Source organism: Hyla sarda, chromosome 1, assembly GCF_029499605.1.
Source record: "Hyla sarda isolate aHylSar1 chromosome 1, aHylSar1.hap1, whole genome shotgun sequence".
NCBI lineage: Eukaryota > Metazoa > Chordata > Amphibia > Anura > Hylidae > Hyla > Hyla sarda.
Window position 1 is genome coordinate 398,313,168 of NC_079189.1, and position 144,179 is coordinate 398,457,346.

General features: G+C 42.7%; 1 gene segment (V, D, J or C); it reads right to left on the bottom strand.

Annotated features, from left to right (window-relative positions):
• Positions 1-7,244: 7,244 nt before the first annotated feature.
• On the bottom strand, positions 7,245-86,678 carry LOC130363037 (immunoglobulin heavy constant mu-like). The segment is given in 9 exon segments: positions 7,245-7,664; positions 10,701-10,819; positions 13,627-13,965; positions 14,653-14,970; positions 17,345-17,683; positions 18,743-19,048; positions 30,133-30,177; positions 64,864-64,925; positions 86,626-86,678. Coding segments are annotated over 9 exon segments (1,590 nt in total).
• Between the last annotated feature and the right edge of the window lie 57,501 nt (positions 86,679-144,179).

Consider the following 144,179-nt stretch of genomic DNA (forward strand, 5'->3'; position numbering starts at 1 on the left):
ATGGGAAAGAGGGGGGTGTTGCTCTGCATATACCTATGGGAAAGAGGGGGTTACCTGGCTACCTACCTACCTTCCCTTTTACTGTGCAGGACACCAAGGAGGGCATTATTACAGTTTGTGGGCCTATAGATGGAAAGATTGTGTAGAGGAGGGGAGAGCACTGAAAAAATGCAAAGTCTGACATGTTTGTCCTACAGATGTTAAGAGATCCACATGGCGGTCTTATCCGGACGGAGAAGAAAAGGAAAGAGGATGCCGCTGATCAGAAAATACGTAATTGTGAGTCCCAAAATGTAACTGTAATCACTTATATGGTATACACATCCTGTGTACAGCTGATATCTACCGCCATATGGTCCTGTATATAATCACTTATATTGTATACAGATTCTTTATAGTATACTGGTCTGTGTATAGTGGTTTTATTCAGTACAGTATTGCGGTATTATCCAGTTATTGTGTGGTGGTATATACTCCTTGTATACCAGTATTATTGGTCATGGAAATTTACCTACGTTAAAGTGTTTCTTACATATATAAATTTTAATTTATTGTGTGTGGGATTTGGGTGGAATAGGGGCGTGGCAGAAGATTGATGAGCTGCAGAGCCTAGCAGGGGCCCTTGCCTTTATTTTGGTCCGGGGGGCCCCGAGTGTTGTCAGTCCGCCCCTGGGGGGGGGGGGGGAGGGGAGGAAGGGGGTGTAATTAAGGTGGAGGGAAAGGAGGGGGTGTAATTAAGGGGGGGAAGGAGGGGGGGTAATTAAGGGGGGGTGCGTGTGTGTGTGCGTGTGAGTGGGTGCCAAACAAAGGGTCCGCCTCGGGTGCCAAATGCTCTAGGTATGCCCCTGCATTCAGCCACTATACGGTCTCCTCATACTGATGCCACCTCCATTCTCTGTCATTGTGCCGCACTGCAACAGTGATTCTAATAGTGACGTCTCTAATCTGCATGTCATACTGAAAAACAGTATTATTTCACTAACCCAGCACACACTCTATGCGTGTTACAGCAAGGCAAAGTGTTCTATACCCCTATTGAGGCTCTCTGTAAGCCAGAAATAGCCATTTTAATACAGATTGGCCACAAATAAATTCTGACCGAACCGAGGAATCAGCTGAATTGAATTTTTTTTCAATTCGCTCATCTCTAGTCCTCACAATTTGACAGAGTAGGAGTGCTTTTACAAGAAAGAGCGGGCCAAATTTGCAACATCAAGATAGATGAATAGACTCCTACCCAAAAAGACTGATTGCTAATAAAATCAAAAGGTGCTTCAACAAAATATTACTTTAAGGGTGTGCACACTCATGCAGCCAGGTTATAGGGTGTTTTTTCTACCCCCTCAAAGATTTAAGTTTCTTTTGCAATTGAATTGCTCACGTTATAGGTAACATTAAAGGTGATAAAAGCTCTGACATGATTTATCTTTGTCTCATTCTTTAGCCCCTTAAGGACTCATTTGGGATTTTATTTTTACGTTTTCGTTTTTTCCTCCTCGCCTTCAAAAATCATAACTCTTTTATATTTTCATCCACAGACTAGTATGAGGGCTTGTTTTTTGCATGACCAGTTGTCTGCTGTAATGCCATCACTCACTTTACCATAAAATATATGGCACAACCAAAAAAAATACTATTTGTGTGGGGAAATTAAAAAGAAAACTTTGAAAAGAAAAAATTTGGCACATTTTGGAAGGTTTAATTTTCACACTGTACAATTTACGGTAAAAATGACGTGTTCTTTATTCTTTGGGTCAATACGATTAAAATGATACCCATGATAACATTTCTATTACTGTTGCGCCCAAGACATCTTATCCCCTATCCAAAGGATAAGGGATAAGATGTCTGATCGCGGAGGTCCCGCCGATGGGGACCCCCACAGTATAGCATGCGGCACCCACCTGTTTCTTGTCCAGAAGCGCTGGAGGGTCTGGGTCGCGACCACGGGAACGGAAGTCCGTGACGTCATGACTCCACCCCTGTGTGACATCACACCCCGTCCCCTCAATGCAAGTCTATGGGAGGGGGCGTGGTGGCCACGCTCCCTCCCATAGACTTGCATTGAGGGGATTGGGCATGACGTCACATGGGGGGCGGAGTCATGACATCATGGACTTCCATTCCTGTGGTCGTGACCCAGACCCTTCAGTGCTTCCGCATATACCTATGAAGTCACACGGGGACGGAGCCGTGACGTCACAATGCTCCGTCCCCTTGATCACCAGTAATCAGACCCGGAGCGAACACGCTCCGGGGTCTGATTCTAACGGGGTGCTGCGTGCATGATCACGGGGGTCCCCAGCGGTGGGACCCCCGCGATCAGGCATCTTATCACCTCACCTTTGGATAGGGGATAAGATGTCTTAGCGCCGGAGTACCCCTTTAAGGGATGTCTCGATACTGACAATCTCCGGAGTCCTAGTGTAAAACAGCGGTGCCTGAACAGTTTTGCAGCCCGAGAGTAAAACAATGGACAGTTAAATCATATTATCATACAGCGGCCAGAAGTTTAATCTTATGATGATGGTCCAGTGACAGGATGTTTAAAACTCCCAAGCAATCTCTGCAGCACTTAAAAAACATGATCAGGAGATGTACCACAAGTCTCATGCACGTCTATGGGACTTCAAGTACATCTCCTGTTCATGTTCTATTCACGTTACTCTTGGGCTGTGAATATTTTGCAGGAGTTTTAAACCTCCAGCGTCATATGAAGTATGATTTAACTGCCTGTCAGGCAGATATAGAGAATATTTAGTGTGAGGGCAGGGAGAGAGAGGATGGGGTGAGAATGGGAGGGATGGGGGGGGCATAAGATTTTTCAAGGGATTCACAAATTAGGGAGTAAGGGGGAGAGAAGAAATCAGTGCAGGGGCAAGGAGGTGGCATGGCATTGCTAATGCAGTGAGGAGTGCAGTGAGGACATGCAACCTATTACTGCTGGGGCCTCAGGAGACTGGGAAAGCTACAATATGGCTGTTTTACCAGACAGATAATTTCTTTAGGAGACTTGAAAAGCTGGAAGGCAGACAGTTCACAGTGTAGGGCTAACAGTACTACCCTAATAGTGTGTTATTTATTGTTGCTTTTCCTCTCCTACAAGGTTTAGGTTGGGAGACCGGGCAACACCAGCTACTAGTTGTACATAAATTCTGGTAACAAAATACAATCAATACTGTTACAAAAGTGTCACACTATACAATCTTTCTAAAAAAAAATGAAGCAGTTTGTATCCCCGCCTCTTCCAAAGAGCTGTATAGGGGCGTATCAATGACCTCAGTGAGGTCGGCGACAAGTGCATTAGCTGCACACAGCCGCAGCAATGCCTGGACCCAGTACAGGAGATCGCGGGGATCCCAGTGTTCGGACCCCTAGTGATAAGTGTTATACATCGTAGATCTCCTTTAAAGTTAGTGGGGATGTTGAAGATTTAAAATCTGTACCATAGGTCAATTTCCACACAGATTTTCCACACACAATGTATGCATAGGATTTCTACATATCCCATCCTCTTTGCTGCTAAAGTTCTATGCTGTGGATTTTCAACATATGAATCTGCTGTGGAAAATCCTCAGAGCTTATGCCCCATGTGAACAAACTCTTAAAGTGTGCTCCTTTTCAGAACTGTCCCCTAAAATGCAAATATACCTCTGAGAACTACAGATGCCTTCCCCACATTAAGACCCTAAACTTAAACCCCTCTCTCTATACAGACCCATACTCCAATTGTGCAAGAATCCCTTCGGTCATAGTCCTTGAACCTGATGAAGGAGTCATTTGGATTCCGAAAGCGCTTGTTATGGACGAATAAATTCAACTCTTTAGTACATTTGGCTGACTGGTGCATTTTTAGCACTTAAGGGATTCTTGCGCAATTGGAGTATGTTTTTGTACTGAACTTTTGCCTATATACGACGGGTGGTTACATGTGGTACCTTACCCGATTATCTTCTCCTTGCTGCATATCCCTGGCATTCTTCCCGGAGAGGGATTGATTGGCATATACTAGTGTTGTGGCTAATCCACAACCTATGCAGGTGAGCACCCTGTGAATATATATGTTTTTATCTCTTATGTAATGAAGGTTAATTCCCTATGAGGCGCTCCGTGTTTTCTTTTCTTCTCTTTCATATGTCTATACAGACCCCAAACTTAGACTCCCAACTCAATACAGACCCCAGACTCAAACCCTCACACAATACAGATCCCAAACTATGTTAAGTAATGGATCAAAGACCCCGAACTTAGATCCCTTACTTAATATAGACTTCAGAACCACTGCTCCATGCAGACTCTAGACTTAAACCCTCAAATTAATAGAGGCCCCAAGCACAACCCCCCTATGCTATACAGACCTCAGATTCAGACCCACTGTTCATGTAATACAGACTCTATACTCTGACCCCCAATGTAATACAGACCCCAGACAAGCGCAATGTAATGCAGACCCAAAACAAACCATCATCTAATATAGACCCCAGATACAGACCCTATGTAATACAAAACTCCAATGTAATACAGATCCCAGACATATACCTTCAATGTACTGGAGGTATATGTACAAAATCCACTTAGAGACCCCCAATATAATATGGATCCCAGACAACCCCAATGTAATATAAACCTCAAACAGATCATGTAATATAGATCCCTGACAAACCCAATGTAACATGAATCCCAGATACAGACCACCAATGTGATACAGACCTCTAGCCACAGACTTTAAATGTAATATAGATCCCTCTATATGTATATCTGATGTAATACAGATTCCATTTCGGCTATGCAGTGCTCTGCAGTGCTCATGGACTTCCGCGCAAAGAATAGACATGTTCCTTCTATGCACTGAACAATTTCAGCAGCGTCTGCCGCTGAAATTCCTCAGTGTAAATGGGTCTCACGGAAACCCATTCACACTGATGCTTATGTTCACAGCGCATAATTCCGATTGCGGAACTCTGCTCACGGAATTCCTCGGGAATTACATAGTGTGAACGTACCCTAATACAGACACCCCAATGAAAGACACACACCTTCCCCATCTAATACAGATCCCAGAATTAGATAGATGATGGAGGAAGGGGCAGGCCCTGGGTACTGGGAACAGTAAGTGGAGACTTTGGGCAGACATTCTTATTTAGGACATATGTTAAATAGTTATACTGAACTCTTCCTGACACACCTGCCATCATTTTTAATGTCCCATTTTTTCTTAAAGCTTATATCACTGTTGAAAAAAACATATTCTTGTGCTGTTCCAAAAATGTGTTTATTTGATTGAGGAGTGTAGAAGAGCTGACAGAGTCCCAAAGAAGAGGGATCATTGGTGTGTGTCTGGTAGGGGTGTCTGTGACCTGAGTTGTTAAGTTGATGGGTGTATCAACATCTGCTGTTTCCTTAATCACATCACAGTTTGCAAAGAATGGAAAAACAGAAGAAGCTGTTGCTGAAAGTCAAAGCTTTAAATAAAGGACAAAAGAGTCAAAATATGCTGAAGCTGGTGCCCTTTTACTGATACTGGTACCTTCAACTTGCATTCAACTCTGCCGTAGTTTAAGGAGCCATAGTTATGTGCGTTTTTAGCTTCAATTCAACAAAGTGCTCTTCCGTCCATCACTTCAAGCTTTGACTTTTGACCACAGCTGCTTCTGTCTGCAAATGTTTTTCAAGTCTTTGCATACCAAGATGGGATTAAAGGGGTACTCCAGTGGAAACCTTTTTTTTTTTTTTAAACAACTGATGCCAGAAAGTTAAACAGATTTGTAAATTGCTTCTATTAAAAGCAGTGCTCTCTGCTGACACATCTGTCCGTGTCAGGAACTGTCCAGAGCAGCATAGGTTTGCTATGGGGATTTTCTCCTGCTTTGGACAGTTCCTGATATGGGAATCAGGTGTCAGCAGAGAGCACTGTGGACAAGACAAAAAAGAAATTCAAAAAGAAAATAATTTCCTCTGCAGCATAAAACTGCTAACATGTACTGGAATGCTGAAGATTTTTTAATAGAATTAATTTGCAAATCTGTTTAACTTTCTGGGACCAGTTGATTTTAAAAAAAAAATATGTTTTCCACTGGAGTACCCCTTTAAGGAAACATTAGTCCTTCATACTTATCAATGAACTCCGCAACTCAGGTCACAGATGCCCCTACCAGGCAAAACGATCATTCCCCTTTGAACCTCTGTCAGCTCTGAAAAGCCCCTAAAGCAAATAATCATATTTTTAGAACAGCACAATTAATAAATAGTGATATAAATGACATGATTGAAAAAAAAAAAGGACATTACCGGTGATGGAAGTTGTGTCCAGAAGACTTAAAGGAAAACTGTCAGCCTCACTAAACCCAATACACTGGGTTAAAGTGTGAGCAGGAGTCCAACGAGAGGTCACTTACTTAAAGGGGTATTCCAGGAAAAAAACTTTTTTTTTTTATATCAACTGGCTCCAGAAAGTTAAACGGATTTATTAATTACTTCTATTAAAAAATCTTAATCCTTTCAATAATTTTCAGCTGCTGAAGTTGAGTTGTTGTTTTCTGTCTGGCAACAGTGCTCTCTGCTGACATCTCTGCTTGTCTCGGGAACTGCACAGAGTAGAAGATGTTTGCTATGGGGATTTGCTTCTAAACTGGGCAGTTCCTGAGACACGTGTCATCAGAGAGCACTTAGACAGAAAAGAACAACTCAACTTCAGCAGCTCATAAGTACTGAAAGGATTAAGATTTTTTAATAGAAGTAATTTACAAATCTGTTTAACTTTCTGGAGCCAGTGGATATACAAAAAAAAAGCTTTTTCCTGCATAACCCCTAGAAATATTTCCAGTAGATCCTGAGATATGTCCCCTAGAAGAACCTCTGCTGAATTCAGTGAATCGTGTGCAGGGGGTGGGGCTTCACAGGGGGTGGAGCTTTGTGGCTCCACTTCACTAGGATGTGGAGTCACAGACAATGAATATGTAAATTGATCCAACGAGGTCCCGCCCACTGTGCACGATTCACTGAATTCAGCAGAGGATCATCTGGGGGATATATCTCAGGACCTACTGGACATATTTAAGTAGATGATCCCTCATTGGACTCCTGTTCACCCACACTATAACCCAGTTTTCCATTAAACTTACAATATAAAAATAAGGGCCCATCGCATTTACAGTAGTGTGAACAGTTTTCTGTAGCAAACAGTGCCTGAACCTAAAATAAAAAAGTATGAAAAACATTAATCCAATTTGGAGATACTATTTTTATTTGATCAAAAAGCAAAAATATAACTTGATATTTTTTTCCATTTTAATCAGTAAGACAAGAACCTTTAAGTGATCAGTACACCTTTCTACTATGTTTCAACCTTCAACCAGTGCAGTGCTTAGGATTAGTTTAAGGAAAAAGAATTTACAACCAAGGAGAGAAGTTCACACATACGGTATATAAAGCGAAAGCTGGAAGCAATGCAGTTTTTGTGTTAATACATAAAAAAAGTTTATTGCACTTATATGAATACATTTACAGTAACAGAAAAAAGCACAGTAAAATATTAACAATACTATGTTGCACACAGGTTGACAGAGAAAAGTATTTACATAACTTGAGCAATGACATGGTATTGCAGCACAAAGCTAAGAACTTGTGGCTAAAAGCACAGGTCTGTTCCAATGATATTATTTCACCTACAGAGAAAAAAGGAAAAAAAATATATATTAATACTGTTTATACATCATATTAAACAATAACATAGAGATGTTATTCATGAGCAAATATTACAATATTATCTTATCTTACATCTATCTATCTGTGTATTTTGTGTATTTTATTTTATGTGTATTTTATTTTATGTTTATATTTCCTGATGCTTATCAATGTCATCTAAAGCCATTCTTCATATCTAGAAGCTCCATATACTTTACTTTTGACAGAAGTGTTTCTATAGATCATTATGTTAGACAATGTATACATTTTCTTATGTGAAAAACACAGTTGAGCCTTCAATAGTGATTCATAGTAATGTAAAACTGTAAAATGACAATATATGATGACTCAAGGAAAAACATTAATCTAAGTATTTTTATGTCAATTAGATATGTTCTAGGTTCCCCTCCAAACTGTTTTATCAGCAGGGTATATGATAAACATTTGATCTGTTTGGGCCCCACCATTATGACACCCACTAACCACTACTGCAGGGATCCTTAGTCACTTGTTTCTCTTCATCATGACTATGCTGAAGAAGAGTTTACATAGAGTGTTGGCTAAATGGGTACTCCACTGGAAAACATTTTTTTAATCAACAGATTTGTAAATTACTTCTATTAAAACATCTTAATCCTCCCAGTACTTATCAGCTGCTGTTATGATCCACAGGAAGTTTTTTTTTTTTTTTTTATTTCCTTTCTGTCGGACCACAGTGCTCTCTGCATGACACCTTTGTCCATTTTAGGAACTTTCCAGAGCAGGAGAGGTTTTCAATGCTCCTACTCTGGATAGTTCCTAAAATGGACAGAAGTGTCAGCAGAGAGCACTGTGGTCCGGCAGAAAGGAAATTAAAAAAGAAAAGAACTTCCTGTGGATCATACGGTAGCTGATAAGTACTTGAAGGATTAAGATTTTTTAATAGAAGTAATTTACAAATCTGTTTAACTTTCTGGCACCAGTTGATCTAAAAAAAAGCTTCCCAGTGGAGTACCCCTTTAAACATCCACACTGGCACTCCATTCATACGTCTTACAATAGTCATGCGAGGAGGAGGAATGTAGAAATCATGCACAACTGTTAGAAGATTGCTATTAGTCATATGTCCATTCAGTTTAAGTCTACATCTCGCCCCCCCCCCCCCCTTCACATGCACCATCAGCTCAGCTGAGTTTACATGTTTTCTAAATTAGGAAAGTAGAGTAGGCTGCTGCCAGACTTCTTTGGCAGCAACATATCTCCCTTCAGAACAAAAGGATTAGGCATCCAATCCTTCTCTTCCGATGACATCTGCTTTAGAGGCTTTCTGAGGAGACCCAAACAGAAATGAAGGGGCAAATCAGAGTCCTCCTGCCCCTTTGTTTTAGTGATTAGTGGGGGTTTAAGCATGTGGCCCTCCACTTCTGACCTGTCACAATAAGTCATTTTTGCTTGCATGCTTTGTGCTGTTTCATGTTCCCCCATAACGCAAAGTGGTGCCATAATGAGAATCCAACAGTTGAGATTGGGCTATATTTCTGTAACTCAGTAAGTCATTTCATCCTAACTAAATCCTTAAATTATAGAGCGCCCTAAAGGGGTACTCAGTTGGGAACATCTCATCCCCCATCCAAAGGATAGGGAATAAGATTGCAGGGTCCCGCCGCTGGGGACCCCCTGCGGCACTCCATAATTTGGTGCACGGAGTGGACTCCACTCCGTGCCCAATGACTGGTGATGCAAACAGCCACGCCGCCTCCATTCACTTCTATGGGAGGATTCGTGACTGCTATGTTCTAGCTATCACGCCCCCTCTCATAGACATAAATGGAAGGGGCGTGGTGTGACGTCCATGTTCCGGACGCAGAAGCTGCTGGCCCGGAGATTATGGGGTCCCCAGTGGCGGGACCCCCACGATCTAACATCTTATACTTTGGATAGGGGATAAGAAGTTTCCAACAGAGTACCCCTTTAGAACCATTTAAGTGTTACAGCCCTCTTGTTCTGTTGGAGGTCCAAGTTGAAGATTTCTCCTTTAATAACTGTTTAAACAACAAAAAAGAGGTGGTCTCTACTGGCAGGCAGGAGGTGCTCAACTCCAAATGCAGTTGTGCATATATGCTGGGTTAGCAGTTCCTGCCCTTGTGGTCTGTTGCTAAGGGTGATCACCAGCATAAAATGCATACAATGGAGGATGCCTGCAACAGACTACAAGAGCCACAATGGCATCCTACACCAGATAAACAGACTGGATGTGTAACATATAGAATAATACAATACAGGAATTTAGGTGCACTACTGTGGTAGATGTGGACAATGACATTGGCTATCCCTCAACACTGATGTTAAAATTGAGACATTAGCCAGTGTATCCTTATATGAAGAACATACCTGAGTCTGCCCACCAATGCCAAGGTTTCTCAAGTGGCACGGGACCTATCACTAAACCTACCTGTGCGTGATAAGCACAACCAGGGGCCAGTGGGCAATTACAGCAGTATTAGGCCGACTCACAGTCTGCTCCCAGTTACCTCCAGTGTGCCTGAGCACACATACAATGGGAGGAGGGAGGCAGACTATAAGCCCCACCTAAGTTGGCTGATGTGTTGCCGGCCTCACAGGTGCACCTTAATGCTGCCTATAATAGTAATAAAGGCGCATTAATTGTGGAGTTTTTAAATCTCTAAGTGTAATATTTAAAAAACAAAAAAGAGGTGGTCTCAACTAGCAGGCAGGAGGTGCTCAACCCCAAATGCAGTTGTGCATGTATACTGGGGGAGCAGATCCTGCCCTTGTGGTCTGTTGCTAAGGGCGATCCCCAGCAAAAAAAAATGCATACAATGGGGGATGCCTGCAACAGACTACAAGTGCCACAATGGCATCCTACACCAGATAAACAGTGTCATTGTTCACATCTACAACAGTAGTGCACCTAAATTCCTCTATTGTATTATCCTTTAATAACTGTCCCAGTATGTTTTAGTTTATGTACAATTCAGCCTGAGAAGTTATTGCCCTCTAGATTCTATAAATCGCACCTTGAACAAAGTTACAGTAGCACTGTAGAAGAGACTCAGAAGGAAGAGCACTACGAAGGTGGAGGCTGTGGTCCACAGGTTATCAAAATCATCTTCTTCATCTATGTAAAATGTATGGGCTGTCAGGAGGTGATAAGAATAATAATATTAATATCATGTAGTACATAAAAAACTGACATAAAGGTATATAAGAATAGAGAGAGGGACATTTACTGGTCTGGACACTAAACATATATTACATACATACACATATACATTCATATTGACTCAATCTGAAGAATACAAATGTCTACACTTATGTATGTATGAGTGATAAACTAAGTCAGCAGCCCTGATAGAATTTCGTAAGGGCCACAATGGCCATAATAACATGGGGGCATACCCTAACATACAGGATTTATGAGTTTGTAAAATCATACATTTTAGGACAATAAGAAAATGGTTTTCCTTGTGCTGGGGTCTTAACCAATAGTTTTATTGGTGGTCGCTTACAATGTTAAATTGTAGAAATAATAAAAATAACTTAAATTGTTTTCTGTGTCTTCACTTATACTTGCAACTATGACAATTTTTTTTTTTTTTTTGCTATTTATTTATATTTGTGTATTTATTAATATTTGTTTATGTGTTATCATTATTTGAAGCTGTGTCAAAGATTTATGATTCTCTGGTATAAACAGTGAAAACAACCTTCTCTAATATCTAATGTTTGTTGTTGATATGAGCTGGGGCATATTTTCTGCTATATAATGTGCTAGGTTATAGCCACATTTAGGTAGCTTGAATTTGAAATTCTTTAGATAAAAGGATAAATACAGTAACTAATCCAAGCTGCTGGTTTGTTGCTATTGTAGACATCTTGGGCCAGAAAGGTTCACAGCAGCAATATTTTTTTAGTAGACAAATTGCTTTTATTTTGTATGTTGCCACTGTTATTGTTTTTTTTTTTTATAATTTATTTCTTCCTTTTATTTTTTTATTTTTGAGGCAAATTGCCCGGCCAGTTTAGTTATAATCAGTTCCATGTTTAACTATTTGAAGGAAGCATAATATTCAGCAAATGCATCTTTTTGATTGTCTAGGGCAGTGTTTCCCAACCAGTGTGCTCCTAGCTGTTGCAAAACTACAACTCCTAGCATTCCCTGGAGGCATAGTTTTGCAACAGCTGCAGACACGCTGCTTGGGATAGGGCGGTCTAGACAGTGAATTATACTTTCTACATGGCAGCATATTTTCAAGGTATACCAAATATGTTGGGTACACTGTATGTATTGCTTAAATATGTGCCTACAGGTAGCAGAAGCATACAGACTAGCATTGGCACATATGGACATATAGGTCAGTCTAGATAACTTATTCATATTTATTTTTTGTCAGGACACATCTACACAAATGATTGCTTAGATAAGATGTGTATCTTCAAACAACTAGCCTACTTGTTACTGTTTTGCCCATTTTTTATTTTTATAAATAAAATGGCATCAGTCTAATTCAATGTCTTATGCTCACCCCTTAAACCCCATTATAGTTTGGTGTATGTATTGCTTAGTTATTGTGCATAACTTATAGACTGTGCTGCTTCTAAATGCTGATTATACAACCAGCTTTTAACTAAGAAGACAAACGTGCAAGATGAACGCAATTCTATAGGATCAGCTTGACATGTGGCTGGTTAAATCTTACATAATCTAAATGTAGTTCTAAAGTTCTCTTAAAGTTTTGTATTATTAACCATATAGTTTGATTTATTTTGATTGATAATTTGTATTACATTTATTTATGTCATGCATGTGAAATTCTTATATAAGAGATTATGTAGATAAATTGAATTATAGGATAAAAAGGTCAGTTATAAAGAACATGTTTTGCTTAGAAGGAATTATATGAAGTGCACAGCATTCATATTCTAGTTCAATAAATACCTTTAAGGTTTAGTTACATTTTTGGTTTCATTGTAATACGCTTCTAGTTATATACATTTATAGTTATATTGAGATAGCAACTTGTAAGTTACCACCACAGACATTTTATGGTTCCTGGCTAATATATGTTTACTGTTCCTTCATGGCCCCAGTTTAAAGGGGTTATCCAGGAAAAAACCTTTTTTTATATATCAACTGGCTCCAGAAAGTTAAACAGATTTGTAAATTACTTCTATTAAAAAAATCTTAATCATTTCAGTACTTATGAGCTTCTGAAGTTAAGGTTGTTTTTTTCTGTCTAAGTGCTCTCTGATGACACGTGTCTCGGGAACCGCCCAGTTTAGAAGAGGTTTGCTATGGGGATTTGCTTCTAAACTGGGCGGTTCCCGAGACAGGTGTCATCAGAGAGCACTTAGACAGAAAAGAACAACCTTAACTTCAGAAGCTCATAAGTACTGAAAGGATTAAGATTTTTTAATAGAAGTAATTTACAGATCTGTTTAACTTTCTGGAGCCAGTTGATATATAAAAAAAAAGTTTTTTCCTGGATAACCCCTTTAATGTTTAAACATAGATCATTTAGAAGTCTATTTGCAAGACACTTGTATGTATGTTTTAATAGTGTTATGTATCATAATTTATACATATAAGAGAGTTAAGAAAGGACTGTGGAAACCTTTGTACAAGAATGGAAGTGAATACACAAATGGTGTTAGTTGATACTCTACTTGTAAGTACACAGGAAATACAGCTCCACACACTCCACACATAGAAACAAACATTTTATATATTTTTTTTATTTCTACTTTTTCAATATGCAGACAAAGTTCAATGACGTTAATGTACAAAAAGAAGACTAACAAACACCAAGATGACACTTCTTTGCCCTTCTCATTCCACACATGACATAGGAATAACAAGAGTCAGAGCTTTTGGGTCTTTTTGTAAGGACTGTTAACAGGAATCAGACATGACGAGGGACACATTCATGGAAGTTGGTTTACCAGTAGTTTTGTCAATGATCTTCTGGGTGGTGTATAGTGGTAATGATTCATGACCAACCATACAGGAAATGGATTTTCCAGAGGTCCATTCCTCGGTGTTTTTAAGAGTCAATGTGCTATATAGGATGTAGGTTTTTTTGCCAGTAGAATAGGCATCTACCATAGGTTTAGTAGTCACGACATATTCTTCTCGTACTTCATCATCAACAAACCACTTGACAAATGCATCTTCTGGAGCGAATCCCTTTACAATACATGTTACAGAGGCAGTTTCTTTCTTATTTAATTCTTCTTGATGTGGTGGGTAAAGCATAATTGTAGGGGTCAGAAGCTCCTGGCCTGGAGGCAAAATGAAAAACATATTAGTTTTTTATATGGTTTTGCCAATTGTTGTTTCTGATTTATCGCTGCACAAGTGTCTCTTTAGGTATAGGGGCTGGTATTCTATAAAGATTAACAGTGGTGGACAATAAATACATTATATTAAAAGTATCAAAATATTAAATATTTTAAAAAAAAGTTAGCATACTTGCATTGCATAATATTAGTGTAGTTTAAGTAGCAGATATTATGTTAACATATGATATTTTATTCATATCTTATAGTCTTTATCAAACTTGTTTTGTCTTGCTAGACAAGTGTTTCCATACAAATGTGCCTCCGGCTGTCTGGGCTTGCTGGGAGTTGTAGTTTTGCAACAGTTGGAGACACACGGTTTGGAAAACACTGTGTTAGACTATTGTGTATAGCCATTGGACACCTACTATAATACATTGCTGGCTTTCTGCAGTACTTATGAATGATCCATGTATGTTAAAAATATAAAACATGAGGACACTAAAAACCTTAAAGGCTATGAAATCCAATAGTAAAATTAGGATAAAAAGAATGTACGATATGTATACTTTAGGCCTCATCCTTTAAATGAAATGAGTTGCATGAATTCATGAGGACCATTAGGATACAAGTTAACAGATTTTTTTTCAATGTGTTTTCATTGAAGTATTGTGTCACTATAAAACGTACCATTCTCTTTAGCCAGGAATACTTTCATTGGGGAAGTTAGTTCAGGATGTCTCACTCTACATTCAAAAGTCTTTTTAAGCCAGTCTTCAGCACACACGTTAGTTGTGGCCTTGGCAGTAAATGAACCATCTTGGTAGACAGGGTTTTGAAGAGTGGTATGAAGCTTGTTTTCAGTCTGTAGGTCATACCATGAGACATCTAATCCATCTGCAGTATTCATGTTGGAAATGACACAGGTGAGAGATGCCTTATTAAGATAAATGCTTTCAAAAGATGGAGGAATTGCAGTGATTTGGATCTCTTCATGCGTTGCTTGCTCTGCAAAAAAAAAATACAACAATTCTTAAAGTGAAATGAGTTTTTAAGACATTATTCAGTGCTAGTAATGTGCTAAGTTTGCACCATATAGTAAACAAGCTATAGAAACTTAATTTGAATAGTGGAAAAATTATACATTGTAATTTAATCAGTGGCATCACTAAGGGGGGGGGGGTCAGAGGGGGCCATGCTCCTCCCCCTTTATCATGCTGTGCCCCCTCAATTGAAACATGTTACCCTGAGGCGGACTGTAATGAACGGGCAGAGCGCTGAACATAGAGAGAGGAGTGTAGCATGTAGCTCCACAGTCCTCTTTGTCCTCTCCCTGTACTGATCTCTATGGTCATGCTGTATCCTGAGCTGCTGCACACACAGGCCGAGAAAAGCAACAGGTTCCTGTGGTCCTATCAGGAAATCCTTTTATTACCGGTCTGTCCTGTCAGGCTGGGTTCACATATATCAGTAGTCTGGCACAGTTTCCTTCCGGCGTGCACCGGACGGAAACTGATGCTAGAACTGATCCCATTCATTTGAATGGGACAGTTCACAATCATCCAGTGTCTCAATTTTTACGCCGGATGGTTGGACATGTCGGAGGGCACCGGACAGGGGAACGCAGCTTTCTGCGTTCCCCTGTCCATTGCCCAGAAACAATGGACGCCGTATACCATACAAATTATGACAAGTTGTCATCAGTTGTGGCATCAGTTGCGTCGAGATTTAGGCTGAGTTCACCTATGCCAGATGCCGGACATATGTGAACCCAGCCTCACTGAGCCCTGAGCAGAAGAGAGAAGAGAACGGCAGCAGCATGAGTGAGAGAGAGAAGATCCTACAGCCCATGGGCACAGGTTTACTGAAGACTGTGTCAAAAGGTTAAGGGGGGATGTGGAAAACACTAAACTATTTGCCCCCACTGTCAGTCAGCACCACCATTAAGTTGCACCCAGTGTTTTCCAACCAAGGTGCATCCAGCTGTTGCAAAACTACAATTCCCAATATGCCAAAGGCATGTGCATTAACCCCTTGATATACAATTAAAATCTTTGCATAACAATTTTACTCTCCTGTGCTTCTAAGAGCCATAACTCTTTTGTAGTTTTTCCATTTACATATGAAGGCTGGGACCAATAATTTTTAGCCATAATATATGATGTGAGACAGAAAAAAAAATGCTTGTGAGGTGATATTGAGATTTTTCTAATTTGGGGTGGTTTGTTTTTATGCCAGTCACTGTGCAGTAAAACTGGCATGTTATCTTTATTTGTCAGGTCAGTATGAATACAAAAATGCCCAAGTTGTATATTTTTATGATTAACTAGTTTAAAAAAAATATATAAATTAAAAGATAAGTATGCTCATGATTGTTCTGACCCCTATAATGGTTTTAGTTTTTGTCCTATTGAGCTGTGTTGGAGTTAAGTTTTTGCTCCATGGTCTGTCATTTGTATTGGTACCAATTTGGCATAGATCAGACTTTTTGATCACTTTTTATAAAATTTTCTATAGGATGTGACCAAAACAATACAATTGTGACATTTTTTTTTTTTTTTTTTTTTTTTACACCGGATCAATAGTGTTATATTTATTAGTTTAGACAATTCCACATGTGGTGATAACAAGCATTTGCATTGTGGGGAGGCGATATGAACAACCATCTGACCAAAGTAAAGCGTAATTTGCAGCAGCACAACACTTTTTTTTCTAGTATTGGATGAAAGGTAATAGTGTATGTGAGCTGGCAGGATTTTCGTGCCAATGCAGCTTTTAAGTCCCTTTCAGGCCCTTTCCAAGCTGCTTTCTTCTCAGAGTCAGTCGCTCACTCACAACGTCTATTGAGGACTGGCGCATCTGCACCGTAACTACTGTCCCTCCAGCCTCCAAAATCCACAACGTGTAAGGTTATGTTCACACATCGGAATTTCTGAGTGGAATTCAGCTGACAGATTCCACACAGTAATTCCACTGCAGAAGAGTCCAATTGATTTTAATGGGATTCTGCTGCACTGTGCACACGGCTGAATTTCAGCTAAAGCAACATATGACATGGAAATCTCGATTCCAGGATTTCTGTGTCATATGTTGCTAGGAAATGCCTTGCCATCTATGAGATGGCGCATTTTCAAGCGATCCTAGTGCATTTTTTCCAAGTGGACATTCCTAGTGGACATGCCACATATTTTTGGCCGCATGAACCCAGCCTCAGGTTGTTTTCCAGAAGCACCCTCCACCAATCAATTTCCAGAAGTCAGTGTCTTTCGCCAATTAGTTGGCAGAGAAAGACATAATGGGTTACGTAACAACAGGGAGTGATTAGCCCCCCCCCCCTTTTGTTCTGGCCCCCAGTGTTACTACACCACTGAATTTAACTTACCACAAGTCCTAGATTTGCTCACATTCCTAATGTCATTAAAGTTAGTTGAAGAATGCTCTACCACACATGAGAGTACGGTGTCTTCATCCCATTCCTTTTTAGATACAGTGATGTATGAGCTTAATGTAAAGTACCCATTAGCATTAGTGGCATTTTCTGTCATGGTGTTGAGGACAGTTCTCTTGTGGTTTTTGAGCCAAGTTATGTTAATTTCTCCAGGATAAAATTCACTTACGAGGCACACAATGGTGCCATTGTCATATTTACTCAGGTCTTCTTTTATAGGAGCGTGCATGGTTACAACAGGCTGAGTGGGTTCTGGTTCTGTTTTTTCTGGTTCTGAAATAAAGAAATTTAGAACCTTTGTCAATGCAAGTTCATTGCTACTAGCACACCATTTTCTAATTTAATATACAAGGTTATATAATATGCATAAGCACTTACACTACATGTACCACATTTAAGGATACAACCCACATGATTTAGAGGCAGAAACTGTAATCATTTCTCTGCCAAAAACCATGGTGTGTTACTTTAGTGAACACTGCTCCCATTGACTTGTGAAAAAGAAGTGACATGACACTTCTTTCTGCATGGTTATGCTCTAAAGATTCCATTGATGAGTTTAAGTATGGGATAGACATTAGGCTAACCTTCATATAAGATAGGGCCAGGGACTATTGATAGCATTCAGAATATTGGACAGACTAGATTTTCCACACATTTGCTACACATTTTATGTTCCTATCTTTCTATGTTTCTATTTAAATCTATTGAGACTTGTGCTTTAAAGGACAAAGTGTTATAACACTTATCCCCTATCCACAGGATAGGGGATAAGTGTTTGATCGCAGGGGGTCTGACCGCTGGGACCACCCGCGATCTCCAGAGAGTGCTAAGGAGAGCGACAATGCATGTAGCATTGACCTAGAGAGGTCAACGGTACGACCCCTCCCTGCCCATACAGTTCTATGGGAGAGGCGGGGAGGTACGAACGCTGGCTCCCCGCTTCTCCTATAGAACTACATGGAGGAGGCGGGTTGGCCGCAACGTCATGCTGAGGCCGGCACACCTCTTGCATGGGAGAGCCGCGGCAAAGCCATGGCCTTGTGCAGGAGATCGCGGGGGTCCAACCGCTTATCCCCTATCCTGTGGATAGGGGATGAGTTGTTTTTGGCCACAGATGGCCTTAGCTGGGTGGCAATGCCATTCAGTGCATACAAAGGTACTGAATGTGACTGCATTTCCTTGCCAAAAACTGCACAAAATGGACTCCTGGATAAACCAACCCAATGGTAACACACCCGTGAACAAAAATAAACAAGTATTATTTTATCAATAATAAAAAACACTATAGTCATGTAATGTTACAGCCTGAGAAACATTGAACATTCTTACCTGAATTACCAAGTTTCACAGTTTTGCTGATTTCCGCATGTTTTGCTGTACAGTAATATACATCATGGTTCACCCAGTTAGTAGTTGGCACTTGTACTTGTGAGCTGGTTATATACACACCACTGGATTGCAGTATTGGATTATATGTCTTCAAGCCTTTGGTATAGCTGCTATTGGACTTATCAGCCCATGAGAAGTTAATCGTCTCTGGAAAGAAATCTTTGGCCAAGCAGCCAATGGTAGTGGTGGTTTCCTGAGGCTTGCCACAAGAAATGAGTGGAAAGAGAGATGGTGTTTGCTGTGTAACTGAGAATACAAGCAAAAGGTGGAACAAATTCATGGTTAGAAGCTAAAGTATAGAAAAAGCTAAGAAGAGGTTTGACATGAGCTTCAGTGCAAGTTAGTAGTAAATTAGAAGTTATATATTAGTAATAAGGTTGGAACCACAAACTTACAGATGGATTTTTAATAAGATTTCTTATTCAGATAGTAGTGCAAAGACATCACATCATCTATAGATAAGAGTTATGCATGGAAATATAAACACTGCACCTGATGAAGGTTGAAACTATGTTATTTTTGATTAAAATTCACAAATGTTATTGGTTGCTGGTTTTATAGATTTCCCGAATATGTTATACCATTATAACAGCTCACTGGATAGATAACACTATGTACTGTATTGTCATGCTTTAGTAGGTAAAGTTATGTATTCACATGTTAGGTCATGCTGATGCATGTAGAGTACTGGTCACATTATTACCAACTTATTACCTTTATCCTCATGCTAAGATATGTAAGATATGACTTACCAGAGGTCAGTTTACAATTCATAGCTCTTCCATGTCTACAGTATATATACAGTGCTCTCTGTATTATACAGTGTATTATAACTTAACAGACAATATACGACACAAATAGTTCATGTGACACCACAAGATAAGCTACATATAGTTTAATATGAAAAAATGGTTTATTATTGAAATATACTGTACTTTCTGTGTGTATATTTGGGGAAATGATTTTATTCCCACTAATTCAACCAAAAACTTCATTGGACATGAGCTCTTTATAATCTACAGCAGTGGTTTCCAAATGGTGGTCCTTCAGATGTTGTAAAACTACAACTTCCAGCATCAGCCATTGCCACTGGCATGCTGGGATTTGTAGTTTTGCAACAGCTGGAGGTCTACAGTTTAAAGACTGTTTGTCAACAATTATATATATATATATATATATATATATATATAAATGTGTGTGTGTGCATTTTTAAGTTGTAAGGATATTTTGAGCATGGTATGCTTTTTTGCTAAGCTATATTATACTTGCAGTTCATTCTACTGAGCTATATTATGCCTGTATTTTCTGCTGAGCTCTACTATTTGTGCTATTCTTTCTACTAAACTATAGCTTCTATGCTTTCTGCTGAACTGTGAGGTAGTGGTTATGTTTTTGCTGAGCTATAGCGGTACTGTACCTGCGGTACTGAGTTGTACTATACATTGTAGACTCTGTACTGAGCTATACTGCTGTGCTTTTCATTATTCTGTTTTGACTATTCTTCCTGTTTAGTTTTACTGTAGCTGCTATGCATTTTGTTTAGCTGTCCTGTACCTGCCATGCACTCTACTGCTCTGTACCTGCTATGCTTCTCATTAAGCTTTATAACAGCTGTTATGCTTTGTGCTATCCCCGCTATACTTTCCATTGAGCTTGATTGTAGCTGCTATGTTTTCTATTTACCTGTACCCTCTATACTGTCCATTGAGCTTGACTGTAGCTGCTATGTTTTCTATTTACCTGTACCCTCTATACTCTCCATTGAGCTTGACTGTAGCTGCTATGTTTTCTATTTACCTGTACCCTCTATACTGTCCATTGAGCTTGACTGTAGCTGCTATGTTTTCTATTTACCTGTACCCTCTATACTGTCCATTGAGCTTGACTGTAGCTGCTATGTTTTCTATTTACCTGTACCCTCTATACTCTCCATTGAGCTTGACTGTAACTGCTATGTTTTCTATTTACCTGTACCCTCTATACTGTCCATTGAGCTTGACTGTAGCTGCTATGTTTTCTATTTACCTGTACCCTCTATACTCTCCATTGAGCTTGACTGTAACTGCTATGTTTTCTATTTACCTGTACCCTCTATACTCTCCATTGAGCTTGATTGTAGCTGCTATGTTTTCTATTTACCTGTACCCTCTATACTCTCCATTGAGCTTGATTGTAGCTGCTATGTTTTCTATTTACCTGTACCCTCTATACTCTCCATTGAGCTTGACTGTAGCTGCTATGTTTTCTATTTACCTGTACCCTCTATACTCTCCATTGAGCTTGACTGTAGCTGCTATGCTTTCTATTTACCTGTACCCTCTATACTCTCCATTGAGCTTGATTGTAGCTGCTATGTTTTCTATTTACCTGTACCCTCTATACTCTCCATTGAGCTTGACTGTAGCTGCTATGTTTTCTATTTACCTGTACCCTCTATACTCTCCATTGAGCTTGACTGTAGCTGCTATGTTTTCTATTTACCTGTACCCTCTATACTCTCCATTGAGCTTGACTGTAGCTGCTATGTTTTCTATTTACCTGTACCCTCTATACTCTCCATTGAGCTTGACTGTAACTGCTATGTTTTCTATTTACCTGTACCCTCTATACTCTCCATTGAGCTTGACTGTAGCTGCTATGTTTTCTATTTACCTGTACCCTCTATACTGTCCATTGAGCTTGACTGTAGCTGCTATGTTTTCTATTTACCTGTACCCTCTATACTCTCCATTGAGCTTGACTGTAGCTGCTATGCTTTCTATTTACCTGTACCCTCTATACTCTCCATTGAGCTTGACTGTAGCTGCTATGCTTTCTGTCTACCTGTACCCTGTATACTTTCCGTTGAGCTTGACTGTAGCTGCTATGTTTTTATTTGCTTAGCTTTACTGTACCTGCTATCCTTTCCACTATGTTGTACCTACTTTGCTTTTTGTTGAGCTTTACTATAGATGCTATGCTATACTGTAGCTGCTATGCCTTTTGGAATGTGTTACTGTACCAACTGTGCTTCCTACTATACTGTGGCTTCTATGATTTTTGCTAATCTTAACTTTTCCTGCTATGTTTCCTACTATACTGTAGCATCTGTGTTTTTTTTGCTAAGCTCTACTATACCTGCTATGCTTTTTACAACCCTGCACCCTCTATACTTTCCATTGAGCTTTACTGTAGCTACTTTGCTTTTTGCTAAGCTGTATTGTACAGTACTTGCTATGTTTCTACTAACCGGTACCTGCTATACTTTCCTGTGAGCTTTACTGTAGCTGCTATGCTTTTTGCTTAGCTCTACTGTACCTGCTATGCTTTCTACTAACCTGTACCCTCTCCCTCTATACTTTCCATTGAGCTTTACAGTAGCTGTTATTTTTTATGCCAAGCTATACTTTTCCTGCTACACTTTCTACTATTTTGTACATACCTTGCTTTTTGTTGAGCTTTCTTGTAGATGCTGTGCTAAAGCTATACTGTAGCAGCTATACTTTTTGCTAAGCCCTATTGTTCCTGCTATGCTTTCTGCTAATCTGTGTCCCCTATTGAGCTTTATTGTAGCTGATATGCTGTTTGCTAAGCTATACTGTATCTGCTATACAATGCACACTGAGCTTCCTACTATTCTGTAACTGTGATGCATTTTTTGAGCTTTACTGTAAGTGCACTGCTATCTGCTAAAGCTATACTGTACATTCTATGCTTTCTAACAACCTGTACCCTCTATACTTGCCACTGAACTTTACTTTAGATATGTTTTTTGCTAAACTATACTTTATCACTTATGCATTCTACTATTCTTTACCTGCTATGCTTTTGAGCTGCAGATGCTATGCTATTTGCTATAGCTATACTTTATCTGCTATCCTTTTTACTATTATGTACTTACCTTTCATTTTGTTGAACTTAATTATAGATATAGCTATCTGCTAAAGCTATACTGTAGATGCTATACTTTTTGCTAAACTCTACCTAATATGCTTTTCTTCTGACCTGTACTGCTATACTTTCCATTGAGCTATACGGTTGCCTCTTTGCTTTTTTGCTATTCTATTCCTACCTTGCTTATGTATTAAGCTTTTTGGTAGCTATTATGCTTTTTGCTAAGCTAATCCATACCTGCAATGCTTTCTGCTAACCTGCACCTGTCTTACTGTTCTTGCTATGCTATCTACTAAAGCTTTACTGTACATGCTATTCTTTCGACAAGCCTGTACCCCTATTCTTTCCATTGACCCTTATGATAGCTGCTATACTTTTTTCTAAGTTATACTTTACTTTCTATGCTTTCAACTTTTCTGTACCTGCCTTTCTTTTTGTTGAGCTTTTTTGTAGATGCTGTGCTTGCTGCTAAAGCTATATAGTGTAGCTGTTATGCTTTTTTGCTAAGCTCTATTGTACCTTTGTATTCTTTGTACTAACCTGTACCACTATACCTTTCATTAAGCTTTTCAGTAGCTGCTATTCTTTTTGCTCAGCTCTACTATAGATGATAGACTTCATACTATTCTGTACCTACTATTCTTTTTGCTTAGCTCTACTGTAGCTACTATGAGTTCTACTTTCCTGTACCCGCTATATTTTTATTGGGCTTTATGGTAGCTTTTTAAGCTCTACTGTTTCTGCTATAGTTTGTACTAATCTGTATACTTTCTACTGAGCTTTTCAGTACCTTCTATTTTGTACACGCTGGACTTCCTACTATTCTGTACCGGCTATGCTTTGGTTGAGCTGTACTGCATATTCTATGCTTTCTGCTAAAGCTGTACTGTCCCTGCTATGCATTTTATTGATACATACTGCATATGCTATGCTTTCTGCTAAAGCTATACTGTACCTGCTATGCTTTTCAATGATCTATACTGCCTATGCTATGCTTTCTGCTAAAGCTATATTGTACCTGCTATGCTTTTTATTGATCTATACTGCATATTCTATGCTATCTGCTAAAGCTATACTATACCTGCTATGCTTTCTGCTAAAGCTATACTGTACCTGGTATGCTTTCTGCTAAAGCTGCACTGTACCTACTATGCTTTTTTATTGATCGATAATGCATATGCTATGATTTCTGCTAAAGCTATACTGTACCTGCAATGCGTTTTAGTGATCTATATTGCATATGCTATGCCTTCTGCTAAAGCTATACAGTACCTACTATGCTTTTTATTGATTTATTCTACATATTCTATGCTATCTGCTAAAGCTATACTGTACCTGCAATGCTTTTTAGTGATTATATATTGCATATGCTATGCTTTTTGCTAAAGCTGTACTGTACCTGCTATGCTTTTTATTGATTTATTCTACATATTCTATGCTATCTGCTAAAGCTATACTGTACCTGCAATGCTTTTTAGTGATATATATTGCATATGCTATGCTTTTTGCTAAAGCCGTACTGTACCTGCTATGCTTTTTGCTAAAGCTGTACTGTACCTGCTATGCTTTTTAGTGATCTATAGCGTATATTCTATCTGCTAAAGCTATACTGAACCTGCTATGCTTTTTATTGATTTATTCTACATATTCTATGCTATCTGCTAAAGCTATACTGTACCTGCTATGCTTTTTAGCGATCTATACTGCATATGCTATGCTTTCTGCTGAAGCTATACTGTAGCTACTATGCTTACCATTCAGCATCTACTATAGCTGCTATGCTTTTTATTGATCTATACAGCATATGCTATGCTTTCTGCTAAAGCTATACTGTTCTGCACCTGCTAGGCTTTTTAGTGATCTATACAGCATATTCTATGCTATCTGCTAAAGCTACACTGTACCTGCTATGCTTTTTAGTGATCTATACTGCATATGCTATACTTTCTGTCTGCTAAAGCTATACTGCACCTGCTATGCTTTTTATTGATCTATACTGCATATTCTATGCTTTCTGCTAAAGCTATACTGCACCTGCTATGCTTTTTATTGATCTATACTGCATATTCTATGCTTTCTGCTAAAGCTATACTGTACCTGCTATGCTTTTTAGTGATCTATACTGCATATGCTATGCTTTCTGCTAAAGCTATACTGTACCTGCTATGCTTTTTATTGATTTATTCTACATATTCTATATTATCTGCTAAAACCAAACTGTACCTGCTATGCTTTTTAGTGATCTATACTGCATATTATATGCTATCTGCTAAAGCTATACTGCACCTGCTATGCTGTTTTAGTGATCTATATTGCATATGCTACACTTTCTGCTAAAGCTATACTGTACCTGCTATGCTTTTTATTGATTTATTCTACATATTCTATATTATCTGCTAAAACCAAACTGTACCTGCTATGCTTTTTATTGATCTATACTGCATATGCTATGCTTTCTGCTGAAGCTATACTGTACCTACTACTATGCTTACCATTCAGCTTTACTATAGCTGCTATGCTTTTTATTGATCTATACAGCATATGCTGTGCTTTCTGCTAAAGCTATACTGTACCTGCTATGCTTTTTAGTGATCTATACTGCATATGCTATGCTATCTGCTGAAGCTATACTGTACCTGCTATGCTTTTTAGTGATCTATACTGCACATTCTATGCTATCTGCTAAAGCTATACTGTACCTGCTATGCCTTTTAGTGATCTATACTGCATATGCTATGCTTTCTGCTAAAGCTATACTGCACCTGCTATGCCTTTTAGTGATCTATACTGCATATGCTATGCTTTCTGCTAAAGCTACACTGTACCTGCTATGCTTTTTAGTGATCTATACTGCATATGCTATGCTTTCTGCTAAAGCTATACTGTACCTGCTATGCTTTTTAGTGATCTATACTGCATATTCTATGCTTTCTGCTAAAGCTATACTGTACCTGCTATGCTTTTTATTGATCTATACTGCATATTCTATGCTTTCTGCTAAAGCTATACTGCACCTGCTATGCTTTTTATTGATCTATACTGCATATTCTATGCTTTCTGCTAAAGCTATACTGTACCTGCTATGCTTTTTAGTGATCTATACTGCATATGCTATGCTTTCTGCTAAAGCTATACTGTACCTGCTATGCTTTTTATTGATTTATTCTACATATTCTATATTATCTGCTAAAACCAAACTGTACCTGCTATGCTTTTTATTGATCTATACTGCATATGCTATGCTTTCTGCTGAAGCTATACTGTACCTACTACTATGCTTACCATTCAGCTTTACTATAGCTGCTATGCTTTTTATTGATCTATACAGCATATGCTGTGCTTTCTGCTAAAGCTATACTGTACCTGCTATGCTTTTTAGTGATCTATACTGCATATGCTATGCTATCTGCTGAAGCTATACTGTACCTGCTATGCTTTTTAGTGATCTATACTGCACATTCTATGCTATCTGCTAAAGCTATACTGTACCTGCTATGCCTTTTAGTGATCTATACTGCATATGCTATGCTTTCTGCTAAAGCTATACTGTACCTGCTATGCTTTTTAGTGATCTATACTGCATATGCTATGCTTTCTGCTAAAGCTATACTGCACCTGCTATGCCTTTTAGTGATCTATACTGCATATGCTATGCTTTCTGCTAAAGCTATACTGTACCTGCTATGCTTTTTAGTGATCTATACTGCATATTCTATGCTTTCTGCTAAAGCTATACTGTACCTGCTATGCCTTTTAGTGATCTATACTGCATATGCTATGCTTTCTGCTAAAGCTATACTGTACCTGCTATGCTTTTTAGTGATCTATACTGCATATGCTATGCTATCTGCTGAAGCTATACTGTGCCTGCTATGCTTTTTAGTGATCTATACTGCACATTCTATGCTATCTGCTAAAGCTATACTGTACCTGATATGCTTTTTATTGATCTATACTGCATATGCTATGCTTTCTGCTAAAGCTGTACTGTACCTTCAATGCTTTTTATTGATCTATATTGCATATGCTATGCTTTTTGCTAAAGCTGTACTGTACCTGCTATGCTTTGTAGTGATCTATACTGTATATTCTATGCTATCTGCTAAAGCTATACTGCACCTGCTATGCTTTTTCGTGATCTATACTGCATATTCTATGCTTTCTGCTAAAGCTATACTGCACCTGCTATGCCTTTTAGTGATCTATACTGCATATTCTATGCTTTCTGCTAAAGCTATACTGTACCTGCTATGCCTTTTAGTGATCTATACTGCATATGCTATGCTTTCTGCTAAAGCTATACTGTGCCTGCTATGCTTTTTAGTGATGTATACTGCATATGCTATGCTTTCTGCTGAAGCTATATTGTACCTACTATGCTTACCATTCAGCTTTACTTTAGCTGCTATGCTTTTTAGTGATCTATACTGCATATGCTATGCTTTCTGCTGAAGCTATACTGTGCCTGCTATGCTTACCATTCAGCTTCACTATAGCTACTATGCTTTTTATTTATCTATACTGCATATGCTATTCTATCTGCTTAAGCTATACTGTACCTGCTATGCTTACCATTCAGCTTTACTATATATGCTATTCTTTCTTTTTAAGCTATAATCTACATGTATGCCTTCTACTAATCCATACCTGCTAATACCTGCTATACTTTTCCCTGAGCTCTACAGTACCTGCTATACTTTCTACTGAGCTGTACTGAAGCTGCTGCTACTATAGCTTATTCCATAGGTATACTATAAACTTGCTATGCTTTCAAACATGCAGTATTTGCTATACTTTTTGTCAAGCTGTAGTGAATTTGCTATGCATTTGGCCAAGCTGACCTGTACCTGCTATGCTTTCTGGTATGCTGGGCTATGCTATAGTGCTTTAGCTCAGCTTTAAGGTAATGTGTTTCACTATAGAATACTTGCTATGCATTTTGATTGCAGCTTTTTGCTATAATAATTTGCTATCTGCTTATCTATTATGTACTAGCAATACTTTTGTAAGCTATATCGGTATATATATCACTTATACATTGTATAATATGTTAAAGAACAAGTACTATGTATACAATAAATAAAACATATTATTCTAAAGTATAACCATTTAAAGTAGTACAGAAACAATCAGCTCTAGGATTCCAGCTAAGCACATGATATAACTTTTTTTCTATAATAATTATTTATGCAAAAACTTAAAATAATTCCTGATTGAAAACTATTTATCACAGTATAATATAGAACATGTGCTGGTTTGAAGCTCTAATACATAAATGCATTGAATAATTTTTCAAAATAATACATAATTATATTATGTTAATATATCTGTAAACTCGTATCTACATCTAAAGGTAGTAAAAATAAAATTTTTTGAAAGTATTGCAAAATTCCTTACCAGACATATGGTCTTTGCAATGGCTGGGTAAATATATTAGTTCATTTAAATAATAAATTAAATTGAATCATTCATAAATTAAATCTGATATGATCGGGGCAGCAGGAAAGTAAATATCACAATATGACTTCATGCATATACATAAGTATTTATAAGTAAAGTTAAATATTTGTTTCATATAAAATATGACATTAAATATTAAGATAAACATGATATATATATATATATATATATATATATATATATATAGATAGATACATATAGTATATATATATATATATATATATATATATGTGTGTATAAAAGAACAGTTAAATATTTTTTTCATATAAAATATTACAATATATATATATATATATATATATATATATATATATTGTATATATATATATATATATATAGATATACATGCATATATATATATATATATATATATATAATTTATGGTAAAATAAACAATAAATGGTACGGTAACTCAAACTCATACATAGATGATCGGTTAATACTGATACAGCTATATTACAGCATATAAATATTAATAATATATCTATGTTATAGCTATATTATTTATATTGTTGTATAATATGATGAATACTATAAATATAAACTAGAATGTGTATATATATATATATATATATATATATATTACTATAATACTATAGCCATATACATTGCATATTATACGTAAAATCTTTTTTCTATATTTATGCGATTAAGACATAAAAAGTCATATATATATATATATATATATATATATATATATATATATATATACATATATATACTCAATACACTTTTCATTTTAATAGCTTTTAATTGTAAATGTGTTTTTTAGAAAATTTAAAAAATGTTTTACTGTTTTAATATTGGTAATCTTTTCAAATTAAAAATCAAATGACTATTAGGTTAGAAGTTTAAAGTTTAATAAAAATATTCAGCTAAAAGCTAAAATTATACAGCTAATAATAAAATCTATGGCGGAATTTTTTTTTTTTTTTTTTTTTTTTTTATGCCTGCCAGCTGTAAGCAGGGAGCCACTGGAGTGTAACTTTCACATCTAACTATAGATTCTGAATCTAGACAAGAACACATCTGGAGGTTTCAGTTGCCATCCAGAACATCTGCTAGTTTCACTTCCCAATTAAATAGAACAGAACTTATATTTCATTAATTAATTAATTAAATGAAATTTAATTATAATTAATCATAACTGAAAAGGATATTTAGGCTTAAAAGAAATGTATTTCAACACTATATTATTACATTTGGCATATAATAATATAAAAAAGTAAATCAGGTATAATATGATGAAGTCATATTTCTAATTAATTTATATATATATGAATTGATTCAACATTAGTTTACAGTTTTCTTTATTAGATATAAATATTTCTATATATCTTCTACATAATATATATATTTTTTTATAAATTCTACTTCTAATTCTAGGTTTATATTAAAAAGTATAAACTTAAATGTTACCATTTATGAAAGAAAAAAAATGTATATGCCTTTTAACTTATTCATACTAAATTATTCTTCTAATACATATATGTATGAAAATTATAGCATAATATATTAGTTGGAAATAGTTCAATAACAAAGTATACAAATTTAAATATTGAATACATTTTTAAATAAAAAAAATAATGTTTTTCACGTTTATAAAACTAGTAAAAATTATACATATATAGTAAAGTTTTTGGATTGTTTTGTCAAACTTATTTCTCATTTAATGAGTAGAAACTTAGAAAACTTACCTTGAGTGTAGTTTTATCACCAGTAAATACAGAATTATGATAGAATTACAGCAATGCCACTAATTTCGTGAAACTCAAGTGTGACTAAATGTTTAAATCTTAATATTGTTATGTGTTACAAAAAAAGTAGCATTTCAATCTGGAACTGATGTATAAAACAAGATACAACTGCATATAGGCACCATAAATCATGAATCAATCCTAATTTCTGTTAGTTTTTAGTATAAGAATTTGAAGTAAGAGACAATGTCATAACAATTAAAACATCAAAATAAGAGTGGAAAGGTGAAATGTTCTTACCTGATGACACAGCGACGTACTGGCCGTTGCCCCATACATCAAAGTAGTCACAGTGACACAAACAGCTGTCACTAGATGACAAATACTGTTTAGTTCAACCCTCAACTCAATGACTTTGCTTGAAGTGTTCATCTAATATATAAAAAAAAAGAACTCACAAAAAAAAAATGAATGAATAGGAATTGGTACTTTTTAGAAACTATATGTTTTCTAATATCTGTAGAAATTTCTTGGTATTCATGAGACATGACCAGCAGCCCCTCTCCCCTTCCTAATGTTTTTTCATAAGGCTTTGAAATGAAAACTTTATGTTTATGTACACAATTTGTTTTTTTCCCGTACTATACATACTGGGAGGATGTTTGAGAAGAATTATTCAAAATGTTGAACAGTATAATTTATATTACACAGTAATTCTAAAAAAGTTGTATTGTAGCTTTAACCCCCTAAAGGGGTACTCTGCCCCTAGACATCTTGTCACTATCCAAAGGCTACAGGATACAATGTTCCACACTGTCTCCTGCACGCCACCCTGGCATTTAGAATTTTTTTGTCCCAAAGGCTGGGTTCAGGGTCACAGTCGTGACATCACACCACACCTGCTTGTGCCGTAACGCTACGCCCCCTTTATTCATGTTTTTGGTAGAGGGCGTGACAGCATGAATGCCAGGGTGTCATACAGGAGATCTCGGGGGTTCCCATCGGCAGAACCCCGGCGATCAGACATCTTATGCCCTATACTTTGGATAGGGGATAAGATGTCTAGGGAAGGAGTACCCTTTAACCCCTTAAGGACCCGGGGTTTTTCCGTTTTTGCATTTTTGTTTTTTCCTCCTTACTTTTAAAAAATCATAACTCTTTCAATTTCGCACCTAAAAATCCATATAATGGCTTATTTTTTGCGCCACCAATTCTAGTCTGTAATGACATCAGTCATTTTACCCAAAAATATACGGTGAAATGAAAAAAAAACACAATTTTGTAAATTTTGGGGGCTCCCATTTCTACACAGTACATTTTTTGGAACAAATGACACCTTCTCTTTATTCTGTAGGTCCATACAATTAAAATGATACCCTACCTATGTAGGTTTAATTTTGTCGTACTTCTGGAAAAAATCATAACTACATGAAGGAAAATGTCTACATTCAAAACTGTCATCTTCTGACCCCTATTACTTTTTTTTATATTTCCACATATGCCTCGATATGAGGGCTCATTTTTTGTGCCATGAACTGAAGTTTTTAGCGGTACCATTTTTGCATTGATGGGACTTATTGATTATTTTTATTCATTTTTTCATGATATAAAAAGTGAACAAAAATGCACTATTTTGGACTTTTGAATTTTTTTTGCGAGTACGCCATTGACCGTGCAGTTTAATTAATGATACATTTTTGTAATTCGGACATTTCTGCACGTGGTGATACCCCATATGTTTATTTAAATTTTTATTTACACTGTTTTTTTTTTATGGGACAAGGGGGGTTATTCAAACTTTTATTAGGGAAGGGGTTAAATGATCTTTATTCACTTTTTTTTTTCACTTTTTGTTTGCAGTGTTATAGCTCCCATAGGGGGCTATAACACTGCACACACTGATCATTTACATTGTTCAATGGTTTCTCATAGGAAACCATTGATCAATGATTCTGCCGCTTGACTGCTCATGCCTGGATCTCAGGCACTGAGCAGTCATTCGCCGATCGGACAGCATGGAGGCAGGTAGGGACCCTCCGGCTGTCATGTAAGCTGTTTAGGATGCCGCGATTTCATCGCAGCGATCCCGAACAGCTCCCTGAGCTAACCGGCATTAGTTTACTTTGACTTTAGATGCAGGGTTAAAGGGTTAATAGCGCGCGGCACAGCAATCAGTGCCGCGCGCTATTAGCCACGGGTCCTGACAGTTGATAGAGGCCATGCCCGACCCGCTATGACAAGGGGCCACGCCGTACCGGTACGTCATGAGTCCTGTAGGGGTTAACCCCTTGGGGACCGAGCCCATTTTGACCCTAAGGACCAGAGCATTTTTTGCAATTCTGACCACTGTCACTTTAAGCATTAATAACTCTGGGATGCTTGTACTTATGAATTTGATTCAGAGACTGTTTTTTCGTGACATATTCTACTTTATGTTAGTGGTAAATTTCCGTCGATACTTGCATCATTTCTTGGTGAAAAAATCCAAAATGTCTTGAAAAATGTGAAAATTTGGCATTTTTGTAATTTTTATGATCTCTGCTTGTAAGGAAAATAGACATAACAAATAAATTATATACTGATTCACAGATACAATTTGTCTACTTTATGTTTGCATCATAAAGTTGACATGTTTTTACTTTTTGAAGACATCAGACGGCTTCAAAGTAGAGCAGCAATTTTCCAATTTTTCAAGTAAATTTCAAAATCAGAATTTTTCAGGGACCAGTTCAGTTTATTTGAGGGTCTTTATGTTAGAAATACCCCATAATGGACCCCATTATGAAAACTGCACCCCTCAATGTATTCAAGATGACATTCAGAAAGAGTTTTACCCCTATTGGTATTTCACACGAATAGAAGCAAAGTGGAGGCGAAAATTCCACTTTTTTACACTAACATGTTCTTGTAGACCCATATTTTTTATTTTTAAAAGGGGTAAAAAGAGAAAAAGCCCCCAAAAATATGTAACTCAATTTCTCTCGAGTAAGGAAATACCTCCCATGTGGATGTCAAGTGCTTTGTGGGTGCACTAGAGGGATCAGAAGAGAAGGAGAGACAATGGGATTTTGGCATCTCGTATTTAGGAAGCCCCTATGGTGCCAGAACAGTGAAAAACCCCCCACATGGCATACTATTTGGGAAACTACATCCCTCAAGGAACGTAACAAGGGGTACAGTGAGCCTGAAGACCACATAGGTGTTTGATAACTTTACGTTTAATTTGGTCGTGAAAACAATTTTTTTTTTTTTATAAAATGTTGATGTTACCCCAAATTTTTCATTTTCACAAGGTGTAATAGGTGAAAATGTCCCGCAAAATTTTTAACCCCATTTCTCTCGAGTAAGGAAAGATATCATATGTGGATGTAAAGTGATCTGCTGGTGCACTAGAGGGCTCAAAAGAGAGGGAGTGACATTGGGCGTTTGGAAAGCGAATTTTTCTGAAATGGTTCTTGGGGGGCATGGCTCATTTAAGAAGCCCCCATGGTGCCAGAACCGCGAAAAACACACCCAACATGGCACACTATTTGGGAAACTACAGCCTTTAAAGGGGTACTCCGGTGGTCAACGCGTTTTTCTGTTTTTGACTTACCCTATTTATTTTGTTTCATTTCTATTCTTGCTGTTTAGCCTACTCTATTTCCGTAGTTTGTTGTCTTTTTATCCCCCACTTTGTTTTCCTATCTTTGCTTCTATTTCCTGTTTCTTGCTGTGCTGAAAACTACAAATCCCAGCATGCCACATGCCTTGCTGGTTTGGGGCGGCTCCTTTTTTTTTTTTTTTTTGTTCCGCCCTTTACCCATCCTACTATTTTCTCGGGTCATCCCCCTTATTCACAGCAGACTAATATAATCAGCCTTGGTTGGGATACACTGGCGTACACACAAAAGGGACTACAACTCCCAGCATGTGTCATTCAGGAGTCTTCAGTCTGTGGTATAACACCAGCATGCTGCCTCTGTCGTCTCCTGGGGGTTGTAGTTCACCACACCTCTGTAGGGCATACACCAGTGTTTCCCAACAAGGGTGCCTCCAGGTGTTGCAAAACTACAACTCCCAGCATGCCCTGACAGCCTTTGGGCATGCTAGGAGTTTTAGTTTTGCAACAGCTGGAGGCACACTGGTTGGGAAACACTGGTGTAACATGATGTGTATGCTGGATAGGCTAGAACAATGTTTCTCAACCAGTGTGCCTCCATCTGTTGCAAATCTACAACTCCCAGCATGCCCAAAGTCCATCAGGGCATGCTGGGAGTTGTAGTTTTGCAACAGCTGGAGGCCCACTGGTTTGTAAACACTAGCATACACATACACACACACAACAGGGACTACATCTCCCAGCATGTGTCATTCAGTAGTCCCCCCCCTCCCCCTTCACATATAGGGGGAGATTTATCAAAACCTGTGCAGAGGAAATCTTGCCCAGTTGCCCATAGCAATTAATCAGCTTGCTTCTTTCATTTTTATGAAGGCCTGTGAAAAATGACAGAAGCAATCTGATTGGTTGCTATGGGCAACTGGGCAAGTTTTCCTCTGCACAGGTTTTGATAAATCTCCCCCATAGAGATCATTCCCAGTATGAGATTTATTCCCCTGCAGGCCATGTATCCCCAGCCCGTGCGCCTTCTCATCCCCCCCTTCAGATAACACTTATCTTCTCTGTGAGGTCCTTCTCCTGTGCAGACCTGTGTCCTTAGAATACAGAGCAGGGGGGAGGGGAGGTGAGGAACTGTGTACTCAGCTGGATGAGATGAGGGGGTGTGGCTTATTAATCATGCAGAGAGAAAAAAAAATGCTATGACATCTTGTCCACAACAGACTCAGAACTGTGGACAACAGTAAAAGAAAACCCTCTGAACTACAGAACTTCCTACCCAACAAACAGGTAAGAAAAACACACACATGCTGCCAAAACATATAACACATGTATATTGCAAAAAAAACAAAACTTACACAGAAGATGCCATATAGTCAAAAAAATTAACCACCGGAGTATCCCTTTAAGGAACGTAACAAGGGGTACAGTGAGCCTTAACACCCCACAGGTGTTTGATGACTTTGCACTGAAGTTGGACGTGAAAATGAAAATGTTTTTTTTTTTTTTTACTAAAATGTTGATGTTACCCCAAATTTTTCATTTTCACAGGGGGTAATAGGTGAAAATGTCCCCCAAAATTTTAAACCCCATTTCTTTTGAGTAATAAAATATATCATATGTGGATGTAAAGTGATCTGCTGGTGCACTAGAGGGCTCAGAAGGGAAGTAGTGACATTGGGATTTTGGAGAGTGAATTTTGCTGAAACGGTTTTTGGGGGGCATGTCGCATTTAGGAAGCCCCTATGGTGCCAGCAGAAAAGACCCCACATGGCATACCATTTTGGAAAATACACCCCTCAAGGCACATAACAAGGGGTCCAGTGAGCCTTAACACCCCACAGGTGTTTGACAACTTTTCGTTAAAGTCGGATGTGTAAATTGAAAAAAAAATATTTTTCACTGAAGAGAAGTATTTTTTCCAAATTTACCATTTTTACGTAAGGTAATGGGAGAAAATGACCCCCAAAATTTGTAACCCCATCTCTTCTGAGTATGGAAATACCCCATGTTAGGACTTAAAATGCTCTGCGGGCGAACTACAATGCTCAGAAGAGAAGGAGTCACATTTGGTTTTTGGAAAGCAAATTTTGCTGAAATGGTTTTTGGGGTGCCTGTCGCATTTAGGAAGCCCCTATGGTGCCAGAACAAACACATGGCATACTATTTTGGAAACTAAACCCCTCAAGGAACGTAACAAGGTGTACAGTGAGCCATAACACCTCACAGGTGTTTGATGACTTTTTGTTAAAGTTGGATGTATAAATGAAAAAAATTCACTGAAACGCTGGTTTTTCTCCAGATTTTACATTTTTACAAGGGGTAATAGGAGAAAATGACCCACAAAATTTCTAACCCCATTTTCTTATGAGTATGGAAATACCCCATGTGTGGATGTCAAGTGCTCTGTTGGCGCACTACAATGCTCAGAAGAGGAGGATCGCCATTGAGCTTTTAGAGAGAGAATTTGTCTTGAATGGAAGTCAGGGGCCATGTGCCTTTACAAAACCCCCCGTGGTGCCAGAACAGTGGACCCCCCCCCCCACACGTGACCCCATTTTGGAAACTACATCCCTCACAGAATTTAGTAAGGGGTGCAATGAGTATTTACACCCCACTAGCTGGGCAGATCTTTGGAACAGTGGGCTGTACAAATGAAAAATTACATTTTTCATTTTCACGGACCACTGTTCCAAAAATCTGTCAGACACCTGTGGGGCGTGAATGCTCACTGTACACCTTATTATATTACGTGAGGGGTGTAGTTTCCAAAATGGGGTCACATGTGTCAATTGTTCTGGCTCTATGGGGGCTTTGAAAACACACATGGCCTCCAATTGTGGACAAATTTTCTCTCCAAAAGCCCAATGGCGCTCCTTCTCTTCTGAGCATTGTAGTGTGCCAGCAGAGCACTTTACATCCACATATGGGGTATGTTCTTACTCAGAAGAAAAGGGGTTACAGATTTTCGGGGCTATTTTCCTATTTTCCCTTGTGGAAATGAAAAATTTAGGGTAACACCAGCATTTTAGTTGAAAAACATGTTTTTTTCATTTTCCCATCCAACATTAATGAAAATTTGTCAATCACCTGTGGGGTGTTAAGGCTCATTATACCCCTTTTTACATTCCGTGACAGGTGTAGTTTCAAAAATGGGGTCACACGTGGGTATTTATTTTTTTTGCGTTTATGTCAGAACTGCTGTTATATCAGCCACCTCTGTGCAAATCACCAATTTAGGCCTCAAATGTTCATAGTGCGCTCTTACTTCTGAGCCTTGTTGTGCGCCCGCAGAGCATTTTATGGCCAAATATGGGGTATTTCCGCACTCAGGAGAAATTGCGATACAAATTTTGGGGATCTTTTTTTCCTTTTACTGCTTGTGAAAATAAAAAGTATGGGGCAACACCAGCATGTTAGTGTAAAAATTTGTATTTGTTTACACTAACAGGCTGGTGTAGCCAACAACTTTTCCTTTTCATAAGGGGTAAAAGGAGAAAAAGCCCCCCAAAATGTGTAGTGCAATTTCTTCCGAATACGGAAATACCCCATATGTTGCCCTTAACTGTTTCCTTGAAATAGGATAGGGCTCCGAAGTGAGAGAGCGCCATGCGCATTTGAGGACTAAATTAGGGATTGCATAGGGGTGGACATAGGGGTATTCTACGCCAGTGATTCCCAAACAGGGTGCCTCCAGCTGTTGCTAAACTCCCAGCATGCCTGGACAGTCAGTGGCTGTCCGGAAATGCTGGGAGTTGTTGTTTTGCAACAGCTGGAAGCTCCCTTTTAGAAACAGTGCCGTACGATACATTTTTCATTTTTATTGGGGGGGGGCAGTGTAAGGGGGTGTATATGTAGTGTTTTACCCTTTATTATGTGTTAGCAGGGCCACCATCAGGGGGTACAACCAATACCCCTGCAAGGGGCCCAGACCCCCAGAGGGCCCGCCGGTTCCGGCCTTTTTAAAAGAATATTTCTATGTCAGTGAGTGACTGTCACTCACTGACCGCTGGGGCCAACACATTATACACAGACTGACTGATTGTATGCTGTACAGTCAGTCAGATTGTTGTCAGGCTGCAGCTGTGCAGCATGTACCTCCAGGGCCAGCGGCCACTGTCACGTTAATACAGCAGCAGTGGTCGCTGGGAGGTACGTACGCTGCGCTAGTCACTGCCAGAGTGATATGTTGTCCTGAAGTGGACATATTATTTTATGTATCTGAGCCCGATACTATGATAAAATCCATAAAATCCAGCGTGTGCAGCAGGGAGAGGAAGGGGGGGGGGCAGACATTGAGCTGTGTAAGGGACCCTAAAATTTCTGATGGCAGCCCTGTGTGTTAGTGTAGTGTTTTTAGGGTACATTTGCACTGGCAGGTTGCAGTGAGTTTCCCGCAAGGAGTTTGCGCGGCAGCGAAAAATTTGCTGCAGCTCAAACTTGAAGCAGAACACTTACTGTAAACCTGATCGAGTGAATGTACCCTGTACAATCACATGGGGGGCGGATTTGGGCAAACCTCCAGCTGTTTCAAAACTACAACTCCCAGCATGTACTGACAGACCGTGCATGCTGGGAGTTGTAGTTTTGCAACAGCTGGAGGCACACTGGTTGGAAAACCTTCAGTTAGGTTCTGTTACTGTTAGTATTTTCCAACCAGTGTGCCTCCAGCTGTTGCAAAACTACAACTCCCAGCATGTACTGATCGCCGAAGGGAATGCTGGGAGATGTAGTTATGCAACAGCTGGAGGTACTCAACTACAGCTCCCAGCATGCCGAGATAGCTGTTTGGGCATGCTGGGATTTGCAGATTTGCAACATCTGGAGGGCTACAGTTTAGAGACCACTGTACAGTGATCTCCAAACGGTGGCCCTCCAGATGTTGCAAAACTACAAATCCCAGCATGCCTTTTTTAGGCACAAAGCTACACCACCTACAAGTAGGCGTGAGAATCACTTCCACCTTACACAATTCAACCTTTAACCTCTTGTGGAGAACAGCGTCCCACTCCCCTTCTATGACACGCGCTCAGCTCCTCACCGGCTTTATCCCCTTAGACAACGCAATCAAATTTGATTGTAGCGTCTAAAATGCAAGTAAAAATGTCCAAGCAGCTCTGTCAAAGTAAGTAAAAACACCTAACCTTCCAAATTCAGGACCCGGGAAAGTGTGTACTTCCCTCCCTCACAAGCATCTAGAAAAAGTGTATGTGATAGAACTTTTCCCACCACAGCAGAGCTGCGCAAAATTAATCATCCTGCTGCACCTTCTTGATAAATAAGATGCACACTAGTCAAACCCACCACTCAAATAAACATGGGAAAATAGCTCTACCGTAGACATTCTTTGATAAATCTGGGCCTATTTGTTGGCAAAAATTGAAAAGAAAAAAGCAACTTTGCAACTTTTGGGAGGATTTGTTTTTACGCAGTGCGCTTAAATGTTTTATTTATTTTGTAGCTCAATGCAATGATACTCAATTTATATAGTTTTTCTATTATTGTACTTCTTTATTAAGAAGTCAAACTTTATTAAACAAAATCACTATATTTAACCTCTTAAGGACACAGCCAATCTTGGTTCTAAGAACACTGCCAATTTTATTTTTGCATTTTTGTTTTTTCCTCCTCACCTTCTAAAAATCATAACTCTTTTATATTTTAATCTACAGACCCATATGAGGGCTTGTTTTTTTGCGGGACCAGTCGTCCTTTGTAATGACATCACTCATTTTACCATAAAATGTAAATATTATTTTTGTGGGGAAATTAAAAAAGTAAAATTTAGCAAATTTTGGAAGGTTTTGTTTTCACGTTGTACACTTAAAAAAATGCATGTTTTCTTTGTTCTGTGGGTCAATACGATTAAAATGATACCCATGACTACATACTTTTCTATTATTGTACCGCTTAAAAAAATCTCAAACTTTTAAACAAATAAGCATGTTTAAAATCCCTCTATTTTGACGACCAATAACTTTCAAATTTTTCCGTATAAGCTGTGGTATGAGGGCTAATTTTTTGTGCTGTGATCTTTATCTATACCACATTTGCGTATATTAAAGGGGTATTCCAGGAATTTGTTTTATTTGCCTATGCTACAGGGGTTGTAAAGTTAGTGTAGTTCATAATATAGTGTCTGTACATGTGTGTGACCGTGTTCTCAAAATTCTTATATGATTCCCCCCCAATATTTATTTTTAACAGCAAACAAAATAACTCATGTCTCGGGATTTTTCAGGTTGCAGTGCATCGAGACCTGACATCACTTGTCTGGTGATCAAAGGGAGCCTGTCCTGCTTCAATTTTGCAACAGCTGTAGGCCCCCTGGTTAGAAAACACTGTGTTTCAATGGGTGGGGTGGCTGATGTGTGGGTGGAAGGAAAGTGACCTCAAGCTTTCAAGAATGGAACTGTGGGATGTGTGGTTTAGAGAACAAAATCCAACAGGAAATACCAAGTTCTGGCAGGTAAGTACTAAAATCACCTTATGGCGGATAACCCCTTTAAAGTTTAAAATCACTTTTCATTCATTTTTTTTTTAATAAAATGTGACAAAAAAGTTGCAATTTTGACTTTTTTGTTTTATGGTTATGCTGTTCACCTTACGGGATCATTAACATTATATTTTGATAATTCGGACATTTAAACACGCGGCGATACCAAGTATGTTCATTCATTTATTTTTACGCTTTTTAGGGGTAAAATGGGGAATAAGGGAAAGATTTACATTTTTATTGGGGGAGGAGATTTTTCAATTTTTTTTCCTTTTTTTTCACACTTTTTTTGTCCCCATAGGGGACTATCTATAGCAATCATTTGATTGCTAATACTGTTCAGTGCTATGCATATGTTATCGGTGGTCTTATACTCCGATCTGCTCGATCAGACCAGAGCAGAAGACCCCAGGAGACGGACAGAGGCAGTTGAGGGGACCTCCGTCAGCCATTTAAGATGATAAGATACCTTCAGCACTGGCGATCATCCATTTAACCTCTTCAGGACGCAGGGCATATGGATACACCCTGCATCCTGAGTCCTTAAGGACACAGGGCGTATCCATACGCCCGTGGGAATTCCGGTCCCCACCACTAGCCGGTTGGGGACCGGAGCCCGATGCCTGCTGAAAACGTTCAGCAGGCATCGCGGCATATCGCCCAGGGGGGTCATTATGACCCCCCATGTCGGCGATGGCCTCAGATCGCTGGACAATTCAGCCCAGCGATCTGCGGCGGATTCCGGGTCAATCGGGTCTCCAGTGACCCGGTGACCCGGAATTACAGGCTGTTCGGGGCCGTCTCTGATGGCCCCGAACAGCCAGAATCAGCAGGGGTGAGGTGGCACTGGTGCCACCTCACGATCGCCCTGATTCGTCGGCCGGTTTACCGGCCGGCCAATCAGCACACCTGCTGCAGGTGTCACTCCCGCAACCCGCTCCACCCCTCTTCCGGAGGACGTGAGAGGGTGTGGGAAGTTGACCCCAGCAGCTGGGGGCCCCGATCCCTGGCACCCCTGTTGGGATCGGGGCCCCAGGAGCGGCGGCGACGAGGGACTGAAATGTGTGCGGGAGCAGCAGTTGGAGGTGAGTGACGGCCTCCTGCTGTTGCTTAGCAACCGCTCCCAGCATGCAAAAAGGGCATGCTGGGTGCTGTAGTTGTGCAACAGCAGGAGGCAGACCACCACAACTCCCAGCATTCCCTTATGGGCATGCTGGGACTTATAGTTTTGCAACAGCTGGAGGCACATTTTTTCTATGGCAAAGCGTACCTTCAGCTGTTGTATAACTACAACTCCCAGCTTGCACAAACAGCCAAAGTGCATGCTGGGAGTTGTAGTGGTGCATCTGCTGGTTGCATAACTACAACTCCCAGCATGCCCGTTGGCTGTTGGTGACTGCTGGGAGTTGTAGTTTTGCAACACTGAGTTAGGTCACACACTCAGTGATACATAACCAGTGTGCCTACAGCTGTTGCAAAACTAAAACTCTCAGCATATACAGTCTGTCAGCGCATGCTGGGAGATGTAGTTTTGCAACAGCAGGATGTTCCCCCCCCCCCCCAATGTGAACGTACAGGGTACACTCACATGGGCGGAGGTTTACAGTAAGCATCCGGCTGCAAGTTTGAGCTGTGGCAAATTTTCTGCCGCAGCTCAAACTGCCAGCGAGAAACTACTGTGAACCCCCGCCCATGTGACTGTACCCTAAAAACACTACACTACACTACACTACCACAAAATAAAAAGTAAAAAACACTACATATACACATACCCCTACACAGCCCCCCTCCACAATAAAATGAAAAACGTCTGGTACGCCACTGTTTCCAAAACGGAGCCTCCAGCTGTTGCAAAACAACTACTCCCAGTATTACCAGACAGCCACTGACTGTCCAGGCATGCTGGGAGTTTTACAACAGCTGGAGGCACCCTGTTTGGGAATCACTGGCGTAGAATACCCCTATGTCCACCCCTATGCAAGTCCCTAATTTAGGCCTCAAATGCGCATGGGGCTCTCACTTTGGAGCCCTGTCGTATTTCAAGGCAACAGTTTAGGGTCACATATGGGGTATCGCCGTACTCGGGAGAAATTGTGTTACAAATTTTGGGGGGTATTTTCTGCTTTTACCCTTTTTAAAAATGTAAAATTTTTGGGGAAAACAAGCATTTTAGGAAACACCTATGGGGTATTAAGGTTCACTTTACCCCTTGTTACATTCCACGAGGGGTCTAGTTTCCAAAATAGTATGCCGTGTGTTTTTTTTTTTTGCTGTTCTGGTACCATAGGGGCTTCCTAAATGCGGCATGCCCCCAGAGCAAAATTTGCTTTCAAAAAGCCAAATGTGACTCCTTCTCTTCCGAGACCTGTAGTGCGCCAGCAGAGCACTTTTCACCCCCATATTGGGTGTTTTCTGAATCGGGAGAAATTGGGCTTCAAATTTTGGGGGGTATTTTCTGCTATTACCCTTCTAAAAAATGTTAAACTTTTGGGAAACCAAGCATTTTAGGAAAAAAAAAAATTTTTTTTTACATATGCAAAAGTCGTAAATCACCTGTGGGGTATTAAGGATTGCTTTACCCATTGTTATGTTCCCCGAGGTGTCTAGTTTCCAAAATGGTATGCCATGTGTTTTTTTTTTTGCTGTTCTGGCACCATAGGGGCTTTTTAAAGGTGACATGCCCCCCAAAAACCATTTGTCGCTCCTTCCATTCTGAGACCTCTACTGCGCTCGCCGAACACTTTACATAGACAAATGAGGTATGTGCTTACTCAAGATAAATTGGGCTACAGATATAAGTATACATTTTCTCCTTTTAGCCCTTGTAAAAATAAAAAAAATTGGGTCTACAAGAACATGCGAGTGTAAAAAATGAAGATTGTGAATTTTCTCCTTCACTTTGCTGCTATTCCTGTGAAACACCTAAAGGGTTAAAACGCTGACTGAATGTCATTTTGAATACTTTTGGGGGGGGGGTGCAGTTTTTATAATGGGGGTCATTTGTGGGGTATGTATAATATGAAGACCCTTCAAATTCTCTTCAAAACTGAACTGGTCACTGAAAAATAATGAGTTTGAAAATTTTGTGAAAAATTTGAAAATTGCTGCTGAACTTTGAAGCCCTCTCGTGTCTTCCAAAAGTAAAAACTCATAAATTTTATATGCAAACATAAAGTAGACATTTTGTATATGCGAATTTTTTTTTAATTTTGAATATCCATTTTCCGTACAAGCAGAGAGCTTGCGTCATGTACATGACATGTACATGACATGATGTACATGACATGATGTACATAACGTAAATGTACGTCATGGTGCGTTAAGTACCACCGCACCATGACATACATTTTTGTCATGTGTTGTTAAGGGGTTAAAATTGTCCTCTTCTAACCCTTTTTTAATGTTTCAGTATGTGATTTCATTTTTGCGCCATGATCTGTAGTTTTTATTGGTATCACTTTTGTTTTGATGGTTCTTTCTCACATTTTATTCATATATATACTGGATATATGATGTGAATCTTAATCAATATTTTATAGGGGGTGGGCCCATTCACTTTTATAAAAACAAGTTTTTGCTTTTTTTATTGGCAGACTTCTCTGCTTGCTGCTGAATCAACACACTACTGCCTCTTACATAACTACCCTTTTCAGAGGCAGCATAATGTTCACATTGGAGTACAAGTCAGCAAAGTTTTTACATCCGGTATTCCAACCTGACATGAATCCTCACCAAAGGTATGTTCAGCCCAGTTAGCCATGGGTGTTCTGTCTTGTTCCCCCTCCAGTATAGCATCAGAGAGAATATTCAGTGCAGCAGGCCTTGTCTTCACCCCTAGGCGAACAAAATTGTCTGCCGGCAATGTGGAAAAACTTACATTTGGTAAAATGAATCAGACATCGATCAGTGAGCAAGTGATCAAACACATGATCACAAAAAAATGTATAATTGTGGGCAACTGTAAGATTTTGGAGAACACATTTTGCTGTCATAGTTTTTGGGGGCATGTTGAATTTAGGAAGCCCCCATGGTGCCAGAACAGCAAAAAAATCCCCACATGGCACACTTTTTGGGAAACTACACCCCTCAAGGAACATAACAAGGGGTAATGTGAGCCTTTACACCTTACAGGTGTTTGGCGACTTTTCTTTAAAGTTGGAAGTGAAAATATTAGATTTTTAACACTAAAATGCTGGTGTTACCCCAAATTTTTCTATTTCACATGGGGTAATACTGGAAAAAGGCCCACAAAATTTGAATCCCATTTTCTCCCGAGTAAGGAAAAACCTCATATGTGGATGTAAAGTGTCCTGCTGGCGCACTACATCTCCAACAACAGAAGGAGCGCCACTGGGCTTTTGGAGAGAGAATTTTGCTGCCATGGTTTTTGGGGGGAATGATGCATTTAGGAAGCCCCTATGGTGCCAGAACAGCAAAAAAACACCCACATGGCACACTATTTGGGAAACTACACCCCTGAAGAAATGTAACAAGGGGTATAGTGAGCCTTAACACCCTACAGGTGATTAACAAATTTTTGTTGAATTGGGAAGTGAAAATGAAAAAAAATTGATTTTTTTTCACTAAAATGCTGATGTTACCACAAATTTTTTATTTTCACAAGGGGTAATAGGAAAAAATGTCCCCCAAAATATGTAATCCCATTTCTCTGAAGTAAGGAAATACCTCATATGTGGACGTAAAGTGCTCTGTGGGTGCACAAGAGGGCTCAGAAGGGAAGGAGCGACATTGGGCTTTTGGAGAGCAAATTTTGCTGCAATGGTTTTTGGAGGGGCATGTCTCATTTAGGAAGCCCCCATGGTGCCAGAACAGCAAAAAAATGCCCACATGGCACACTGCACAATGAACTCCAAACTGTGGCCCTCCAGATGTTGCAAAACTACAAATCCCATCATGCCCAGACAGCAAATGGCTGTGTGGGCATGCTGGGAGTTGTAGTTTTGCAAGATCTAGAGGGCCACAGTTTAGAGATTCTAAACTGTGGTCCTTCAGATCTTCAGGCCACTTACCCAGATCGCCGCCACTGAATTTCTGCGCCGCCGCCGGATGACGTCATTGCGCCGCCTGGATTGGGTCAGCTCCTACTGTTCCCCCGCACTGCCCGGACACCCATGGGTGGGCAGAGTGGGGGAACTGAACTTTAACACCCCTGCCCCTTCTGCGATTGGTCGGTTGCTTCTGACTGGTCAATCGCAGGCATAGGAGGGGTGGCACTCCAGCCACCTCACTTCTATTCCTTCAGGGGGATCGGGGCTGTGTTGGACAGCCCCGATCACCCTTTTTTCTGGGTTACCAGGTCACCGGAGACCCGTAACCGCCGCAAATCGCTGGTTTGATTTGTCGATCGCTGACATGGAGGGGTCTCAGGACCCCCCTCAGCGATGTCACGGGATGCCTGCTGAATGATTTTAGCAGACATCCTGGTCTGGTCCCTGCCCGGCAAGCGGCGGGGACCAGAAAACTGCAGGGTGTACCTATACGCCTTGAGTCCTTAAGTACACAGGAACGGGGCATACGGGTATGGCCTGTGTCCTTAAGTGGTTAAAAGGGGTACTCCAGGTAAGTCAATTTATCCCCTATCCACAGGAGACGGATTCCCCCATCTCATCCACAAAATAACGAGCCCCCCGTCTCAGCCGCTGATTGCCTGAGATGGCCATTACTGGCCATTACATATGTGGGGACCACTGCACACTGAAGATGGGTTGCTAGGCTTCATACAGGAGGGGATAAGTTGACTTCCTTGAAGTACTTCTTTAAGAAGCTCTGAATAAGATTGTAATAAGTCATCACTATAAAACAGAAAATTGCAAAGCAAGAGATTACTATAAGATTATGAAAGATGTTCCCACATCATAAAATAAGTTGTAAAATATGTCTGTAAAATTGTAATAACATACCTACTTTTGTGATTTTAATCTAATAATGTGCACAGTTAAAGTCTTTGGAAAAGTGGCTGAAGACAAGTGGAAAAGTGGCTGAAGACAGAGCGCAGCGCTCAGGGGGGCGATAACTTCACGTCACTAGGAGTAGCACAAAATACATATGCAAGAAGGGGGGCGGGCAACGGGTGCCTACCTCCAGAACCCAAAGTAAGACTGTCGGTGGGTGACCCTCCTGCTGAGTGCACCAAAGGAGGTCAATTACAAGACTTTACAGAACGCTAAGCCGGCGGCAGCAAAACTTTCAAAAGTAAGTGAACCTTTTAGAAACTCCTGTTCACCCACACTATAACCCACTATTGGGTTTAGTGTTGGTGAACTTGGTGACAGTTTTCCTTTAAATAAAAAATATGGACATATTTTAGTCCTAGTTTATGGATATATTTTGCCATTGATTATACACATGTGAACATATCTGAAGACTGAATATGTAAAAAAACTGTAATGTAATAGATAGGCAACATGTGAATGTCAGTTAGGTTTTTGTACAGGGATAAAACATTGTGCTGCCACCCCACCCCGCACACTGACACAGAGCTGAACAATAACTTCATTCTAAGATTATATACACATGTTTTGAAGCATGAGTGAAGACAGAGGAAACAAGAATGATGTGTACCATACCAATGCTCAATTTTTTTTCTTTATTGTACTTTTTTACCATACCAATTAGTGACGCACTCATTAAAAAAATCCATACTTACATCTAGTTTTCGGCAAAGTTATTTCAAAGTCAAACATGCCAACCAATGGTAGGAGCACGACTAGCTGACCCATCTCTACTTACACTGCCGATGAAAATACATATATAGACACAACAATGTGTGCCACAATAAGTGGTCTGTGACAGGTATACCTGTCACAGAGAGTTGGTGGGTTTAGAAGCTGAGCCCACTTATTCGCTGCGGGGGCCAGCTGTCATGCACAGCTGAGCACCTGCTCCAACCGCCAGGAGTGAAGCGGAGGTCCAATCCTGACAGTTAAGTCTGTAGACGGTTAACATTTAGAATAATCAGCAGAAGACTGCATAAGGGTTCACACTTGTGCGGTGCTTTGAGGCGGCCATTGTTGCTGTGGGTTGGTGTGGCCCAGGGTCAGGGGCTTGGTCAGGCAGCAGTGGGGCTGCCTAGCCACTGAGTCATTCTCCCTGTTGGCTTGGTATCGCAGCATGTTTTGATTCAATATGCTAAAAGGCCATTAGACGATAATAAAAACAAGTTGTGGATGTGCTCTAGTTTTTGAGTAACCCTATAGATGCCATGGTTAGTGAGATGGGGGAAGGGGCTCTCCCTGTCACTTGATGCAGTTGCAGGATTCGGATTGTTGCCATGGCAACCATAGGCAGAATTACAGCTTCCAAGTCTGCCAGCTACAGCAGCCTGTGAGGTCCAGCCACAGGCTAGCTCTCACGGGCTATATGGCAGTGTATACTTATACTATACTACAGTATACTACAGTACTGCAGTATATAAAAGCGGTCAGAACATTGCAGATTCAAGTCCTTTAAAGGGAACAAAAAAAGTACAAAATATCAAAATAAAACAGTTTTCAAAAAATATATAAATAAGAATTGAAATTGTACGGTGCTCAAAATTACATGGAATCTAGGCTTCAGTTAAAAATTGTATTTAATGCTTCAAAAGAAACAATATAAAATGCATTTCAGTGTGTCACAGGGCCCTTGTGACCCACTTTAGGGGTACTCAAAGGATAGGGGATAAGATGCCTGATCGCGGGGGTCCCACCACTGGGGACCCCCGTGATCTTGCATGCAGCACCCCAGTTAAAATGAGTCCCCGGAGCATGTTCGCTCTGAGTCTGATTACCGGCGACCACGGGACAGGCGGCGTGTGACGTCACGCCTCCGCCCCCCGAGTGACGCCTCCCCCTCCCATAGGCTTGCATTGAGGGGCGGAGCGTGATGTCACACGGGGGCGGAGGCGTGACATTACACGCCGCCTGCCCCGTGGTCGCTGGTAATCAGACTCGGAGCGAACATGCTCCGGGGACTCATTTTAACTGGGGTGCTGCATGCAAGATCACGGGGGTCCCAGCGGTGGGACCCCCGCGATCAGGCATCTTATCCTCTATACTATGAGTACCCCTATAAACTCTTGGACAGCCATTATTACCACACCCTTTTGGTTTTGCTTTACTTCTGGACAACACCACACTTATTGCTAATGTCATAGAGCCCCTAAAGGTGAATAAAACCTTTGACCATGCATCATAACCTACAGGAGACACTACACTAGTTTGCCTCTGTAGTAACGGATTTTCTGGTAATATTATAGGCATATAAACAGTTGGTGACCTTAATCAGTCCACCTCCTTGAACCACCAGAGACATTTTTAGAGGAATCTGTCTACTGCATTTGTTGCTAAAAGCCACAGACACCGATGGATGTCAGTAAGGGTATAAAAGCAAACTATACATTACCTGGAGATGATGGTGGTAGCCAAACATATAAAATCACCCTTTTATTTCTCAGCCATGTGTAAAAGGAGGCATACCAACATACTTAACCCCTTAATGATTTAGTGGATTTTCATTAGTGCATTTTCATATTTTTCTCCTTTTTTTTTTTTTATCCAAAAGCTCTCACCTCCTATAACTTCCTTTCGTCAGTCAAGTTTGAATTGGGAGGGCAAGCAAGGATGTTGGCATAGAGATTGTCACACACACATTTAAGATACATACTGTCATGTCTAATGCCCTGTTCCGTTCCATCTTGCATTCTGGTGAAACAAATTTAGATTGCCTGAGGAATATCCAGGAAATGTAATGTCAAGCGTGAACACAACCTTTCCTCTTTTTAGCACTTTATCTTCACTGACAGAATAGCACAGGCAGAAAGGTTTTTGTACTACAATATGACAGAGTGCCCCAGTTATACACACTGACAAACACTAATACAAATAGTCCTAGCACCAATTTCTCCGTAATTGTATTTGTTTTTGTGTCATTCCCCTATAAAACAATATTGTACCTAGTATGAGACAAATTTAGGTACATAGAATACATATTTATCAGTAACTTAAATACTTTAGTGAAACTATAAAACATTTAATATGTAATGCCACATATAATAAAGAAACTGTGAATGTTTACATTGTAAATTACATTTTATATTTAGACCTTTTTTTTAACAGTATAACCCCCCCCCCAAACTTGCTATTTTTTCTGTCCTGTAGAAATATATATATATATATATATATATATATATATATATATATATAAATTTAAAAAAAAAACATCAGAAAACATACTTACTTTATATTTCTAACTTTCTTCCCATTCCTGGTCCATGTAAATAGAGAAATTTTTACAAAAAAACATATAGGTTTAGCTTTAGCTGGAACAGAGTATATGGTGAAGGCTTAAATCTATGAAACCAGTAGTACCAGTGTTAGCTGGGGATTTCCAGCGGGGGGGAAATAAATGAAAAATGAAAAAAATTAATTTCCTTTTTACAAAGAAACCCACCAACTAAGATACAGCACACACAGTTACTATAACAAATAAGGTGATGTTCCTATCATGTTTGGGCACTACAAGCAATAATATTCTGACCAGACTTTCTTTTAGCATACATTTGGCAAAAGATATCGCCATGGTAGAAGAAGAGGCAAGATGTGGTGTAAACCTAACAAAAACCCAGCAATTACATAGGGAGTGGACACAAAACTGTAGACACAAAGGTTGCAGGAAAGCTTTGCATTCATGCAAATTAGAAGATTTTATATACCTTATGAAAGGTACGAATGACAGTCAGCTTTTATGTTTACAATGGGTAGAATAAAGCTATCAGAAAAAAAGTTAAACAAAATCCTACATACATTATATAAAAAAAGAAAAACCCACATTAATAGGGTCTATGTCACTTAAAACATGTCTATGCTTGTTGTGTTCATAGTGTTTTTGCATAAGAATAACTGCAAAAAGTTTTCATAGAGAACTAAAAACTTAACCAAAGTGGTTGCCAACTAGAAGCTGCAAAAAGAAAATGTATCAAGTGAAAAAGATCTTGAAACAGTAATATGCCAACTTAGCCTTCTAGTGCCAGACATTTTTACTATTTGAAAATGGAGTGAATGGCATGTTCTTTATTCTATCAAGCTTCAAATGTGAGTTATATATATATTTTTTGCTAAGGACACACTAGAACATATCACATGTGAATAGACTCTTAGGGTAGGGTCACACGTGCCATATTTTGCTACACATTAGGTGCTGCATATTTTTCTACTTATTCAAGTAGTCAATAGCAAAAAACACACAACAAAATATGGCATCTGTGACCCTACCCTTAAGGGAAATCTGTCAGTTGTATTTGCTGCTAAGAGCTGCAGAGGCCATTGAATAGTTGTTGGAGTATAAAAGCAAACTGTACCTTTCCTGGAGATTATCGTGGTTGCTAAATTCATAAAATCTACTTTCTATTTATTAGGCAAGTTTAAACAGGCACTATCAATAAACATGCTTTTTCATATTTGATCCCTTATGCTAAACAAATAACTTTTGTAATTGGCTTCCATAAAAAAAAAAAAAAAAAAAAAATTGTGTTAGTTTTTCTGCTGTATACTTCTGGCCACAAGGGGTCTTCCTTCATGGCCAGAGCACATTCTGTCTGGTCAAAATTTCAGATTTTGGCCTCCTGCTTGTAATGGCAGGAGACCAAACTCAGGAAGTGTTTCTCTGCACTGAGCTTGATTGACAGCTGCAAAGAGCCTCACTGACAGCTGCACAGACTAAGCTGCACAAACTGAAAGCTGAACAGAGCCTCACTGAAAGAAGCACAGACTGAAAGCTGCTACACAGAGCTTCTATACATCATAGCACTGCAACAATGTGAGGGTGGAAGTGGTCCCCCAGCAGGCTTCAGTGATGTCATGCCTGCGGGGAAACCACTTTCTTCTACTGGGAGATTTCACTATGTGATCAAGAAGAAAGGTAAGATACAGAGATTTTTAAAGCTCTGAAATTTTTTCTAAGGATGGGAGAATGTTAGAAGTAGTTGGGAACATAGCCTAAATTAGTTTAGAAAAGTTTATTTAGTGACTGGTACTCTTTAAAAGGAGACAGGCCAAGATGCTCAAAATCTTAATGTAGCAGCACATTTTTTATGTATGTGTTTTCAAATTTTTATCCTCGCTTTTTAAATTCCAAAACTCTTTTAGTTTTTCTCCTATAGGGCTACATAATGGCTTGATTTATGCGGGACAAATTGTACTTTGTTATGACATCACTCATTTCACTTCTTATTTAACAGGAACAACAGCTGCCAAACATGTAGTCCTAAGAAGGTTGTTGTAACTCTAGCTTTGGATGTTGCAGACTCTGGAACTTAAAGGGGTAGTCCAAAAACTGAACTTCTGGGACACCTATTCCTTCACACAGAATATAGAATACGTATCTGATCAAGGGGGCTCTGATCGCTGCCTCCCCCCCAAAATCTCCTTTATGGGGCCCTGTCTACTGATCCGTCCATAGCATGCTACGGCCCGCACCTTCCTTGATGAGAGCACCGGATGAGGCGAGACATTGCTGCGGACGGTGATTCAGTTCCTTGGTCTATCCCTTTAATCTGTTGCCACTACAGGACAAGTATGCTTATCCTTTGGATGTCAACATTTTATGGAGTGGGCTCACAACTAGAGCCCTCTGCAAACCCAACACCACAAATAGCTGGCATAGAAATCATTCTGTGCCAGCCATTTTAGCAGAAAAATCAATTCAAAGCTTTTCAGCAGCAATCCATTTATTTGAATAGGCAATCAAATTACCGTAATGCTTATAAAATAGACAGAGTTAATTCCCCCATAAAAAAAATGAACCATGAATGGCAGAAACGTAAAAAAAAAAATACTAAACGTAAAAATTGTGTGTTTTTTTGTTACATAACATCCCACAAAGTCAAATCAATGCCACAATACTACTAATAAAAATGACAGATTATGGGCACAATAAATAAACACCCTTTGTAGACAGAAAAATAGATACTTGAGTTATAGAGCCATTATTTTACTCTTCAGTAATAATAATAATAATAATAATAATAATAATAATAATAAAAAGATTACCTTCTCATGTATTTAGGCATCAGAAGCAGTTTATTGGCATCTGTAGTGCAGCTTCACAGATGATCTATGAAGGTAAGCTTTTTGTTTATAACATTTCCTTTCTTAAATGAAAATTTGAAACAACCAAAATATTGGGAATGGGCATGCAGACTGTTTAGTTCAGACAGTGCAGGCTATTTCGTGAGAAAGCATTTTTTTTTAATAATCTGCCACCTTTGTGCCAGGATAGTTAGGTTTGTGTTGACCATGGCATAGCTCTCTTTTTACCCATATTTGGTTTTTGTAGTTGAATGTGCCAGTGTGGTAGCTATAGTCACAGTGATGAACTGCTTTATAAAAAGTAAAGGAAGCCTGGTTGGTAACCACTTACATTTCCATGTAATGCTTTTAAAGGCAGCTGGCAAGAACTAAAAGTTTTGAATTTGTGGTCGCATTCCATTCACTTAAAGCATTAAGTAAGTTGAAATGGAGGGTAGCCACATCCTATTCTTGTTTCCTGTAAGAACCCAAGTAAAATCAGCTAAGAACACACAAATAGGAATTCTACACAGAAAGATTCTTAAATGGGCACTGTCAGATACAAAAACTTTTTATATGCTTTACATCTTGGCAAAACAGTAACCTTTCAAATGTACTTCTTAAGAACATTTTGTTTCCTTTTTATAGAAATCATGGCTTATAAAATCATGGCTTCGTCCAAGCTGAAGCACAGGCATGGACAAAGTCCAGTAAGTGAATGTAGGCTAGCACTCCTCTGTGCTCTCTCCTGTCTGAGAGGACTCCTCTGTGCTCTCTCCTGTCTAATAGGACTCCTTTGTGGTCTCTCCTGTCTGATACCACTCCACTGTGCTCTATCCTGTCTGATAGTACTCCTCTGTGCTCTCTCCTGTCTGATAGGACTCCTCTGTGCTCTCTCCTGTCTGATAGGACTCCTCTGTGCTCTCTCCTGTCTGATAGGACTCATCTGTGCTCTCTCCTGTCTGATTGGATTCCTCTGTGCTCTCTCCTGTCTGATACTACTCCTCTGTGCTCTCTCCTGTCTGATAGCACTCCTCTGTGCTCTCTCATGTCTAATAGCACTCCTCTGTGCTCTATCCTGTCTGATATTACTCCTCTGTGCTCTCTCATGTCTGATAGCACTCCTCTGTGCTCTCTCCTGTCTGATAGGACTCCTCTGTGCTCTCTTCTGTATAATAGCACTCCTCTGTGCTCTCTTCTGTATGATAGCACTCCTCTGTGCTCTCTCCTGTCTGATATTACTCCTCTGTGCTCTCTCATGTCTGATAGCACTCCTCTGTGCTCCCTCCTGTCTGATAGCACTCCTCTGTGCTCCCTCCTGTATGATAGCACTCCTCTGTGCTCTCCTGTCTTATAGCACTCCTCTGTGTTCTCTCCTGTCTGATAGGACTCCTCTGTGTCTGATAGGACAGAAGAGAGCACAGCGAAGTGCTATCAGACAGGAGAGAGCACAGAGGAGTGCTATCAGACAGGAGAGAGCACAGAGGAGTGCCATCAGACAGGAGAGAGCAGAGAGGAGTCCTATCAGACAGGAGAGAGCATAGAGGAGTCATATAAGACAGGAGAGAACACAGTGGAGTACTATCTGACAGGAGAGAGCATAGAGGAGCGCTAGCCCACCCTCACTAACTGGACATTGTTCATGCCTGTGCTTCAGCTTGGACAAAGCCATGATTTTATAAGCCATGATTTCTATAAAAAGTAAATACAGTTTTCTTATGATGTATATTAGAAAGGTTAATGTTTTGCCAAGATGTACAATAATATAAAAAGTGTTTAAATCTGACAGTGCCCATTTAAATAAGAAACGTACTTCTATGACTAAGACGTTATACACGCAGCCAAATTCTATAGTCTATACTGAACCTCCTTTTTCTACACTTTTATCATAGACAAAAAAAAATGTGGCAAGCCTATTCACATTCAATCTAAATTTGGTGCTCCTAAAAAAGAATATTGTGCCTCACAAGTGCACACAAGGCACCATACAGATTGTAATATAAATTTGTGATGTTGGGACCTCTCATAATCTCTAGAATGGGCATCCGAGTCTCATGTCACAATGGAGCTGCAGTCATATGTGTGCACCGCCGCCATTCATTCTCTATGGGAGCTGCTAGAGATAGCTTAGTACAGTGCTTGGCTATATCCGGTTGCTTCGATATCGAATGTATTTGGCAGGACTGATGCTGCAATCTGATGGAAGATTTTATTTGGGTCCCTTTTCTCAAGATTGCAGAGTTTCCATCAGTCAGGCTCCTCCACAAGCAGACATTTATTGTCTATTTTGAGGATGATGAATAACTTCTCATTGTGGGATAAAACTTTTAAAGGGATATCTCAAGATTAAAAAATAAGCCCTATCCGCAGGTTGGGAGAGAAGTATCTGATTGGTAGGAGTTTGACAGCTGGAACCACTGTTCAAGAGAATAGGAGTCTCTTTTCCTCCATGGAAATGGAGTATAGGCACAAGTGTTTGGTAGCTGCTCCAGTCACACTTTATGTGACTTCCAATGATACTTGAGTACAGTGCTCAGCTATTCTGAGTGTAAAGTAAATGAGGTAAAAGTCAGTTGACCTACTACAACAAAGATGTTTTTAGGGCATGTTATAGACTCTCTAGAGATGACAATATTTTTATCTCCTGAGTGACAGGCAAGGGTAATAGCTGCTCATTGGTTTCTCTTGGTATCTTGGCATACTGGTATCAGAACTCTTCTGAGAATTTTGGGGCTCATGTCAGCAATTGTGGAAGCAGTTCCTTGGGTCTATGGCCCATTCAACCTTAACAAAAAGATGTTCTGTGCATCTGTAATCTAAATCAGCTTCCAAATTCCCATGAAGAATAGTTTTGACATTCTTCAGAATGACTTCACAAGGACCTTAGCACATCCACCTTATTATGCAATTCTCTATCCTGGGGACCTTTGATGAAAAGATTCCTAAAGAGCTTTATGAGGCTGAAAATTATGGTTCTTAAAGTGAAACTTACAGCCTGTTCACCCGCACTAATATACTAGGTTATAGTGTAGGTGAACAGCATTAAAAACATTGGTGCCGCGGCGGTGGTGGTCACCGCCCAGTGCTACGCCATTTTATGCTAGGAACGTTAGGGACCCACTCTAAATAGGTGGCCTTGACTTGGCGAGTGGGCTTGTACTTTTTGATCAAAAATGTATACTAACAACCTGTTAGTTTTTGATATTATGCTGAGAAGCAATTAGATCATTATACAAGATTGTAGATGTGCGACCATGCCTGTTTCTTCTACCTGAATTCACATTAAAAACATTGGTCACTTACTCTAATTGGTCGCATAGTTGCTGATTCATGGCCGTTTTTTAATCCATTGCTATTGTGCTGCTGTGCGCAATGAAGGTAGGGAGCCTGCATACTGAGCTCCCCTGTCTCCTTAATATTCACCGTCCAGCCCGGCCCTGTGATGAATTTGCAAATATAGTCAATACAATCGCATATTCATCTAAGGGGCAGGCCAGGCAGTGAATATTGAGGAGGCAGGGAAGATCTGCAAGTTGGCTCCCCGCCTCCATTGGGCACAGCAGCGCAATAGCAGTAGATAAAAAAGGCATAACTCAGCAACTACGCAATCAATTAAAGTAAGTGACCAATGTTTTTAAAGTTGTTCACCTGCCCTATAATCCAGTATATTGGGTTTAGTGCAGGTGAACATACTGAGTAGAAAATGTTTGTTGCCATAATCCCCAAATTTTGATTTTGGGTTGACTTGGATAATTCATGTTTTGTTTTCTAATTAAATGGGTACTCTCATAAAAAAAAACAATTTTTGTATTAAATTATGTAAAAAAAAATGTTTCTAATATATTCTATTTAAAAAAAATCATGTTTAATGTGTTTTTTTTACGTTTGTAAACCTGGCCACTAGGTGTCACCCAATATGGCTCAGGATTACTTTTCCCCCCGTGACGTTCAGCATGTTCGGACCAATGCTGGCCGGGCAGCATGGCCCAGCGTGGTCCGAAACGCGCGTTCATTAGAATGAGTATACTTAAATTTTGCGCGCCGCGCGCATGCGAGCACTGTGCTCACTCTCTGCCTGTTTCCTATACAGGCAGAGAGCGAGTACAGCGATCGTGTGTGGGCAACGCGCAAAATTTTAATATCCCCGCCCCCCTGCATCTCCCTCTCCTCATTCATTGCAGCACACGAGCTGCAGGAAAGAGAGAGGCGACTGGCGGAAGAGAGCCCCGTCCAGGCTTCAGATGATGTCGCGCCTGCCGGGGCCGCCCGCTTCCTGCACTCACCAGAGAGCTCAACTCTGAGCTCCTGCAGCCGTTTTTCCAAAGGTATTTTTATGGGGATTTGGGCAGAAATTCAGACAGGGATAGATGTAGTTAGTGTCAGGGACAGATGGGGAGGGGGAATAGGGAAATTTAATTTAGTGATAGCTACTCTTTAAACAAATAGAAACTTTAAATAAAATCAGTTCATTGGCTTGTTCAGACCCCTATAACATTTTTATTTTTATGTTTGCACCTTCAGTTGTATTTTCCAAAAAGGTATCTGAATTTTTGATCACTTTTTATAAAAATTTCTGGTATGTAATGTGATGTGCCTCTGCTGAGGTAAGGCCTCTGGCTTTCCTGGCAATCCATTGGCACCCCGCAATTACATTGAGGGGGAGGGGGGATGCCATGAGGCCAGTGACACAAAAATTAAGGCGTAGTCTACTAAAAAGTATCTTCAGTCCGTTGTGCCCCTACTGCACGGATCGTCACACTGTGCTCAGCCTATCGCCGGCTGCAGCAATATCCCGCCTCAGCTGGTGGTAGGCTGAGTGCAGTGGAATGATCCGCACACACGGAAGAAGGAAGAAGACCGGAGGACCAAACAGCTGTAGCTGTGCTACGAGGAAACGGAGGAAGGTGAGTTAAAGTTTGTATTCTTTTTTTATACATTTTTTTGCAGCCCAGGCAGAACGGACTGAAGACTACTCCTTTAAAGCTTACTATTATTTTCATAAATGTTTGACATGTCAAAAGTTTACATTATGATCCCCAGACCCACTGCGATCATAGTTTGTAGCTGACCAAATTGCACAGTAGTTTGCTTCATTCTCCGCCGGCTGCAATATCTGACTGTTGCTGTCCTTGACTTTAATGGAGCGTATCAGTTGGAAAATGGCTGGCTGGGGAGTAAAGTGCGCTAACACTTAAAAGGCTCCTCCTGACAAAGTGGGTTTGCCCAGAAAACCACATCCGTTGAGGTAGCACGGGTCACCGGATGGCTTCTGGTAATATGTCAAGTACATGTATTAGGATCTGATTTGAGCACTGTTTTCTCTTTATTATTGCTTTTCCTATTTGTTATAATTGAGATTTCTTGTGGAGGTTGGTGATTTTGGTTATATTTATCATACTACTGTAATGATTCCTCCTTGGGGATTAGCTCTGGGATCGTACTGGACACTGCCACGGGACACGTTTCCACTCAATAAACCCGCAGACAACGGTTATTCATGCAAGCCTGGCACCTTGCCAGCTTTATTTAGACAGGTTGCAGGGGGATAACAAACATAACACAGGAACAAAATAAAGTCCTAGACTGTCTGGTCACTGACTACACATATCAGCATGCCCTGACTACTATCTGGTGAGCTACCGTCAGCCAGTTAAACATGTGACTCCTGCAACCTTCTACTCACAGTTCACAGCACTTCTTAGACCACTCACAACTTCAGCTGTGTGCTTCCTCAACAGGGTCCGAGTGTCTCCCCCTACAGCGATGTGCTGTTTCCCAGGGAGAGCCCCAACTATTCTGTTTCTTTTCCTTTTAAACACACTTCCCCTTCCTCATTAATCAGGCCACAGGTGGAGCATTTTCTAGAGTTAGCAAGGGAAATACACCCTTTCCTTGCCACACTACCTATCTAATAATACATTTGAATAATCGGCTTTGGGGTTCCCTGTGCAATTTTTCTGAGGTATGTTTTTTTATGGGATAGGGGGTTCTAGTATGTCCCTGTTTTCTGGATATGTTATTTTGTGTAATATTGTATTCATTTTTGTGTATTAATAAAGTATTTTTTGTATTCATTTTGGTATCTTATTGTACATACCTATTGTCGTGACATATGTAGGTGTACAGAGATGATGTCAGCTACATCTGTCTATATGACAGGGTTGAAAGAAATCAGCCATGTTTCCTGGTGAAAAATTCTCAGTCGAATTTGACTTTTCTCTAGCAAGCGCCAGAATGTCACCTGACCTGCTGCGGAAGAGTAAACAAAGAAGGTTGTTACATCATCAATACATGAGTGTCTTCCTCTATATATAGTTACAGCTTGTTCCTGGTGGTAGAGATTGTGAAGGTTCAAAAATAGAAAGCAACTTCTAAAAATATTTTAACTTAAAAGGTTTTTGTACTAGTGTATGTCACTGTGCTGTACCCGCTATACTGCACATCATTACAGACTCATACAAAAACCTGCTGCAGTGTGGCATATCAGAAATTCTTTAGATCACACCTCCTACACTCCCACTGCCTAATAACAGGAGAAAACAAACAATATATGACAAGTCTTATTCATAACAGTGGAAAATGAATTATACAAATAACACTTTTTAGTTTTTAAAAATTCTATGTTCCATACATCAACATAAAATGTTAATGCCCACATATGTATTGATCTATCCTGAACTTTATCTATAGTATCTATATTTTTATTAAAAGATTGTATAGTTAAATTACTGTACCTTATTATTTATGGCCTCCACTAGACTGACAAATAGAGGAAACCCATATGGATAATATTGAATATGATCCTGAATCTTTGACAGTAGTTGGTGGTAATCTTGCTCACAGTGTTACAGACTTGTACAAAAACTCCTGCCACATTATATAGTTATTTCCACCTATTATTATTTATATTACACTAGCTTTTGTGGTCTTCAGATGTGTGGTTAGCTTCTAACCACAAGTCAAGTTAGCTATGACCCCCATGGCGTAGTTTGTTCTGTTCTCCTTCCTGTGCGCCTTCATAGGAAATAGAGGCTTTAACATTTAGTGGATAAACATTGCAAGATATAAGGCTGAACTGGATGGACATATTCAGCCTTGCAAACTATATCACTATGTTGTTGGGGCGGTCACAAAAATTTGTGCGCAGTTTATATAAACTATAATTTGTACATATTTGTCTTTGTTAGAATGGGCCCTATTTACAATAGATTTGAGGGACAGATTGCACACTGAAAATCCATAACAAAGTGCATATGTTTTCATCCTTTCTTTAACCTTTCCACAATTGTAAAGGACTCAAATGTCTCATGATGATTGCAATATGTTAGGAAGACCAACAAGAGGGTGCACATCACAACAGAGTATCTCCAAATCACGTTTATATTACATCTAGTCATCACCACAGAACTCAGGATATGTCAAGCCAAAGGGAAGGAAGAACAAATCTGTTTAGTGTAATGCATTTTAATGGGGTTTTCAAAACAAAAAAAAAGCAAAAACAAAAAAACCCTATATGCGGAATACTGGAACTCAGTCCGAGATCTCATTAGACAGGTCTTGGGAATTGTACTTCCTCTAAATCCCACAGTATTTCTTCTTAATATGCTTCCTGGAAACTTAACTAAAGTAAGATCAAAACTTCTACTACATATTTAACAGCAGCTAAATGCATGATAGCAAGCTGGTGGAAGGAGAACGGAGTACTTCTCTGCCACACTACCTTAATTCTATAGAGTATGGCAAGAGTAGGAGGCATTTGATGTTTAACGGATACGATAGCTAATTCACCGTAGAAGTGAAGAGGACCATATAGCTTTCCCTTTTTTTTCCCTTTCTTTTTCATTCTTTTCTTTTATATTTTCTTTGATTCTTTTATTTATCTTTTTTTTCTTATTTTCAAAGAGTTTAAGGTATTCACATGTACATTCTGTACCCATATGTTTGCTATGCATGCAATGGTAGATTGAGATTGTATAACATTGCATCATAATCAAATTCTTGATACTCAAGAGATATTATTACAGGTACAGTCCAGAGTTTTGGTATTATATCTACATGTTCTTGTGATAACCCACTCTTGTTGCTTATGTAATATTTTGACATGTCTTTTATTTTTGTATCTTTTTTCCCTTTACTTTCAAAATTGTTAAAATTATAAATAAACAGTTTATAAAATAAAATAAAAAACTATACTTATTTACCTCTCCCCTGGCTGTGTGTGTCAGTTGCCTGCTGCGCTTCTGTATGTTTCAAACAAGGACTTTCCTATTAAGCCAATCAGTGGCTGATGTAGGACACTGCTGCTGCCACTGACATGCTGAGCAGAAGGTTCTTGTGCTACAAGGACACAAGGAAACTGCTGAGTACAGTTTTTTTTTCTGGAATGTGAGAAAGCACGGCATCTGAAAGCTGGTACCACATGATTTTTTGTATGTAATTTTTGCATTTGATAAAATGTAATTCTATATTATCAAAGGAGATGTCAATACATATAAACACAAAGAACCTGATGTTCAAATTCAAATTTTCCCAATAATCCAAATACGTAATTAGAAAATGGCTATTGCAGGTCCTGGACCATTTACAAGATCTTGAAATGGTGGAAAAAAAATGAAATGGCAAAAATACTGATCGGTGCATATCACCATGATGGAATCCCCCCCAAAAAAATTACAATATGATGTGCTTCAACTCTCCTGATCTTAAAACTTCTTTCTTGTCCTAGTCATAGCTTTAAAGTTTAGACCAGAAAGTAAAAAACAGCAGAATCAATCATGTGAAGCATGACATTAAAATACAGGAGAGATGCAGGTAGAATTTGTCTAACACAATTTGTTGGATATTTAAACAAAACAAATTAAAATGATAGGTGATATTCCTAAAGGGAGCCTGTCATGAGATTTTACCATATAAAACGCGTTGCAACCCATTATATATGTTAAAATCTTCTTCACCATCCCTGAGGATGTACCTGCTGGCAGAGATGGTGAGGATATAAAGTTAGAAAGTCTCCCTGCCACCACGTAATTAGTCCCCTGGGCAGGGAGCTATAGTCACCTAGCCCCATCTTCCCTGCCTGTAATCACACCTCCTTAGTACGATTGACTGCCCTTGTCACTCCTCTGCTCCAATAGCAGACAGAGCCGAGTGATGATGTGGGCTATGGCTGGGCTAGGGGTGTGATTATAACCGGAGAAGATGGGACTAGGTGAATAAAGCTCCCCGACCAGGGGATTACTTACGAGGGTGGCGGGGAAGACTTTCAAACTTCATATTCTTACCATCCCACGGGAATGGTGAGAAAGAAGATTTTACCATATATAAAGCATTCCATGAGTTATATGTGGTAAAGGTTCACTTGCATGAAAACCTGATCTAGATCGCTCTGGACATCAGACTGTGCTGACCTTCCAACAAGACAATGACACTAAAAACACAACCAAGACAACAAAGTAGTGGCTTAGGGACAACTCTGTGAATGTCCTTTAGTGACCCAGCCACAGCCCTCACTTGAACCCAGTTGAACATCTCTGGAGAGACCTAAAATGGCTTCCACCAATGGTCCCCACCAAACCTGACAGAGCTTGAGAGGATCTGCAGAAAAAAATGGCAGAAATTCAGGTGTGTAAACCTTGTGGCATCATACCCAAGAAGACTGGAGGCTGTGATCTCTGCCAAAGGGGCTTCAACTAAGTTCTGAGTAAAGAGACTGAATTCTTATGTCAATGTAATATCTTAGTTAAGTAGCAAAGATTTGTAACATTCTGTTTTTATTTTCTGATTATGGCCCATTCAGTGCAGATTGATGGGGGGAAAACTTTTTTTTTTTTTTTGCTTTATTTTGGCACAAGGCCGCAACAAGACAACATGTGAAAGGGTTCCCAAGCTTTCCTTATGCACTGTAGGTTGTCTTTATGCTACCAAAGAAGAAAATAAAGTTTGGAAATATTTAAACTTGTGGTGGATCAATGTTAAACTGGACTGTTTATAAAAGCCATGGCTGTGTTTTAATAACAGGATATTTCACCGTGGCTGTACCAGCTCCCGCTATATACCACAGTAGTAAATGCTAATACAAAAAGAAACTTTCAAATACGTGGTTAATTCCCTTTTACACTATAACTGTTCTTATTACAAACCACATCCTGCACTATTTGGGGATTCCTGACATCTGCTTCCCTTTTAACAGTCATATAATTTTTTCCCCTTTTCTTTTACTCATAATGTATTATAGGCCCTTCCAGCAATGTAAATATGATCATGAGAATTGAGGTTTACAGCTATGAGGTAATGAAACAAAGCACCAGCTATGCTCTAGGTATACATTATGCTTCAAAATAAGAATTCCTAAACTCCAGGAATTATATTAAAAAATTGGACACACAACTAAAAATACTAGTAAAAACACATGTATAAAAATTTTAAAATACATGCTGGTTTTCACATGCCATTTAAAGGACAACTCCAGCCAAATTAAATTACCTTTATATAGCTGCACATTATAAAGTTACGGTATATAACATTGCAATGTGAAGTGTAATCTTTGATGAGCAAATACCCTGTTTTTTTCCAGGCAGGAAGTCCAGGAGATCTTATCACACTCATGACTGGTATCTACCGTAGAGACACTTCACACTCCCTTTCCCCCAGCTCAGAGAGCAGACAGCTTCAATGTACTGTGTTTGAGGGTCCCCGATAGGCTAGAGGGCAACCCCCCCCCCTCCTTCTCACTTTCACAGCACTCCCTCCTTTCAGCTCACACAGGAAACAAGTTTTTTGCTGACTCTGCAGGATTTTCAAATTCTGTTTATGGGGGCTATGCAGGCCAGATAAAAAAAAACCTCAGCTGGGATCCCTTGTGGAGTCATGGTGAGCATATATATATAACACAAACAAGGATAAGTTAGCCAGCACTACTGACACCAAACTATTATATGGACATCCAAGCACGTTATATACACCTAATAGAGGTGAGTGGGGTGCAGGAACCAACATGGAGGTAGCCACTCCCCCGTATGTATAACACAAACAAGGATAAGTTAGCCAGCACTACTGACACCAAACTATTATATGGACCTAGCGTACAGGTGCACGCTACTAGACTAAATATACAGCAACAGAAGAATACAGCAGCACACTGCTAGCACAATGATACAGATAAAACATGAACTGCTATACAGCTATAGTGCAAAAAATGAAAACAAATGAAAAAGTGAGGTACTTAGCTCACAATTTGGCGGCCAAATAGTTTGGACCATCCCTCTGTTGCTGTATATTTAGCCTACCAGCGTGCACCTGTACACCAGGTCCATATAATAGTTTGGTGTCAGTAGTGCTGGCTAACTTATCCTTGTTTGTGTTATACATACGGGGAAGTGGCTACCTCCATGTTGGCTCCTGCACCCCACCCACCTCTTTTAGGTGTATATCAGGTGCTTGGACGTCTCAGACCTTGCAATGCCTGTTGAACTGATTACACAGAGGCATATTCACAGTGTAGGGTCCGTCCCAATGAGGTCACCTTACCGTGGTGGAATGGTCCAAACTATTTGGCCGCCAAATTATGAGCTAAGTACCTCACTTTTGGCGGCCAAATAGTTTTAACAAGGTACTGCCATCTTAAAGGGGTTGGCCACTTTACTAATATAAGGCAATTGATTTTAATAATGATGAAATGTCAATTCAAGTAGAGAAAACAGACATGGTCGCACATCCACAAATTGTATTATGATCTAATTGCTTCTCAGCATAAATTCAAAAGCTAACAGGATGTTAGTATACATTTTGATCAAAAAGTACAAGCCCACTCGCTACGTCAAGGCCACCTATTTAGAAATAGGCGTAGCATGGGGCAGCGCCCACAGGGGGAATGACCAACTAGCAGAGCAGCCCCAATGCCACTCAAACCAGTCCCAGGGCCGCCCCTCCCCACAGACACAGTGCCAATGCAGCAATGGATGCCGCACAGCACCACACCAGTGTGAACAAGGTGTAAAAGCTCACTTATCATGTGCTCCCAGTCAGACTGGGAGGCTACCAGAAAAGATAGGGCCTTGAGCAGCTTCCTGCTCATTTATATAGGGTTGGGCTGAGGGGGTGGGGCATAGTGCAGACCAAGTAAAAACAACAAAAAAGAAGGGCATAGAAGACAGAATGTGAATTCAAGTAGAGAAAACAGACATGGTCACACATCCACAAATTGTATTATGATCTAATTGCTTCTCAGCATAAATTCAAAAACTAACAGGTTGTTAGTATACATTTTGATCAAAAAGTATAAGCCCACTCGCCACGTCAAGGCCACCTATTTAGAGTGGGTCTCTAACATCCCAAGCGTAAAATGGCGTAGCAACACCAGTGCCCACAGGGGGAACGACCCACTGGCAGAGCAGCCCCAATGCCACTCAAACCAGTCCCAGGGCCACTCCTCCCCACAGACACTGTGCCACGTCAACAATGGACGCCGCACAGCCCCACACCAGTGTGAACAAGGTGTAAAAGCTCACTTACCATGTGCTCCCAGTTAGACTGGAAGGATACCAGAAAAGAAAGGGCCCTGAGCAGCTTCCTACTCATTATGGATAGAGGATAAGATGTCTAGGGCCAGAGTACCCTTTAAGTCTATGAAGAGGGGAGGGGAAGGAGGAGCTACTTGCAGATGAGACAGTTGCAAAAAGAGACACACAAGAAGCTTGATTTACACCTTACCCCAATACAACTGCGACTTGATAGAGGGGGATACACCCTGTGAACTTTGGCCACGCAAAATACAGTATGTAGCTCTAGCTAAAGTTTGCCATATTACAAAGCATTTGAATTATTTTCTGTTTATAATGTAGGTAGGTTTTGGTTATGGCATGTATTACTGTGGGAGTAGCCGCTACCGTAATAATCACAGTGAAATTTATTTGAACAAAATCTTAGTCTCAGCCATCTAGGAAATGCATCTTGCTAACTAGAAAATCTGGCAATACATTTAGCCTGAATTGTGTGCATCCAGTCATGACATACCACATCCTATAATCCTTGTCAGTCACTTACTTGGGTGACTACTTTATTTTTTATGTTCGCCCTTTGATTATAGCAGAAAGCACAGAATTTTCATTTAATCCCTTAAGGACAATGGACGTACTCCTACGCCCCCGTTTCCGAGTCCTTAAGGACCGAGGACGTAGGAGTACGTCCTGTCCATTCCCGGCCCCCCGCCACCTGCCGGAGGGGAGCCGGTGCCTGATGGCTGCTGAAATCGTTCAGCAGGCATCACGGCATATCGCCCAGGGGGGTCATTATGCCCCCCCATGTCGGCGATGGCCGCAGATCGCTGGACAATTCAGTCCAGCGATCTGCGGCGATTCCGGGTCAATCGGGTCTCCAGTGACCCGGTGACCCGGAATTACTGGCTGAACAGCCATAGCCAGCAGGGGTGAGGTGGCACTGGTGCCACCTCACGATCGCCCTGATTTGTCAGCCGATTTACCGTCCGACCAATCAGGGCACCTGCTGCGGGTGTCACTCCCGCAACCCGCTCCGCCCCTCCGGAGGACGTGAGCGGGTGTGGGATGTGGACCCCGGCAGCTGGGGACCCCGATCCCCGGCGTCAATGTTGGGATCGGGGTCCCGGGAGCAGCGGCGGCGAGGGACTGACCTGTGTCCCGGAGCAGCAGCAGGAGGTGAGTGACAGCCTCCTGCTGTTGCTTAGCAACAGCTCCCATCATGCAGAAAGGGCATGCTGGGAGCTGTAGTTATGCAACAGCAGGAGGCAGACCACCACAACTCCCAGCATTCCCTTATGGGCATGCTGGGACTTATAGTTTTGCAACAGCTGGAGGCACATTTTTTCTATGGAAAAGTGTACCTTCAGCTGTTGTATAACTACAACTCCCAGCTTGCACAATCAGCTAAAGTGCATGCTGGGAGTTGTAGTGGTGCATCTGCTGGTTGCATAACTACAACTCCCAGCATGCCCGTTGGCTGTCGGTGACTGCTGAGAGTTGTAGTTTTGCAACAGCTGAAGGCACACTGGGTTAAGTAGCAAACCAGTGTGTCTCCAGCTGTTGCATAACTACAATCTCCAGCATCCCCAGCCAAAGTAGTATGCCTCCAGCTGTTGCATAACTACAAGACCCAGCATGCCCTTTCGCTGTCCGTACATGGTGGGGGTTGTAGCTTTTGCAACAGCTGAAGGCACACTGGCTGCAAAACACTAAGTTTGTTACCAAACTCGGTGTTTCACAACCAGTGTGCCTCCAGCTGTTGCAAAACTATAACTCCCCGCATGCACTGACAGACCGTACATGCTGGGAGTTGTAGTTTTGCAACAGCTGGATGTTTCTCCACCCCAATGTGAATGTACAGGGTACACTCACATGGGAGGAGGTTTACAGTAAGTATCCGGCTGCAAGTTTGAGCTGCGGCAAATTTTCTGCCGCAGCTCAAACTTCCAGCGAGAAACTACTGTGAACCCCCGCCCGTGTGACTGTAGCCTAAAAACACTACACTACACTAACACAAAATAAAATAAAAAGTAAAAAACACTACATATACACTTACCCCTACACAGCCCCCCTCCCCAATAAAAATGAAAAACGTCTGGTACGCCACTGTTTCCAAAACGGAGCCTCCAGCTGTTGCAAAACAACTACTCCCAGTATTGCCAGATAGCCACTGACTGTCTAGGCATGCTGGGAGTTTTACAACAGCTGGAGGCACCCTGTTTGGGAATCACTGGCGTAGAATACCCCCTATGTCCACCCCTATGCAAGTCCCTAATTTAGGCCTCAAATGCGCATGGCGCTCTCACTTTGGAGCCCTGTCGTATTTCAAGGCAACAGTTTTTTTGCCACATATGGGGTATCGCCGTACTTGGGAGAAATTGTGTTACAAATTTTTGGGGGTATTTTCTGCTAATACCCTTTTTAAAAATGTAAAATTTGTGGGAAACCAAGCATTTTAGGTAAACAAGTCGTGAAACACCTGTGGGGTATAAAGGTTCACATTACCCCTTGTTATGTTCCCTGAGGGGTCTAGTTTACAAAATGGTATGCCATGTGGTTTTTTTTTTTGCTGTTCTGGCACCATAGGGGCTTCCTAAATGCGGCATGCCCCCAGAGCAAAATTTGCTTTCAAAAAGCCAAATGTGACTCCTTCCCTTCTGAGACCTGTAGTGTTCCAGCAGAGCAATTTTCACCCCCATATGGGGTGTTTTCTGAATCGGGAGAAATTGGGCTTCAAATTTTGGGGGGTATTTTCTGCTATTACCCTTTTTAAAAATGTTAAATTTTTGGGAAACCAAGCATTTTAGGTAAAATATATATATATTTTTTTTACATATGCGAAAGTCGTGAATCACCTGTTGGGTATGCTCCCCAAAAACCATTTGTCGCTCCTTCCCTTCTGAGCCCTCTACTGCGCCCGCTGAACAATTAACATAGACATATGAGGTATGTGCTTACTCGAGAGAAATTGGGGTTCAAATACAAGTAAACATTTTCTCCTTTTTACCCCTTGCAAAAATGCAAAAATTGGGTCTACAAGAACAAGCGAGTGTAAAAAATGAAGATTTTGAATTTTCTCCTTCACTTTGCTGCTATTCCTGTGAAACACCTAAAAGGTTAAAACACTTACTTAATGTCATTTTGAATACATTGGGGGGTGTAGTTTTTATAATGGGGTCATTTGTGGGGTATTTCTAATATGAAGACCCTTCAAATCCACTTCAAAACTGAACTGGTCCCTGAAAAATAGTGACTTTGAAAATTTTTTGAAAAATTTCAAAATTGCTGCTGAACTTTGAAGCCCTCTAGTGTCTTCCAAAAGTAAAAGCTCATAAATTTTATGATGCAAACATAAATTAGACATATTGTATATGGTAACCAAAAAAAAAAATATTTTGAATATCCATTTTCCTTACAAGCAGAGAGCTTCAAAGTTAGAAAAATGCTAAATTTCCTTTTTTTTCATCAAATTTGGGGATTTTTCACCAAGAAAGGATGCAAGTTACCATAAAATTTTACCACTAAGTTAAAGTAGAATATGTCACGAAAAAATAATCTCGGAATCAGAATGATAACTAAAAGCATTCCAGAGTTATTAATGTTTAAAGTGACAGTGGTCCGATGTGCAAAAAACGCTCTGGTCCTTAAGGTGTAAAATGGCCTGGTTCTTAAGGGGTTAAAGAAGGACATTTTATAGGGACTCTGTGGGCCCCACGTACCATGTCTTTTTTTCATCTTTTTCCATAGTAAATGTGTATCCACTATTCCTTCATATGCATGAATGGGGCTCCACATGTCTTTAAATTTTGGTAGATTGGCAAGTTTTTTTTATTAACATCTTTGTTAAAGTAAATGATAAGTCGACAAACTATGTAATAAATTACTTGTGGAAAAACTGAAAACAGCATCCACATTTTATAAATGCATTTCCCTATACCTTTATTATCTAAGTTTACAAAGAACTCCAATAATACATGAGGCCCAATGTGGTTCTATCAGGCCTATTGTTTTACTACTAGTGTTGAGTGCAAATATAAAAAATGCTAATTTTTACAGCGAATATCTGCATTTTGCTATTTTGAAAATATTTAGAATACAGTGATATATATTCATAATGACAAATATTCGTTTTATTTTGTGCAAATTTATGCAAATATGTAAATATTTGCAAATATCGGCACTTCCAGTCAGGGGACACTGATCCCTCGCTTCTTTTAGGTGAAAGATAAAATCGCATATGCGCACTATGCGAATTTTATGCAAATTTTCACATGGAAAAAACCAACATAGCGAATATGCAAATTTCACGAATATAGGATGAATATTTGTCCATATGTTCGCTAAATATCGCAAATTCGAATATGGCCCCTACCACTCATCACTATTTATTACTGATGAAAATTGGGTGGGCTCTGACATCAAAATGTGCAATCCATGTCATATGCACACCTTGGAAGAAGATTCTGTCCTTATGGACACTAGTCCACAACTTTAACCCTTGAGGACAATGGATGTAAATATAAGTCCTGATGCGTTGGTACATTTATGTCATGTACATGACATGAGCACCGAAGCGGTGCTTGCATCATGCATGGCAGGTCCCAGCTGCTATTAGCAGCTAGGGACCCGCCGGTAATGGCAGACATCAGCAATCGCGCTGATGTCCGCCATTAACCCCTCAGATGCTGTGATCAATACAGATCATGGCATCTGCGGCAGTGCAGGCGTTTGAATGATTGATGATTGATTTGCCCTCACCTGCTCCAGCCATCATCGCGGGGTCTTCTCCTTTGGTCTGACATCGAGCAGACCAGAGAAGAAGATCGCCAATAATACTGATCGATGCTATGCATATACACAGCACTAAACAGTATTAGCCATGTAATGATTGCTATAAATAGTCTCCTATGGGGACAAAAAAAAGTGTAAAAAAAAATTTAAAAAAAAGGTACAAAAAAATGTCAAAAAGCCCCTCCCCCAAAAAATTTTATTACCCCTTTTTCCCATTCTATCCCAAAAAGCGAAAGAATAAAAATAAACATATTTGGTATCACCGTGCGCATAAATGTCCAAATGTATCAAAATATAATGTTAATTATCCCGTATGGTGTAAACTTAAAAAAAAAAAAAAAAAAGCCCAAAATTGCTAGTTATTTGTCACATCACATTCCAAAAAAAATTACTAAAAAGTGATTTAAAAGCTACATATACACATAAGTGATACCGATCAAAACTACAGATCACGGCTCAAAAAATGGGCCCTATACAGCCTTGAATACAGAAAAATGAGAAGACTAAAGGTGGTCAAAATAGAGTGATTTTAAACATACTAATTTTGTTTAAAAAGTTTGAGATTTTTTTTATAGCAGGTAACCATGGGTATCATTTTAATCATACTGACCCACAGCAAAAGGAAAACATGTAATTTTTACTCTAAAGTGTACAGTGTGAAAACGAAACCTTCCAAAATTTGCTAAATTGAGGTTTTCTTTTCAATTTCCCCACACAAATAATATTTTTTTGGTTGCAAAAAAGGATAGGGGATTAGATGTCTGATCGCGGGAGTCCCGCCACTGGGGACCCCCGCGATCTCCCTGCTGCATCCACTTGCCATCAGCCTCACGAAGATCGCCTTGTGTCTGATGACTCACGATACAGGGGCCGGAGTATCGTGACGTAACGGCTCTGCCCCTTCATGACATCACGGCCAGCACCCTCAATGCAAGCTTATGGGAGGGAGCGTGACAACCGCCATGTCCCCTCCCATAGACTTGCATTGAGGGGGTGGGGCGTGATGTCTCAAAGGGGCGGAGCCGTGACATCACAATACTCCTCCCCTGTATCGTGAATCATCAGACACAAAGCGATCTTTGCTCTGTGAGGCTAATGACAAGTGGGTGCAGCAGGGAGATTGCGGTGGTCCCCTGCGGTGGGACCCCCGCAATCAGTCATCTTATCCCCTATCCTTTGGATAGTGGATATGATGTCTAGGACCAGAGTACCCCTTTAAGGCCATAATGGGCTTGGTCCTTAAGGGGTTAAGAGGTTGCAAAACTTCAGCACCAGGAACTTGTACAAAGATAGGGGATAAGATGTCTGGTCACGGGGCTCCTGCCACTGGGACCCCAAACAATCTCCGGGTCTGCACCCCAGTGTTCTCAACATTATGTTCAGAACGCAGGCCATGGTCGTGAGGTCATGCAACACTTCCTCCATTCATGTCTATGGAAGGATGTGTCCTAGCGGCTAGACCCCCAGCGAGCAGACATCTTATCCCCTACTCTTTAAACCGCTTTAACTTACCCCTTTAACTTGCTTACCTTATAAATGTGTGAAATACAATTTTGTATATTAATCCTTCTGAATAGTGTTGCTCGCGAATATTCGCAATTCGAATATTATTCGCGAATATCGCATATTCGCGAATTCGCGAATTTCGCGAATATAGTGCTATATATTCGTAATTACGAATATTCGTTTTTTTTTTTTTTTTTTTTTCTTCACAGTACACATCACAGTGATCACCCCTCTCTGCTTCCAGCTTGTGTGGTGTAAAGAAGGCTGTAATACTACTGTGTGAGACTGGCGTGCTAAAATTCGCATATGCTAAAGTTCGCATATGCGAAAATTCGCATATGCTAATTTTCGCATATGCGAAGTTCCACGCATGTTAATCTTGCATGTGCTAATATTCACATATGCTAATTTTCGCATACGCGAATATTCGCATATGCGAAAATAAAACGAGAATATAACGAATATGCGAATATTCGCGAATATAAGACGAATATTCGTCCATATATTCGCGAATATTCGCGAATTCGAATATGGCCTATGCCGCTCAACACTACTTCTGAATAAAGGAGATTATTTTGTAGACAACCTTTACTGAAACACCTGGTTAGAAGGCTGTTGGTGTTTCAAAACTCATAATGAGGGACATGGAAAAAAATGTAAAAGCTTATATAAAAAAGTTGTACACTAAAAGAAATACTTAAAACTTGCAAATAACCATCTACTATATTCCCTCTATACCTATACTAAAACTTAAAGGGGTACTCTGGCCCTAATACATCTTATCTCCTATCCAAAGGATAGGGGATAAGATGTCTGATCCCGGGGGTGGCGCCACTGGGGACCCCCACAATCTGTCATTCAGCACCTACCTTTGCGAGCTGTCCACAAAGGTGGGTGCTGAATGACAGATTGCGGTGGTCCCCAGCGGCGGGACCCCCACGATCAGACATCTTATCCCCTATCCTATGGATAGGGGAAAATATGTATTAGGATTGGTATTTTAAGTGAAACCTAATAAATATGTAGATTTAAAACTTTTGACCTTGTGGAGCTAGAGTACCCTCTTGGGTATGCTGCTGTTGAAACAGAGGATATGGCTCAGCTTTCCTCCTGTGCTCCCTGCTACGAAGCTATCCCTGCAAAACAAGCTACATAGGTGAGCTGGCGCTTTTTCTTTTTTCTGCAGCTGTTATGGCTTAACTTGACTTTATGCTTACACAGACTTGAAGTACTTTTTTAAATTTTTTTATTATATTTAAATTTTAATACATACAAAATCCATTATTACTTACAGCATTATCAAAACCAAAGGCCCCCCCCCCCTTTTCCCTCCCTCCCCTTAAGACAGCCTGCCCGGAATACATAAACTTCCTTCCTTTCCCTACTCCTCTCTTACTCTTTTCTCCTTTTCACTATCTCCTTTCTCCTTTCTCTCAGGGTAGCCATTTATTCTCGATTTTTTTTATTTCTTTCACTGTCCTTAACCCCTAAAGGACCCAGCCATTTTACACCTTAGGTCCCGGCCATTTTTTGCACATCTGACCACTGTCACTTTAAACATTAATATCTCTGGAATGCTTTTAGTTATCATTCTGATTCCGAGATTGTTTTTTCGTGACATATTCTACTTTAACTTAGTGGTAACATTTTTTGGTAACTTGCATCCTTTCTTGGTGAAAACTCCCAAAATTTGATGAAAAATGTTGCATCTTTCTAACTTTGAAGCTCTCTGCTTGTAATGAAAATGGATATTCCAAATATTATTTTATTTTATTCACATATACAATATGTCTACTTTATATTTGCATCATAAAATTGACGAGTTTTTACTTTTGGAAGACATCAGAGGGCTTCAAAGTTCAGCAGCAATTTTCCAATTTTTCACAAAATTTCCAAAATCACAATTTTTCAGGGACCAGTTCAGGTTTGAAGTGGATTTGAAGGGTCTTCATCTTAGAAATACCCCACAAATGACCACATTATAAAAACTGCACCCCCCAAAGTATTCAAAATGACATTCAGTCAGCATTTTAACCCTTTAGGTGTTTCACAGGAATAGCAGGAAAGTGAAGGAGGAAATTCACAATCTTCATTTTTTACACTCGCATGTTCTTGTAGACCCAATTTTTGAATTTTTACAAGGGGTAAAAGGAGAAAATGTATACTTATATTTGTAGCCCAATTTCTCTGGAGTAAGCACATACCTCATATGTCTATGTAAAGTGTTCGGCGGGCACAGTAGAGGGCTCAGAAGGGAAGGAGCGGCAAGGGGATTTTGGAGCGTACGTTTTTCTGAAATGGTTTTTTGGGGGCATGTTGCATTTAGGAAGCCCCTATGGTGCCAGAACAGGAAAAAAAACCACATGGCATACCATTTTGGAAACTATACCCCTTGAGGAACGTAACAAGGAATAAAGTGAGCCTTAATACCCCACAGGTGTTTCACGACTTTTGCATATGTAAAAAAATTTTACAAAATTTTCAATAAAATGTGTTTCCCCCCCAAATTTCACATTTTTGCAAGGGTTAATAGCAGAAAATACTCCCCAAAATTTGTAACCCCATCTCTTCTGAGTATGGAGGTACCCCATAAGTTGACATGAAGTGCACTATGGGCGAACTACAATGCTCAGAAGAGAAGGAGTCATATTTGGCTTTTTGAGAGCAAATTTTGCTCGGGGGCATGTCGCATTTAGGAAGCCCCTATGGTGCCAGGACAGCAAAAAATACCTACATGCCATACCATTTTGGAAACTAGACCCCTTGAGGAACGTAACAAGGAATAAAGTGAGCCTTAATACCCCACAGGGTTTCACGACTTTTGCATACGTAAAAAAAAAAAAAAAATCCCTAAAATGTGTGTTTCCCCCCCAAATTTCACATTTTTGCAAGGGTTAATAGCAGAAAATACCCCCCAAAATGTGTAACCCCATCTATTCCGAGTATGGAGGTACCCCATAAGTTGACCTGAAGCGCACTACGGGCAAACTACAATGTTCAGAAGAGAAGGAGTCATATTTGGCTTTTTGAGAGCAAATTTTGCTCGGGGGGCATGTCGCATTTAGGAAGCCCCAATGGTGCCAGAACAGCAAAATAACCCCAACATGGCATACCCTTTTGGAAACTAGACCCCTTGAGGAACGTAACAAGGGGTACAGTGAGCATTTACCCCCCCCCCCCCACTCGTGTCTGTCAGATCTTTGGAACAGTGGGCTGTACACATTTTTTAATTTGCGCAGCCCACTGTTCCAAAGATCTGTCAGACACCAGTGGGGTGTAAATTCTCACTGCACCCCCCATTACATTCCGTGAGGGGTGTAGTTTCCGAAATGGGGGTCACATGTGTTTTTTTTTTTTTTTTTTTTTTTTTTTTTGCGTTTGTCAAAACTGCTGTAACAATCAGCCACCCCTGTGCAAATCGCCTCAAATGTACATGGTGCACTCTCCCTTCTGAGCCTTGTGTGCCCCCAGAGAACTTTGCGCCCACATATGGGGTATCTCCGTAGTCGGGAGAAGTTGCATTACAAATTTTGGGGGGCTTTTTTCCCCTTTTACCTCTTGTCAAAATGAAAAGTATAGGGCAACACCAGCATGTTAATGTAAAAAAATTATTTTTTTACACTAACATGCTGGTGTAGACCCCAACTTCACCTTTTCATAAGGGGTGAAAGGAGAAAAAGCCCCCTAAAATTTGTAAGGCAATTTCTCCCGAGTACGGCGATACCCCATATGTGACCCTAAACTGTTGCCTTGAAATACGACAGGGCTCTGAAGTGAGAGCGCCATGCGCATTTGAGGCCAGAATTAGGGATTTGCATAGTGGTATTCTCCGCCAGTGATTCCCAAACAGGGTGCCTCCAGCTGTTGCAAAACTCCCAGCATGCTTGGACAGTCAACGGCTGTCAGGCAATACTGGAAGTTGTTGTTTTGCAACAGCTGGAGGCTCCATTTTGAAAACAGTGGCGTACCAGACGTTTTTCATTTTTATTGGGGAGGGGAGGGGGGCTGTGTAGGGGTATGTGTATATGTAGTGTTTTTTTACTTTTTATTTTATTTTGTGTTAGTGTAGTGTAGTGTTTTTAGGGTACAGTCACACGGGCAGGGGGGTTACAGCAATTTTCCCGCTGCGAGTTTGAGCTGCCGCGCAAAATTTGCTGCATCGCAAACTTGCAGCCTGATACTCACTGTAAGCCCCCTGCCCATGTGAATGTACCCTGTACATTCACAAGGGGGGGACCTCCAGCTGTTGCAAAACTACAACTCCCAGCATGCACAGTCTATCAGTGCATGCTGGTAGTTAGTTTTGCAACAGCTGGAGGCACACGGGTTGGGAAACACTGAGTTAGGAAACAGACAATGTTTCCCAACCAGTGTGCCTCCTGTTGTTGCAAAACCACAACTCCCAAACATTCTCAGGCATGCTGGGAGTAGTAGTTCGGCAACATCTTTAGAGCCAGATGTTGCCGAACTACAACTCCCAGCATGCTTGGAGTTGTAGTTTGCAACATCTGGAGGACTACAGTTTGCAGACCACTAATACAGTGGTTCCCAATCTGTGCCCTTCCAGATGTTGCAAAACTACAACTCCCAGTATGCCAAAACTGTCCAGGCATGCTGGGAGTTGTAGTTCTGCAACATCTGAGGGGCCAGATGTTACAGAACTACAACTCCCAGCATGCCTGGACAGTAAGGGCATGCTGAGAATGTGTAGTTTTGCAACATCTGGAAGGGCACAGTGGTCTCCAAACTGTGGACCTCCAGATGTTGCAAAACTGCAACTCCCAGCATGCCCAGATGCCAAGGGCTGTCTGGGCATGCTGGGAGTTGTAGTATACAGTGTCCCAATACAGCAATGCATGTCGCTTTACGGCGACGTGCATTGCTGTAGAGGGCCCGACCGCGGCTGAAGATCTACTCACCTGTCGCCGCCGCCGCCATCTTCCTCGCCGGGATCGGGGTCTTCAGGGACGAGGTAAGTACCGGGGCTGGTCCCCAGCACTCCCCCGTCCCCCGCCGCGTCCTCCGGTCTTCCTCCCGTCCTCTCCGGACTTCCAGGGGCCGGGCAGGACGGGAGGAAGTAACCGCCCCCCCTGCGATTGGTCGGTTAACTAACCGAAGAATCGCAGGGGATCAGAGGAGGTGGCAGGTTTGCCACCTCGCTCCTATGCTTTAGCATGGTCCTGGCTGTCTGTGACAGCCGGGATCATGCCAAATTACTGAGCGGTCGGGTCCCAGAGACCCGATTAGCCCGGTATCGCCGCAGATCGCAAGGGCGATTTCCCTTGCAATTTGCGGCGATCGCCGACATGGGGGGCCTACATGGCCCCCCTCGGCGTTTGCCCTGGATCCCTGCTGAAGGATTTCAGCAGGGATCCGCTTCCGATCTCCGCCGGGTGAGCGGCGGAGACCAGGAAAAGACATGACGTATGCATACGTCATGGGTCCTTAAGACCCAGGGTGTGATGACGTATGCATACGTCATGGGTCCTTAAGAGGTTAAACAGCAACAGCTCATAAGTTCTAACCTTATTTATACCTCCTAACCATTCTTCCCTTGATGGAACCGCTGGGGCCAACCATTTCCTGAGAATCAAATTATTTGCCACTCCTAATACTCCAAGTATAAGATCAGTATGCTTAGTTCCCACTATCTCTAGTCCATAAATTGCGACCTTAGGTTCAAAGAGCAATACCACACCTATTCTAACTTTAATAGTTTCAAACACCACACTCCAAAATTTTAGCAACTTCGTGCAATTCCATATCATGTGTAAGCAATTACCTCCCTCAAACCCACACTTGGAGCATTGTGCATTTTCCCTAACATTAATTTTATAAAGAAATTGCGGTGAGTACTGTGCCCGATATACTAACATCAAGAAAGACACCCTATTATTTGCATTAATCGTTGTTCTTCTAATATTCTTTAACACCAATTTCCACTCTTCTGAAATTCCACCTATATCAAGTGCCTGTCCTAACCATTTTACTACGTCCTCCCAACCCTTCTGACCTAACATTTTATATAGTGTACTCATTATTTTCTTTTTTCCCCCCTGTGCATTTTTAATATATTCTGTAATGTGAAAACACTCTACCTTTAATTTTTCTTTCGGTTCTTCTTGTCCCAAGGCATCCTTTAACTGTACATAACCAAAAATAATTAAAATTTTTTAAATTAAAGCGTTCACTCAATCTATTATCCTCCCATTTGTGCAAACCTGCTCTACCAACCTAATTCCTTTATCTTCCCAATTCAAATATTCTGCGATTTTCTTTATTTCTGGGAAGTTCTCATTTTCCCATATGGGGGTACACCACACACTACTTGTTATCCCTATTGCTGACTTCATACTATCCCATACTTGTATCAATAATTCTTTTGCTATGTTCTCCTCTTCTACACCCTTCTTCAAACTCCCACTCTCCAACCACTCCCATATGGACCCGTATTTCTTACGCCCCCTTTCCAAATAATCCAACAATGTTTGTTGCTCTTGAATAACCAATGTTAGTTGGGATGCTATGAAATATTGATGAAAATTAGGGAGACCCAGCCCTCCTTCCTCTAAGGGATAGTACAGATATTGACTCTTGATCCTAACTCTTTTTCCACCCCATATAAGATTATTTAATATACTTTCCAATTTTTTAAACCAAGTGTTTTTAATCCATATGGGAGAAGCTCTCAAATAATGCGTTATCATGGGGAGTAATACCATTCTCAGCAGTCCTATTCTATCTGCCATTCCTAATCTCATTTTCCTCCGTGTATTTATCTTTCCCCTTATCTTTCCCATCAGAGGTACCAAATTTAATCTCTCAAAATCCGAGACAGCGCTAGAGATCTTAATACCCAAATATTCCAAACTATCATTAACTCTTAGTACATTTACAGGGCCAATAGGGACCTCAATTTCTACATCCAAAGGCATAAGACCGGGCTTCTGCCAATTAATTTTCATTCCTGAGAAACATCCAAATTTTTCCACCAACCTAATCACTTCCTGTACTTTCTCTACCGGATTCCTAACAAACAAAAGCACATCATCGGCATATAATAGCATTCTTTCTCTATCCCCTTGTACCCCAAACCCCTGAAAGACCTCTGTGTTCCTTACCATGACTGCTAATGGCTCTATAAAAAGTGCAAATAATAAAGGGGATAGCGGACATCCCTGTCTTGAACCCCTTTTTAAAAATATCGTATTAGAAAATTTCCCATTGATACAAATTTTTGCTGTAGGAGCTGAATAAACCGTTTTTATAGCTTTTAAGAATAAAGTGCCCAAACTAAATCTTTCCACCACCCCAAAGTGGAAGCCCCACTCCACCCTGTTGAACGCTTTGTTAGCATCCAAAGACAGGATGGAGCGGGGGTCCCCTCCACGTGTTTGAATATTAAGGAATATCCTGTGTATATTAGCAAACATATTCCTACCTACCATAAAACCCCTCTGTTCTTCCCCTATAATCTCACCCAAAACCTTTTTTAATCTTCCTGCCCATATCTTTACAAAAATTTTGTAATCCGTATTCAATAGTGATATAGGTCGATAATTCTCCATCTTTTCCCTGTCCCCCCCTTCTTGGGGATCAATATTATCACTGCTTCAGACATCGAAGGGGTCATAGCCCCTCTTTCCAAGGATTCATTAATAATCTCCAACAAGCAGGGCAACAGAGACCCATGAAATCTCCTGTAAAAATCAAATGAGAACCCATCAGACCCTGGGGCAGAATTCCCCGCGCATGTTCTCAATGCTTCTTGGACTTCACCCAAGCTGATCCCCTCATTCATCTTCCTATTCCCCTTGGTAGAGCTGAATTTTGTAAGAATGTTTTAATCTCTGATTCTGATTTTCCCCCCTCAGATTCATATAATGTTTGATAGTACTCCATTGCTATCTTCCTTATCTCCTCTTGATCTGTTACTATCATTCCCTGCTTATTTTCTAAATTAGTAATTTCCGTATTTTCCCTTTGAGTTTTTATTATACCAGAGAGCCACTTATTGGATTTCCCCCTTCCACATACCATTTTTGTCCCCAGAAAAAAATCCTATGCTGTGCCTTCTCAAGCACTAGCTCATTATATTCTTTTTGAGCTTGTTCCAATTTTTCCCAATTCTCATTTCGTGCGTCCTTTGCATAAACTTCCTCTAATTTTTTAATCTGATCTACCAAATTGTCTTCTTTCCTCCTTACTTTCCTCCTAAACTGGGTTATATTTCAGATCAAAATCCCCCTCAGATATGCTTTCATAGCATCCCAAACCATAAATATATCGGCAGAACCTTTATTAGTGGCCCAAAACCATTTAATCTCCTCCTCTATACCCTTTGTCACATCTTCCACCTCAAAAAAATGCAGATTAATATTTCTATTCTTGTTCTGGGGGGGAGCCTGATCTTCACAACCAAAACTACAGACCACCATGGAGTGATCAGACAGGCCCTTGGGTTCATAAAAATTTTTTTAATACCCCTTGCTCCGCTATCATTGGCCAGAATCAAATCTATACGTGATGCAGTTTTATGGCTCAGATTGAAACAGGAAAAATTTTCTGGCTAAGGATTCAGGTTTCTCCTTACATCCCTCCATCCTACTTCTTCACAAAAGTCTGCCAGAATATTCCTCCCCTCCCTCATTACTCCTCCTCTCCGTTCCCTTTTGTTATCCATTACCGAGTTAAAGTCCCCCATAATATATAAATCTTTATAATTTTTATCACTTAAGAAGTTCACCAGATTAACCAATACCTCTGTTTTGAAAGGGGGAGGAATATAAACAAATGCAAGAATAACTTGTACCATATTCCACACTACGTGGAGAAAAACAAATCTCCCTCTATCATCACAGCAAGCACTTTTAACCTGCATATTCATTTTACCGTGAATCAACACTGAGACCCCTGATGAGTAGTTTGTTCCAAACAAGGGGAATTCCTGAGCCGACCATTTCTTTTTAATTAAATGGACAGATTATTTTGTTAAATGTGTTTCTAACAAACATACCACTGCAGGTAGATAATTTTTAACCCTATCCATGATAGCTACTCTTTTCTTTCTCTCCTTAATACCTCAAATATTTCAAACTAGCACTTTACCTCCTTGGCTACCCTGGGTCTCCATACACTTTTACTTCACCATCTCCACTTCTGACCAATTTCCAGGCTGTCTTCCCACCCCCCTCCCACCCTATCCCCCACATCAATCCGCTTCTATCGACGGATCCCTTCACTATTCACTTAACTCCTCCACTCCTCCCTCACCCCTCCACCCCCTCCCCCCCACTTTTTTATATAATTAATAATCTTTTCAAAACTTTACAACCCCTGACTTTCCATCCATCTTCCTGCCTCTACTGAGGACAGGAAAATTAGTGTTTTTCCATCATGAACCACCCTCCAATGGGCTGGGAATAACAATGAAAACTTGAAGTACTTCAAATACTTCATCCACTAAATTGCTTACAGCCAGGGGTGGACTTTGACTTATGGACTTGAACTTTACTCTCACTATTCTGACTTGTGCTATGGGGCCTTTTTGGCTTTAAGGCTCTTATCCCCACAATTAGACTTTGACTGACTTGACCTGGACAGCAGGATGCTTGCAATATAGTATAGTTGCTTGACACTTGACTTCTCCTCAGACTCCACTGACTTGAACACTGCACTGACCTTCAGCTCCTCACCACACTTCCACACTCTCCTTCTCCTAGACCAGGACTAGACTGACCCCTCCCTGTCTAGACAGTCTTGGGGGCATAGGGCCAGAGTCCCTAATTGGCCACAGTGATCACATGACCCCTCTGCAACCTTTCTCTTACAGACACAGTATAATTTATACAAGATGAACAACAAGCAATGGCATAAAACATGGGACAAGAGACACAACATTAAATAACAAGTTCCCTTAAGCTGTGGCCCAAAACAGACACCTGGGGCAACATCAACATGACAGAGCAGGCACAGAGTAGGATATTCAGTACCGGGACAAATTCAATGCAGCACTACTTCACCGTAAGTTCCCGATGCCAGCGCCTCGACCCGATCATGGCCCAGCAATAGAAGAAAACTGGCGCAGCACTCAAAAAATGCAAAAAAAATTGTGTTTATTCCCACATGTCAAAACAAGTGACGTTTCAGCTCCTCCATGGAGCTTTTTTCAAGCATAGTGATACAGCAAACCAATGGGGATTTTATCCCTCGTGCAATCAATTCCAATAATCAAGTCATAAAGTGTAAAAAACATCATCATAATATGTAAAAGTAAATACAAAGTGCATTAAGAGTACAGCTGTACATAATAAAGTGCATAGCAATAATTACATGTGTACATTAAAAACAATGAGGCCTGAAATATACTGCTCAATCATAATTGATAACAAATAAGCACAGGTGCACATTGTATGCAATCAATAATACACGTAAAAATCTGAAATTGCTCACCCAATCTGTCATCCAATATGGAGCCAGCTTGTAAACAAAACTACTGAGCATGCGTCAGCAGCTTCCGGAGTCCCGACGCAATTACGTGACCGCGGATGATGTGACCCGCGAGTAATCTCGCGTTGCCGACATGAACCATGATCACGCCCCTCACGTGGGTCCGGTCACCAGGGCAACCTCGCAAACAGATGACGGGTTTGGTTGCTGTGATGAAATATCAAATAACAAAACATCAAAAGTCTGTAAAGACAGCATTGTTCCATAGCGAGAATGTTCTGTCTAGAGATTAGCTATTGGTCATGTATCTGAGTGAATAAAGTATGTGTAGAAAGATTATGTAAAAAGAACGTAATATGTGGATTAATCTATATATATATAAAACTCAACGTGTGTGTGTGTATGTGTATGTATGTGTGTATGTTCCAGCATCACGTCCAAACCGCTAAAGATATTAACATGAAACTTGGCACACATGTTACTTATATGTCAACAACAAACATAGGATAGGTGATTTAACCCTTACTCACCCCTATTTGCCAGGGGCGGGGTTTATGTTTAACGTCCCATACAACTCAATGGGAAATATATGTTACTGCATAACTTCCAAACAGCTGGTGATATTTCGATAATACTTGGTCACATGTTACTTATATATCCACTTAAAATATAGGATAGTTAATTTAACCCTTAACTACCCCCATTTGTGAGGGTCGGGGTTTTTGTTTAAAGTCCCATCCAAATCAATGGGAAATGTATGTTCCCACATAACTTCCGTACGGCTGGAGATATTTTAATAACTGGTACACATATTACGGGTCGGGATAGGAGGTCGACATAGGAGGTCAGGATAGGAGGTCGGGATAGGGGGACGGGATAGGAAGATGGGATAGGAGGTCGGTATAGGAGGACGCGATAGGAGGACCAGGATAGGAGGACCGAGATAGGAGGACCGGGATAGGAGGTCGGCATAGGAGGACGGGATAGGAGGACGGGATAGGAGGACGGGATAGGAGGTCAAGATAGGAGGTCAAGATAGGAGGTCGAGATAGGAGGTCGAGATAGGAGGTCGGGATAGGAGGTCGGGATAGGAGGTCGGGATAGGAGGATGGGATACGAGGACGGGATAGGAGGACGGGATAGGAAGACGGGATAGGAGGTCGGGATAGGAGGTCGGGATAGGAGGATGGGATAGGAGGTCAAGATAGGAGGACGGGATAGGAGGTCGAGATAGGAGGACGGGATAGGAGGTCGAGATATGAGGACGGGATAGGAGGTCAAGATAGGAGGACGGGATAGGAGGACGGGATAGGAGGACGGGAAAGGAGGACGGGAAAGGAGGTCGAGATATGAGGACAGGAAAGGAGAACGGGAAAGGAGGACAGGATAGGAGGACGGGATAGTAGGATGGGAAAGGAAGACGGGACAGGAGGACGGGATAGGAGGACAGGATAGGAGGACGGGATTGATGGACGGGATAGGAGAACGGGATAGGAGGACGGGATAGGAGGACGGGAAAGGAGGACGGGAAAGGAGATCAAGATAGGAGGACGGGAAAGGAGGTCGAGATAGGACGATGGGAAAGGAGGACGGGAAAGGAGGTCGAGATATGAGGACGGGAAAGGAGGACAGGATAGGAGGTCATGATAGGAGGACAGGATAGGAGGACGGGATAGGAGGTCGGGATACAATGACGGGATAGGAGGTCGGGATATGACAACAATATATGAGGACGGGATATGAAGTCAAAAGCTTCCTCCTTTGTTTATTTTCCTCCCCAACAAGGATTAGTTAGGAAAAACGGGCAACACCGGGTACTCAGCTAGTATACCCTATAAACGTGAATAGCGTAAATGGTCAGGGACATACCTCATAGGTACATAACTGTGTCTGCCACTGGCCAAAGTTAATAATAAAACATATGAAAAAAATGGCTAAGGAGTGCAACGTGGTAATTAAAAAAATTTAAAATTATATTTACTAAAATTAAAAATAAATATAAACAAATAATAAATAATAAAATAATGCTGAACCAAAAAAGAAGGAAAAAGAAAAAAAGAGGAAAAAAAGAGAAAAACAAAAAAATCATAAGTCAATAATCAAACAGTGGATCCCCAAATAGGGTAGACCCTCACCAGACCCTGTTGCCAACTACCTCAGAGGAAAAAAGTTTTATATTTATTTTTATGAGCATAATACCCATATATTAGTAACTCACTCCTAAAAAGGGGACTGACTCCCTGGTTTGTAGAACCGTGAGTCTCTTCCTCCTAGGAGAACCAGAGGCCCACAGTACCTGGGGGACTTAGGCGAGAGAGACCAAATAGCCCCCCATCCCCCAGTCTCCCCCTACAGCCGATTTTGGAGTGTGCCTGCTTATTCAGAGACGCCACCTTGCCCAATAGGCGTTAAAGGAAACTACTGCTGTCATGGTATTAAAAAGGGGTCAATCGGGTCATCCCTAATCACCAATGTAAAGGGATAAATATATCCCAGAGATCCAAAGATAGATATGAAAAAAATTATAAAAATGAATAAAGAAAATATATATAACTAAAACAAAAAATTAAAGCATAAAAAATAATTGAAAAATAATAATGTAATCAAAACAAAAAAATATATAATAAATAATAGAAAATCACACAATTTGTGCTACGTGTTGCTAATAAATATACTGATGAGAGTGAATATGTATCATACAATGATTTTTTATTTACCAATACGCTGTTGAATAAAAAGTTCTAATTCTACAGCTGCCAATTATCATCATCTAATAAACAATAAAAAACAATACAAATTGAATTCTTGTACAGAGCGAGTAGCATTTTCTTCCAAAGATTTTCATTACAATTTCTTGTACCAAGATCTGTAAAGACAGAAAATAAAATAATCAGCATCAAAGTGGCAAAGTGTATCATCATAAATATGCAGAAGAAGATTCAACATCATCAAATAGTTCAGAGTGTGGCACCTAAATAACATTGAATTCCACATTAAAGCCATAAGGGCTTAAACAATTGAGCTGGTGTATCCACCATAGTTCTCTTCTCCTTAAAAACGTTAATCTATCACCCCCTTTTAAGGTGAAGAGAACTATGGTGGATAAACCAGCTCAATTGTTTAAGCCCTTATGGCTTAAAGGGGTACTACCATGCTGACAACTTATCCCCTATCTAAAGGATAGGGGATAAGTTGCCTGATCGCACGGGGTCCCGCCGCTGGGGACCCCCGCGATCTCGCACGCAACACCCCGCTCTCATCAGGCCCCGGAGCGAACATCCGCTCCAGGTCTGATGACGGGGCCGGTGATTGTGATATCACAGCTCCGCCCCCTGTGACGTCTTGCTCTGCCCCCTCAATGCAAGTCCATGGCATAGACTTACATTGAGGGGGCGGAGCGTGACGTCACAAGGGGGCAGAGCCGTGACGTCACGATACTCCGGCCCCGTGATCGGCAGTCATCAGACCTGGAGCAATGTTCGCTCCGGGGTCTCATGAGAGCGGGGTGCTGCGTGCGAGATTGCGGGGGTCCCCAGCGGCGGGACCCCACGCGATCAGTCAACTTATCCCCTATCCTTTAGATAGAGGATAAGTTGTCAGCACGGTAGTACCCCTTTAAGCCATAAGGGCTTAAACAATTGAGCTGGTGTATCCACCATAGTTCTCTTCACCTTAAAAGGGGGTGATAGATTAACGTTTTTAAGGAGAAGAGAACTATGGTGGATACACCAGCTCAATTGTTTAAGCCCTTATGGCTTTAATGTGGAATTCAATGTTATTTAGGTGACACACTCTGAACTATCTGATGATATTGAATCTTCCTCTGCATATTTATGATGATACACTTTGCCACTTTGAGGCTGATTATTTTATTTTCTGTTTATAGATCTTGGTACAAGAAATTGTAATGAAAATCTTTGGAAGAAAATGCCATTAGCTCTGTACAAGAATTCAATTTGTATTGTTTTTTATTGTTTATTAGATGACGGTAATTGGCAGCTGTAGAATTAGAACTTTTTATTCAACAGCGTATTGGTAAATAAAAAATCATTGTAAGATACATATTCACTCTCATCAGTATATTTATTAGCAACACGTAGCATAAATTGTGGGATTTTTTATTATTTATTATATATTTTTTTGTTTTGATTACATTATTATTTTTCAATTATTTTTTATGCTTTAGTTTTTTTGTTTTAGTTATATATATTTTCTTTATTCATTTTTATTATTTTTTCATTTGTTTCTTTGGATCCCTGGGATATATTTATCCCTTTACATTGGTGATTAGGGATGACCCGATTGACCCCTTTTTAATACCAAGTAGTCCTTTAACGCCAATTGGGCAAGGTGGCGCCGCTGAATAAGCAGGTGTACTCCCGAATCGGCTGTAGGGGGAGACTGGGGAATGGGGGGCTATTTGCTCTCTCTCGCCTAAGTCCCCCAGCTACTGTGGGCCTCTGGTTCTCCTAGGAGGATAGAGACTCACGGTTCTACAAACCAGGTGAGTTCCCTTTTTAGGCGTGAGTTACTAAGATATGGGCATTATGCTCATAAAAAATAAATATAAAACTTTTTTCTTTGTGAAGTAGTTGGCAACGGGGTCTGGTGAGGGTCTACCCTATTTGGGGATCCACTGATTGATTGTTGACGTATGTTTTTTTTCGCTGTTGAGGCTTTAAATAAAATAAAGCCTTTTGAGTTTCACTCATGTGCTGAATCTGTCTTGCCTTTGTTCTCAATACTATCCCTACAGTGAAGCATGATAGGGCATTTTTTAGCGTCGGGATTGAGGGAAATCTGAATGGAGCAAAGTACAGATATATTCTTAATGAAAATCTGATCCAGAATGCTGTGGAGCTCAGATGGCGGCAAAGATTCACTTTCAAACAAGACAATGGCCCTAAGCACACAGCCAAGATAACACAGGAGAGGCTTAGGGACAACTGTGTGGATGCCTTTGAGTGGTCCATCCACAGCCCTAGTTGTAACCCAGTCGAACATCTCTGAATCTTAAAATGGCTTCCCCTGACGGTCCCCATCCAACCTCCAGATCCCCAAATCCAGGTGTGCAATCCTTGTGGCATCAAACCCAAGAAGACTGGAGGCTGTAATAGCTGCCAAAGGAGCTTCATCTAAGTACTCAGTAAAGGGTCTGAATACTTGTGTCAATGCAAAAGTTTAGTTTTTCTTTTCAATAAATTAGTAAAGATCTCTAACATTCTGTTTTCATGTTCTCATTATGGGCGATTCAGTGCAAATTGATGGGGGAAAATTTGATTTGTGTTTTATTTTGGCACAACATCACAAAAGGTGAAAGGGTCTGAAAACTTTTTGCATGCACTGTAGGTTGTCGTTATGCTAAAAAGAAATAAAGTGTGGAAGTATTTTTACCTTGTTTGGATGAATGTTGAACCTTTCTCTTGTGGACAGTTTATAAAAGCCATGGCTGTGTTTTAGTAACAGGATATTTCACTGTGACTGTACCAACCACCCGCTATATACACAGTAGTAAATGCTAATGCAAAAAGGATTTATTCCTAAGAGGTTTGATTCCCTTTAAACTATATTTTTATTACAAACCACATCCTGCTCTATTTGGGGACTCCAGACATCTGCTTCCCTTTTAACAGTCTAATTTAGTTTTCCCATTTCTTTTACTCATAATATATTATATACCCTGAGGGGGCGTGGCTTGGCGCGCTGGAGGACAGCAGGGATCCCTGAGCGCTCCTGCCTGGGCTGGCGACTTTTGGGCTAATTGACAGTGTTATGGGCGGCAGACACCGTAATAAAAAGAAGAACAGACCTGCTAAAGCTTCAGGGGACCTCCCGCGCCTGATCTCCTCCTTCTTCCCCGCTCAGACACAGAGTGCCAAGACCTCCGCTGCTCCGAGATCCACCAGAGAACTAATGGCCGCAACCGGAAGTGCGCAGCAGAGAGAAAGCAGCGCGGCCCTCCTGCCGGAGGATGCCGCGCACATAGCCCAAGCTCCGGACCTCCTGACATCCCCGCCAGAGGGAGCGACTGCAGGAAGGAGTGGACGGGGAATGGCTGCTGACCACCAGGGACCACAGGTACCGGGGGGAACTGAAATCCCCAGCAAGCCCCCTAACCACATGGCGGTTGTAATGGTGCCGCGGTCACATGGCCCTCCTGCTCCCCCTGAACAAGCGCCCGCATCGCGGTCTCACCAGCTGGGGACCCCCGGGCAGCCTACTATTAACCAGACAGTTGTGGGGCCCAGCGGCCTAACCTCTTCCCACCTTGCTGATGAGAGGATTGCCTCCTCTTCTCTTTCCCGCCCCAGACACTCCATTGCAACTGCTGCAGACCCCCACCCGAATCCTACTGAGTCAGGGGTCATCAGCACCACTGTGCATCCCAATGCCATCCCTGGGAAGAGGGACTATGCAAAGGCAGCTTCATTGAAAAGTATTAACTCACCACCTGGGACCCAGGGAGAAATTATCCAGTTAACCATGCACCCCCAGCAGGGGAACTCTCCTAGCTCGCATACTCACCTTCATAATACCTCACCTGTGCCAGGTCCACCGGCTAGGAATGTGCTAGATTGGGCATCAGAAATGGACTATACTGACGCCAGGTCAGACAGGGGCTCATGTGATTTTTCAGATGATGCGGACACTCCGGATTACTGGGGTGCAAGCCCACCTGCAAAAAAAATTTGTTCAAAACCCCGCGAAAATTGTCCACTCATCGGTCTAGTAGATCCAGTAGATCCTCTTCAGATGACTCCCAAACCAATGTACAATATTATATACCCTTCCAGCAATGCAGATATGATCATGGAAATCCAGGCTTCAGTCAGCGAGATAATGAAACAAGGCACCAACCATGCTCTAGGTCAGTGATGGCGAACCTATGGCACGCATGCCACAGGTGGAACGCCGAGCCCCCTCTGTGGGCACGCGGCCATAGTTCGCCATGAATGCCTTATACAGTGGGTCGCACAATGAAGGGGCTGGACGGGCCACACGGGAGCAGACAATTAAACAAGGGAGCAGAGCCGGGCTCCGGCAGTAAGTTAGCTCCCTGCAGCGCGGTCCGATCCCTTCACTGTGCGGCCGACTGTGACTGTCTCCTCCCACCATGTGAATTAACCCCACCATGGCTGGGCGTCATTAATAAACGGCGCAGCCGTGCAGCGGGCATATGAAGAGAGCTCAAGAGCTGAGCTCTCTTCATGCTGGCTAATGCCGGACATCACCGATCCGAGGGATGTCCGGCACTAACACTTTAGACGCGGCGATCAAAGCTGATCGCGGCGTCTAAAAATGCAGAAGTGACTGCCGGAAGCTCAGTGGAGCTGATCGAGACACCGGCAGCATAATGCTGCCGGGTCCTGATCAGCTGAGAGGACAGGCGGAGGTTACTTACCTGCCTCCATCCTGTGCCATCGGCGCTCCAATAATGCTGATAGCCTCTGCAAACTGTAGTAATGGAGCGCCGATAACACTGATCAGTGATGTGCCTATGGCACAACAGTGATCAGTGTCTGCAATCACTAAATTGCAGTGCAGGTAGTAGAACAGTCCCCATGGCAGTTTTTTTTCTAACAGGGCGCCTCCAGCTGTTGCAAAACTACAACTCCCAGCATGCCTGGACAGCGTTTGGCTGTCCGGGCATGCTGGGAGTTGTAGTATTGCAACAACTGGAGACACACCGTTTGGAAAACTGTGCCCTATGTGGACAAAAATTATTATTTTTTTTAATCTTTTAAAAAAAGAAAATGTAAAATAATGTTTAAAGCCCCCCACCCCTAATAAAAGGTTAAATCGACCCTCCATTTCCCCATTTTAATAGAAAATAATGTTACCAAAAATAAACAAACATATTTGGAATCGCCACATGTGTAAATGTCCAAACTATTAAAGGAAAACTATCCGCTTTCTCCCCCTGCACTAATCAGTTGTACTGGCTGGTAGTGCGGGGGACGCTGATCAGTTTGAGCCTTACCGTGCCCGGATCAGCCGCTGTTTCTGCAGTAATCTTCTATTTTCGCTATATGCAAATGAGGTGCTAACTGGCACCGACCGGGCTAACTGGCACTGTGACGTCAGCATTTCTGGCCGCAGCACCACCCAGCTCATCAATATTCCTCCCCTCCCTCCGCCTCTCCCTCTTCTCCCCGCTCTGTAATGAAGAAAGAGGGGAGGAATATTGATGAGCTGGGCGGCGATGCGGCCAGAAACGCTGACGTCAGAGTGCCAGTTAGCACCTCATTTGCATATAGCGAAAATAGAAGATTACTGCAGAAACAGCGCGCGGATCTGGGCATGGTAAGGCTCAAACTGATCAGCGTCCCCCGCACTACCAGCCAGAACCGCTGGTTAGTGCGGGGGGAGAAAGCAAACAGTTTTCCTTTATAATATAACATTAACGAAAACAAAAGCTTATTTAGGTGATGCACCACCAACCACCAATGTGTTTTCTTTACTAGAATTGATGTTTTTTCAATAAACAAACAACTACCGTATTTATCGGCATATAACACGCACTTTTTAGGCTAAAATTTTTTGCCTAAAGTCTACCTGCGTGTTATACGCCGATAAGCCACTGCAGTTCAATGATTTAAAGTGGGTGCTTTAAATCAATGAACTGCAGCAGCTTTGCAGGTGCAGAGACCGCCAGCGCTGCCGGCTTCTCTGCCCCTGCCTGTCCTGGGGTCTAGAGCCCTGCTGCCGGCCCTTCTCTCCCCCTGGCTATCGGTGCCGCTGCCCGTTCTCTCCCCCTGACTATCGGTGTCGGCTATGGGGCAGCGTCACTCGTCATTGCGCCGCGCCGCGCAGTGCATAGCAACGATGCATGGGACGCACACCGGAGGCCTGAAGCAGTGCGGACCTGACCCCGGCAACAGGTAATTATACAACCGGGGATGGGGGAGGCAAGGGGGCAGCGGCCCCTTCTCTCCCCCTGGCTATCGGCGACGCTGCCCCATTGCCGGCGCCGCTTCTCTCCCCCTGGCTATTGGCGCCGGCAATGGGTCCGGCACCAATAGTCAGGGGGAGAGAATGGGCAGCGGCGCCGATAGCCAGCAAGAGAGAAGCGGCGGCAGCAGGGCTCTAGACTCCAAGAAAGGCAGGGGGAGAGAAGCCGGCAGCGACGGCCTCTCTCCCCCTGCCTTTCCTAGGGGTGTATCGGGGTATACACATGCACACACACACACACCCTCATTTTACCAAGGATATTTGGGTAAAAAACTTTTTTTACCCAAATATCCCTGGTAAAATGAGGGTGCGTGTTATAGGCCGGTGCGTGGTATACCCTGATAAATACGGTAGTTTGAATCATTGAACTCTGCTGTTGGGTTCTTTTAAAACAAAAGAAGTTAATTAGTTATGGCAACTGTATGAGTTGTTTTTTCTAAACTTAAACCTCAGTATTCTGATTTCATTGCTGCGCTGGCACTTTAAGGGGAAAAAAAAGTTGCCGTGCATTAAGGTTTGGGCACTCGGGCTCAAAAAGGTTCACAATCACTACTCTAGGTATTCTCAGAGTACATAAGCTTAAAAATAAGAATTTATAAACTACAGGAATTATGTTTAAAAGAATGAAACACAACAAAAAATGGGAGTAAAAACACATGTAAAAATGTTTCAAATAGCTGTTGATTTAAAGCATTACTGACATTTTTATAAACTTTTGACATATCGTCCAGACATGTCAAAAGTGTAGATCACACCACTTTTAATTGTGACCTATAGCCAGCTGAAATGCACTTCACTCAACTGATGCATTCTATAAACTGCAATGGAGTACATTAGGTAGATTGGGTGGCAGGCTGGGGAGTGGAGTGTTTTTTTTTTTTGCAGCACTCTTTTTTTTTTTTTTTTTTTGCAGGACCCACCCCTTTTTCACCTTAAGGACCCAGGCATTTTTTGCACATCTGACCACTGTCACTTTAAGTATTAATAACTCAGGGATACTTTCACTTTTCATTCTGATTCCGAGATTGTTTTTTCGCAACATATTCTACTTTATGTTAGTTGTAAATTTTCGTTGATAATTGCATAATTTCTTGGTGAAAATTCCAAAACTTTCACGGACCACTGTTCCAAAAATCTGTCAGACACCTGTGGGGCGTAAATGCTCACTGCTCCCCTTATTGCATTATGTGAGGGGTGTAGTTTCCAAAATGGTGTCACATGTGGGGGGGGGGGGGGGGGGTCCATTGTTCTGGCACTATGGGGGCTTTGTAAACACACATGGCCTTCAATTCCGGACAAATTTTCTCTCCAAAAGCCCAATGGCGCTCCTTCTTTTTTGAGCATTGTAGTTTGCCTGCAAAGATCTTTACATCCACATATGGGGTATGGTCTTACTCTGTTCAGAAGAAATGGGGTCAAAATTGTGGGGGGCTTTTTTTTCCTATTTTCCCTTGTGAAAATGAAAATTTAGGGTAACACCAGCATTTTAGTTAAAAATATAATTTTTTTCATTTTCCCATCCAACTTTAACGAAAATTCGTCAAACACCTGTGGGGTGTTAAGGTTCACTATACCCCTTGTTACGTTCCGTGAGGGGTGTAGTTTCCAAAAAGGGGTCACACGTAGGTATTTCTTTTTTTGTGTTTATGTCAGAACTGCTGTAAAATCAGCCACCCCTCTGCAAATCACCAATTTAGACCTCAAATGTACATAGTGCATTCTCACTCCTTGAGCCTTGTTGTGCGCCTGTGGAGCACTTTATGTCCACATGTGAGGTATTTCCATACTCAGGAGAAATTGCGTTACAAATTTTGGGGTCTTTTTTTCCTTTTACCTCTTGTGAAAATAAAAAGTATGGGGCAACACCAGCATGTTAGTGTAATTTTTTTTATTTTTTTACACTAACAGGCTGGTGTAGACCCCAACTTTTCATTTTCATAAGGGGTAAAAGCCCCCCAAAATTTGTAATGCAATTGCTTCCGAGTACGGAGATAACCCATATGTGGCCCTAAACGGTTTCCTTGAAATACAACAGGGCTCCGAAGTAAGAGAGCACCATGCGCATTTGAGGACTAAATTAGGGATTGCATAGGGGTGGACATAGGGGTATTCTACGCCAGTGATTCCCAAACAGGGTGCCTCCAGCTGTTGATAAACTCCCAGCATGCCTGGACAGTCAGTGGCTGTCCGGAAATGCTGGGAGTTGTTTTGCAACAGCTGGAGGCTCCATTTTGGAAATGTGATATGTTTGTTCATTTTTATCGGGGGGGGGGGGGGACAGTGTAAGGAGGTGTATATGTAGTGTTTTACCCTTTATTATGTGTTAGTGTAGTGTTGTGTAGTGTTTTTAGGGTACATTCACACGGGCGGGGGTTTACGGTGAGTTTCCCGCTAGGAGTTTGTGCTGCTGCAGTAAATTTGCCGCAGCTCAAGCTTGAAGCAGGAAGCTCACTGTAAACCCGCCCTTGTGCAGGTACCCTGTAAATTTACATGGGGGGGGGGGGGGCAAAACTCCAGCTGCTGCAAAACTCCAACTCCCAGCAAGTACTGACAGACTTAGAATGCTTGAAGTTGTATTTTTGCAACAGCTGGTTGGAAAACCTTCAGTTAGGTTCTGTTACCTAACTCAGTATTTTCAAACCAGTGTGCCTCCAGCTGTTGCAAAACTACAACTCCCAACATGTACTGATTGCCGAAGGGCATGCTGGGAGATGTAGTCATGCAGCTGGAGGTACACAACTACAACTCCCAGCATGGCGAGACAGCCGTTTGCTGTTCGTGCATGCTGGGAGTTGTAGTTTTGCAAGATTTAGTGGGCAACGGTTTAGAAACCATCCCACAGTGATCTCCAAACTGTGGCACTCCTGATGTTGCAAAACTACAAATCCCAGCATGCCCAGACAGCAAACTGCTGTGTGGTCATGCTGGGAGTTGTAGTTTTGCAAGATCTAGAGGGCCACAGTTTAGAGACCACTGAACAGTGATCTCCAAACTGTAGCCCTCCAGCTGTTGTAAAACTACAAATCCCAGCATGCACAAACAGCAAACAGTGGTCTGGGAATGCTGGGAGCTGTAGTTTTGCAACATCTGGAGGGCTACAGTTTATAGACCACTGTATAGTGATCTACACACTGTAGCCCTCCAGATGTTGCTAGGCAACAACTCACCGGCTTCCGTAGTCGCAGGATCGCCTCACCAGGGAGAGGATCGCCGCCCACCGCTGATCGCTGCCATTAAGTGGACATCCATCACCGCCGCCGGTCACAGAACAGTCCCCCCGTACTGCCCTGACTACCATGGGTGGACATAACGGGGGAACCAAATTTTAACCCCCCCCCGGCCCCCGATCTTCTATTGGTCGGTCGCTTCTGCCCTGGGTCCCTAAGTGGTTAATGGGGGGATTGCTATTGATTGATTTTCATTATTGATGTTCTATTGTGTTTTTTATATTTGTGAAGTCCCACCACCTTACTCAGCATTTCTTCTATCCTGTCCAGACTGTACTCCTCTCCATAAGATGGCTGCATATGGAGGATAGAAGAATTAGCAAGTACATTTGTGGGACCTTACTTACATAGTAAAGGGAAAAGAATAGCAATACATATTAGTAGGTAATGTGGTGGCGGAATTGGGATCAAGCCTTATGGGGGTGTAGGGTAGTTAGGGTGTTGCTGTTTGGGATAGTTAAGGGCGCTGTTAACCCTTGTCACTCGTGACGCCAGGGTGAGGGTTAAATTCTGTAATTCTTGAAAGGCCTATTGCCACCCTTCCCAAGAGCAATAGGTGATGCAGAAATAAAGGATTGCCCACAACCACTGTTAACTGAAAACTTGCAGGAACTTTTACTGAAGAATTTCTGTACATGTAGCAATAGTAACAGTCCAGATAACAGAGTCTCTATGCATATAGCTTGAGCAGCGATTGACAATTGGTTGGGATCAGATAAACTCAATTTAGCTTCTTAGGGATTGTATAGCAGAGATCCGCTGGATTGAAGGGTGAATTTAAATCCAGTGATCTTGTGGTGAGTAGCGGGGAATTGTTTAGTCTATCCGCTATGTTAGAGGCCGAGGCCGCAAGGCTTTGGCCTAGTAAATCATCTTGTAAGCTGCGGAGGTCCTACCTCTTCCAGAGTCAGCAACCCAAGAGAGAAGAGACCGATCAAGATGACGCAGGTCCCTTATATGGGCAGGGGCTGGCCATTTTGGATTGGTCCGTAACAACTGTCACTCTCCGTCACAGTGCATTGTGGGTGAACACGTCACAGGAACCTCCAATGGTCCTGTAGCAAAACCATAGAGTTCTAACCTAATCACGTGACCCGCAGGTCCTGCTATGCTTGAACAGGTAGACAATTAAATATCTACATATTTATATACTTATACTTATATTTATATTGATAAGAACTTCTATACAGTTATTGACTAACTGAGGGGTGACAATGGGATAACTACAGAAAAGGGACCCCGACGTCCTAGGGACTCTGACTATGGGGACCTCTATAAAGGTAACGTATACAATACGGTTCCAGGACACCACAAACCCCCTTACTTAAAATAAGTCGACCCCGACGCCTGTCCCCTAAGGCAGAGGAACTAGGACTAGAACAGGATTATATATATATAATTTTTATACATCCTGGCAAAACTTAAGTAAACATTAACCCCTTAAGGACCGGGGGTTTTTCCGTTTTTGCATTTTCGTTTTTTGCTCCTTGCCTTTAAAAAATTCATAACTCTTTCAATTTTGCACCTAAAAATCCATATAATGGCTTATTTTTTGCGCCACCAATTCTACTTTGTAATGACGTCAGTCATTTTGCCCAAAAATCTACGGTGAAACGGAAAAAAAAATCATTGTGCAACAAAATTGAAAAAAAACGCAGTTTTGTAAATTTTGGGGCTTCCGTTTCTACGTAGTACATTTTTCGGTAAAAATGACACCTTATCTTTATTCTGTAGGTCCATAAGATTAAAATGATACCATACTTATATAGGTTTGATTTTGTCGGACTTCTGGAAAAAATCATAACTACATGCAGGAAAATTAATACGTTTAAAATTGTCATCTTCTGACCCCTATAACTTTTTTATTTTTCTGCATTTGTTATTTTTTTTTTGCATTGATAGGACTAATTGATCGCTTTTTATTCATTTTTAAATGATATAAAAAGTGACCAAAAATGCACTATTTTGGACTTTGGAATTTTTTTGCGCGCACGCCATTGACCGAGCGGTTTAATTAACAATATATTTTTATAATTCGGACATTTCCGCACGTGGTGATACCATATATGTTTATTTTTATTTTTATTTACACTGTGTTTTTTTTTTTTATTGGAAAAGGGGGGTGATTCAAACTTTTAATAGGGGAGGAGTTAAATGATCTTTATTCACTTTTTTTTCCCTTTTTTTTTTGCAGTGTTATAGGTCCCATAGGGACCTATAACACTGCACACACTGATCTCCTATGCTGATCACTGGTTTCTCATAAGAAACCAGTGATCAACGATTCTGCCGCATGACTGCTAATGCCTGGATCTCAGGCATTGAGCAGTCATTCGGCGATCGGACAGCGAGGAGGCAGGTAGGGGCCCTCCCGCTGTCCTGTCAGCTGTTCGGGATGCCGCGATTAGCCGTGGCTATCCCGAACAGCCCGACTGAGCTAGCCGGCAACTTTCACTTTCACTTTTAGCCGCCGCGATCGGCACTACGCGCTATTAGAGGCGGGTCCCGGCTTCACTATGACGCGGGGCCCGCCGTGATATGACGCGGGGTTACTGTGTAACCCCGCGTTATAGCGGGAGAGCAGGACCAAGGACGTACCGGTACGTCCTTGGTCCTTAAGGGGTTAAACACATTCGCATTCTCTGGATACTCCTACTTGTATCTTGACTAGACAATAGGAATTTATCTAGACATTGATGAAGCTATTTAGACATTTTGAAGCTATCTAGACATTGAAGAAGCTATCTAACCTTTACTTTCTAGTTCCTTAGACATTTTTTATAGCTCTCTATAACATTTATGAGGCTAACTAGACTTTCATATAGAGCTCTCTATAACCTTTAGTCTCAAGCTGTCTAAACATTTTAAAATCTCACCACATTTCTTCTTTTGCCACAATGAGTCACCTGTTAGTACACTGAAGGGTATATTGGCATGCCCGAGGCTCTCTACCAATAAGGATGGCTACCAGGGTCTATCGGCTACATGCTACTTACCCCTAGAACACAACAGTATAATCTACCTAGGTTACCTATAGAAATACGTGTTTAATTCTAAGCTTGCAAGAGCACCTACTGGCCAGGTAGAGCATCTCACACACGTAATAAAGAGAAAATAAATATGAGCGTACCTAACAGTGGCAGGAATTGGGTATCAGTAGGCTACAATTCCTAAGTGTTTCTTGAATGTGAGATATATTTTTGTTTTTGTGCATGTACTGAAGTAGACTGAGGTAGTACATTTAAGTGAGTAGTTTAGCGTAATGAAAAGATATAGGTAGTACATTGAAGTGAGTCATTGAAAGTACTATGTGTGCAGGTACTGAATGTGAATCTTGGTACCTTAAGGGTAGTTTAGTTTGATGAAAGGTGCTAGCGATTGGCGACTAGAAACAATGTCACTCTCGGAGGAGCCAAGAGAGTCACCTATTGAGCAACTACTAAAACACCATTTAGCATTTTTATACCTTTGTATGTACATGTGTACAAGAGTTATTTACATTTTTGTTTTTTTGTGTACACGTGCATATAGCGGACAATATTCCATGTACAACCTTTACTTACTTTTTATGTACACAGACACAAAGCTATCTTTCTGTGTACAGGAACCATATACATTTTTATTATACAAGCTTACACATGTATTGACACTCCAACAAGGTTCAAGCGCATACACCTGATAAGTGCAAATTTTAGCAAGAGTCCTATAAATATAGGGTTATGTACATAAAATGGACATGTAAGGATCTGCAGTCCACCTACACTAGGAGTCTGTATTTCACGGTTGTCCCAAATCAACCGGGCACAACAACTTACGAATCTCCTACTGGCTAGGAGTCTCTTGATCTGATGGTTAGGCACAAAGCTTGATGGTTACGTTGCTGAACTTGAAACTGGAACAATCTTAGCACAGTCCTGCCAGGCACATGTCTTGAACTTTGTTACTGAAAAACAAAAGTGGTTAGCATAGAAAAGCAATAAACATTAGTTTATAGTCCTTCAAAAGACATTTCTCCGGAATCTTCTTGTGCCTATTGTAGATTCTCTATACCTTCCAACATCTGGAGCAGGCGAGGAGTTAATGTAACTCTTCCACACCACATTGGTGAGAGTAGAATGGGCAACAGTAGGATTCAAGGTGACCAGAGGCTTACTGGTCGGGATCAAAGTGGGTGCATAAGGTTTTAGCACCATCTCCATATCAGGAGTGGGCCAAAGCACTTTCCTCGGTACCCTGGAAACAGGCAAACTCTCCACGTCAGAAGAGGGCCTTGGTACATACATTGGTACCTGTGCAGGAGGCAAACTCTCATTGCTCCGAGAGGGCTTAGGTACGTGCGTTGGTACCTCTGGAACAGACAAACTCTCATTGCTCCGAGAGGGTCTAGATACGGTCTTTGGTGCCCGCAATTTGGGCTTACTTTCTTGATCTTGAGCAGGACTTGGCACTTTACTGTACACAGAAGATGATTGATGCTGTAGAGGCTCCTCCTCCTTGAGTACGGTGGTGGAGGCATCAGGAGCAGACCATTTCGGCCTCAAGTTGAAGGGATCCGATTCCCAATCTGTAGACGGAAAGTATTTGAAGGGAAGCTGTGTTGGGGCTGTTGGTCTTGTGACCGCTGCAGCCCATTCTCCACGCAGGCTCTGGACGGGGGTGTACTCCATAATTTCACCCACCTCCAGGGTGTAGAACTTTTTATGAAGATATGGCCTCTGTACTGCTCGCCGGTTTACGAGGATGGTTTGCCCTGTGTGGCAATCTAGGAGTGTCTCATAACCTCTGACCTTGTCGAACTTGGCCACAGTTGCTCTTCATCGTTCTAGAGGCTCCTCCCCTTCTCGGGGATGGTCCCGTTTGCAGATGAATAATGCTTCCATTTCTGTAGTTGTTATGCCAAGCGCTCCGGGTCCCCGCTCCTCCCCGGAGCGCTCGCAGCATCCTCGCAATTGCAGCGCCCCGGTCAGACCTGCTGACCGGGTGCGCTGCAGTATCTCTCTCAGCCGGGATGCGATTCGCGAGGCGCCCGCTCGCGATGCGCATCCCGGCTCCCGTACCTGACTCGTTCCCCGTCTGTCTTGTCCCGGCGCGCGCGGCCCCGCTCCTTAGGACGCGCGCGCGCCGGGTCTCTGCAATTTAAAGGGCCACTGCGCCACTGATTGGCGCAGCAGGCTTAATCAGTGTGTTCACCTGTGCACTCCCTACTTATACCTCACTTCCCCTGCACTCCCTCGCCGGATCTTGTTGCCATTGTGCCAGTGAAAGCGTTTCCTAGTGTGTTCCCAGCCTGTGTTCCAGACCTCCTGCCGTTGCCCCTGACTACGATCCTTGCTGCCTGCCCTGACCTTCTGCTACGTCCGACCTTGCTCTTGTCTACTCCCTTGTACCGCGCCTATCTTCAGCAGTCAGAGAGGTTGAGCCGTTGCTGGTGGACACGACCTGGTTGCTACCGCCGCTGCAAAACCATCCCGCTTTGCGGCGGGCTCTGGTGAATACCAGTAGCAACTTAGGACCGGTCCACCAACACGGTCCACGCCAATCCCTCTCTGGCACAGAGGATCCACCTCCAGCCAGCCAAATCGTGACAGTAGATCCGGCCATGGATCCCGCTGAAGTCCCGCTGCCAGTTGTTGCCGACCTCACCACGGTGGTCGCCCAGCAGTCGCAACAGATAGCGCAACAAGGCCACCAACTGTCTCAACTGACCGTGATGCTACAGCAGCTATTACCACAGCTCCAGCAACAATCTCCTCCGCCAGCTCCTGCACCTCCTCCGCAGTGAGTGGCCGCTTCCGGCCTACGATTATCCTTGCCGGATAAATTTGATGGGGACTCTAAGTTTTGCCGTGGCTTTCTTTCGCAATGTTCCCTGCACTTGGAGATGATGTCAGACCAGTTCCCTACTGAAAGGTCTAAGGTGGCTTTCGTAGTCAGCCTTCTGTCTGGGAAAGCTCTGTCATGGGCCACACCGCTCTGGGACCACAATGACCCTGTCACTGCCTCTGTACACTCCTTCTTCACGGAGATTCGAAGTGTCTTTGAGGAACCTGCCCGAGCCTCTTCTGCTGAGACTGCCCTGCTGAACCTGGTCCAGGGTAATTCTTCCGTTGGCGAGTACGCCATCCAATTCCGTACTCTTGCCTCCGAATTATCCTGGAATAATGAGGCCCTATGCGCGACCTTTAAAAAAGGCCTATCCAGCAACATTAAAGATGTGCTGGCCGCACGAGAAATTCCTGCTAACCTGCATGAACTTATTCATCTTGCCACCCGCATTGACATGCGTTTTTCCGAAAGGCGTCAGGAGCTCCGCCAGGATATGGACTTTGTTCGCACGAGGCGGTTTCTCTCCCCGGCTCCTCTCTCCTCTGGTCCTCTGCAATCCGTTCCTGTGCCTCCCGCCGTGGAGGCTATGCAAGTTGACCGGTCTCGCTTGACACCTCGAGAGAGGACACGACGCCGCATGGAGAATCTGTGCCTGTACTGTGGCGGTACCGAACACTTCTTGAAGGATTGTCCTATCCGTCCTCCCCGCTGGAAAGACGTACGCAGACTCCGCACAAAGGTGAGACAGTTCTTGATGTCAACTCTGCTTCTCCACGCCTAACTGTGCCTGTGCGGATATCTTCCTCTACCTTCTCCTTCTCTGCTATGGCCTTCTTGGATTCCGGATCTGCAGGAAATTTTATTTTGGCCTCTCTCATCAACAGATTCAACATCCCGGTGACCAGTCTCGCCAGACCCCTCTACATCAATTCTGTTAACAATGAAAGATTGGACTGTACCGTGCGTTACCGCACGGAACCTCTCCTAATGTGCATCGGACCTCATCACGAAAAAAAATTTAATTTTTGGTCCTCTCCAACTGCACTTCTGAAATTCTTCTTGGATTACCGTGGCTTCAACGCCATTCCCCAACCCTTGATTGGTCCACAGGAGAAATCAAGAACTGGGGTACTTCTTGTCACAAGGACTGTCTTAAACCGGTTCCCAGTACTCCCTGCCGTGACCCTGTGGTTCCCCCTGTATCCGGTCTTCCTAAGGCTTATATGGACTATGCTGACGTTTTTTGCAAAAAGCAAGCTGAGACTTTACCTCCTCACAGGCCTTATGACTGTCCTATTGACCTCCTCCCGGGTACTACTCCACCCCGGGGCAGAATCTATCCTCTGTCTGCTCCAGAGACTCTTGCCATGTCAGAGTACATCCAGGGAAATTTAAAAAAGGGGTTTGTCCGCAAGTCCTCCTCTCCTGCCGGAGCTGGATTTTTTTTTTGTGTCCAAAAAAGATGGCTCCCTACGTCCTTGCATTGATTACCGCGGACTTAATAAAATCACGGTAAAAAACCGCTACCCCTTACCTCTTATCTCGGAACTCTTTGATCGCCTACAAGGTGCCCACATCTTTACCAAACTGGACTTAAGAGGGGCTTATAATCTCATCCGCATCAGGGAGGGGGACGAATGGAAGACTGCATTTAACACCAGAGATGGACATTGAGTATCTGGTCATGCCCTTTGGCCTGTGCAACGCCCCTGCCGTCTTCCAAGACTTTGTTAATGAAATTTTTCGTGATCTCCTATATTCCTGTGTTGTGGTTTATCTGGACGATATTCTGATTTTTTCTGCCAACTTAGAAGAACACCGCCAGCATGTCCGCATGGTTCTTCAGAGACTTCGGGACAATCAACTTTATGCCAAAATGGAGAAATGTCTCTTTGAATGTCAATCTCTTCCTTTCCTAGGATACTTGGTCTCTGGCCAGGGACTACAAATGGACCCAGATAAACTCTCTGCCCTCTTAGATTGGCCACGCCCCTCCGAACTCCGTGCTATCCAACGTTTTTTGGGGTTCGCCAATCATTACAGACAATTTATTCCACACTTTTCCACTATTGTGGCTCCTATCGTGGCTTTAACCAAGAAAAATGCCAATCCCAAGTCCTGGTCTCCCCAAGCGGAAGACGCATTTAACCCCTTAAGGATGCAGGACGTAAATGTACGTCCTGGTGAGGTGGTACTTAAGGCACTAGGACGTACATTTACGTCCTAAGCATAACCGCGGGCATCGGAGCGATGCCCGTGTCATGCGCGGCTGATCCCGGCTGCTGATCGCAGCCAGGGACCCGCCGGCAATGGCCGACGCCCGCGATCTCGCGGGCGTCCGCCATTAACCCCTCAGGTGCCGGGATCAATACAGATCCCGGCATCTGCGGCAGTTCGCGATTTAAATGAACGATCGGATCGCCCGCAGCGCTGCTGCGGGGATCCGATCATTCATAACGCCGCACGGAGGTCCCCTCTCCTATACATAGAACAGATCAGTATTAGCAATCATGGTATTGCTGTGAATAGTCCCCTATGGGGACTATTCAAGTGTAAAAAAAAATGTAAAAAAATGTAAAAGTAAAAAAAAAGTGAAAAATCCCCTCCCCCAATAAAAAAGTAAAACGTCCGTTTTTTCCTATTTTACCCCCAAAAAGCGTAAAAAACATTTTTTATAGACATATTTGGTATCGCCGCGTGCGTAAATGTCCGAACTATTAAAATAAAATGTTAATGATCCCGTACGGTGAACGGCATGAACGAAAAAAAATAAAAAAAGTCCAAAATTCCTACTTTTTTAATACATTTTATTAAAAAAAAATTATAAAAAATGTATTAAAAGTTTTTTATATGCAAATGTGGTATCAAAAAAAAGTACAGATCATGGCGCAAAAAATTTGCCCCCATACCGCCACTTATACGGAAAAATAAAAAAGTTAAAGGTCATCAAAATAAAGGGATTATAAACGTACTAATTTGGTTAAAAGTAGAACAATGTCCAGCACAAAGCACGATGCAAGATGGAATTTATTGTAGATACACACAGCAAACAGCAACACGGATCATGGAGTAGAGTGACGCGTTTCAGCAACCTTAGTCGCCTTAGTCATACAATGGTATACTCAGATCAGTCTGGCTCTTATAGTGGGTGGCACCGCCCCCCCCACCAGGTGAAAACACCTGAGTGGGACGGGGCGGTGCACAGCCACACACAAAGGCCAGGCCGACGTCTGCGTTCACATTAGACAAAAAGGAACACTAAACAAAATATATATAGCTCACAAATAAAATAAACTGTGAAATATCATAAATAAAGAAAAGTATACATAAACAAAATTTCTAGGGATAAAGACTGGCCGACATGTATAGAAAAACCATATAGTAACAAATCAATAGTTTAAAGATACACGGTAGTATACATTGTCAGTCACACCCTAAGTGTGCTCAAGTTTATCAATGTTGGACACAGTATAGAACCAATACCATCATCATTTGTAAGATATCAAGCCAAGTCACTTCAAGTATGGCAAATAATGTTAATATGTAAAGGAAAAGGAAGGACTTGGTACAAATAAACTGGTAAGAATACTTAAAATTTTTTATAGTTATATAGATTAAGAACTAATCCCCTGGATATACCCCACATCCGAAAACAATGACTGAATAAATGCGAAGATAATCGTAAACTAGTATAAGTTATAGTATAAATGTTAGCCATCTGTATGAGCGGATGCGGGACAATCCCAGGGAAGATGTCTAGGTTCTATAGAAAAACGTAATGGGGGAAGGGGAGAGGGCCACTCGTCCAAAGTCTATACAACCACATATGGTTGGATATGACACGTTTATAATATAAAAGATAGAGAATATATATTGTGGTAAATATAGACCTATGGGAAATATCAACTACTGGAACAGGAGGACTATGAACTGTAGGGAACTGAATTGTAAGGTCTACTATGTGGGAGGGAGTATACGAAATAGCTGTATTGTATATTGAGCTCAATATACAATACAGCTATTTCGTATACTCCCTCCCACATAGTAGACCTTACAATTCAGTTCCCTACAGTTCATAGTCATCCTGTTCCAGTAGTTGATATTTCCCATAGGTCTATATTTACCACAATATATATTCTCTATCTTTTATATTATAAACGTGTCATATCCAACCATATGTGGTTGTATAGACTTTGGACGAGTGGCCCTCTCCCCTTCCCCCATTACGTTTTTCTATAGAACCTAGACATCTTCCCTGGGATTGTCCCGCATCCGCTCATACAGATGGCTAACATTTATACTATAACTTATACTAGTTTACGATTATCTTCGCATTTATTCAGTCATTGTTTTCGGATGTGGGGTATATCCAGGGGATTAGTTCTTAATCTATATAACTATAAAAAATTTTAAGTATTCTTACCAGTTTATTTGTACCAAGTCCTTCCTTTTCCTTTACATATTAACATTATTTGCCATACTTGAAGTGACTTGGCTTGATATCTTACAAATGATGATGGTATTGGTTCTATACTGTGTCCAACATTGATAAACTTGAGCACACTTAGGGTGTGACTGACAATGTATACTACCGTGTATCTTTAAACTATTGATTTGTTACTATATGGTTTTTCTATACATGTCGGCCAGTCTTTATCCCTAGAAATTTTGTTTATGTATACTTTTCTTTATTTATGATATTTCACAGTTTATTTTATTTGTGAGCTATATATATTTTGTTTAGTGTTCCTTTTTGTCTAATGTGAACGCAGACATCGGCCTGGCCTTTGTGTGTGGCTGTGCACCGCCCCGTCCCACTCAGGTGTTTTCACCTGGTGGGGGGGGCGGTGCCACCCACTATAAGAGCCAGACTGATCTGAGTATACCATTGTATGACTAAGGCGACTAAGGTTGCTGAAACGCGTCACTCTACTCCATGATCCGTGTTGCTGTTTGCTGTGTGTATCTACAATAAATTCCATCTTGCATCGTGCTTTGTGCTGGACATTGTTCTACTTTTCAATTGTTCGTCTACGTGGTGTCCGCACGAGTCCGCGCACTGAGGCGGCGGTGGAGAGCTGGATGATCTCTCTATTTCTATAATTTGGTTAAAAAGTTTGTGATTTTTTTTAAGCGCAACAATAATATAAAAGTATATAATAATGGGTATCATTTTAATCGTATTGACCCTCAGAATAAAGAACACATGTCATTTTTACCATAAATTGTACGGCGTGAAAACAAAACCTTCCAAAATTAGCAAAATTGCGTTTTTCGTTTTAATTTCCCCACAAAAATAGTGTTTTTTGGTTGCGCCATACATTTTATGATATAATGAGTGATGTCATTACAAAGGACAACTGGTTGCGCAAAAAAAAACAAGCCCTCATACTAGTCTGTGGATGAAAATATAAAAGAGTTATGATTTTTAGAAGGCGAGGAGGAAAAAATGAAAACGTAAAAATTAAATTGTCTGAGTCCTTAAGGCCAAAATGGGCTGAGTCCTTAAGGGGTTAAACATCTCAAGTCTGCCTTTTCTTCTGCTCCCGTGCTCTCCAGACCTGACCCATCTAAACCCTTCCTATTGGAGGTAGATGCCTCCTCAGTGGGAGCTGGAGCTGTCCTTCTACAAAAAAATTCTTCCGGGCATGCTGTTATTTCTGGGTTTTTTTCTAGGACCTTCTCTCCGGCGGAGAGAAACTACTCCATCGGGGATCGAGAACTACTGGCCATTAAATTGGCGCTTGAGGCATGGAGGCACCTGCTGGAGGGATCAAAATTTCCAGTTATTGTTACGCCGAGCGCTCCGGGTCCCTGCTCCTCCCCGGAGCGCTCACGGCTTCTCTCTCCCTGCAGCGCCCCGGTCGGTCCCACTGACCGGGAGCGCTGCACTGACATGGCCGTCGGGGATGCGATTCGCACAGCGGGACGCGCCCGCTCGCGAATCGCATCCCAAGTCACTTACCCGTCCCGGTCCCCTGCTGTCATGTGCTGGCGTGCGCGGCTCCGCTCTCTAGGGCGCGCGCGCGCCAGCTCTCTGAGACTTAAAGGGCCAGTGCACCAATGATTGGTGCCTGGCCCAATTAGCTTAATTGGCTTCCACCTGCTCCCTGGCTATATCTGATCACTTCCCCTGCACTCCCTTGCCGGATCTTGTTGCCTTGTGCCAGTGAAAGCGTTTAGTGTTGTCCAAAGCCTTTGTTACCTGATCTCCTGCTATCCACCTTGACTACGAACCTTGCCGTCTGCCCCGACCTTCTGCTACGTCTGACCTTGCCTCTGCCTAGTCCTTCTGTCCCACGCCTTCTCAGCAGTCAGCGAGGTTGAGCCGTTGCTAGTGGATACGACCTGGTTGCTACTGCCGCAGCAAGACCATCCCGCTTTGCGGCGGGCTCTGGTGAACACCAGTGGCCTCTTAGAACCGGTCCACCAGCACGGTCCACGCCAATCCCTCGCTGACACAGAGGATCCACTACCTGTAAGCCACTACCTGCATATGGAGATGTTGTCGGACTTGTTTCCTACAGAACGGTCTAAGGTGGCGTTCGTAGTGAGCCTTCTTTCAGGAAAGGCCTTGTCTTGGGCCACACCGCTCTGGGACCGCAATGATCCTGCCACAGCCACAGTCCAGTCCTTCTTCGCTGAGGTCCGTAGTGTCTTCGAGGAGCCAGCCCGAGCTTCTTCTGCCGAGACTGCCCTGCTGAACCTGGTCCAGGGTAATTCTTCAGTGGGCGAGTACGCCATCCAATTTCGTACTCTTGCTTCCGAATTATCATGGAATAACGAGGCTCTCTGCGCGACCTTTAAAAAAGGCCTATCCAGTCGCATCAAGGATGTGCTGGCCGCACGAGAGATTCCTGCCAACTTGCAAGAACTTATCCATTTGGCCACCCGCATTGACATGCGATTTTCTGAGAGACATCAAGAGCTCCGCCAGGAAAAAGACTCAGATCTCTGGGCACCTCTCCCACAGTATCCGTTGCAATCTACGCCTGGGCCTCCCGCCGAGGAGGCCATGCAAGTGGATCGGTCTCGCCTGACCCAGGAAGAGAGGAATCGCCGTAGGGAAGAAAATCTTTGTCTGTACTGTGCCAGTACCGAGCATTTCTTGGTGGATTGCCCTATTCGTCCTCCACGTCTGGGAAACGCACGCACCCAGCTCACGTGGGTGTGGCGTCTCTTGGTTCAAAGTCTGCTTCTCCACGTCTCACGGTGCCCGTGCGGATTTCTCCTTCAGCCAACTCCTCCCTCTCAGCCGTGGCCTGCTTGGACTCTGGTGCCTCTGGGAATTTTATTCTGGATTCTTTGGTGAATAAATTCCGCATCCCGGTGACCCGTCTCGTCAAACCGCTCTACATTTCCGCGGTCAACGGAGTCAGATTGGATTGCACCGTGCGTTACCGCACAGAACCCCTCCTGATGTGTATTGGACCCCATCACGAAGTGATTGAGTTCTTCGTCCTTCCCAACTGTACCTCTGAGGTCCTCCTCGGTCTGCCATGGCTCCGGCTTCATTCTCCCACCCTTGACTGGACCACCGGGGAGATCAAGAACTGGGACTCTGCCTGCCATAGGAAGTGCCTCTCCCCCCCTCCCAGTCCCGTCAGGCAAGCCTCAGTGCCTCCTCATGGCCCCCGTCCTGGTGACACACTGCCCCGTGCCAGGCTTCGCCCTCTGCCCTCCCTCCCCATTCCCACTCCGGCTGTACTGCCTGCCGTTCAGGAAACCCTCCATTCTTTCCCGGTGTCCTCGTCCCAGGTAAAGCAGTTGCCGGACAAAAAAAGTCTCTCTCCCTGCAGAACCCCGGTCGGTCCCACTGACCGGGAGCGCTGCACTGACATGGCCGTCGGGGATGCGATTCGCACAGCGGGACGCGCCCGCTCGCGAATCGCATCCCAAGTCACTTACCCGTCCCGGTCCCCTGCTGTCATGTGCTGGCGCGCGCGGCTCCACTCTCTAGGGCGCGCGCGCGCCAGCTCTCTGAGACTTAAAGGGCCAGTGCACCAATGATTGGTGCCTGGCCCAATTAGCTTAATTGGCTTCCACCTGCTCCCTGGCTATATCTGATCACTTCCCCTGCACTCCCTTGCCGGATCTTGTTGCCTTGTGCCAGTGAAAGCGTTTAGTGTTGTCCAAAGCCTGTGTTACCTGATCTCCTGCTATCCACCTTGACTACGAACGGCCGTCACCCTCTTCCCCCCCTCCCTACTCCCTTGCCCTCTGGTTTGCTCGCTGTGGATGAAGTAACTCGTGATCTTTCCACCATATGGAAAGAGACCCAAAATTCTCTTTTACAGGCTTCATCCCGGATGAAAAGATTTGTCGATAAGAAAAGAAGAACTCCCCCCATTTTTGCTCCCGGAGACAAGGTATGGCTCTCCGCTAAATATGTCCGCTTTCGTGTCCCCAGTTACAAACTGGGACCACGCTATCTTGGTCCTTTCAAAGTCTTGTGCCAGATTAACCCTGTCTCTTACAAACTCCTTCTTCCTCCTTCTCTTCGTATTCCCAATGCCTTCCATGTCTCTCTCCTTAAACCACTCATCATTAACCGCTTCTCTCCCAAACTTGTTTCTCCCACTCCTGTTTCCGGTTCTTCTGACGTCTTCTCCGTGAAGGAGATTCTGGCCTCCAAGACCGTCAGAGGAAAACATTTTTTTTTAGTGGATTGGGAAGGCTGTGGCCCAGAAGAGAGATCCTGGGAACCTGAGGACAACATCCTAGACAAAAGTCTTATCCTCAGGTTCTCATGCTCCAAGAAGAGGGGGAGACCCAAGGGGGGGGGGGGTACTGTTACGCCGAGCGCTCCGGGTCCCCGCTCCTCCCCGGAGCGCTCGCAGCATCCTCGCAATTGCAGCGCCCCGGTCAGACCTGCTGACCGGGTGCGCTGCAATATCTCTCTCAGCCGGGATGCGATTCGCGATGCGGGTGGCGCCCGCTCACGATGCGCATCCCGGCTCCCGTACCTGACTCGTTCCCTGTCTGTCTTGTCCTGGCGCGCGCGGCCCCGCTCCTTAGGGCGCGCGCGCGCCGGGTCTCTGCAATTTAAAGGGCCACTGCGCCACTGATTGGCGCAGCAGGCTTAATCAGTGTGTTCACCTGTGCACTCCCTACTTATACCTCACTTCCCCTGCACTCCCTCGCCGGATCTTGTTGCCATTGTGCCAGTGAAAGCGTTTCCTAGTGTGTTCCTACCCTGTGTTCCAGACCTCCTGCCGTTGCCCCTGACTACGATCCTTGCTGCCTGCCCTGACCTTCTGCTACGTCCGACCTTGCTCTTGTCTACTCCCTTGTACCGCGCCTATCTTCAGCAGTCAGAGAGGTTGAGCCGTTGCTGGTGGATACGACCTGGTTGCTACCGCCGCTGCAAGACCATCCCGCTTTGCGGCGGGCTCTGGTGAATACCAGTAGCAACTTAGAACCGGTCCACCAACACGGTACACGCCAATCCCTCTCTGGCACAGAGGATCCACCTCCAGCCAGCCGAATCGTGACAGTAGTATTCTCCTGGTAGAGAATTCTTTCCTCAGGAGTCAAATACACATGCTTAGGGGCGTACAATTCTCTGTGTCTGGCCTTTAATTTGTCCATCAACTCAGCCAGCTTGGTGAGCGCGGTCGTGCACTTGGCAATCTGGATAACGGTATTTCAGCTTCAAGGCTGGAGGAGGAATAAAAGGCCGCCTCTGGCGGTGTACTCACTGCAGACTCCTCCGATGGGATTTCGGCCCCAAGTTCTGTGGTGAGGCACAATCTCACTGGTGATGCACCTCCAGGTGTCCCTGCGCTCTCTGCTGGAGGTGTATCTGGCCAATCGTCGTCATCGTCAGGCAGCGACAAGCAACTTGGCAGCCATGCCCAGGGGCGGGATGTGGCGCAGCCCGGGCCTTTTTTGCGCACTTCTCTGGTAGCAGGTTAACTCTTGCTGTGCTGACCAGACCAGAGGATCGTAGCATGAATTCATTTAGCAGTTTACACATTCTTGCTGCGCATGGATTTTCGCCTCCCCATTACTTTTCGCGTGGCCCTCTTGCAACTTGCACCACACGCACTGCTCTTGTACACTATAATGCGGTCTGCGACACATGAATAAAGTCTGTTACTTTTTGGGGGGAGTACAACTTCACTAGTGGCAACAGCAGTAGGCACACACCCGAATCCTGTTCAAGCGACGCCAAATAGGCTTGTGGTGGCGGAATTGGGATCAAGCCTTGTGGGGGTGTAGGGTAGTTACGGTGTTGCTGTTCAGGATAGTTAAGGGCGCTGTTAACCCTTGTCACTCATGACGCCTGGGTGAGGGTTAAATTCTGTAATTCTTGATAGGCCTATTGCCACCCTTCCCAAGAGCAATAGATGATGCAGAAATAAAGGATTGTCCACAACCACTGTTAACTGAAAACTTGCAGGAACTTTTACTGAAGAATTTCTGTACATGTAGCAATAGTAACAGTCCAGATAACAGAGTCTCTATGCATATAGCTTGAGCAGCGATTGACAGTTGGTTGGTATCAGATAAGCTCAATTTAGCTTCTTAAGGATTGTATAGCAGAGATCTGCTGGATTTAAGGGTGCGTTTAGGTCCAGTGATCTTGCGGTGAGTAGCGGGAAATTGCTTAGTCTATCCGCTATGTTAGAGGCCGAGGCCGCAAGGCTTTGGCCTAGTAAATCATCTTGTAAGCTGCAGAGGTCCTACCTCTTCTAGATTCAGCAACCCAAGAGAGAAGAGACCGATCAAGATGGCGCAGGTCCCTTATATGGGCAGGGGCTGGCCGTTTTGGATTGGTCCGTAACAACTCTCACTCACCGTCACAGTGCATTGTGGGTGAACATGTCACGGGAACCTCCAGAGGTCCTGTAGCAAAACCATAGAGTTCTAACCTAATCAAGTGACCCGAAGGTCCTGCTACGCTTGAACAGGTAGGCAATGAAATATCTACATATTTATATACTTATACTTATATTTATATTGATAAGAACTTCTATACAGTTATTGACTAACTGAGGGGTGACAAGGGGATAACTACAGAAGAGGGACCCCGACGTCCTAGGGACTCTGATTATGGGGACCTCTGTAAAAGTAACGTATACAATACGGTACCAGGACACCACAGTAACATATCTTCATTATTAATTTACATTGACCTATATATAAGTAGGAACGTGGACAATGACTTTATAAAGTCAAAATCATTCCAGGAAACCTTGCAAAAATGAATAATACAAGCAAATCTTTAAAGAAAAAAACTTTATTATAAATCTTATCAGAGACAATGCCTCTTTATCCACTTGTCAGACTCCCTTTCCCCTGTTCCTTCCCTCCTAAAGTCATCATTAGAGGTGAGGGGGAAGGAGAAGCTATCTGCAGAATGAGACAGTAGCAAAAAGAGACACACTAGAAGCTTGATTCACAGCTTACACCAATACAACTGCGACTTGAGAAGATCCATTAATATATGATTTCTGGAAACTTGTCGCAATGTGAACACTTTCTCTTTTATTAGCTATGATGGAGGGGGATACACCCTGGGAACTTTGGCAACACAAAAAACAGTATGTAGCTCTAGCTAGTTTGTCATATTACAAAGTATACAAATTATTTTCTGTTCATAATGTAGGTAGGTTTTGGTTATGGCATTTATTACTGTGGAAGTAGCTACCGTAATAATCACAGTGAAACTCATTCGAACAAAATCTCTGTCATCTAGGAAATGCATCTGGCTAACTAAAAAATCTGGCAATAAATTTAGACTGAATTGTGTGCATCCAGTTATGACATACCACATCCTATAATCCTTGCCAGTCAAGAAGTGGCCCAAGAAAAAGTGCTGTCCCATATAAAACAATTTATAACTTTTAGTACTTCTACCATGTTTTGTATCATGTAAAAGAGTAGGTTTAAAGGGGTATTCCATGCCAAAAAATTTTTTATATATCAACTGCCTCCGGAAAGTTAACCCCTTAAGGACCAAGGACGTACCGGTTCGTCCTTGGTCCTGCTCTCCCGATATAACGCGGGGTTACACAGTAACCCCGCGTCATATCACGGCAGGCCCGGCGTCATAGTGAAGCCTGGGCCCGCCTCTAATAGTGCGCAGCGCCGATTGCGGCGCCGCGCGCTATTAACCCTTTAGCCGTGCGCTCAGAGCTGAGCCGCGCGGCTAAAAGTGAAAGTTGCCGGCTAGCTCAGTCGGGCTGTTCAGGATAGCCGCGGCTAATCGCGGCATCCCGAACAGCTGACAGGACAGCGGGAGGGCCCCTACCTGCCTCCTCGCTGTCCGATCGCCGAATGACTGCTCAGTGCCTGAGATCAAGGCATGAGCAGTCATGCGGCAGAATCGTTGATCACTGGTTTCTTATGAGAAACCAGTGATCAGCATAGAAGATCAGTGTGTGCAGTGTTATAGGTCCCTATGGGACCTATAACACTGCAAAAAAAAAGTGAAAAAAAAGTGAATAAAGATCATTTAACTCCTCCCCTATTAAAAGTTTGAATCACCCCCCTTTTCCAATAAAAAAAAAAAACACAGTGTAAATAAAAATAAACATATATGATATCACCGCGTGCGGAAATGTCCGAATTATAAAAATATATCATTAATTAAACCGCTCGGTCAATGGCGTGCACGCAAAAAAAGTCCAAAATTGTGCATTTTTGGTCACTTTTTATATCATTTAAAAATGAATCAATAAGTCCTATCAATGCAAAAATGGTACCGTTAAAAACTTCAGATCACGGCGCAAAAAATTAGCCCTCATACCGCCCCATACACAGAAAAATAAAAAAGTTATAGAAGAAGTTATAGTTAGTTATAAGAAGATGACAATTTTAAACATATTAATTTTTCTGCATGTAGTTATGATTTTTTCCAGAAGTCCGACAAAATCAAACCTATATAAGTAGGGTATCATTTTAATCGTATGGACCTACAGAATAAAGATAAGGTGTCATTTTTACCGAAAAATTTACTATGTAGAAACGGAAGCCCCAAAAATTTACAAAATGGCATTTTTTTTTCAATTTTGTCGCACAATGATTTTTTTTTCTGTTTCACCGTAGATTTTTGGGCAACATGACTGATGTCATTACAAAGTAGAATTGGTGGCGCAAAAAATAAGCTATCATATGGATCTTTAGGTGCAAAATTGAAAGAGTTATGATTTTTTAAAGGCAAGGAGCAAAAAACGAAAATGCAAAAACGGAAAACCCCCCCGGTCCTTAAGGGGTTAAACTGATTTGTAAATTACTTCTATTAAAAAATCTTAATCCTTCCAATAGTTATTAGATTCTGAAGTTGAGTTGCTGTTTTCTGTCTAACTGCTTTCTGATGACTCACGTCCCGGGAGCTGTCCAGCTCCTATGGGGATATTCTCCCATCATGCACAGCTCCCGGGACGTGACATCATCATTGAGCAGTTAGACAGAAAATTTCAGAAGCTAATAACTATTGGAAGGATTAAGATTTTTTAATAGAAGTAATTAGGGGGTAATTTGCATGGAATACCCCTTTAACCTTTATTAGGGTGCATGCACACCAAGTTTTCGCTGTACGTGTGCCAGATCCGGCTGGGGGAGGGGAATACTGTGTGCTCCCGTACCCCAGCCGGACCGACACCATAATCCATTGACTTTAATGAGCCAACCGGAGTCACCGCTTTACTCCTGTCGGCTCATTTTTGACCCGTATCCGGTTTTCTGACCGGACCTCAAAACCCTGGCTGGGGTATAGGACCGTGCGGTTTTCCCCTCCCCCTGCCGGCACCCGTACAGTGAAAATGTGGTGTGCATGCACCCTAAGGGTCCAGGTCGCTTCCGCTGGCACGACTCGACCACGTGGGCAGCCGAGGTGGAACTTGGCACAGAGAGGTGTCACTGGGAGGTAGGAAGCGGGCGACCAACCAGGCAGATGGCACAGAAACGTAGTCAGGGACATAACAGTAGGTCTTGGGCAGGCGGCACGGATGCATAGTCGGGGATAGCAATAGGTCAAGGGCAGGCGGCACATGTTTGTAGTCAGGGATAGCAAAAGGTCAAGGGCAGGCCACACAGGTTCGTAGTCAGGGACGTAGCAAAGGTCTGGTAGCACAGATATGTCAGAACTGGTATAGTAAGCTTTCCCTAGAGCAACTAGCACAAAGATCCGGCAGAGAACATGGGAAGTGACATGCTTTAATAAGGTGGGGCAAACCAGGTGAGTAATGAAAAATGTGCAATGCCCCTTTAAAACTCACAGAGTGGTGCGCGCGCGACCTAGGGGAGAGACGCGCGCGCACCAGCATTACAGGAGGATGCACAGGAAGCATGTTGAGGCAAGCCCAGGGACGCGGCTACCGTGCGTGCAGGACAAGGAGGCTGCCCAGCGGAGGTGACCCGGGAAGAGGAACCAGAGGAGGAAGGTAAGTGGCGAGGTGACCGCCGCAGCATGGGCACACAGGAGCGGGGGAGAAGCCGCAGGCGACCCCGTGCAGGGCACCGGGACACGGCGCCGGCCGTGACAGTGAGTAGAAAACTAAAGGGGGGTCTGGATGATGATGAAAGCCGCAGTGGTCTTCAACATGCGGACCTCCAGATGTTTCAAAACTACAACTCCCAGCATGCCCAGACAGCCGATGGCTGTCCGGGCATGCTGGGGGTTGCAGTTTTGCAACATCTGGAGGTCCGCAGGTTGAAGACCACTGAAGGGATTGACAAGCGGTGATGATGAAGGGGGGGTGATGATGAAGGGGGGGATGACAGGGTGATGATAACAGGGTGATGATGACGGGGGTGTTAATGACGGGGGTCTGGATGATGACATGGGGGATGATGTATTTCCCACCCTAGGCTTATAGTCGAGTCAATAACTTTTCCTGGGTTTTTGGGGTGAAATTAGGGGCCTCGGCTTATCTTTGGGTCGGCTTATACTCGAGTATATACGTTAAATCTTTGATTGTGCTTTTTTTTTTTTTTACAAATATTGGTGGTATTATTCCTGCATAAAGATCTGATCCAGAGTTCGGCAGTAGCCCGAATCTCTTGTTGAATGAAGCAACTAAATTCATTTTTTAACTGCATAGAGGAGCTAGATCATCCTTTCTGCAAAAGAATGTACATATACAGCATCAAGAACAGAATTAATATAACTGTCATTGACAAAGAATCAAAAATATAAAAAGGAATATGCAAAGCAGCTCAGCAGCTCATCACACCACCTTTACAGGTAGCTTTCCCTAAACATCAGCTTTAGCTCCAGATACAGGGTCTCAGAAACTGATTAAAGGGGTACTCCGGTGAAAAACTTTTAATCAACTGGTGCCAGCAAGTTAAACAGATTTGTAAATTACTTCTATTAGAAAATCTTAATCCTTCCTATACTTATTAGCTGCTGAATACTACAGTGGGAATTCTTTTCTTTTTGAAACACAGAGCTGTCTGCTGACATTATGAGCACAGTGCTCTCTGCTGACATCTCTGTCCATTTTAGGAAGTGTCCAGGGCAGCATATGTTTGCTATGGAGATTTTCTCCTAGTACTGGACTGTTAAACACAAAAAGAATAAACTGCACCAAATAGGTATATATTGTACTCTGTTTTTCATGATATGTACTAGGTGCTAGGGGTCTATAAGTCGTAAATCAGTATAGCTCCATAAACTATTTTATGCAAAAGAAGAGAAAAAACTCAAACAGAGAGCAATTGCTACTGATAAATATGCAAAATGTTATTGTTATATCCAAAATGTTAAAAAGCGTCACACATTTGTGACTAGTTTCAATAAGGATAAAATACCAGGTGTGTATGTATAAAGCAATACAAAAAATGAGATGTCTCAGATACAACCGGAAAACACGTAGGTGGATCAGGTACAGTAAAAGTAATAATCACAATGGATGTATATATAGTGAGGTCAGGAAATGATGTAATATGGCTCCCATTCAGTAGAAAGTAACCAGGGGTCCAGAAAGGGCCCCAGTAGTAATAAGAAGCTAACTGCTATATCACATGATTAATATAGAGAATGGGCCCAAAGCATATCAATAATGAATAGTGAAATGAACCTCACTTACCCATAATGGAAGCCTGTAACCACCGTCCCAACGTACGTTTCTTCACCCGACTTTCTCAAGGGACGCTACCCGACTATGTACTTGGCTCCCTTTTATACTGTGTTTGTTATGAATATTGCGCGCCGATTTGTGCCGTGCGGCGCATGCGCAGGGTCCCGACCCGGATGGAATCGGCGCTCACCACCGCGTCACAGCCAGTACCCGCAGGTCACGAAAGCATCACTTCCGGACCTGCGCGCACGGCCTATTGACGCCCGGGGAGTCCGTGCCAGGAAAAGGGCCCCGCGCATGCGCACAATCAGAAATCGGCGCCTTGCATTAGAAATTGCACAAAGTCAATAGACAATATGTATATAACCCTATCTGCACCTATACTTAGCATTATAACTAACCGAGCCTTATGACATCAATATCCTGACATCAATCTAGCCTCACATAGCAACCGATAACATGAGTCATGATATATATATATATATATATATATATATATAAACATATAGACGAATGTACTTATAATAACAAACAGCAACTCATAAGGCATAGATTGGAAAATAATTACAGCGTTAATTCAAGTAATGAAAAAAGTGCTCAATCTATATGCACTTATTGGTTATAGGCCCCTGCATATAGCCACACGTGGTTACTATTTTAAAGTGTATACACTTGGGAAATTAACATAAAAATAATAAAAACATCAAGTGTAGATGAAGTGTACTCATTACCATAATTGTAACAGTGAAGTGTAAAAAAATAAATTAATAAGTAAATAATAAAAAATATATATATGTAAAGAATATATATATAGAACATATATATATATATATAAAAATAAATATATATATGAAGATAAAGTGACACTAGTGATAGTGTGTAAATAGTGATAATAATGTGACCCTCAATTGAATTAAAAAATAATTGTGAATAAATTTAATATATTAGGACCATCTTTAGGGATGGTAACAACAAAAAAAGTGTCAAAAATAACAAAAAGTGAGGATGTACTTAAAAACAAATAAATTATTACTGTAAGTAAAGTGACAATGGAAGTAACCATATATGGTGTAGCAGGGAATTATTCAATAACCTATATAGTAACAGCATGTACACTGTATATCAAAGGCGCTAATTATATTGCATAAATACAAAATATCTCCTAGTAACCATATAGGTATATTCCTCAATTAGTATATAGATAAGTCAGAGGATAGATATCAAAAAATAAACAATATTAGCAAAATCATAATAACAACTAGAATAACATTGTATAATAATACTATATATTGGCTTCATCTTTCACCAAAGTATAGTGCTTCATGAAGGAGGTGCATAAGCTGTTGTACGAGGACTGTACCTAAAATGGACAGAGATGTCAGCAGAGAGCACTGTGCTCATGATGTCAGCAGACAGCTCTGTGTTTCAAATGGAAAATAATTTCCAATGTAGTATTCAGCAGCTAATAAGTACATGAAGGATTAAGATTTTTTAATATAAGTAATTTACAAATCTGTTTAACTTTCTGGCACCAGTTGATAAAAAAAAAAAAAAAAAGTTTTTCACCGGAGTACCCCTTTAATGCTAAGTCAGAAATCTCCCCAGAAGGGAAGAGGACCCACCTGCAGACAGCTGTTTTGGGGTTATTGCCCCTCATCAGTACAGAGCAGGGTGTTCTGGCTTGGCTGGTGAGAGGCCTAGGAAAAAGGGGTAAGTATCCTCCTTAGGGAGGGGCACCATTTCTGTAGAGATTCAAAAGCCATTTTTTTTTATTATTGAAAGCTGAGGTATGTGCTCTCAATCACCCAAGTGCAAGTAAAAAGTACAAGTTTTCACACAAAAAAACGTGCACGAGGATGCGGTCTATCGCAAGCCCTTCTCCGAAAGGAGAGAGGCCCCCCAACAAACCAAACCCTTTGCCTCCAGGCCAAAAGGCACCTGCAAGGTTCCAGGTACAATGTCCCCTTTCGCTGAAGCTACTCAGGGACCGAAAGTGTTCCCGGCGGGCAACTAGGCGTTAACCAAGCTGTCACCAAGGAACCAGTAAAACCGGTTTGGCATCCTGCCGAAGCAAGGATGCCACGGGATATAGCAGTTAGGTGAGGAACCTCATGGCCACACACACCTCCCCTAGACCGGCAGGAGGGACACCCAGAAGGGCTACCACACCCTGCCAAATACTAGTGAACAAAACGAACACAAAAAGTGGACACAGTGAAAATAAATAAATAAGTGGATGTGCGCAGTGTGTAATACTGCCCGGACATCCGAACGGATCTATAAGAATTCCCCAATCCTAGCCGGAAGGCCGGGATACTAGGGGTGAGTGCCCAGAAGAGTGAGAGAAAAAGTGCGTGCTACTTGCTTTCCTTCAAGTGGGGTTGCAAATCCCAAGTGAATTCCGGCACCCTGGGGTCACCACTCCCAGGGCACTTGGGCACCTCGGCAGTTACTCTACCCGGACCTTAAGGCCAGTTCCAGCAGGGAACAGGTCTAATCGGGGACGACTGCTGTGCTATACAGCCATCCCTGGTACACCCGTCCTACTGTTTGGTTCCCCATCCTGCCTTGGTGGTCTTCCACACCGCCAACTAACAGGAAAGGTACTACACTTGATCTTAGCCAAAAGGCCGAGAAGAGATTCAAAGGCCATTAGCACTCCACTGGGCATTCTGGGAAAAGGAATATGGAAAGCAGCTCATCACACTACAGTCACAGGTAGCATTCCCTAAACAGCAGCTTTAGCTCCAGCTACGGAGTCTCAGAAACTAATAAAATAATCACAGAAAATGCATCAGCACACATTGGCCCTGATTTACTAAGAGTGGAGTGTAGGTTTCTTTGTGGGTTATAATTCCCTACAATTTTTTTCCACGGTATTTACTAAGGGTTCCCTATATTTTGCACTTTTCCCTACATTTTGCTTTTATTTATTTTTTTACACATGTTCTGATCTGTAGGGTTTTCCTGAGCTGAAATCCACCACATTTTCTGTGGAAACCTTAGTAAATATGTTGGTTTTTTGTAAAAATGTCAGGAACACGCCCCTTTTCGGTGGCCACGCCCCCTTTCAGATTTTCTTACTAAAATGGAGAGTTAGTAGGTTTTTTTTTCAATACTGGCGCACATTCTGGCACAGACAGAATTTCTGGCGCAAAGCACCAGAATCTGACGCACAACCAGACAAAATATGTTGGATTTGCAATAGTAAATAAGGGCCAATGTGTGAAAATATGCATGTGGTATAACTAAAACAGTGGACCCTGAGATGGACAGATGGACAACTACAAAGAATAAGGTATATAGAAGGTAACCTGAAGTAAACAAATGACAAAAAAATGACACCAGGAAGGGAGTAAACACCATAAACAGCATATAAAATCATGAAACCAAAGGGAAGAAAACACTGCAAGTAAATGTCATGTGTAACTTCAGTCCCATGCATATCTACCCCAATGTACGTTTCGCTGTAGGGCGCTTTGCCAGAGGGTGGGTCTAACTCTGGACCTTATACTGGTGTGTGTATATATATATATATATATATATCTATATATATAATATTCGAATTAGCTCACCACACCCCCTATACAGGTAGTGTGTCCTGCAACCAGCTCCGACTCCAGTTAAGAAGTCTCAGAAATTATTCAGATTTTATACCAAGCCAGAACTCTCTCCAGAAGGAAAGAGAACCCATCTGCAGACAGTTGTTTCGGGGTACTTGCCCCTCGTCAGTACAGAGCAGGGTTATCTGGCTTGGGTGGGTGAGAGGCCAGATTTAAGTAGGCCATTTGCCCGCGGTGCCCAGATGCCCGCGGAGTGCAAATGGCCTACTTAAATCTCCGTCTCACGTCAGGAGTGGCGTCCTCTCCCCGAGGAAAATACTGATCCCGTATATTTATATATATATATATATATATATAAACATTCCAACCAATTATAAATATAGACATGTAGAGAAACCAATGAACAGGAACCTCCAATGAGGAAATACTGTTGCACAACACCTTACTATGCAACATAAACACACCTACTGTTATGGAGTGGAGGACCCGGCACTGTAGGACTAGGGTATGGTACAGGAGCGCAGACTAATATCAGTGCAGGTGTGGCATAGGTGTGGACAACGGTGGTGCAGCTCAAGATAGGTAGCAAAATCCACAAAGAAGAGAGACAAAGAGAGATTGCACTCACCATCCACAGATTTATTCACTGAAGTACAGCCATAGGAAACGGAGGTAGGGGCACAACAGAACAAGTTGTTTCGCGCTGGTATGCATACCAGCGTGAAACAACTTGTTCCGTTGTGCCCCTGCCTCCGTTTCCTATGCCTGTACTTCAGTGAATAAATCTGCGGATGGTGAGTGCAATCTCTCTTTGTCTCTCTTCTTTGTGGATAAACACACCTACACTCCTATTAAAGGTGCAACGCCGCTTAATAATGATATATGGCGTTCACATAATAACCAAACTGTTGTAGATACAGAGTGTAGAAGCACCCAATAATGACCTGCAGATGATGTCACAGCCGCTCATGAATCACATGACTCTGCACCGCGACCACATAACTCTAGCCATGAAGAGCGCATGGGCAAGACAAACAAAAGAAGACATAAGGACAGACAAGCCAAACAGACAGGTGCGAAACACTAAGACACAGGGAGACAAAACAGAATCACACCTGTAAGGAAAACCATAATATCATACAGATTGGGAATAATGCAATGTACAATGCAATTTTTCTTTTTATATTGAGACTTTTTCTGTAAAGTCTTAAATAAAATGATGTGCCTGCAGTTTTAAAAGGTGAGGTTCATGATACCTTTTCTTAAATATAAATTTACAAAAAACTGATAAAACTTCATAAGCACATAACATTTGTTACATTGGTGTGTATTCAGTTACAGTGCAAAGTCCAGCCATCTTTAAGACTAATTTTCATTCCACAAAGTTATTGTTATAGCATCTGTCACTGTGGTAGCTCCAGCTAGTATCACAGTAAGAAGCAATAATACAAAATCTAAGAACAAACTATCTAGGAAATGTCTGTTAGTTTCTGGAAATCTTGGTTTAAGCATTTTATTTTTCACTCAAAACAGACTGCATGAGTGGTTAAGGGGTGTGTATCTCTATCTGCATATCTACAGGAAGTGCCAAAAAATGTCTGACTGATGCATGTTGCCCAACTTGATCCCCACCTATGCCAATAATGGGGACCCCCTGACCCCATTTGGCCTGCTTGTGGCTGCCAGAGATGGATTGCAAAAACATATGAGCAAGCTGTTTCATGCTGTTTCTGAAACTCCCATAGAAGTAAACAAAAGTTGCATAACCTGCGTACCCCTACCATCTAAGCTGAACTGGGGAGTTCTGAAATGGAAATACCCATTTAATTATATATTAACTAGAGATGACATTTTAATACGAGTACGGCATGGAGTTGGCGGGGATGCTGTGCACTGCAGGGAAATCTCCTCTAGGGGAAGTTTTTCTTTGGGAATAGGATTAACACATTAAAAAATCTAGGCTTTTTTTAAAAAATCCCAGATACAGGTATTCTTCATCGTATTTATTTTCATTTTTTATCATTTCATTATATTTTTTACGTGCCTCTACCCACAGTTGTAGCCCGTTTTTTCGTCAGTAAATGGAGATTTCACCACTGAAATAGTGGGCGCCCCCTAAAACAGTTTGGGGGTGTGGGAGGGCCCCGGGACTAGTTGAGACTTCATTGGCTTGTCAGCCGTGGAGCCCCCTCCATGACACAGACCCTCTCCTACCATGAAGATGGGAAAAGAGTTCTAGTGTCCCTCGATAGTGTTGGGGTAGAACTCTCTCCATAGATAAAAATGAAAAAAGAAAAAGAAAAAAAAGGGGTCAGAGTACCCAGTGAGCGAGTGAGGCCAATAGAGTTTGGTTTTTCCTGTATAGGGGATTTTTCAATAGACACCTCCATTAATGTCCCTTTTTCTATATTATTATACACATGGGTATATTTAATTAGAGTTAGGGATAGTGGATTATAACAGTAGGATAGAGGAGTATTTATTCCCTTAATAGCAGTTTGCAGTGTCCGCTTCCAGCCCTTATTATTATGACTGCAACACAGGCTCCCTGTCACAGGGAACCAAGAGGTTTTGTTTACTAACAAAGATCATGTGATGCGGGCTGGGTCACGTGATCGGGCTTACTGGACTCCCCTGCCTTACACCGCAAGCATAGCAATATGATGCGGGGTGGGCGGTGGAGACGAGTTTTCAGTGTGTGATCGCGAGACTGTGACTGCATCACTGGTCACATGATCGGAATGTTTACTTGTACATGCGCAGTGGATTTTTAATCCACGCTAACGGCGCCATGATGGACACACAGAGCGGGTAGGATACATCTCCTTAATAGAATATATATGTTATATACACCTGCGGGTTATTTATAATTTGAAAGTAATTAATGTTATGTTTTGTATATTGCCTATGCATTAATGTTCTTTCAAGCTTATTCAATTTTAAAGCACTGGCACTGTAATATGCACTTTCTTATTTGTTACACAAATTGTATTATGTATAATACTCGTAAACTTTTTCACATTTATATATAATTATGTATTCATTGAAATGATTTTCACCTGTATAATTTTAATAGCACTTTGCACTTTGTTTGGGTATAAATACCTTGCTGGCTGTATGTATCACTAGGCCTGAAAATGGCTCCATAGGAATATATATATATATATATATATATATATATATATATATATATATATATACACACATTGCAACAGCAATAATAAAAAAATAAAAAGCAGCATATAAAATCACTACCAATTCTGGCTTATTAATGTTTTAATGGCTGAGAATGCAGAAACCTCTTATTTTGGTCATGTAACACCTTGGATGCAGCAGTTACGTAGTATCTGCAGCATCTAAATAGTATAATGGAAGGGATCTCCTTATGACACTCCATTGGCCCACTGCAACATGATTTGGGGATTCCAATGGGTTTCCATACCAGCTAGGGGCCTGATTAAGGCCTTCAGGTCTGCCGGAGACATAATTGACTGCACAACAGTAATCGAGTGTATTAAATGAGCGGTCCAATGATCATATAGTTTAAAAAAGTCTAATAAAAAATTCCCTTCTTACTAAATATTATTTTACATATAAATTAAAAATAAAATGATTGAAAAAAAACATCCACACATACAGATGTAGCTGATAAATTATTTGGTGGTGTGCTGCTCTTTTTACTTGGCTTGTCACCCAAGCAATGTAAAAAGCAATATAAAATTATGTACAGGAGCAGAGCTTCCTGTTAATGATGAGTTAGAAAGTGTAAAAAAAATAGCAACATTATTTTTAAATATAAAAAAAGTAAAAATATTTGGTATCGGCATGTGCTGAATTGTCCAAACCATTAAAATTTAATGTATAATATAGAACTAGTTAATTAACTGGTGCCAGAAAGTTAAACAGATTTTAAAATTACTTCTATTATAAAATCTTAATCCTTCCAGTACTTATTAGCTGCTGAATACTACAGAGGAAATGATTTTCTTTATGGAACACAGAGCTCTCTGCTGAATCACGAGCACAGTGCTCTCTGCTGACATCTCTGTCCATTTTAAAGGGGTACTCCGGTGAAAAACTTTTTTTTTAAATCAACTGGTGCCAGAAAGTTAAACAGATTTGTAAATTACTTCTGTTAAAAAATCTTAATCCTTCCTGTACTTATTAGCTGCTGAATACTAGAGCGGAAATAATTTTCTTGTTGAAACACAGAACTGTCTGCTGATATCACAAGCACAGTGCTCTCTGCTGACATCTCTGTCCATTTTATGAACTATCCAGAACAGCATATGTTTGCTATGGGGATTTCCTTTTACCATGGACAGTTCCTAAAATGGACAGAGATGTCAGCAGAGAGCACTGTGCTCATGATGTCAGCAGACAGCTCTGTGTTTCAAACGGAAAATAATTTCCACTGTAGTATTCAGCAGCTAATAAGTACAGGATAGAAGTAATTTACAAATCTGTTTAACTTTCTGGCTCCAGTTAATTAAAAAAAATATATAGTTTTTCAGCGGAGTACCCCTTTAACCCCTTAACGATGCAGGACGTATTTCGCGGCTCCCGCGATATGAAGCTGCGACCCCGCATCACATCGCGTCGGTCCCGGCGCTCATCAACGGCCGGGACCCGCGGCTAATAGCACACATCGCTGATCGCGGCAATGTGCGGTATTAACCCTTTAGAAGCGGCGGTCAAAGCTTCATGTGCAATACACATGATATGGAAGGGATTTAAAAAAAGGCACAAAGCCACTGAAAAGTCTCTAAAACTATACCAGCCCAGACTTAGCTTAGCTTTTTGGTGAATGTGAAGACAGAAATTTCAGAAAATGTGACCTGCACAAAATTTATCAAATGCTCTTTGACGATTTAATAAATGTGGTGCTCCTACACTTTACCAGCACACAAAAAAAAAGTGTAAAAAAATGCTTCACTTACACCTACAATGATAAATGTGGGCCTATGTTCACACCCCGGAATTTTCAAATTGGAATTCTACATGGATATTCCGCTGCAGCAGAGTCCCGATAAATTCAACAGAATTCTGCTGCGCTGTTCATGCGGAGACATTTCAATGCCAGGTGTTTATAGCACAGAAATTGCGATTTCCGTTTCTGCAGAAAGAACTAACATGTTCATTCTTTCTGCAATCTCTGCATGGAATGCACAGCCGTTTATGAGACAGCGCATTCCAGTGTGGTCCTAGCGCCAGCACATTACGCTGGCACCCGCAGTCTGCGAAATGTCCGCATGGAGATTTTCCGTGCTGACATTCTGAAGTGTGAACATAGCCTTATTCTGCTAAGTTTTTGTTATAGCCTCTGTCACAGTGGTAGTTCCAGTTATAGTCCCACATTAAGAAGCACCTGTACAGAATCTATATACAAACCATCTAGGAAACAGACTGCGTGTCATTGATGTGGAAGCACCACAAGTTCTTGATCTTGAAAGGGTTAAATATATGAGGTCTGTTATGCAGAATCTGTACCTTTTTGACGGTACATGGTTTCCAATGAAACAGAAAAGGGTTTATATGCCCCATATCAACACTAGATGGTGCGCGTCACCTTTCATTTTATAGCTTTATTTTTATAGTTGTAAGTGAGAGAGAAAAAAAATAACACCGGATCACATAGAAAATATCCGTTTATATGAGTTATACTGAAAGAGAAACAAAACACAAGATCACATAGAAAATATCCGTTTATATAAGTTATACTGAAAGAGAAACAAAACACAAGATCACATAGAAAATATCCGTTTATATAAATTACACTGAAAGAGAAACAAAACACAAGATCACAGAAAATATCCGTTTATATAAGTTATACTGAAAGAGAAACAAAATACAAGATCACATAGAAAATATCCCTTTATATAAGTTATACTGAAAGAGAAACAAAACACAAGATCATATAGAAAATATCCCTTTATATAAATTACACTGAAAGAGAAACAAAACACAAGATCACATAGAAAATATCCCTTTATATAAGTTATACTGAAAGAGAAACAAAACACAAGATCACATAGAAAATATCCGTTTATATAAGTTATACTGAAAGAGAAACAAAACACAAGATCACATAGAAAATATCCGTTTATATAAATTACACTGAAAGAGAAACAAAACACAAGATCACATAGAAAATATCCCTTTATATAAATGACACTGAAAGAGAAACAAAACACAAGATCACATAGAAAATATCCCTTTATATAAATTACACTGAAAGAGAAACAAAATACTGGATCACATAGAAAATATCCCTTTATATAAATTACACTGAAAGAGAAACAAAACACAAGATCACAAAGAAAATATCCCTTTATATAAATTACACTGAAAGAGAAACAAAATACAGGATCACATAGAAAATATCCCTTTAAATAAATTACACTGAAAGAGAAACAAAACACAAGATCACATAGAAAATATCCGTTCATATAAGTTATACTGAAAGAGAAACAAAACACAAGATCACATAGAAAATATCCGTTCATATAAGTTATACTGAAAGAGAAACAAAAGACCAGATCACATAGAAAATATCTGTTTATATGAGTTATACTTGACTAGGGGAGCATAGAGTTCCGCTACCTGTGCACCCCAACCCTCTAGTCTTTTTACCAATTTCTTACACACCTTTAAGAATCACTGACTCAAATTATGGTGCAAAGGCCACAGCGGACCAACATTTTATTTAACAAAAACACCAAAATATAATAAACATATAAATATAAATAACATTCCATATAAATAACAATACAATAAATAACAGTATGAAAAGTATCTAACCCAACATTCAGGGTTAACATACTGTTACGCCTAGCACTCCGGGTCCCCGCTCCTCCCCGGAGCGCTCACGGCGTCTTTCTCCCTGCAGCGCCCCGGTCAGTCCCGCTGACCGGGAGCGCTGCACTGTCATGGCCGTCGGGGATGCGATTCGCACAGCGGGACGCGCCCGCTCGCGAATCGCATCCCAGGTCACTTACCCGTCCCGGTCCCCTGCTGTCTTGTGCTGGCGCGCGCGGCTCCGCTCTCTAGGGCGCGCGCGCGCCAGCTCTCTGAGACTTAAAGGGCCAGTGCACCAATGATTGGTGCCTGGCCCAATTAGCTTAATTGGCTTCCATCTGCTCCCAGACTATATCTGCTCACTGCCCCTGCACTCCCTTGCCGGATCTTGTTGCCTTGTGCCAGTGAAAGCGTTTAGTGTGTCCAAAGCCTGTGTACCTGAACTTCTGCTATCCATCCTGACTACGAACCTTGCCGCCTGCCCCCGACCTTCTGCTACGTCTGACCTTGCCTCTGCCTAGTCCTTCTGTCCCACGCCTTCTCAGCAGTCAGCGAGGTTGAGCCGTTGCTAGTGGACACGACCTGGTTGCTACTGCCGCAGCAAGACCATCCCGCTTTGCGGCGGGCTCTGGTGAAAACCAGTAGCCTCTTAGAACCGGTCCACTAGCACGGTCCACGCCAATCCCTCGCTGACACAGCGGATCCACAACCCGTAAGCCGAATCGTGACAGTAGATCCGGCCATGGATCCCGCTGAGGTGCCGCTGCCAAGTCTCGCTGACCTTACCACGGTGGTCGCTCAGCAATCGCAGCAAATTGCCCAACAAGGACAGCAGCTGTCGCAGTTGACCGCCACGTTACAGCAACTTCTGCCTCTGCTACAGCAGCAACCATCTCCTCCGCCAGCTCCTGCACCTCCTCCGCAGCGAGTGGCCGCTCCTAGCCTCCGCTTGTCCCTGCCGGACAAATTTGATGGGGACTCTAAACTCTGCCGTGGATTTTTGTCTCAGTGTTCCCTGCATATGGAGATGTTGTCGGACTTGTTTCCTACAGAACGGTCTAAGGTGGCGTTCGTAGTAAGCCTTCTTTCAGGAAAGGCCTTGTCTTGGGCCACACCACTCTGGGACCGCAATGATCCTGCCACAGCCACAGTCCAGGCCTTCTTCGCTGAAGTCCGGAGTGTCTTCGAGGAGCCAGCCCGAGCTTCTTCTGCCGAGACTGCCCTGTTGAACCTGGTCCAGGGTAATTCTTCAGTGGGCGAGTACGCCATCCAATTTCGTACTCTTGCTTCCGAGTTATCATGGAATAACGAGGCTCTCTGCGCGACCTTTAAAAAAGGCCTATCCAGTCGCATCAAGGATGTGCTGGCCGCACGAGAGATTCCTGCCAACCTCCAAGAACTCATCCATTTGGCTACCCGCATTGACATGCGTTTTTCTGAGCGACACCAAGAGCTCCGCCAGGAAAAAGACTTAGATCTCTGGGCACCTCTCCCACAGCATCCTTTGCAGTCTACGCCTGGGCCTCCCGCAGAGGAGGCCATGCAAGTGGATCGGTCTCGCCTGACCCAGGAAGAGAGGAATCGCCGTAGGGAAGAAAATCTCTGTCTGTACTGTGCCAGTACCGAGCACTTCTTGGTGGATTGCCCTATCTGTCCTCCACGTCTGGGAAACGCACGCACGCACCCAGCTCACGTGGGTGTGGCGTCTCTTGGTTCTAAGTCTGCTTCTCCACGTCTCACGGTGCCCGTGCGGATTTCTCCTTCAGCCAACTCCTCCCTCTCAGCCCTGGCCTGCTTGGACTCTGGTGCCTCCGGGAATTTTATTTTGGAGTCTTTTGTGAATAAATTCCGCATCCCGGTGACCCGTCTCGTCAAGCCGCTCTACATTTCCGCGGTCAATGGAGCCAGACTGGATTGCACTGTGCGTTACCGCACAGAACCCCTCCTGATGTGTATCGGACCCCATCGCGAAGTGATTGAGCTCTTCGTCCTACCCAACTGTACCTCTGAGGTCCTCCTCAGTCTGCCATGGCTCCGGCTTCATTCCCCCACCATTGATTGGACCACCGGGGAGATCAAGAACTGGGACTCTGCCTGCCATAGGAAGTGCCTCTCCCCCCCTCCCAGTCCCGTCAGGCAAGCCTCTGTGCCTCCTCATGGCTCCCGTCCTTGTGTCACCCTGCCCCGTGCCAAGCTTCACCCTCTGCCCTCCCTCCCCATTCCAACTCCTGCTGTACTGCCTGCTGTTGAGGAAACCCTCCATTCTTTCCCGGTGTCCTCATCCCAGGGGAGGCAGTTACCGGACAAAAAAAAGGGGAGACCTAAGGGGGGGGTACTGTTACGCCTAGCGCTCCGGGTCCCCGCTCCTCCCCGGAGCGCTCACGGCGTCTTTCTCCCTGCAGCGCCCCGGTCAGTCCCGCTGACCGGGAGCGCTGCACTGTCATGGCCGTCGGGGATGCGATTCGCACAGCGGGACGCGCCCGCTCGCGAATCGCATCCCAGGTCACTTACCCGTCCCGGTCCCCTGCTGTCTTGTGCTGGCGCGCGCGGCTCCGCTCTCTAGGGCGCGCGCGCGCCAGCTCTCTGAGACTTAAAGGGCCAGTGCACCAATGATTGGTGCCTGGCCCAATTAGCTTAATTGGCTTCCATCTGCTCCCAGACTATATCTGCTCACTGCCCCTGCACTCCCTTGCCGGATCTTGTTGCCTTGTGCCAGTGAAAGCGTTTAGTGTGTCCAAAGCCTGTGTACCTGAACTTCTGCTATCCATCCTGACTACGAACCTTGCCGCCTGCCCCCGACCTTCTGCTACGTCTGACCTTGCCTCTGCCTAGTCCTTCTGTCCCACGCCTTCTCAGCAGTCAGCGAGGTTGAGCCGTTGCTAGTGGATACGACCTGGTTGCTACTGCCGCAGCAAGACCATCCCGCTTTGCGGCGGGCTCTGGTGAAAACCAGTAGCCTCTTAGAACCGGTCCACTAGCACGGTCCACGCCAATCCCTCGCTGACACAGCGGATCCACAACCCGTAAGCCGAATCGTGACACATACCCTCCCGACCAATGTACCCAACTTTCCCCATTCTGGAAGGGGACCTGAAGGCAGCTTCTCTTCCATACCCGGTCTCCTACTTTGCCCTTGGTCGATCAGCACCTAACCCCAGGGCACCACATTCAGAGACCACCAGTCCCTTCCGCCAGGGACCCCTATGATTAGCTGGCAACTGACCCAGCTCCCCCCTGGCCCCTCATGGCCAGGACCTCCACCATCCTTCCAGCATGCCTCCAAATCCCCTTCCAGCTCACGCCACTGCGACAATGACAACCCCTTCCCTACCATCCACAGGCAAACCACCTAATTCAGGGCGGGTGGGTGGGACACGCTGTCTTCACGGAACTGACCTCTTCTTCCTACTTCCTGCTAACTTGCCCGTGCTAGCTAGGCTCCTCCCCCTAACCTCCCCTTAACCCTCCCCGCTCCCTATTCTGCCACCTTAACCCCTAACTCACCGCTGCCTACACCCCCTGTTATGCACCCCCTCCTCTCCCATGCTGTACGCTCCGGGGGCTCTATTGACTAGGGGAGCGTAGAGTTCCGCTACCTGCGCACCCCAACCCTCTAGTCTTTTTACCAATTCCTTACCCACCTTTAAGAATCACTGACTCAAATTATGGTGCAAAGGCCACAACGGACCAAAATTTTATTTAACAAAAACACCAAAATATAATAAACATATAAATATAAATAACATTCCATATAAATAACAATACAATAAATAACAGTATAAACAGTATCTAACCCAACATTCAGGGTTAACATACCCTCCCAACCAATGTACCCAACTTTCCCCATTCTGGAAGGGGACCTGAAGGTAGCTTCTCTTCCATACCCGGTCTCCTACTTGGTCGATCAGCACCTAACCCCAGGGCACCACCTTCAGAGACCACCGGTCCCTTCCACCAGGGACCCCTATGATTAGCTGGCAACCGACCCAGCCCCCCCCCCCCGGCCCCTCATGGCCAGGACCTCCACCATCCTTCCAGCATGCCTCCAAATCCCCTTCCAGCTCACACCACAGCAGCCGGAGGTGACCCCTTACACTCGGCCGCTCCACCATAACGCCACTGCTTTCTCCACCTCCTCTCTAATGGCCAGATTCCACAAGTCCATCCCCATGTCATTGAGATGCACTCCGTCCCCGCCAATAAAATCCAGCGCCGGCCCCTCCAAAGCAACATGTCGTACCACAAAACCCCCGTTCCTGGCCACGAACTTCCCGACACCTTTGTTAACCCGGGCCCTGTCCCCATTAACCTTTTTCACCGAGCGCGCCCACCTCCACTTGGCCCGTGCCACCATGTCCGACCAGACAATTAACAGGCCCGGGAACGATGACCACAGCCGCAGCAGGTCCAATTTAATGTCTCGCAGCAACACCCGGGAAGAGCGAAGCGCTATGTCATTCCCCCCAGTGTGGATCACCAAGACATCCGGAGGGCGATCCACTGCAACATAGGACTGAATAAAAGGGAGGAGTTCATACCATAGAAGTCCCCCGCGCCCCAACCAATGCACTTGCGCAACCGCCCGATCAAAACCCAGCTGGCGCCCATCCGGACGCACCAAGGCCCTCTCACCACCCCTACGCACGTAAGAATGCCCCGCTATCCACACAAGGCAGGGGCCCGCATCTGTAAGACAAAATCAACAAACAATCAACACCTACACCCCACCGCGACATGAACACACCCCACAGCAAACACCCCCACCCATCCGCATGCAAACAACCTACAACAGATGAGGACGAACATACAACAGGAAGCGCTGCGACTCCCACCTCCTGATCCGCCAGATAACATCCAGCGCCAACCCCCAGCAGGATGCCTCCGTAGCAGCCCCTATACGAAATGAATGTGAACAAAACTCCCCAGGTGCGAGGCCCAACAGAGCCAAACACTTGTGGAAAACCTGCACAAACTGAAGCTTAGACAAAATGGACCCATCCTCATGTATTAACAACGGCCCAGCCCCGTCCGGCCGCCGTGCCATAAAATCCCAAAAACAAGATACTGGACACACATCTGAGCCAGGCAGCCCCGCCAAGCGCATCTCCATTGGATCTCCGCACCACACATTCCAACACGGACCCAACCAAAGACACATCCACCACCGAAAAAAACCTGCGCGAGCCCTGCTAGGGGACACCAGTTTGGAAATGCGGAATGCCCCGAAAAAACCAACGCAAAAGCCAAACGAAAAAGAGCCGACTCATAAACCAATGAACAAACCCCTTCAAGAACCCCTCCCAAGCCAGACAACACAGGGAGAGATATGGGTCACCTCGAATCCCTCCTCGCCGCCCCCCTTCTATAGCCCCGAGCAGCCTGCCGCACCAGGAAGGACTTCATCCAATCCTGCGAACCCCTCAACTTGAACCAGAAGGCCAAAGCTGCTAAATGCCTACCCAGACCCGATGCTGACACCAGCGAACCATACATCCTGCCCACAAAAATAAAGCACAAGCACCTCCCATTCCGCAGGGTCGGCCAGCGCTCCCACCTCAGCCACCACAGACTCCCACTCTGTACAGCATCTGCTATATCCTGCCCACGTAGCCTCTGTCACTTACCGGCGAAGTAACTCGAATGCCACAGTCAGACCACGCTCCAAAGCCACTCCGGGCAAGCCAAGCCATCCGCCTCCGCACCCGGCACCAACTCCCAAAAACGGTCCCACTGAAACCGAGAAAGAGAGTCAGCGATGTCATTTTGTACACCTGGCACATGCTTAGCTACAAAATGCGCAGAGGTCCAAACCACGGAGCACCAATATGCACAACAAGCGCACCACTAGCGGTGACCCTGCCGTCTGCGAATTCACTGCCTGCATGACCCCCAAGTTGTCACATCTAAAACAAACCCTGCGATTCCGCAATTGATCCCCCCAAACGACGACCGCCACCACGATCGGAACAGCTCCAGAAGGGCCAAGTTCCTAACCAACCTTGCCGCCCGCCAGGCGTCTGGCCAGCTCCCCGCACACCATTGGCCCTGAAGATAGGCACCAAACCCCGCACTCCCCACCGCGTCAGTAAAAAGTTCCAAGTCCCAGTTGGACACCACGGTCTCCAACATCATGGATCTCCCATTATAGCGTGCCAGGAAATCTCGCTAGATCTCCAAGTCCGCCCGCACTTCCGCCGACAGGCGCATGAAATGGTGTGGCCACCTAACCCTTGCCGTGGCACTAGCCAAGCGCCTGCAAAACACCCGCCCCATGGGCATGATGCGACAGGCAAAGTTCAAGTGGCCCAAGAGGAATTGGACCTCGCGCAGCTGTACTTTGCGCGCCCGCAAAGCTGCACCTACCACTATACCCAAAAACTCCACCACTATACCCAAAAACTTGGGCGCCAAAGGCACCCCAAAACGCGCCGCCACGGAATCCATAGCCTGGAGCAGCACCCCACACAACGCCGACCCAGGCGGACCCAGGAATAGGAAATCGTCCAGGTAATCTAGTACCGACGACACCTGCGTCTCACCCTTCACCACCCACTCCAAAAACGTACTAAAAGATTCGAAAAACGAACATGAAATCGAACACCCCATGGGCAAACACATATCAACAAAGAAACTGCCCTCCCAAACGCAACCCAACAAGTGAAAACTATCAGGGTGCACAGGCAACAGGCAAAAAGCCGACTCAATGTCAGTTTTCGCCATGAGCGTCCCCCGACCCAAGCGCTGAACCCAAGAAATCGCCGCATTGAAGGATGTATATGACACGGCGCACAGAGCCGGATCGATTCCGTCATTAACTGACGACCCCTCTGGATGCGAGAGGTGGTGGATCAGCCTAAACTTAGGCTCCTTCTTAGGAACCAAGCCCAACGGGGAGAGGCGCTAACCCCGCAACGGCACGTCCCCAAAGGAGCCCGCCATTCGGTCCAAAGCCACCTCCTTGAGCAACTTGGATCGCACCACCTCAGGGTGCGCTAAAGCTGACGCCAAATTGCGCCCACCCCCACCCAACCCCCGCAGCAAGCATCTGAAATCCTGAAATCCATGCTCAAAACCCACCGCCAGTAACTCCGCAGCCCTCCTATCTGGATACCGCGCGAGGTACGGCAGCATCTATGCCAACCTCACCGGCGTCGCCCCTCTTCTGCTCAGCCTCCCCCACACCCCTACCCTTGCCTTGCCCCCCGGACTCTGCTACACACCCACCTGACCTAACTGGGGCAGCGCTCACAGTGGTCGTCACTCCATGCGCTCCAAGATGTCCGCTCATCGCCAGCACTTCTTGTCGCACCTCCGTGGGGCCCCCGGGGCCGACCGCCCCGGGCCGCAGCCTCACCGTAACCAGCAGATGTGGCCATCGAGGACCTGGCAGGGGACCCCCGGCGCGGGACTACCGGCACGACCCAGCAGACGCCTCAGGGGCAGGGACAGCTCAGCCATATAGGTACCTCTCCACACGCTGTCTTCACGGAACTGACCTGTTCTTCCTACTTCCTGCTAACTTGCCCGCGCTAGCTAGGCTCCTCCCCTAACCTCCCCTTAACCCTGCCAGCTCCCTATTCTGTCACCTTAACCCCTAACTCACCGCTGCCTACACCCCCTGGCAAGCACCCCCTCCTCTCCCATGCTGTACGCTCCGGGGGCTCTCTGAAAGAGAAACAAAACACCAGATCACATAAGAAAAATCCAGTTTATATAAATGGTATTAAAAGAGAAACTAAACACAGGATCACATAGAAAATATCCAGTTGAATTAAAAAAAGACACAAATATTATAATACTTATGGGTCTATTAACACATACAGTATCTTGCACATATTTGATGCACAGGATTTGAAGATACAGATTTGATGCTGTGTTCAGTCATCTAGTTTACATTAAAATCTGCAGCTTTAAATCCTGTGCATCAAATATGCACAGGATACAGTACGTGTGAGCACACCCTATCTCCTCAATACCTACCAATTTCATGCAGATTTTAAACTGGTAGTGGTAGTTTCAGGTATAGTCTCACATCATGATACATAATCTACATACAAACCATCTAGGAAACAGACTGCATGTAACTGAGGTGGAAGTACCACAAGTTCTTGGTCTTGAAAGGGTTAAACATATGGGCCCTCATTTACTATTGCAAACCCTACATATTTTGTTGGGTTGTGCGCCACATTCTGTTGCATTGTGCCAGAAATTCTGTCTGCGCAAGATTTTGCGCCAGAATTTGCACCAGAATTGAAAAAAAAAAAAAAACATACTAACTCTCCATTTTGCTAAGAAAACCCCAAAAAGGGGCGTGGCCACCGGGAAAGTGGAAAATGTAGGGAAACCTTAGTAAATACCGTGGAAAATAAATTGTAGGGAATTAAAACCCACAAAGAAACCTACACTCCACTCTTAGTAAATAAGGACCATGAGTTCTGTTACGTAGAATCTGTACCTTTTTGAAGATACATGGTTTCCAAAGAAACAGAAAAGGGTTTATATGCCCCATATCAACACTAGATGGTGCGCGTCACCTTTCATTTTTATAACTTTATTTTTATAGTTGTAAGTTAGAGAGAAAAGAAAATAACACTGGATCACATATCCGTTTATATGAGTTATACTAAAAGGGAAACAAAACACAAGATCACATAGGAAATATCCAGTTTATATACAGGTGAAACTCGAAAATTTAGAATATTGTGCAAAGTTTCTTTCTTTCAGTAATGCAACTTAAAGGGGTTCTCCGGTGCTTACACATCTTATCCCCTATCCAAAGGATAGGGGATAAGATGCCTGAGTCCCTAAGCTGGGGACGCCCGTGATCATGCACGCGGCACCCCGTTTGTAATCAGCCCCCGGAGCGTGTTCGCTCAGGGTCTGATTACGGGCGACTACAGGGCCAGCGGCGTGTGACATCACGCTCCGCCCCTCAATGCAAGCCTATGGGAGGGGGCGTGACAGCTATCACGCCCCCTCCCGTAGGCTTGCATTGAGGGGCGGAGTGTAACGTCACACGGGGGCGTAAGCAGCAAGAAGTCTGATGTGGTGAGTGCTCCGCTTTTTCTATCTTCATTGTTTAGATTTGTAAATTACTTCTATTAAAAAAAAAACTTAATCCTTCCTGTACTTATTAGCTGCTGAATACTACAGTGGAAATTCTTTTCCGTTTGAAACATAGAGCTGTCTGCTGACATCATGAGCACAGTGCTTTCTGCTGACATCTCTATCCATTTTAGGAACTGTCCAGGATAAAAGGAAATCCCCATAGCAAACATATGCTGTTCTGGACAGTTCCTAAAATGAACAGAGATGTCAGCAGAGAGCACTGTGCTCGTGATGTCAGCAGAAATCTCTGTGTTTCAAAAAGAAAATAATTTCCGCTGTAGTATTCAGCAGCTAATAAGTACAGGAAAGATTAAGATTTTTTAATAGAAGTAATTTACAAATCTGTTTAACTTTCTGGCACCAGTTGATTTAAAAAAAAAAAAAAGTTTTTCACCGGAGTACCCCTGTAACAAATGATAGCAACATAAATTAGACATATTGTAAATGTGAATTAATAATTAATTTAAGTGGCATGAAAAATGAGCCTTAGTCCTTAACCCCTTAAGAACCACGGGTTTTCCATTTTTGCACTTTTGTTTTTTCCTAATCACCTTCTTCTAAAAATCGTAACGCTTTCAATTTTGCACCTACAGACTCATGTGAGTGCTTATTTTTTGTGCCACCAATTGTTCTTTGTAATGACATCAATCATTTCACCACAAAATTTATGGCGAACCCAGAAAAAAAGTCATTTTTGGGGTCTTACGATTCTACACAGTGCACTTTTCGGTAAAATGACACCACATATTTATTCTGTAGGCCCATATGGTTACAATGATACCCAATTTGTATAGATTTTTCTTTATTTCACTACTTTAAAAAAATTATAACTATATGCACCAAAATTAGTGTTTAAAATTGTCCTCTTCCGACCTCTATAACTTTTTTATTTTTCCGTATACGGGGTGGTATGAGGGCACATTTTTTGCACTATGATCTGAAGTTTTCATCGGTCCCATTCTTGTTTTGATGGGACTTTTTCATCAGTTTTTATACATTTATTTAGAGTATACAAAGTGACCAAAAATACGCAATTTTGGAATTTGGTATTTTTTTTATGTTTACGCCATTGACCGTGTGGTTTAATTAACATTATATTTTTATAGTTCTGACATTTACGCACGCAGCGATATCGCATATGTTTATTTTTATAATTTTTTTATGTTTTTAATGTTGAATTTGTGAAAAGGGGGTGATTTGAATTTTAATAAGGAAGGGGATAATGTGTGTTTTTTTTTTTTTACTTTTATTAAACTTTTTTTTTTTCACTTTATTAGTCCCCTTAGGGGACTTTTAGAGAAATCATTAGATTCCTCATACAGATCAATGTGGTTCAGTTAAAGGAAAACTGTCAGCCAGTTCACCCACACTAAACCCAATACACTGGGTTATAGTGTGGGTAAAGTCCATACATGGGTCACTTACATTTTTAGGTTTTCTTGCCGCCAACAGCCTTGCTTTGGGTTCCGGAGGAAGGGGCCTTAGCCCACCCCCTTGTTCACATATTCATTTCCGCCCTGAGCACAGTCCTCTGTCTGCAGAGCACATGCGCTGAAGATTTTACCCAGCTCTCACATCCTCATGACGTGAGAGATGTGCGTCGGGAGAGCACTCTGCACAGTGTAACTGAGCATGAGCTGGTACCTTGCTACACCCGGAAGTACCTCTTTCTGAAGTCTCGCTACTCCCGACTTACAGGTGTAGCGAGGGACCGGCGCATTCGCAGTTACACTGTGCAGAGCGCTCTCCCGACGCAAAAGGGTAACTAATAACAAAAGGAAGTGGATTTGTATGTAAATATAGACATGCATGTTCTATGTGTTGGTCTTGCAGGGCCGCCATCAGGGGGGTACAGCCAGTACTCCAGTAAGGGGTCCGAGCTCCCAGGAGGCCCAGGCCCCAGCCCCAGCTGCACCCCCCGCAGCCCCACCACAGAAGCTGGAGGCAACTGTGTAAAGAGGTCTCCTGCTCCCAGGGGCGGACGGAGGGGGCCCGCCGCTGCCAGAGACATTACCTGTGGCATGCACGCCCTGTAATATCAGCATACAGGCTGCAGCCGCGCTGAGAGTCTGTGAGAAGAGAAGAGAGCAGGGAGGGACACCCCTCCCCTCAAACTATTGGTGAAGCAGGTTCATGCTTTGTGCTTCCTGCTCTCCACCAAAGACCCTGACACCTGTAGCCACTGGGAAGAGGACAACACAATTGAGGATGGCAGCGTGATGTCACCAAAACGTTGTCTGCTGCATCATGGAATAAACCACACATTTTTCCATATATTTTGGTGTGCTGCATCTATTTGTTCCATTGTGGAGAACTGGTGGTCAATGATTCGTACTCTGATTGGTCCCCGGTTATTAGTGGTGTACCCCAAGGTTCAGTACTGGGCCCGCTGCTGTTTAATTTATTAATCAATGATATAGAAGATGGTATTAACAGCTCTGTTTCTATCTTTGCAGATGACACCAAGCTTTGTAGCATGGTACAGTCTATAGAGGATGTGCATAAGTTACAAGATGACTTGGATAAACTAAGTGTCTGGGCATCCACTTGGCAAATGAGGTTCAATGTGGATAAATGTAAAGTTATGCATCTGGGTACTAATAACCTGCATGCGTCGTATGTCTTAGGGGGGATTAAACTGTCAGAGTCACTGGTGGAGAAGGATCTGGGTGTACTTGTAGATCACAGACTACAGAATAGCATGCAATGTCAGGCTGCTGCTTCCAAAGCTGGCAGGATATTGTCATGTATCAAAAGAGGCATGGACTCAAGGGACAGGGACATAATACTCCCCCTTTATAAAGCATTGGTACGGCCTCACCTGGAATATGCTGTTCAGTTTTGGTCGCCTGTTCATAGGAGGGACACTGCGGAGTTGGAAAGGGTGCAGAGACGCGCGACTAAACTAATATGGGGCATGGAACATCTTAGCTATGAGGAGCGATTAAAGGAGTTACAATTGTTTAGTCTTGAGAAGAGACGTTTAAGGGGGGATATGATAAACGTATATAAGTATATAAATGGCCCATACAAAAAATATGGAGAAAAACTGTTCCAGGTTAAACCCCCCCAAAGGACGAGGGGGCACTCCCTCCGTCTGGAGAAGAAAAGGTTTAGTCTAAAGGGGCGACACGCCTTCTTTACCGTGAGGACTGTGAATTTATGGAACGGTCTACCTCAGGAACTGGTCACAGCAGGAACAATTAACAGCTTTAAAACAGGATTAGATACATTCCTGGAACAAAATAAGATTAATGCTTATGCAGAATTATAAAACTACATCCCTTTCCCTTATCCCCTTACACCCTTCCCTTCAATTCCCTGGTTGGACTCGATGGACGTATGTCTTTTTCCAACCATACTAACTATGTAACTATGTAACTGGAGTGCTAAGGTTCTAGTGTGTCTGCACCTATCGCTACTGTGTATCATTACTGGAGGTGCTGCTTCTTTTTGGACTGCCTCTAAAGGGCTCTTGTTTTTCTTGTCCCATGTTTTAAAATATTTTTTTCATAGACAATGGGTAAAATAGCTAGCGGGCACTGGAGGTGGGCCACGGAATGGGGGGGCAGCCCTGTGGTCTTGGCATTTTCAAATTGAATAGACAGGGGCAGACTGTTTCCCTTTGCAAAAAGTAGAATGTTAGGGGTTGAAATCTAAGGGTAGATAGGGAATTATGCAGATAGGAGGAGGTGGAGTTTGTTTTTAATTTTTTTTTCATAATGTTCTCAAGTGTGTTTTAAATTTACCAGTTGTAAGTGTGGTTAGTGGGGCATAGAGCTTGACAGCAAAAAAGTTTCCAATGTGCTTTTGAGTCTAGTTGCCATAAGACACTTGGTGGGGTAGATACATGGTGTGGAAAATTGGGAATTTACCAATACTTGGTGGTGTTTCTGAAACATTAGTTCTTTTTCCGCACAAACTTATTAATTGTGTGTAATCTCTTTGGTAAATTTTTCTGGTTGCATCATGTGCCAATCTGTGGGGGGGATTTATCAAAACCTGTCCAGAGGAAAAGTTGCCCAGTTGCCCATAGCAACCAGATTGCTTCTTTCATTTTTGAAAAGGACTCTAAAAAATGAAAGAAGCGATCTGATTGGTTGCTATGGGCAACTGGACAACTTTTCTTCTAGACAGGGTTTGATAAATCTCCCCCAATGTCCTTTTGTGCACTGAAAAGTTGTGCTTATGTGCTGATAAAATGTGTTGGGGTAATATTTTACTATATCTTATTTGCACCCCTATATCAGGTAGGAGTACAAACTGAGCTCTTTAGCAGGCAAAGACTGGCAGTAGACTGCCAGCTTAAATAGGTCCAGACCAGGTGCTCACATCAAGGTTAGCTGACCAGTCTCAGCAGACAGGCGTAACCAAAGCAACAAGACCAAACAAAAGCTCTCAGTGCAAGTTAACCCTTCGGTTCCTTACAATGCACACAGATAGTGAAAGCAATTGGCTGGCAGCCATTACACAGAGCCACACTGACTGCTGGGCGTTGTAGTCTGGGCTGCAAGCAAGGAAAAAGAATATCTAGGAGTCAACGGGCCAAAGGAGCTGGCAAAATCACATGGATAACTACAGGGGACACAGAACAGTTATTGTGGTGGCTTTAGGGCATTTTTATTTTCCTTATTTTCCCAGGAGCTCCTCTTTAATGACCCTCTCTGGTCAGTATTAATAAATCCTTACAGCCAGATTACATTCCCCACGTAGCTTGTAATAACGACAACATGCAGGCAGGATACATGCCACTTATAGACTTCAATGATAATAGTATGCTGTGAACGTACCCTTAGGGTACGTTCACACGTGCGGATTTACAGCGTATTTTAAGCTGCAAATCCGCTGGTGAACGCCCGCTTCATGCTGGCTTTACATTTGCCTGCTCACAGAAGCAATACGCCGCTACCAGCAGACACACTGCGATGTGTGAGTCGCAGTATACTCGCACATCGCAGGAGCTCTCTGCCTAGCTCAGAGCAAGGAGAGTGGCCGCGATGTGTGAAAAAGCCGCGCACATCGCTGCACTGTCTTTTCGTAGCGGCGTATTAATCCGCGCGTGTGAACGTACCCTTAATGTGTCTACAGCAAATTAAGAAAAACTACTACATGCCCAAAGCAGTGCTGTGCTTTGCCAATCTACTTACTTACTTACTGGACTGGAGGCATATGTGGTGTCCCGGTACCGTATTGCATCCAGTACCTAGTGTAGAGGTCCCCAAAGTCAGAGTAACTACGTTCAGGTAGGGTTCCTCAGGTGGGACAGCCCTTAGTCGCCTCTCTAACTTTAATGTTCATAAATGTATATATTAATAATTATAGCTATATTGTATAAAAATGTATAGTGCTTACCTTATTTAGCGTCGCAGGACCTTCGGTCATGTGACCATGCTAGTAACCTCTATTGTATGTTGCAGGACCTTAGGAGGTCCTTGGGTCACGTGTTACCCACAAATCTCTGTAAATGTGATTGACATCCATTTGGACCAATTAGCGTTAGTCCAGCCCCTGCCCATATAAGGGAGCTGCATCCAATTATTGCTCTCTTGCGTTGCTGCTCTCGTGGATGCCGGACTAACAGGACGGTGTGCTACGCATCTTTCAAAGACACGCTAGGCCTCAAAACCTACGGCCTCAGCAGAACCAAAAATCATGAGTTTTACTCTAATTCCTGCTAATGCTAGCATGACTACTGGACCGCAACTAATTCCCTAAATCCAGTGGAACAGCGCAATACAATAAAGACTGTTAAAGCTAAAGTCCCAACCATTGTCAATCTCCAAAAGGAAGCTGTTGTATTGATCAGAGACTGTTAACTTAACTGAAGATTTTCTGTATACTTCATTAACATAACACTGTTTACAGAAGCTTTCCGGTTGTGGACAATCCATTATTACTCCCTATCTCAAACCTATTATCATCTACCTCCCTATCGTTCCTGGGAAGGGCGGCGGTAGGAAAAGCTTTATTGAGGACCCCCCATCCTGGCGTCACGAATAGCAAGGGTTTACAAGCACCTTTTAATGCCCGAACAGCTACACTCCCCATACCCTACATCCCCCAGGCTACCACACATATAACATACTGTGTGTCTCCTCAGATCAAACTAGATCCACGGCTGTATAGCCAGGGGTCCAGCTCAAGATCAAAAGGTACAACTATTCTCTGTTCCAATAAAAAATTTAAAAAAATCATATGCCCTAACCTTAAAGGGGTACTCCGCCCCTAGCATCTTATTCCCTATCCAAAGGATAGGGGATAAGATGTCAGATCGCCGGGGTCTCGCTGCTTGGGACCCCCGGGATCTCCGCTGCGGCACCCCGCTATCATTACTGCACAGAGCACACTCGCTCTGTGCGTAATGACCGGCGATACAGGGAACGGAGCATCATTGCATCACAGCTCTGCCCCCTCGTGACATCACGGCCTGCACCCTCAATACAAGTCTATGGGAGGTGGCGTGGCGGCCATCACGCCCCCTCCCATAGAATTGCATTAAGGGGGCGGGTCGTGACATCACTAGGGGCGGAGCCGTGATGTCACGATGCTCTGGCCCCTGTATCGTCGGTCATTACGCACAGAGCGAGTGTGCTCTGTGCAGTAATGATAGCGGGGTGCCACAGCGGAGATCCCGGGGCTCCCCAGCAGCGGGACCCCGGCGATCTGACATCTTTTAAGATGTCTAGGGGCGGAGTACCCCTTTAAATCCAAATCACTGTTATATCAATTTGGTTATCATGTTAGACAACTATGCCTTAAAACACATCCTCATAACAAATTCAGACAAAAACTAAGCAGCTGGCTCTGTTTTACACCAGGTTTATTTTAGTTGATTGTGCCAGGGATAAACTATTCAAATTCTGATGCATTGTCATGGTTGATGAAATAGAGAGATGTGCCGTTTGGGAGAGAATTGCTGCAGAAGAAACTTGCTGTGGAAGAAACTAAAGATTGTCTTAAAGGGGTATTCCAGGAAAAAAAAAAATATATATATATATCAACTGGCTCCAGAAAGTTAAACAGATTTGTAAATTACTTCTATAAAAAAAATCTTAATCCTTCTAATAATTATCAGCTGCTGAAGTTGAGTTGTTCTTTTCTGACTTGCAACAGTGCTCTCTGCTGACATCTCTGCTTGTCTCGGGAACTGCACAGAGCAGAATATGATTGCTATGGGGATTTGCTTCTACTCTGGACAGTTCCCGAGACATTAGAGAGCACTTAGACAGAAAAGAACAACTCAACTTCAGCAGCTCATAAATACTGAAAGGATTAAGATTCTTTAATAGAAGTAATTTACAAATCTGTTTAACTTTCTGAAGCCAGTTGATATTTAAAAAAAAGTTTTTCCCTGGATAACCCCTTTAAGTTGGTATGTGTATGAGAGTCCAAATTAGAACTTGTGAATAGTACTGGGCAACAGCAACATGTGAAGGGATGGGTAAAAAATTAAAGGGGTTATCCACCAAAAGGTGACTTTGGTACTTAACTGCCAGACAGTAATGGACAGGCTTAGGAAGGATCTGATCCTGTTTTGGGGCCTTAAAGGGTTACTTTACCCCTAGACATCTTATCCCCTATCCAAAGGACAAGGGATAAGATGTCTGATCGGGGGGTCCCGCCGCTGGGGACCACCGTGAACTCCTTGCTGCACCCACTTGTCATCAGCCTCACGGAGCGAAGATAGCTTTGTGTCTGATGACTCACGATACAGGGGCCGGAGAATCGTGACATCACGGCTCCGCCTTTGAGATCCTGAGATGTCTGATCAAGGGGGTCCCACCGCTGGGAACCCCCGCAATCTCTCCTGCAGCCCCCCCTGTCATCTGCTGTACGGAGCGAAGTTCGATCCATGGCTGATGACTCACTATACAGGGGCCGGAGGATCGTAGCCACGTCCCCTACCAAAGACTTGCATTGAGGTGGCGGGGCCATGAAGTGAACTTTGCAGGAGAGATCGCGGGGATTCCCAGCGGCGGGACCCCCACGATCAGACATCTTATCCCCTTTCCTTTGGATAGGGGATAAGATGTCTAGGGGAGGAGTACCCCTTTAAGGGCTGTGTTTTGAGTCTACCATTAGGGTATGTTCACACTGAGGAATTGGGGCGGAAATCAAGCAGAAATTTTCTGCCTCAAAATATTGTTACTTTTCCACAAGAACTCACAGAGATTTTGCGCGGAATTCCGGGCGGAAATGCAGGTTTCATGCGGAGGAGTAGTATCAAGTATTTCTATTCATAACATTTATTTTTTTTCATGCGGAAATTCCGCGCGAATTCTGCGCCAATTCCGAAATGCTTCTGGCTCAAAAAAAATAACATTGATCTCTATGGGAGAACGACGCTGATTCCGCCTGAAAGAACATGTTCTTTCTTCAAGTGGAACAGACTTTCTCGTCAGAATTCTGCTTGAGGAAATTCCTCAGTGTGAACTGAGGGGCAGAAATTCTGCACAGCTCTATGGGGATTTCACTGCTGAATGAATTGGAGAGGAAAAAGCGAGCAGAATTACTCGTGGAAATTCCTCTCCAATTCCTCAGTGTGAACATACCCTAACGCTGCTGCTTTTTGTGGCTATTTCCTGTTCGAGCCCCCTCCAACTACATTTCCCAGGATCCCTTGTTTGTAAGTGTGTATCTTTATGGGAGAGCCAGATATACAGCACTTGTGTTGTCAGGCAGGAGATTGTGGGGGGTCTTAGCTGTCGGAGCCCCCGCAATCGGACACTTATCTCCTATCCTGTGTGCAAGAAATAAGAACTCATGTACCAAAGTTCCCCTTTAATTATTAAGGGCATGAGTCCTCAGGACAGTGTTCCTCAACTACAACTCCCATCATGCCTTGCTAGCTGAACCTGGAGAGCCACAGGTTGGGAAACATTGCCCTAAGGTGTAGCACCATGATGTACATGCCCGTACATGTAACTGGTTTATCAAATGCGACAATTTAACATTGGTCACACATTTTTTGCACAATCTCACTCCAGCCTGGACCACACTAGATCTAAGCTATTTAACTATTTATGAAGAACGTCAGCCTTTTTGGTAATAATTGGCTCAGGTACATATGACATCCAACTCCCAGTGTGTAGGTTTTGAAGAAAAATTGTCGCAAATTTCCGAACAACCACTGTTATGCCCAAAAATGTGCAACTTTTGAGAGCGTTGCGCAAACATATTAAACTTTTTATACTAGTTTTCTGGTGAATGCATTGATGAATTCACCATGTGCCTTTAAACAATATAAGGAAAACTTTATCAATGCGTGAGAGTCCCAAATCTTTGCGAAAATAAACTCTCAAATATTTGTGCCAATTTTCGACAAAACTTACACAAAAGCAATTGATAAATTTCCCCCACAGGGCAGAGCTCTTTGCATGTACAATAGCGTACAGCAGGCATAGGCAACCTTTGGCACTGCTGATATTTAGGACTACATC